At 39.9% G+C, this 121,896-nt stretch overlaps 10 protein-coding genes and 4 pseudogenes across 10 annotated transcripts; 3 read left to right on the plus strand and 11 right to left on the minus strand.

The window, feature by feature from the left end:
• Nucleotides 1–33,668: 33,668 nt before the first annotated feature.
• Nucleotides 33,669–40,183, minus strand: LOC147312400 (terminal nucleotidyltransferase 5A-like). Its single transcript, XM_086263729.1, has 2 exons — nucleotides 39,066–40,183; nucleotides 33,669–38,126 (listed from the first exon to the last, which is right to left on the minus strand). The coding sequence occupies exons 1-2, from the start codon at nucleotides 39,489–39,491 to the stop codon at nucleotides 37,311–37,313; spliced, it is 1,242 nt and encodes a 413-aa protein (XP_086119855.1). The 5' UTR covers nucleotides 39,492–40,183; the 3' UTR covers nucleotides 33,669–37,310.
• Nucleotides 40,184–64,280: 24,097 nt separating this feature from the next.
• Nucleotides 64,281–64,912, minus strand: LOC147312401 (leukotriene B4 receptor 1-like; annotated as a pseudogene).
• A 755-nt stretch (nucleotides 64,913–65,667) lies between these two features.
• LOC147312402 (inactive serine protease 35-like) lies at nucleotides 65,668–68,760 on the plus strand. The gene is made up of 2 exons (XM_086264150.1): nucleotides 65,668–65,893; nucleotides 66,363–68,760. Exons 1-2 carry the CDS (start codon nucleotides 65,865–65,867, stop codon nucleotides 67,804–67,806), a joined length of 1,473 nt encoding a protein of 490 aa, XP_086120276.1. The 5' UTR covers nucleotides 65,668–65,864; the 3' UTR covers nucleotides 67,807–68,760.
• A 2,131-nt stretch (nucleotides 68,761–70,891) lies between these two features.
• LOC147312403 (leukotriene B4 receptor 1-like) lies at nucleotides 70,892–71,874 on the minus strand (annotated as a pseudogene).
• A 1,304-nt stretch (nucleotides 71,875–73,178) lies between these two features.
• On the plus strand, nucleotides 73,179–77,682 carry LOC147312404 (inactive serine protease 35-like; annotated as a pseudogene).
• A 1,668-nt stretch (nucleotides 77,683–79,350) lies between these two features.
• LOC147312405 (leukotriene B4 receptor 1-like) lies at nucleotides 79,351–80,370 on the minus strand (annotated as a pseudogene).
• Nucleotides 80,371–84,026: 3,656 nt separating this feature from the next.
• On the minus strand, nucleotides 84,027–85,131 carry LOC147312406 (leukotriene B4 receptor 1-like). The gene has a single exon (XM_086263967.1). It carries the CDS (start codon nucleotides 85,129–85,131, stop codon nucleotides 84,142–84,144), a length of 990 nt encoding a protein of 329 aa, XP_086120093.1. The 3' UTR covers nucleotides 84,027–84,141.
• Nucleotides 85,132–88,747: 3,616 nt separating this feature from the next.
• Nucleotides 88,748–89,680, minus strand: LOC147312407 (leukotriene B4 receptor 1-like). Its single transcript, XM_086264055.1, has one exon. The coding sequence runs from the start codon at nucleotides 89,678–89,680 to the stop codon at nucleotides 88,748–88,750; it is 933 nt and encodes a 310-aa protein (XP_086120181.1).
• A 4,338-nt stretch (nucleotides 89,681–94,018) lies between these two features.
• On the plus strand, nucleotides 94,019–96,369 carry LOC147312408 (uncharacterized). Its single transcript, XM_086264410.1, has one exon. The coding sequence runs from the start codon at nucleotides 94,927–94,929 to the stop codon at nucleotides 96,367–96,369; it is 1,443 nt and encodes a 480-aa protein (XP_086120536.1). The 5' UTR covers nucleotides 94,019–94,926.
• Nucleotides 96,370–98,238: 1,869 nt separating this feature from the next.
• Nucleotides 98,239–99,242, minus strand: LOC147312409 (leukotriene B4 receptor 1-like). The gene has a single exon (XM_086264017.1). It carries the CDS (start codon nucleotides 99,225–99,227, stop codon nucleotides 98,250–98,252), a length of 978 nt encoding a protein of 325 aa, XP_086120143.1. The 5' UTR covers nucleotides 99,228–99,242; the 3' UTR covers nucleotides 98,239–98,249.
• A 4,898-nt stretch (nucleotides 99,243–104,140) lies between these two features.
• On the minus strand, nucleotides 104,141–105,146 carry LOC147312410 (C-C chemokine receptor type 8-like). Its single transcript, XM_086264054.1, has one exon. The coding sequence runs from the start codon at nucleotides 105,122–105,124 to the stop codon at nucleotides 104,141–104,143; it is 984 nt and encodes a 327-aa protein (XP_086120180.1). The 5' UTR covers nucleotides 105,125–105,146.
• Nucleotides 105,147–109,125: 3,979 nt separating this feature from the next.
• LOC147312411 (leukotriene B4 receptor 1-like) lies at nucleotides 109,126–110,115 on the minus strand. The gene has a single exon (XM_086264061.1). The coding sequence runs from the start codon at nucleotides 110,098–110,100 to the stop codon at nucleotides 109,126–109,128; it is 975 nt and encodes a 324-aa protein (XP_086120187.1). The 5' UTR covers nucleotides 110,101–110,115.
• Nucleotides 110,116–116,239: 6,124 nt separating this feature from the next.
• On the minus strand, nucleotides 116,240–117,610 carry LOC147312412 (leukotriene B4 receptor 1-like). The gene has a single exon (XM_086263931.1). It carries the CDS (start codon nucleotides 117,593–117,595, stop codon nucleotides 116,621–116,623), a length of 975 nt encoding a protein of 324 aa, XP_086120057.1. The 5' UTR covers nucleotides 117,596–117,610; the 3' UTR covers nucleotides 116,240–116,620.
• A 2,910-nt stretch (nucleotides 117,611–120,520) lies between these two features.
• On the minus strand, nucleotides 120,521–121,404 carry LOC147312413 (leukotriene B4 receptor 1-like). The gene is made up of 2 exons (XM_086264037.1): nucleotides 120,605–121,404; nucleotides 120,521–120,554 (listed from the first exon to the last, which is right to left on the minus strand). The coding sequence occupies exons 1-2, from the start codon at nucleotides 121,402–121,404 to the stop codon at nucleotides 120,521–120,523; spliced, it is 834 nt and encodes a 277-aa protein (XP_086120163.1).
• Between the last annotated feature and the right edge of the window lie 492 nt (nucleotides 121,405–121,896).

The raw sequence follows: 121,896 nt of genomic DNA on the forward strand, positions 1-121,896 counted from the left end.
TCCTTGGCATGTGTATCGCGGTTAGCTGACTGCCTTAGCTGCCCAAATGATGTCAGCCCTTTTTTAGCCATAGCCAGTGACTGGTCCTCTCAGCAGTGTTAGCCAGTTCTCTTATAGCCTGCCGTTGTGCCTGTCCTCTGATCCCAATCTCTCTAAGCAGTTTGGCTGTTGTCTTGGCAACAAAGCCCCTGCACCCCACTTCCACCGGGCGCACCTTGATCTTTCAGCCTCTGTCCTCTGCCTCAGCTGCCAAGGCTCAAATGCCTCTTCAATTGCTTCCTCCCATGGTACCGCCAGCTCAATGACATACGCAAGTTTTTGGGAGTTAGACCAAAGGACAAGGTCTGGTCGCAGAGTAGCTGTTACGATCTCTGTGGGAAAAATTATCCTCTGGTCCAAGTCCACTTGCATCTGCCAATCCCTGGCAACCTTCAGCGGGCCCAGGTCCAGGGTTGAGGATCTCATCCTCGGCTTGTCTCCCTCCTGGACAAATACTAATGAAAACTGACGCTCCTCTTGGTTCGTGGAAAGTTGAGCGTTGATGGATTTTCTTTTGCGCTCAACTTTCTCGGCTAGACACCTGAGAACCTAGTTGTGTCTCCATGTGTATCTGCCCTGAGTAAGGCTAGTCCTACAACCAACCAAGACGTGCTTGAGTGTGGCTGGGTCCTTTACGAACCACATCTGCAGATTTATTGTTATACTGTTCTCTGTGGTAGGTGTTCTCATGTTTTAGTTCATTCCAGTTTTACTTTGGCAGTCTTTGTCGCTTGTGCCTTATTTTCAGTTTTATTTCCTTTTTTTGTTTAATTAGTTCAGCTTTGTTTCGTCACGCTCTGGTATCCACTTCCTTTGTTTACATCATGTGTTTATTTAAGGCCCCAGTTTGTCTCAGTTCCTTGTTGCGTCATACTGGTTGCCTGAGTGGTTTCCCTGGCAGGATTTTTGGATCCATTTTTTGTTTACCCTTTGGATTTTCAGCTTCATCTAAATAAAGATTTGTCTTTTGTTTAGTCACTCAGTCTTTAAGTCTGCATTTTTGCATCCACATTATCCACTCATATGACACCTCTAGCTCTATAAACTACAAAACCAGCCTACACTACAGTGAGACTGATGTGAGAGTCTAATAAAAAAACAAAAATGAGTCGACTGAAGAAAAAATACAAAGGAGCAATGGAGTCAATAAAGAGTTGTCATATACAATTTTGATATAATGGTGTCTGCACAGTCATTAAGTGTATTAGTATATTTCACTATTAAGTCTGACTCAGAAACTATGTTTTAACAGACATTTAAAAAGAAGTGGGCTTTTATACAAAAATGCATCTCCCTTTTAGATCAGCATAAGCTGGCTTCTTTTGTGAGTCACTCTAAAGAAAGTCTTTGTTGTCTGTGGTCGTGATGTAATTTAAAAGTTTGAGCAGACATCATTAGAGTTTTTGTCTTTGTCTTTAAAAAAGTGACTTTAATTTGTTTATCCACCAACCACGCTTTGTAGTTTTTGTTTGTCTAGTTATTTTCCAGTTGTCCTAAAGACTATTTAGATGTCCCACAAGCACATTTACATTGTAAATCTGATGACTGCCATTATGTTGTTCTTGCAGTTACAGTTTAAGAAGAAAGGAATAAAGTGCAAACACACACAAGGAATGTTTGCATGCTTATTTGTGCATGCCTTTTATTTGTGCGTGCTCATATTTTCAAGCTCATTGCCAGCTGCTTGACTAACCATACACTTTACCTACATACAGTAAATCTGTCTCATAATATTTAATGAGAGACTATGTACTACTAATAGCTCATTTTAATTACACTAGATATGTTGATCCTTTCCTGACCAGCAACCAAAACTTCTGTTATGGTTGAGTGATTGTGGCTGGGAAAGATATGATTAGCATCCTTTTGAATCCCATGTGTTTTATTCAGCAAAAAATTTGTATCTACATGAGAGAGTTGGCCCTAAAAAGCAACATAAAAGGGCTAGTCACTTAGTGAAAAGCACTTATTGGGTTTATTGTCGTAATTAAAAGAGAAGACATTATTACTGTCTCTGTGTCTTTATTTTAGCCAGTTACAACTAGCACTATAGCTTGGCATAGCACAATAGTTAACAAATAACACTCACTGGTCACTTTGTACAACTGTTCAGCTGCTTTTTAAAGGAAAACATCAACAATCTTTTTAAATTTACCAAGACTAATAAGAGTCCAGGGACTGATGACATATGTGGCCAGGTGCTAAATACATGTGCTGAGCAATTATGCAGCATCTTTTCTTACACCTTTCTCTAATCACTTCAGCAACAGAAGGTTCCAGAGGTGTGGAAAAAGTCAATTTTTGCTCCAGTTGCAAAGACCACAAAACCTACATCACTAAATGATTTAAGGCCTGTTTCTTTAATGTCTCTAGCGATGAAAGATATATATACCTCTCTACATTTAATAATTATTTACTATTAATCTCTGGGTCTCTTCCACAGCGTGTCTTTATTCTCTCTTCCTCCCCTCACCACCCAAACAGTCATGGCTGTGCTGGAGGATCCTTCTTGTTATAAGGGAGTTTTTCCTTCCCACTGTCGCCCAAGCGCTTGCACAAACTCAGATAATCTCAAACTGTTTTCTTAAACATTACAGTGAGTTCACCGTCCTCAAATTGCCTTCACAGTCATCAGCTCTCAGTCCAGTGGAGCACCTTTGGGATGTGGTGGAACAGGAAATTCATATCATGGATGTGCGGCTGACAAATCTCATGCCAATGTGGATGAGAATCTCTGAGATATATTTTAAGCCTCTTAAAGCTTCCCTTTTCCACATTTCTTGTTTTCTTTTTGTTGTTCTTTAGCTTTTGTATATTCTCTTAAAATGAGTTTTTCCAGTTGAGTAAAGTACTGAGTTGCTTTGCTGTTGAATAATGCTAAAAAAATAAACTTTACTTTTCTTGGAGACTCCAGGAAGTTAATACACACAACCAAGAAATAGTGCCATACATAACCCACGGTCATATACTGTATAGTTTGACATTTTAAAACATTTATCATTGAGGAATTTAGCACATTGAATTAGTCTTTAAAGTAATTAGTGAGCTTCAGAGGTGCTGAAAGTCAAATGTATTATGGTCAGAGTAAGGCTGGTCCCCAGTGTTTAGTGCTGCTCATGCTCAGTGTGCTGATGTGAGAATGATGAAACATGTTTTAAAAAACCACATGAATGCAGCAGTGTCACTGTGAGTGTACTACAGGAAAACACAAAGTACTTGCTAGGCTCTCACTGAGAAGAAAGTAATGCTTCCTTGGGAAAAGGGCTGACTTCAATTTGCCTGCTAAGATCTTTTTTCCCCCCCAGAATGACACACAATAGTTTATGTATAAACATCCCAGATTTTCACAGCAGAAACGGTCCTTTCATTCAAAAGTGTTTCATTTTCTTCACGAGTTTTACAAAACCGCACTAAATGATATATATATAATACTAAAAGAGATGATATCATTAGTAGCATTTTTAGCATAATAAACATGTAAATAAACTGCTGTCAGTCTGAATTGGAAACATGTGCATGCTGATATTCAAGCATTCTTTGTTAAAAACACTCAGTCAGGTCATTACAACATCAGCCAGAACAGTTCCTCAAGAATTATTGGATAATTACGAGACCTCTGGCAGAAACAGCAGGCAGAACGGTTCATTAGAGAGGTCGGTGTTGCTGAGAAACAAACAGGGTTGCTTGCACAGATACGCCAGTGGCTCAAAGACCTGGCTGCTTTTTTGAATTAATTTTCTCACCTTAGCCCCCTAAAGCATTCTCTCTTAAAAAGTTTTAAAGGTGAGAAATACTGAGTTTCTTTGTTTTCTAATTGGATGTATAAAAGGTCAGAACAACCTTTACAAAAACATAGCCAGACACACAAAATGCTAATCAATTCTTCAGTCAAAATGACAAGAACACAGAGCTTTCCATTGCAAATGTGGTTACAGAAACCACATCCCCACATGCCTACACACACGCAGACGCACATGCAACCCATCCAGACACCCCTTTGAGCTTCTTCACAGATGATTCATCTGCGGTCTGATGTGGTTAACAATGACCAGTGTTTCTGTGTTTGTTCAGATTCCGCCCTCACAGCCACATGGGACGATCAGCAAGTTTTCTTCATTCCCACGATTTTTCCTGATGTTGCTGACTAAATGAATGAAGCAATGTTTCTCTGCGGGAACAATAGTTACAATTCTTCGTATCACATGTAAATTTAGAATAGATTTCCGGTTACAGCCATTTACTAGGTAAATATCATATGGAAGTACTCCACTGATTCAGAATTGTATTCTAGTAGCTCTCATTGTAATGCCAAACTGCTAGGCTAAAAAGTGAAGCTAACGCACCTTGATAGTGGATTCGATCTATTGTCCAGCAGGGGGAGACTCCAAAGGAAGTCTGGGTAACACTTTCTAATATGTGACTAAGGGCATAGTCCCATGTCATGAAATGGATGGCTTTTATTTGACATTGTACATGTAGACATGTGAAAATATTTTTGTTACAGAAAACAAAGAAGTCATTATGATGAGAGTAAATTTAAGTAGTAATTTTAAATGATATGCAAATAATTTATGCAATGCATGAGTAATTTTAAGTACAATGGTCCCTCGTTTATCGCGGGAGTTACGTTGTAAAAATAACCCGCAATAGGTGAAATCCGCGAAGTACCCAACTTTATTTTTTACAATTATTATAGATGTTTTAAGGCTGTAAAATCCCTCACTACACATTTTATACATTTTTCTCAGACAGGCACGAACATTTTCATACTTTTCTCTCTTGTTTAAACGCAAAGTTCAAACCTTCGTAGAAAAATAAGTCCAGTATTAGAGAATGAAAAAACCTGCAGTTGCCTTTGATGGTGCAAAAAGTTTTACCGACATTGTTGTGTTTGTTGGGGAGAAAACACTTCAGAGTCACACTGCTAGTGATTTTGATTTATGTAAATTTGACAAGCTGAATGCATTCTGTACTGTACAGGAGACACGGCACAAGATTGATTGACAATGGTCTACAGCCAATCAGGACACAGAACACAATGCATTGTAAAAAAATAAAAGCATGCAAAATTGTACAAAAAAAAAATAGAAAAATCGCAAAATTGGCCGTGAAAGGTGAACCGTGATAAAGCGAGAGACCACTGTATTGCATAACTTCAGGTATTTTACCACCTTATTTTAGTGTGCCTACCTTTAAATATTTGTAGGTAAATATAACTACGTTGTAATTTCAAATATAATATACTGAAATTCCTTTTAATTACAGAGGAATTGCAGCTTTAGCTGTATTAAAAAATGTTATCCAAGTCTGATTGCATTAAAGCTGATAATTAGACGACCTTGACGTTTTTTGCCTTGGATCACAGTTTAAAGCACAACATGATAGTAATTTTGTAAATTATGGTCCTATTTAGAGTTAAATGGAAAATAAAAGAGGCTAAGCTCCTCACCCCCACTCCCCTTTGCTCTTCTCTAGCTCTACCCTCTCATCTAAACATAGTCACATTTTGGCAACAGTCAAATTACCAAACTTGAGGTTACAAAATAATCTGCTTCTTTGAGAAGGTCTGTGTGAAGCAGGATCATTGTTTTCAACAATGGAAAATAGCTAAACGCCTGATCAAAATCATAGAGTATAAAAGATGGCGCTAGCTACTGTGACGTAAGTCGCTGGTTTCTGAAGTTCCATTTTGATGTCTCAAGATGAGCAAAAAGCCTGTGAAATCAGAGGGTGGGCCTGACTGTGAAACTGCACATTCATTGGCAAAAGACTTACCAGTTAGACGTTTTTTGAAACATAGCATGACCAAGATTTATAAAACTTCTTAATTTTTTTCTTCAGTATGACCCAAATTGAGTGACCAAACCCATAAATGGCATTCAGATAGAATGCAGGTTGATGCATTTTTACGACCCAGAAGCTATGTCCACATTTTACACTGTCTACACTCACAAATGTTGCAAATGTCTCCAAATATTGCAATATGCTATTGTATGTTCATCGCGTAATTCAGACACATTTACATGCAGTCAGTTTGCCATGCTCTTTGTTTCTGTCATGGTGGCCGGGGTCTTGGACCCAGGGGTTTTGAGTTTATGTCTTTTGGTATGATTCATGTTTGCATTTTGTTCCCTATGGAATATTTTCTAGTGTTCTTATTTGAAAACTCTGTTAAGTTACTGATGACTTTAGGTTTATATTTTTGCCCTGTCCTCTCGTGTTCCCTCCATCAGTCTCATTTCCTTGTCTTTCAGCTTTACCTTGTGTCAGGTTAGTCTTTAGTATCTTGCTTCCTGTTTTAATTTAGTGACTGTTCCCTGTGTCTTTTGTTCAGTTTCACTTTCCCCAACTCATCATTTCGTTTGTCCTCCTCTGTGTCACTACCATACTATTCTCACTACCCCATAACCCTAACCCCCAGTTCATATATTGTCTCATTCTTCCTTTGCCTTTTTGTTAGGTTGCTTTATATTTCCTACCTCTAGTTTCCCTGCCACTCCTAGTGTCTTCGGTACTTTTACATTGATTGGTTTTACGTTCCATGTCAGAAACAATGTCCAAAAGTACATTGTTTCTGACATCTCTGGACTATTTGGCTTGACTTTGACTTGCTCATCTTATGGTTACTTCTGTTTCTTGTGTTTGCGTCTTGATTAAGGCAGTCCACACTCCAGACAGCAGATCTTGACAGTTTCAGCATCAGATGTAACTTTTATGAAATAAAAAAAATTCAAATATGTGTTGTTTGCAGTGAAAATCCATGCCAATTTAAGTGAAAAGAGAAAATCTGGAAACTCTGGAAATATATATATATATATATATATATATATATATATATATATATATACACAGGGTGGGCCATTTATATGGATACACCGTAATAACATGGGAATGGTTGGTGATATTAAAGTCCTGCTTGTGGCACATTAGTATATGTGAGGGGGCAAACTCCTCAACATGGGTGGTGACCATGGTGGCCATTTAGAAGTCGGCCATCTTGGATACAACTTTTGTTTTTTCAATAGGAAGAGGGCCATGTGACACATCAAACTTATTGGTAATGTCACAAGAAAAACAATGGTGTGCTTGGTTTCAACATAACTTTATTCTTTCACGAGTTATTTACAAGCTTCTCTTTGTTCACAGCCATTGACATGTCAAAGAAGTTAACACGTGAGGAGTGGATCGAAATTGTGTTGATATCTGGTGAACGCAGTAACCGGGTCATTGCAGCAGATTTCAATGCAAGACACCCTACGAGACCACCCATCTCCCATGCTACAGTTAGCAAACTGCTTGCTAAGTTTCGTGAAACTGGTTCAGTGTTGGATTTGCCAAAATGTGGATGCAAGAAAACTGTCACTAATGAAGAAACATCAGCTTCATTCAGCAAGAGCCCACAGCGTAGTGCTTGCCGCATGTCACTGGAGAGTGGCATTAGTCGAACATCCCTTCGGCGGATATTAGCTACTCACAAATGAACCCTTACAAACTCCAGCTACTGCAGCATCTCAATGAGGATGACCCAGATTGGTGCACAGAATTTGCAGAATGGGCAAAACAAAAATTGGAACAGGACCCTCAGTTCAAGCAGAAGATTTTGTTCAGTGATGAGGCAAACTTTTATGTGAATGGTGAAGTTAACAAACAAAACCACCGCTATTGGTCTGACACTAACCCACATTGGATGGATCCCTCCAAGACTGTTGGAACAACAAAAGTGAGGGTTTGGTGTGGTACATGGGGTACAACAATAGTGGCTCCATTCTTCATCAATGGAAACCTCAAGGCCACTGGATATTTGAAATTGCTACATGGTGATGTGTTTCCCTCTGTATGCACTGAAGCTGGCATGGTCCCTGAGTTTTTCCAGCAAGATGGTGCACCACCACATTATGGGTGCCAGGTCTGAGCATTCCTAGATGAACAGTTTCCTGGAAAGTGGATTGGTCGTCATGGGCCAGTTGAATGGCCCCCAAGGTCTCCCGATCTGACCCCCTTTGACTTTTATCTTTGGGGTCATCTGAAGGCAATTGTCTATGGTGTGAAGATACGAGATGTGCAGCACCTGAAACTACGGGTACTGGATGCATGTGCTGGCATTTCTCCGGCGGTGTTGTGAAGTGTGTGAGGGTTGCATTGACAATCCAACACAATGGGCAGCACATTGAACACATTTTATAAGTGGTCAGAAACTTATAAATAACTCATGAAAGAATAAAGTTACGTTGAAACCAAGCACACCATTGTTTTTCTTTTGACATTACCAATAAGTTTGATGTGTCACATGGTCCTCTTCCTATTGAAAAAACAAAAGTTGTATCCAAGATGGCCGACTTCTAAATGGCCACCATAGAAAAAGAGAAAAGTTGTGTTACGGTCAAATGTCCATTTTCAAAACCCAGTAATGATCGTAACCAGAGATAGGCCTTTCTATCTGATCAATCAGCGGAGCATGTGGCCACAGGGTAATTTAGTATCTTTTGCAAAACAGATCAGTCACAAACAGAAAGGAAGTTTTGCAGTCATCTTCAATGAGCATAACATGAAAATAAATTACAATAATTATAATATGTTTGAAGATTAAGCTCTTCTACATCAAATAGAAATTCCTTTTGACCTCATATCCTCTGCCCCTCACGGGACTGTGGAGTTTTTCAGGTTTCTGCATTTTGCTTTCTGCAGTGATTGCTGGTTACAGTTAATCATTCGATTAAAGCTACTAATGACAATGCTTATCTTTACTTAACAATTACATCCAAACATAATCCCCTCTGCTACAGAGGTTATGTTTTGGGTATCATTCGTATGCATGTCATTCTGTGTTAAAACACAATACCACGATAAAGTTTTGAATGAATTCTGATAAAATGTTATAGAGGTGCAGACTGGGGTCATGCTTACAATGCATTACAATTTGGCTTAGATCCACCAAGGTTTTCAAGGTTAACCATTTATTGGTCGAAAATCGACCAAAAGCCTTATAATTTAGAAACTATAATTTTTATAAGTGTGGCGTGTATTGTCAACATGTAGAAAGCACTATATAGAGATGTAAAATATCATGTCACATTTGACCTCTGACCTCTCCTTCAAGGACAATACATTGTTCTGAAGATCAGAGTTCTATATAATGCTCTATAGAGCTATTTAAAACTAGGTTTCTTACAGCTATTGTTTGCATTGACAACGTATAGGTATATCAACAATGATATATGGATATTCTAAATATCACGTCACCTTGGGCCTCTGGCCTCACTTTTATATTTCACATCTGCCATTTGTTCAAGTTGTTCCCAAAATATGTTTAAGTCTTTAAAGAAAGTACTGTCAAGCGAAACAAAATGCTCCCTAGTTAGTTATAAATATATAGTGTAGTATAATATTATATAATAAGATCAAGTTAATTGTGTCCAGTTATTAAAAGGTCAGTACCTGTTTTCCATTACCTACTACTACATGTTTGTGTAATCAAAGTAAACAAAGTCTCTATGCTACCTTTATCTGATTTTTACTGAACTACAAACTTTGCAAATTATTATTAAAAAGGAGAAAGATAACAAAAATGGACATATAAAAAAACTGTTTAAACTACATGTTAAATACTGGTCTCGGAGTGCTTCTTTCCTTCTTTATAAAGGTTTTTATAAAGTTGTAACATTTAATCAGTTGCTTTGTGTCTTTCTGCCATTCAGGCTTACCTTCTTTTTGCATATTTCCAACAACATCATCAACGACTGGACAACTTACAAAGAGCCCCATGTCCATTCCTATATACAACCTGAGCTGCCGTGCCTATGACCTGCCTGCCACTCCAGACATGTGGCCATGATGTCAGTCTAGAAAACCTTTCAGTGCTATAATTCATTCATTCCCTAACTTCCAAAATCTGAACGGGCTCTAACATTACAGTTAAAGTGTAAACCTTGTTTCGCATCCGTAAAAAATATATTAAGATGAAAGTGCTGAGTGCCAGAACTGAGGAAGCATCTGCAGCCCATTCGGGACCTTTCTTCTTTATTGCCCTATTTAAAACATTCTTTGGCAAAATAATCAAAATTCAAGCATTTTAAGTTATTTTGGATCATTTAAAATAGCAACATTGCTCAACAAGTTGACAGGACAACTTGCGATCTCTAACCATAATCAAAATTCAAACGTTTCAATTTACTTTGGGTCATTTAAAATAGCAACATTGTTCATCATGTTAACAGGATAACTCGTGATCTGCAACCTATTCAAAGTAATATTCTAACACTGGTCAGACTATGCCATAGTACCTCTGTCAGAAGCTCTGTGAAGCTTACTAAATGATCAAACGTCACAAAGTGGCACAACATCGGAACTCACGTTGAGCCACATCAATCATTTAATGGGATCCAGATGAGGCGCTGAATGAGTAAAACATTCTGTAACATCAGATATGTCTTTGTGTTTTTGCACAATGGCTTGCCAAAATAGCCCAAAGTTTTAGAATTGAGGTGGTCCTTTGTGTTTGGTCTACTCATTTTAGGTTCAGTTTACTCAACTGGCAGAATATAGGACTAGAAAAATGTAGCTCCTGAGCTTCAAAAGTGTAAAACCAGTGGTTAAAGTGTGTTTCCCCCCTCTTTTGCCCTCAGTCTTCTAGTTCACAGATACCTGTCTTGTTTGCCATCATAGCAAGGAATAAAGGAAGAGACTTCTCCGGAGCAATAAATGATGTGTGTTATACTGACAGATGACAGCACAAATTGTGACCATGTGCTGAAAGAAGGTAGAAGGCTGTAATTTTGGGAGAAGAGGGGAATTACTCTTGTCGTTTTATGACTTTTCACATCAGCTATTATAGTGTAATTTATTATTCTGTCAGTAAGTGGCACATAGGAGAAATTCTTTGGTAAATGATGTATATTTTAACTTTGGAAGCAGAAACGGAATGACCTGTAGTAAATTAAAATGTGGAAATTGCTCAGAGGATGTGAACAGGTTTTCATGTAAAGAAAATATCTGCAACCATATTTACTGCAGATGTTGAGCTTTGCTGTCAAGAATACTGCAGTAAATATTAAGGTTAGTTTTATTACTTTTATTCTTATTCTTCGTCTTACTTTTCTTTTGAGAATAATTTTGCTTAATGACTTGAAACAAAAGAAGAGAAATGGGGGATTTAAACAGAAAGCAAGGCTATGCATTCAAAATGTTAGTTGCATCTTTTTGTCCTTTACCTAGCAGTTGGAAGAGGAGGGCATTCTCAGAGTTGTTTATGATTTCCTTCTGTTTCCTGTGATCAGTGGTTACGGTATCACCTCAATGGTCATTCGTTGATGTTTTATATTATCCTCGATGCGGTTTCTCCATTTTTTCTTTTGCGCCATAGGATCTTGAACGGTCATCGATTTGCATTCATTCAGCACAAGTTACCCAACAATCAAAGTCATTGTATTTGATCTTCAGCAGGTGACTGCTTGTCACATTGCAAGTATACCACCTTATTTCATAGGTGGTTTAGAAAGGACACCCCGAAATTTTTTCCAAGGCAACTTTTTGGATTACCTGCAGTTTGCACATGTCAGTTTTGAGTAAGGTCCATGTCTTGGATCCATAATGCATAAGTGCACAGCCCTAACAGGCTATCTAATAGGCTCTGTATCTGAGACCAGTCTTAGAAGCCATCTGCTAATCTGACTTACTATCTAGGGGGAAAAAGTTAAACGGATATGGGAAACTATGTAACCGATACCTGGTTCAAGACTTCCTTTTAAAATCTGTTCAGCAATTCAGTGTTTTTTATTTTAGCCCAAACTATGATCTTGATCTGTTCGTATGCTTCAAATAATTGTTTTGGTGGCTACCACTGGAAACTCTAAATAATTTAAAGAAAAGGGAAGTTTTGTGCAAGAAAGCCAAACTCTTTTTAAGATGTTCTGAGCTTTGTAACATGGTGCATTATCCTGCAGTTCATGGTCACCAACAACACTCAGGTAGGCTGTAGCAATACTCAAGGGGTCCAAAGTGTGATAAGAAAATATCCTCCACATCATTACAACACCACCACCAGCCTGAACTGTTGATACAAGGCAGGATGGATTCATGCTTTGAATTTTTTTATACCAAGTTTTGACCCTGTCGATCAAATGCTGCAGCAGAAAATGAGACTCATCAGACCAGGCAACGATTTTCCAATTCTCTACTGTCCAATTTGTGTGAGCCTGGTTGAAAGGTAGCCATAGTTTCCTGTTCTTAGCTGACAGGAGTGTCACTAGATGTGGTCTTCTCTCGCTGTAGCCTATCAAGGTTTGACGTGTTATACATTCAGAGATGCTCTTCTACATAACTTAGTTGTAATTAGTGGTTAGTTAGTGGATAGGCTCCTTAAACCCTAAAATTGGGAAGAAAATGGATGGATGCTGTTTTCTATTTGAAGCACTCTTTGGCAACTGGCATCAACTATAGGATTTTCTCCCACAGAACTGCCGTTCACCGGATGTTTTCTCTTTTTTGACCGTTCTCTGTGAACCATCGATATGATTATTTTAGAAAATCCCAGCAGATCAGCATTTTTTGAAATACCAGCCAGTCTTGCACCAACAACCGCGCCATGTTCAGAGTGACTTAAATCACCTTTCTTCCCCGTTCTGATGCTTGGTTTAAACTTAGTTAGTTGGTGGTCTTGGCCATGTCTAAACATCTAAATAAATTGAGTTGCTGACATGTGATTGTATGTTAATGAGCATTTGAACACATAAGGCCATGTGTGTTTAAATCTTCAAAAATGACATAAATGCTTTTTATATTAGAAAACTTTCACTATGTTCTTGTCAGGCAAGACAATACATACTGTATGAAAACTGAGAGCCAGGATGTGCGTTTTTATGTACGGCTATTTTCCATATTTCAGTTGGAAAATGCTTGTTTTTAAAGCACAGGCTTTTATTTTAATAGCTCTAAATCCTGCCAGTGAAACATTAAACCTGCTAAACATGTTAAACATGTAAAAGAGTTTAATGACCATTCAGGGAAAACTAAAGCAACAAAACGTGAAAAATTACTTTCCAGAAAAGCTGCACTAAAATAAAAATGTCTTCAAGGATTTATATATTTATCTGAATTTTTGCGGCCGAAGCTGTATGTTTAAGAACCACTTTGGTAGGTTTAAAACTCTCACCAGATAACAGTAAATCACTTTACACAAGATGTACAAAACCCCTCCCCAAAAACAAAAAACCAGCAAACATATTGTAGTACTGTAAATTCTAATAACACCATAAATGTCTGCTTTTTTCTGAGGTGGTGTGATGTTTTTCTGTCTTTGTAAGAGAAAAGTGGTTTAGCAACGATTTCAGCACCAGTTTTTTTAATTGATGAATCATCCCCGAAATTATCTCATTTCTCTGATAAATGCCGCCCTCATCTCTCCCTCCTTCACCCCTCTCCGGTGATCTCATTCATTTAGCTTAAGAGGCAGGAACTCATAATCTCTTTCAAACTTTTTTTTGGTAAATTTTCAACAGCAGTGCCCCCCCCCCCCCCCCCCCCCACACACACACAAAACAGCTGGTTACAGCTGGCAGCACCTCACTTGCTCACTTTTATTTATGTGTGTTTTGTGATGTCATTATGAAATTAATTCCTTGTTGGGTTTTTGTTGGACCTTAAAGGAAATGCTTGCTGTTGGTCAAATCTCTTGCTCTGCAGTATCTTTGAGAACTGTTGTTGAGGGATTAGGCCACAGTCATGTCAGTTACACTCTCTCTCCTCCAAATAAAATGACATGTGCATAAACAGAGCGAGGGATGGAAAAATACATTATATAAAAAAGCATTATAGTTTTCATGTTGTGTATTAATAGACAACTCTCCAACATCTACTCCCCCCTGAGGATGAGAAGAACATGTTTTTCTTTAAGCGATAAGGCTAAATGATATGCACAATGCTAATACAGCTTTCATAAACACTAGACAGGAAGCCGAAGTCTCAAACGCAGCTGTATCCATTTCCAGATGTCACTTGAACCCTGCCTCACGTCTCCTTTTTGTTTCTCTATATAAATTCAGTCTGTATCACCCTGAATTACCTTTATCCCTGCTGTCAACCCCTCTCTCTCTCCTCTCTGTCCCCACATATCTGCTCACCAGCTGCGTTCAGATGGCCGAGAGGAGCAGGCTGAATGGGGTTTTATAGAGTGCACGCTCTGACGCACATGCATTCACAGGGTGTTGTGAGCGACCTGCTAAAGCAGGGATCCAGGTCTTTTGTCCCATGAGCCTGGAAACTCTTTCTTCCTTTTCCCACTTCCCATATCAATACTTGCAAGTGGCTGCTGACAAACTTAGGTTTTGGTCAGAGAAGGTCAGGAATTTGGCTGTTTCTCTGCTGCTAATCGGATTAGTGTTTCTTTTCTTTTCTTTCTCGTTTTGCATGGCTAATATGAAAGTGATTAGACTGTCTATTCGCAGTACAAATCCTTTAAAGTTTAACATCGACTTCATTCAGAACTCTCATGACAAAAAGGCCATGTTTCCTTTTTCTATGTCATGTTCACTGCAGTTTTGGAAGGCCTTTTCTCTAGCAGAGGAAGAGGCCAGCTTTTAGGATAAAAAAAACTGTCAGCAGTGTCAGCTAATCCTGGCTCAACCACAGCAAGTATTTATGATCTAATATTTAAAAAGAGGTCTTTTAACCGAGCAACAATAATCACTTTAACAAAGAAGAAATAAATGAGGTCATGGGTGCTTACTGCACAAAAATTGCTGCGTGCTGACACAAACCCATACTGTTTGAATTTCTTCAGTCTTAACTAGCCAAGTGTAATAGATTTTCTTTTTATCTGCTGAAATGACAGCAAAATATTTGATCAGCACGGATGGAAAAAGTACAGAACAGAAATACAGATACTTGTGTTAAAAAACAACGATGGTTTCAAATTCTTTACTCAAGTAAAAGTGAATAAGCACAGGCTCTGACATGCATTCATAGAAGCAAAAAAGCAGAGGACAGTTCTACCCGCTAACTGCAGCTCATGCCATATTCATATCCTAATGAAATAATATTTATATATGCGAAAAAAAAACTTCACTGGACTTACAATTTTAACCTAAATTGTAAGTCCAGTGAAGGTGTCAACTTTGAACATCTTTTGTGTAGAACATAAACAGCTCTATTTGCAGTTGCCTAAGTCTTAGATAGGTGATTTTGCGGAGTCAGGGCGGTCTGCTTCTCCCCACCGCAGGGAAAAAGGGTAACACCACCTGGGTCTGGGTGCAGTTCCCCCCTCCAGGGGCAAGGGTACCTAGACCCGGTTCATAGAGTACGCTTGGGGAGTGTGATCGTGTGTACAGCATCTCTTTATGTCTGTCTCCACGTTGGTTGAGTGTGGAGTAAGTGCATATGAGAGCACGAGGGTGGGAATGGATGTTTGTGTCTGTGTGTGCCTGTATGTCTGTGTCTATATGTCAGGTTGGGTATCAGACGCCACCTCTCTGGGGACATCTCAGGCCCTCCAAGGTTTGGAGGCCTATCTCCCCCTACCACCACTTCCTCTGCCGGTGGCGGACTCCCTCAGACATCGGTGCGTTGGTGGTTCTTTGAGTCTGGGGATGGGCGTCCAGGTACACACCGGCTCACTCCTTGGCGGCTGCTTATCGGGGCCTGGAGCCTGGGGCTCGCTCGGGCCACTTCGGAGGTGGGGTGCCCCCGGCCTCTCAGCCTGGGGCTCGGTCACTCAGGCACAGCTGGCTGCCGGCGGAGCTCACGGGCGCGTCACTGCAACCCCCCCTGGCTTCTGCTCCGCGGCTGCTGAGTGACCCCTCATCTGGGACTCTCCTCAGCTCTTTCTGGGACAGTGGCGCGGCTGCCCCTCTGTTGGTCTTCCTTGGTCTCTTGTGTTCTGGGGGCCTCTGGATGTCTGGAGTTTTGATCTCCTCCATACCTGCTTCATGCCCTGGAGGACAGGGCTGTGGCCCCCCCACACCCTCTAGCAGATCATTACATGAAGGAACCTTTTAAAAAAACAAGCGCGTCCATGCTCACAGGTGTACACACGGGAGCTCACACACACAAACTACACCCTTTTTGGCTCCTACCTCAAAGCACACTGTGTTCTGTCGATCTTACGTGCTGCACAATAATGTTTAATATTTAGTATTTACTGTCATATTCCCATATATCATTGTGATGTTGTTTATTCTATTACTCTTGTTCTCTTCTGCTTGTTTTCTTTTTTCTTTCTCAACAGGTGATCCAGGTGATCGATATATGCATTTTTTTTCTCTGCTTATTCTGTTGGTTTTGTTTTTTGCCCTTCTCCCCCGTCCCTCTTCTCAGCTGTTTTTCTTTCCCTCTTTCTTTCTCCCCTTCTTTCCCCCAGTCAAGTCTGTCCCATATTCAGCAAGTGAAAATAAAATAAACAATAAAAGGGGAATCAAATGGACCATTACGGCAAGGCTGGGATGGTCAATTTGGTAAAGAAAATCCGTTGGGCATCTTTCTTTGCCTTTAGACAATAATTCTGATGGCAAAAGAGCCAAACGGGACAGGCAAAAAAAAAAAATAAAAAAAAAAGATAGGTGATTTTGCCTCCGTAACAGAAAAAGTGTAAGCAAGAATTAAAGTGGGATTTGGCAGATGTGGGAACCCTAAGATTGGCTGTAGCAGTGCAGCACGAGTAAAGAAGTCTGAACTCCAATAGATTCCTGGTGTGGATGCTGTGATAAGCTGAGCTGTGTTGCTGCAAATTGCAAAGGAAATCCCATCCCAGTGTTAAATTTAGTGCTTATATTTAAAATGATGTTAGTTTCTTTAAGGCAGTGCTGTGGCGCAGTGGTTAGCACTTGCAACCTCACTGGAAGAGCTTCCCAAGTTTGATCTTTGTGTGGAGTCTACATGGGTTCTCTTCGGGTGCTCCAGCTTCCTCTCACTGTTCACACACATGCAGTTAGAGGTTTTGGGTTAAATGGTCTGTAGATGTAAATTTGAATGCAAATAATTGTCTGTCTCTCTGTGTTAGTGACCTGTCAAGGGTTTACCCCGCCTCTCAATTTATGGCAGCTGGGATAGGCTCCAGCCCTCCTGTGACCCTAATAAGGACGAGTGGAATAGAATGAATGGATGGAAGGATAGTTTGTCCAAATGGCTTTAAATTCCTTCACAATCACTGCAAAACTTTTTGTAAACCGTCCCAAATTAAAGCTGAAAATGTGAACTTCAATTGCATATTGACAATTTGATTCAAACTCCACTGTGGCAGAGGCAAAGCTTTAAAAAAACTTGTCATTTCCTAAAAACATATGGACAAAATTCTTCGACAAGTTTGCCTGCACAATCAGGACCTCGAGTACTTTCCTAACTGTCTGTGACTGGACAAAAAATCTTATTTGAGGCAGGGGTGTCAACAAATGTTGACTGGTTTCATTTTTCACATGTAAACACAAAAACTACAGTCTGAGTCGCCAAACTGTGATGTTGCCATTATGATAAGCGAGTAAAACCATGAGCTGCCCTGCTGCAGAGTTCTGTCGCTGTCTTTTAACATAACAGGATGGGTCATGTGAAAACCACACAGCTGACAGGTGGGTGTCTCTATGCGTGAAAATGCCAGTCAGTCAGGAAGGGGTACATTAAGTGATGAAATGAGGGGAAGGAAGGTGAAAGAGAGGTCACGGGGTCATATGGAGGTCAAGCAGCTTTAAAAACTCAACTTGCCTGTATGATTTATGGATTGGAACGTAGCAGCCGACTCACACATTTTGTTTGCACTGCAAACATGATCGAGGACGTGCACTTGCAGTAGCAGCAACATGTGCACACAGGACTCACTGTTACACAGACACGGTCATGCACTGCACGACTTACATGTATGCAAGCGCTTGCCAAAGACCAGGAAATGGGAGGTACATTTATCTCTTTTTGACAAATAAGCCCTTCTCTTCTCTTCTCTTCTCTTCTCTTCTCTTCTCTTCTCTTCTCTTCTCTTCTCTTCTCTTCTCTTCTCTTCTCTTCTCTTCTCTTCTCTTCTCTTCTCTTCATTAAGTGATGAAATGAGGGGAAGGAAGGTGAAAGAGAGGTCACGGGGTGGAAAGACTGAGCAGGTTGGAGGATGTTAAGATTATGGGCCTCGTGTGTAAACATAGCTCTAGTGTGACATGCGAGAATACGCCTGCATGTATGCACACGAGGATAGCTCTTCCACAACCAGCCCCTCTTGAATCAACCTGAATTTCACAACTTTATGATGATGAATAATCGGCTCAACCAGTCAGTCAAGACATGAGAAAGCTGACACACTTTTCTCTCAGCAGTATGTCCCCTTTTGTTGTACCCTCACCTTTAACCTTAGACCTTAAAGCCTTTGCCGGGGTCAGTTAAGAACCGACAGTCAAAGGGCATAAATCTGGTATTAGAAAGACAAGCAGCTCAGTGAGCTAAAATGCCGGACTTCCCCTTCACTAGCATAGGACTTTTAAAAGATCACATCCATCAGCTGGTGGGAACCAGCTTATCTAACAAAAAAGAATAAACAAATAAAAAAGATCATATTATGAATGAGGTAATTGTATCCGAGCGTGGCCTATGTAAAGTTTACATAGAGTTTACTTTTCCTCTCATTCTGTATTCAGAGAAATAAATTCCGTCGTTTTCTTTTTACTTTTGATTTACTTATAAAAAAAACCTCATCTGTTATTCAGGCAGGGATGAGGTGTTTGAGAGCATTATTTTGCCAATTATTGCATAAACGGTCTCAGATCAGACCCGGTCAGACAGAAGCAGCAGGCTCAAAAAGCAAAAATAAATAAATAAATAAATAAAAAGTCAGGATCAGTGGGAGATCTTAAACACAATCCAGATGCACCCTGGTAGAATCATGGTTTGACTGAAATCATTATTAAAGATGTTTATCTACAATAAAACTCAAGAGGTCCTCCATCCAAAAAGTCACAGTGGTCAATTGACCCTCCCATTGGAAATGACATGTGCCTGGCAAGAACCTCTCCTGATCCTAAGCATGCCATAGCATCTGGCAAATATGGTGGAGGAAATGTTACAGCACAGACCAGTGGAACCAGTTTACTCATATTTATTGATCATGTACCTCAGTCACATCTTCATAATTTGATGTAAAATCGTCTGTGATGGTGTACAGAGACTAAACTACAGAAACTGTACCTTTGCCCAAAAGCTTTTGAACTTATTGAACTGATTTTCATAGCCTTTCTCTTTGTAGAAAAACTCTCAGTCTTTTTAAAATACGGGCAGCAAAGGTCAACAACTCTTCAAACTTCACCTTTGAACAGGAACGAACCACAAAAGATCCTCTCCGAGCATTAGGCACTTCTTCATAGGAGAACACTGGATCAGCACAAAACAAGCACAGTTCTTTCCTCAGATTCATGCCATATGTCTGTAAAAAAAAAGAAAAAAAGATCCAAAACAAAATAAAGAAGAAACAGCTTCTCCGTAGATCACTAAACCAGCCTTGATTAACCAAAACCACCTATTATATGATGCAGGAACACCAAGGATTCAAAATTTAAAATGCCAAAAACAGTCAAAAATACAAGAGAAGGGGAAAAAAGGCAAAATGAGGGGGGAAAAGAAGAAGAAACAAGGCAGTAGTGTGTGTGTTTATGTGTGTGTGTGTGTGTGTGTGTGTGTGGGGGGGGGGGTCAGGGGGTAATTTAAATTTTTCCCTTCATAGAAATGTAAACATGTTGGTGTGTATGGTTGACTGGATATTGTCTGACCATTGTGGTTACAGCGTGGCTAAAGTTTAGTTGACTCCAATTGAATTACACATCATTATGCAGTTAGTTGTTCTGTTTTGAAGATTTGTCTTCTGTAAGTGCTCTAAAAAAACAAAAAATAAAACAAAAAACAAAAGAAAACCCAACCAGATACATCTGGTTTGCAACTGGCCAACACTGAACACTAGCAAATATATTACAGGAACCATCAGGAAGATTGGTGATGGCTGAAATGGAACCACTGGTTTGTCTGACAGGCCAGAAAGAGAATACTGACATTGGCACTGTAAGCTTCTGTGACAAATTAACGGTCTGAGAAACTTAATAAATCCAGGCTTAATATTTGTTTTGCAGACATAGCAACAAACGAATGAAGACATTTTTGTTCTGTTTTCTAGTGTGAAACTCACCCTCAAAGTGTCCATGTGAGTAAAAAATATAAGTGTCATGTAGAAATGTCATATTCCTCCCTTATGTCTTCTCGGTATGTTTATCTTTCTCCACGTTGAATATCTGAGCTTCATATGGAGGTAAAGCAGCTTTAAAAACTCAACTTGCCTGTATGATTTATGGATTGGAACGTAGCAGCCGACTCACACATTTTGTTTGCACTGCAAACATGATCGAGGACGTGCACTTGCAGTAGCAGCAACATGTGCACACAGGACTCACTGTTACACAGACACGGTCATGCACTGCACGACTTACATGTATGCAAGCGCTTGCCAAAGACCAGGAAATGGGAGGTACATTTATCTCTTTTTGACAAATAAGCCCTTCTCTTCTCTTCTCTTCTCTTCTCTTCTCTTCTCTTCTCTTCTCTTCTCTTCTCTTCTCTCAACCAGTGCTAATTCAGCATATTATCTTGTAATCTAACTCTATTGATGGTGACAAGATTAGCCTGCTACAGTGACAAGTGACATTCTAGCTAGACTTTGATTAATATATGATCCTTTTAGCTGATTCTGAAATGACTAACGCTGTCTGCTGAGTAATTCATCTCCCAGTATTGGGATATACATGCATATACTGATTCAAATTACAAATTTAGTAATTACATCTTTAACTGTAATTCTGCAGCCTAATCATTATGAACAGATCTCTGAACATGCTAATTTAATCCTGTCTCCTCCCTTAGTCACGTTCCTGCAGCCTACCTCTACTCTACCTCTTCATCTATGAGCCTTACTTATAAGTTATCTTGCTCACTAAAAGGAGACACAGTGCCAAAGATGAGCTTTGTTAGGTTTAAATCAAACACACATCCGGAGGCTAGTTGGGAAAAATGTGTGTTCCCTGACCAGTTGGTAATTATTTGCTTGAGGTTGCTGGCTATTGCTTTAGTCTCTAGTAAAGTGTAGTTGTCTGTGGTTGGCTGCCTACAGTTTGCATGGAACAAGCCAGCTCATCTGTAAACACTTGCTAACTATTAGCTGTGCCGCAGGGAAACTTGAAAAAGTTGAACGCAAGCTCAAAATGATGAATGTTTGCCTGCGAATTAAAAGTTGTGCCTCACAACTGCAGCTAACGTTTTAGCAGGCACATTTCTGCATTATCTGATATCCCCATGTTGGTGTTGTTCCTGCATCATCACAACAGTGTTGGTCCAGGATGTCACGTTCAGCTGTGTAGAAAATAGAGACAGGGGACCAAAATGCAGGACTCGCAGGCTGGTTTGGAATATACTATGTTTTACTGGAGCTGAGAGAAATAAACACAAATGACTGCGTTAAACAGGGCACACACGAGCAGTTGACGACGACTTGACAAGGAACAGAGATAAACTTAGGGCTTAAATAGGCAAGGTAATGAGAGGATTGGAAACAGGTGAAAAAACAGCTGAAACAAATCTGACTAATAAAAGAGAGGAAGTAACACTAAACATAACGCCCATGGGAGAAAAGACTGTCACAATAAAACAGGAAACAGACACAGGAAAACTAAACAATGACAACAAGACCAAAACTCAAAACACTGTCTAAGCACTCAATTAGCATTAGCCAAGATGTTAGGTAATGCTATTAAAAACAGTAACTAGCAAACAAACACATGAAACCTAAATATGGCTAACAGCAAATCTAACCTGATAATATTTATTATACTGTATAAATTAATGAAGAAAACACTTGGAATGCTTACAATTGGTTCCAGAAAAGAGTTTTATATAAGCAAAGGTATTTTTTCTTCCACACATTATTTTTCAGTTGCAATGTTTATCCAGGCCAAACATTATTATGATGATGCAGGAACAACACCAACACAGGATATCAGATAGACTATCCATTTCAGGTCACTGTCTGTTTTCAGTTCAGCACTGTATGCTTCTTTGGGACCAATTTTGCGTTGTGACTGCCAGGAACCTCCAGCACCCATTTGCTAACCGGTTAGGGAATTTACATTTTTCCTTAACGACCTATGGTTACCATGGGCTCATTGACTAGTCCCTAGGCCTAGGTTACTGGGACTTTATCAATCTATTTCACCTACTTTCACAGCACGATGATAAATAGTGCTTCTTTTGCATTAATGCTGTCTAGCATTATTGCTAAAGTTGACATTCAGAGTCAAACCCAATACACCAATACATAATGTCAGCTTTCTTTGTTCTCAGTCTTTATTTGAAGCAAAACATTTCAACTCACTTCCATTTCTGGAAATGAGAATTCTTTGGTAATATCTAATCACTTAAAAAAGCTGTATTCCTATGAAAATGCAGAAGCAGTAGGTAAGGACAAGAATTTTTGGGACCTGAAAGTTTTTAGTTTCCCAGTAGTACTGATCAGTGGCTTTTGAGGCTGTGTTGGCTGCACGCATGTAAAAAAGAGCAAAAGTGACATGCACTGGCTGAAGCTGGAATAGGAAAGAAAAATTATGTCCCCAGTGTACGTTTTATCTTAATCGGATCTTCATTGAAAGCTCCACAGGTGTACCCGCGTCAAGGTCATCAAATGGCAGCTGAGACTGAGCATCATCAGACACCGATACATAAATAATTTCACAAGTTTTGCAATGGCTGATATACAGTTTTCACAAAAAGTCTATTTGCACAAAAATTTATTTTTTGTGTGTGTGTTTGGAGTCCAAGAGAAGCAGGCCATGTTGTGAAAGGAGAAACTCGGGTTTATTGAGGCTGGTGGGACTTATCTGACAAGGGTCTAACAACGTGAGTCAAACAGCACAAATACCTTTTACATTACCTAAACGCATGTCACGGTGCTTAGCATCACCCCTAAAGATTTATTTGTCACATAAAAAATCTTAAGCTTTCATGTTTCAGATGTTAGATGCATTCAAGTCATTTGCAAATGTGTTGCTGCAGCAGCTGAATTTAAATAGCGACTTATCCAAGCTGTAGAGCTTTGGATGAGTTTGTTTTGGATTACTGTGGACAGGAACAATGCTATGTAGCTAGAAACAATAAACCCCAAGTCTGCAGACTTGGACAGTCTGCTTGTGACTTTTCTGAACAGTGGCGCTCATCAAAACACTTGCTGTGTGGAGACAATCTGTTGTGACTAAGACTGTTTCTGTGATTAATTAGAATCCTGCTTCACATGGTTGCTATAACACTGTATCCTCTGTCACGTTTTTATTTCTACAAGGAAGAGAAGAAGAAATAATTAGTGATTTTAGTGAATGTTCAGGAAACACATACATTACCAGTGTCACACACAGCCAGAGCTGATGATATATGATGCTGTAAACCGGAAAATTAAACATGCCACACATACCTTACACATTCTTGAGGCCAGTTTTAACTTTCCATTTCCCTATATAGTGACAGTGCTATACTTAACCACATACAGGTGTGTTTTTGGCACCAGCAGCGAGCTGGCAGGTGTGTTTGCTGTTACAATGTGATAATGACTATCATTACACCCCAGGTAAGCGCAGGCTTGTTAGCAGCAGGCCAAGATGGAGACAAGAGGAAAGCAATAATGCCTTTATCAGGATGTGAGTGCACAACTGGCATTTCAGCACCTTAATCACACACAGAGTCATAATACATACTTATGCAGAGGTACAGACACAGCAAAGCAGTAAGGAAGAGATACACAAACAGAAACACACATAAATTAGGACCTTGCTGATTTAAATTTAGCTCCAAATGAACCCTTCAGAAGTATCACTGCTGAAAATAAAATGATACCTGTTATTTTCCTGCAGGAGGAGAGCGCAAACTAGTGTTTTATAATATAACATAATGATGAAATGCAGACCTTATGCTTCTTAATCACGTAGACTTTTAGAAAACTCTTTTACAAAAAGTAACATTTTTAATGAATGCTGCAAAAGTCATGTTTTTACATTAAACTTTGACGCGTAGTAATATTTCATATGTTTATATGGGCTCACCTCAGAGTTATCTGAGCTCCTTTTCCCCCACACATCACTGCAGAAAGTCACACTCATGCTGATCCAGGTAACTGTGTTTAGAAAGCAAATGGGTAATCTCTCAGGCCTGCTCTCTGTTTCTGCACTTCACCATATGGGGTATATCCATCACAGCTTTTCACTGCCTCCTTGGGTGCCGTAAACAGAAAGAAGCAGATGTGTGCAAATGTGCACATACATTGGCAAAACACACATTTTGAATGATGGTACTTGTGAAGGCTTAACTGGCTATCTTAACGTCCTAAATTGAGTAAATGCTCACTTTGACCCTGAATTCTAAGTCTGCATGTAGGCTTTATTATAAGTCTAAAACGTTTCCTTGGTTTTCTATGGTTAAAGAAAACTTTAATTACTTCAGAAACACTACTGCACACATACATGTGTTTGAGACCTGTTGTTCTGGAGTCAGTCTGGGGAAAGCTCCAAAGAAAGCATTATTCTCTAAGTGATTTTTCAAAATGCCATGGATCTAGGTCCAAAACAAAGCATATTTCAGCACCAACTGCACCAGTGATAAGAGCTTGAATGTTTTTCTAATCACCCACAGCATGTAGTAATGTTGATTATAATTATACTGATTTCATCAGGACGGGCTTGAACGTTTGAAGCGGGCGACTTTTTAGACTCTTAGCAGCTTGTTTTGTAGCTGTAGTGCTTTCAGAGTTGGCATGTGGTGAAATGGTAATGCATCTGTAATACTTTATGTGACAAGTTAATGGTTTTTTCATCTATGTACTTTCATTGTACTCTGTCTTTTCTTCACTTCTCATTCCGACTGCTTGCAAGTTAATTGGTATTGTAGTGCATTGTGCAGGTTAGTGTGGGTGTGTGTCTTAGACAGCAATGCACCAGATGTTATTTTATAGGACAGAGGAGGCGGCTCTCTCATGACTAGTTGTTGCAGCCTTGGTGATTACAATGTAACTGTGTCTGTGGCCACACCAGCCAAACACAGTCTCTTGTACAGACTGGGGGAAACCATTTCAAGTACAACAGCCTTAATGTGTTTTGATTAATGGCTTTATTAATCTCTAACAAATATGTTGCTGTGGTTTAGTGGTTAATTCATTAAATGCAGAACATCATCGGTTTGATTCCAGGAGTAATCGCAAACTCAACCTGAGGGAATAATAAGGTAGAGTGTACTCTTAGTGCCGGTCCCAACCCTGAATAAATGGGAGGGTTTCATCCGGTGTAAAATATGTGCCGAATCCTTTGCAATTCGTTTTTAACTCTCACAGATTCCAATAAGGCACTCAATGGATTCCTCTGTGGCAAATAAATGAATTATTCATGCATAATTTAGTTTATAACAAAAACAGAAACCCATGGGTAGTTATAAATGAACTACTAATTTTGGTTCAGTATAATTATACCGAACATTTAGCCACACTCGTTTTTTTCAAGGACTCTGGTATCTGATAGATATGCAGAGGTGTCAATGCCGGACATCACTTTAGTCAACACATACATATACCTGTGAAATACCTGTTCCATTTAAACACATATGTGTCCTTTTCCAATCTTCAAGTGTGGAGGTGTGTGTCAGTACAAAATATAACATTCTACTATCTAAACACTAATCTAACAAGTAGATTTTATTTGTTGGCCTTTAAAACTGAACGGCTATAATTCTGAATCCCATAGACCCATGGCTGACCCACCAAGGAACTGCCACTGAAGCACACCTTGTACTTATCACTTACAGAATGTCAGTATTTGACACCGTGGGATGTGAATATGTTATAATTAACTGTATAATTGAGAATATTACAGTACTATGCAAAAGTCTAGAGTGTCTAGAGACACTCCTTTTTTCTTAAAGTTTTGCCTCCAGTAAACCATACTTACTCTTGAGCAATAGTTCTCCAAACTTTCTGAAAACCTTTCAAAGATTTTCCAGTCCTTGAACCTGACATTTTCATTTTTTATTTTTTTTGTTCTTAAGCCACTAAACACTCACCTATGACCCATCCCAGCATAAAAAAAGAGATGCATGCAGCCGTCTAGTGTTCACCAAAGCTTCATCATAATTGGTGTCAGTGGAAGGGTGGCTGTCAAAAAGACATTCTTAAAAAAGGAAAACAACAGGCTTTATAACAGCGAGTGTCACCAGTCATCTGTAAAACACAGTGGAGGCTCTGTCATGGTTTGGAGTTACATTTCAGCCAGTGGTGTTGGGAATCTTATGCAATTATGAAGAGAGAAAAGTATCAGGAGATTTTGGTCCTGTCTTGATTGTGGACAGACAGAAACACTCAAAGGTGGACCAAACTGTCGTGGAACAGTTCGTAGATTTTATTTGCAACCTGTGGGTTGAACAACAAAGTTGATTTAGCTGCAAATCTGGATTCAGAGCACATCCCAAGTGAGGCTTCCCAAGACATAGTACTGGGAAATGATGATTTCTTTGGAGTCTGAGACATATCCCTTGAAGAAAACTAAACTGACCAAAAAACAAAACCAACCTAGCCAGACGATAGGTTCATTTACGCCAAGTTCTAATGGTCGGTCCAAACATCCAAAGGTTGCTTGGCCTCCTTCAGTCAGTGCCCCCATTCTTCCGCAGGTCTGTTACCTACATCATAGTTAAGCTTGGAATAAGGAAAGAAAGAAAAGAGCACTGATACAGCATTGCCCTACAATGACATCAGAATCATCAATTTCACAATAAACTGAAGGCTTGGATCAGGCTGAACAAGTACAGGAGCAGAGGTGAATTTCTCCTTGAGACACTTAAAAGCTGCTTCTGAAGACCAAGTGACAATTTAGGCGAGTTTAAATAGAATTTTACTTCAATGAACCTCTTGGAGAAATGTGCAACCGCTGAGAACCTTTGTTTTTTTTTTGCACACGTCAGGACTGGGCTTAGATTTTCTCTGGATCGGTCTTCAGCTGCCCACCTTTCAGACCATAAGCAAATGACATATGTAATTCTTATTTTACAGCCGTTACACAACTTGTTTTCAACCAGACTCTGAAGTGCTCTTCTGATGTGCTCTTCTGATGTGCTGCCCGTGTCCCTCCGGGTACATGGAAAAAATCGAAATGTCATCCAAATATACAAATACAAAAAATGTAAATAATCCCTGACAGCATTATTTACTGGGCCTAAATAACTGCTGCAGCATTTGTTGGAGCAAAAGAGATCAGCAGATAATCATAGTGCCCAAGATCAGTTTTACATTCATCCACTTCTTAAATGTGCATCAGGTGATTTCCACTCCTAAGATCAAGTTAAGGAAAAATCTTAGCACTCCCCCACAGGTTGAAAAGCTGAACTGATTAGTTGTTAAAGGTATTTGTTTTATAGGGTTATGCTGTTTAGTCTCCAGTAGTCCGTGCATCAATGGAAAGTTTTATAATTTTTCTCTAAAAAAAAGCATGTCTGGCCTCTATTGGGAAAACTAGCCAATTATTTTCACTGATGCAGCAAAATCACCAATTTGTCTCACTCTCTCTGTCTCTTTAGTATCTCTGCGTTGCAAGGAATCAGTTTGTGTTTCACTGGAGTCCAAGTTATTTACACAACCAGGCATAAACACTTAAGATCAGGGATGAATCTGATTTAGTGCTTGAGCCAGCCAGCTGTTTGGCATCTGATGTCACGGGAAATTCTCTCAGTGGTTCGTTTGTTCGACAAATCTAAATTATTATTATTGTGTTGCCTAATAATCAAGGGGATCAAGTTTTGCTTATGGCTGGTATTCATAATCTCTAAAGGCAACATCGTCCCCAGATGTCTGACACTGAACGCTAGACATTCGTTCATGTTTTCGTGTAACACAAATACACAGACAGACAGGGCGAATGCACGAACACAGACACGTGTGCCCATACACACTCTTCTCGTCTTCATCCTGCTTTATCTCTCTTGTTCTCTTTCACACGCGCACGGACTCAAAAATCGTTGTTTCTCACAGTCTAGTCTGGCTGTTGTTTGATTTACTGGGTGACCTCTGACCCCAGCTGGGCTGAGCTGGATGGACTCTCGGCCCTGCTGCAGCTCCAACTGGTTCGTCTCCAACATGACCCTGCCAGACCTGCGTGCATGTGTGCGCCTGTGTTTGAATGCCTACACACACATCTTCATTTGTTTTCACGTCACTCCGTGGTCCCAAAACCTGCAACAGTTACACGCAGTTCCTTTCTTGAGTTCTGTATATTTTTAAAAAGTTGATGTACTACATATTTGTTTAAATTACTGCTTGTTTATATGTCTCAAATCTGCACCTGTGCTGCCTCCACATAACAGCTAAACTAAATAAAGTCGTCTTCATGTGTGACTTCTCATTCAATGAAAACCTCCTGTCAGCAGCGCAGCCACAATACCAGTGTTTTAGAAACTGCTAAGAGACCTTTTGGTCCTATTCATTTCCTGTTTTTGTGAAACCTAAATTAATTAAAGATGGCAACAGTAATTCGACTCAGTCTGACCTTTTCCTGTGAAAATACTCACACAAGAGGCTGAGAGCATAACAATGGGGAGAGACCGGTTCATTAAACCACTCCAGGGCCAAATAAAAGTCTTCTAAACCAATTAATTCAGTTAAACAACAGATAATTCATTTTAAAACCAGAAAACTAAAGAAAAAGACTTTGTTTCGGCTTTCATCCATGTTCGCACTTTAGCCCGATTCCTTTTCATACTGTTTTGAAACATTTAACGTGTCCGTTAAAAAAAGATCGTATTCATTTAGAAACATATGTCTTGAAGAGGCTCACTGTTTACTTGCCCTCAACATGACCTTCACTATAATGTGGCTAGCGCTAAGCTATACGCACTATATGAATTAGAGCCTGGAGAGCCTGAAAAGAAGAGTGTGGTGAGACATTTTATATCTACCTAGACTCTGAGTAATATCTAACTCTGTAGTAAACAAATCTGTCAGCGCTTGTCTGAACACATAAATCCACATGTATTTTTTTCTTTATGCTTCTTTGATGGCGCTTCTTTAACTCATAGATGTGGTATTTTTTGAACATAAGTCTAATCTTTGAAGGCAGCTCATAGCTTGGCGTTTTTGAACAGATGTGGGATTCCCGCTGCTCTCTCCTACTCATGCATCTTGAACTAATAAGGTCACCTTGGATTACAGCTTCTTAAAGGAACAGTTTGACATTGTGAAAATACATTTATTCACTTTCTTGCTTGATGTTAGAGGTGGAAAATATCTCCATTTTAATATCTGTATGTGAACTCTCATATAATAGCTCAACGCAGGACCAAGAGTGGAAGTTGAGAAACAGCTAGGCTCTGTTCAAGAAAAAAAAAAAAAAAAAAAAAACAGGAAAAAAAACCAAAAACTCTGAATTTTGTTGTTTAGAGACAAAGTCCATCCAGGCAGGAAATGATTCTGACTGCTAGTGAGAAAATTCAAAATGACTTTTTACTTAAGTAAGCATTATAATCCTACTCAAATAGGTTAATAGTGAGCTAGTTGCATCATAAAAATACACCAATTAGCCATAATATTATAACTACCTGTTTAATATTGTGTTGGTCCCTCTATTGCTGTTGCTGATCCATCGAGGCATGGACTCCACCATACCCCTGAAGGTGTGCTGTGGTATCTGGCACCAAGGTGTTAGCAACAGCTCCTTGAAGTCCTAAAAGCTGAGAGGTGAGGCCTTTCAGCCTTTTTGTGGGTTGGTCTTGTTTGTCCAGCACATCTCACAGATGCTTGATCAAATTTAGATCTGAGGAATTTGGAGGCCAAGTCAACACCTCAAATCTGAAATATCTTTGCTTTGTGGCAGGGTGCATTATCCCAGTGAACACAGTTTCCTTCTTCCCATGGTGGATACTGGTGCCAGGTGTTACCCAGCTAAGCGAACCACACGCACAAGGACATTCATGTAATCTAAAAGAAAACATGATTAATCAGACCAGGCCACCTTCTTCCATTGCTCTGTGGTCCAGTTGTGATCCTCACGTGCTCATTGTTTTCACTTTTGGCAGTGCAGAAGGGTAGGCACGCACTTCCTGACTGGAACAAACTGTGATGCATTGTGCATTCTTACACCTTTCTATCAGAACCAGCATCACCTCTTTAAGCAATTTGAGCTACAGTAGCTTGTCTATTGAATCAAACCACACAGACCAGCCTTTGCTCTCCACATGCACCAGTGAGCTCTGGGCACCCATGTCACTGATTCACCACTGTTCCTTCCTTGCACCACTTTTAATAGATACTGACCACTGCAGACCAGGAACAACCCAAAGCTGCTGCAGTTTTGGAGATGCTCTGATCCAGTCGTCTAGCCATCACAATTTGCCCCTTGTCAAACTCACCCAAAACCTTATGCTTGCAAATTTTTCCTGCTGATGTGTTAGTTGATGTGTTAAACACATCAACTTTGAGGACAAAACTTCATTTGCTCCTTAATAAATCTCACCCACTAACAGTTGCAATGATGAATATAATCAGTGCTATTTATTTCAACTGTCACTGCTCATATTGTTATACTTGATGCATATTTAGAGTGCCTGCAATAAACATACTCATTATGTCAAATGGTAATTTCTCAATTGTTGATTCATTGATGTGTATGCATGTCTTTATACTGCTTTTTATATTGCTAAGTAGCTTGATGTATAACAATGCAACCTATCTCCAAAATAATAAGCAACTAAATATTTCAAATAACTGGTACAGAGTACAAACTGAGGTATTTGCATCCAAAACATAGCTGTATAGAATCATAAGCTCATATAAAGTCGTAACATCATATAACCATTTAAATCAAATCAAATCAAATCAAATCAAAATTTATTTATATAGCACATATTAAAACAACAGTGTTGACCATAGTGCTTCACAGTCACTAAAAACATGAGACATTTAAAACAAACAATAAAAGAGGACAACAAACAATAGGTAACAACGCAACAAGCTAAAACAGCCAACTAGACAGAATCAAAAGCCAAAGTAAAAAAATAAGTTTTAAGACGTAATTTAAAAGACTGGATAGACTCGGCAGTGCGAATATGAACGGGGAGGTTATTCCAGAGTCTGGGTGCCATGGATGCAAAGGCCCGGTCGCCTCTCGACTTCATTCGAGTCCTAGGTTGTCCTAGGAGCCTGTGGTTGGACGATCTAAGTGCTCTGTTGGGATTGTATGAATGGAGTAAATCAGAAAGATAACTGGGCGCTAAATTATTCAAAATATTAAAAGTGAACAAAAGAATTTTAAAATCTATACGATATTTAACAGGGAGCCAATGTAATTTGGCTAAAATTGGAGTTATGTGTTCATGAATTCTCGTACCTGTTAAAAGACGCGCAGCTGCATTTTGAATTACCAAGTTACATTCTCCTATCCATTCAGTGGTGGTGGTGAGGGGGGTTTAAAAGTATTAGTAGTCATGTTCTGTGGCACCCCATGGCCCCCATCTAGACATGCCCCTGTTGTCACAAGCAAGTCAAATATGCCATATGCCAGTTTTTAAGGCTATTTTATTTAAGAGTGAGCCAGCTGTCAGAGTTTTTTTCTTTTCTTCTTATTTTAGTGTACAAACTCTTTTGTACACTGAAGAAACACATGGTACAGAAGGGTTGCTAACATAGTCATTTGACACAGCAAAATTGTAATTTTTAGTCAGCTAAAGGCATTGCTATTGTTTCAGTCCTTGCTTCCATAATGTATGACAGCTTCTGCTTTGTCTCTGTGAGGGCTGTAAAGTGGCTTCTAATATGTTCAGAGACAGCCAGGTCGGTGCTTTTAATGGTTTCTAGCCTTTATTAGAAGCTGTAGGAGGGACTTGCTTTCTGTTAGGAAATAACACAAGGGCAAGTATTCTCCAAACAGAGTCTAACAGCAATTTATGAACTAGTTATGACATTTTATCCCACCGGGTTGTTCAATAGTCACTAAATGCAATTCACTGATTTGTTTTCATGGGCACCGTTTGTAGTGCTTTTGAAGGGACCTGAGTTGAACTGTTTTTGCTTTCATTTTTAATTAACATTTCATGCATTCACAAAAAATGCTTTCAACTGGAATACAAGAAATGCTGCTATTAAAAAAGGGAAATTAATATCCATGCATAGAAACAAAGAGGTGGCATTTGGTTCCTATTTCATGCTCTGCAGTGAGACCGGCAGCTGTCACTTCATTTAAAATATCGTTGTAGAAGAAAAGACTATAAAGATCTGAATGACTCAATGTTTGATAGTTTCAAAAATAGTTCGTTTTTAGAGCATTTGTTTTCCTTACTGCAGTCTAACAGTGACTCCCTTCAAAAGAATTGCATGGCATACTTCCTATGCTCAGCCCACCTGTCAAGCTGCTCTGTTATAGCACGCTAGTAACACCCTTCCTAAGCTTACGGTGTTATTGGGTTCGCTATTTTCCTTGTTGTGCAACACAGTAAAGGCCTCAATCTGTTGTTTTCTTTAAGCCCGTTGATAAGGAAGTGGACTCCTTCTCTTTTCCTCTTTCAAGCGAGAGTGACCTAAAAGACGGGATGAGGCAGGTACGTGTTGCAGCACAATAGCCAGTAAATCTCTCCACAGCAGCCACACTAGAGCCCTGAGTGCATGGTTATGGAGGGAGGCTAATCAGCTTTTGGCAGATGGGCTAATGTCCTTACAGTGGCTGAGAGGGGGGCCTATATTTAGTGTCCACTCTCTCCCGCTTAACAGGGGATAACAGTGGCCCTGTTCTTCTTTCCATAGCTCATCCATTGCTGCTTAAATTCACCAAGAGACCAACTGAGGCAGAGATGAAGGGAAATGAGTGAACACAGAATTATCATAATAATAATAAACACCTAGAGTGAGAGCTGTAATCTCAAGTGACTCAAAATAGAAGAGTCAGTAGTTATGCACATCGAAATCTTTTCAAAAGCAGGCATGAAAGCAAAAGGAAAAGATAAAGAGGAGAAAACATAAGCAGAGTGCCAAGTAGAGAGACAGAAGAAAGGAAAAAGATGAAAGACAGAGTTGAGTAACGTTTTTTCCCCACTGTCAGCAGGGAAAGTGACATCTGGAGGCTGAAGCTTGCGGGCATTAGAGTGATGCAGACCTGGAGCCAATCCACTCAGCAAGTTACCATGTGTCCCTGGAGACCTGGGCTCTGCTGGTAGTAAGGTTTGTAAATTCGTGATACCTGCTTGCCGTTTCAGATTCACTTAAAGCTAATTAGCTTGGCAAACAGTGTGATGACGTTCATTGACGCTCATCTGTGACGTCTCACTGAGGGGAAATCCTTCACGTTCAGCTGTTACTTGCTGGCAACAAGAGTCATGCACTTGTGTGGATGTGCGGGCACTTCAGAGCATTGACCTAATGAGGACTTTTCTCTTAATGTCAAAACCTGGACACCAAATCCAAATGCCAGAGCCGTTTACCTCGGCTAAACTAAAGTTCAAGGTGGTGAAACGTCTAATAATCATCATGCAAAGTGCTACTGCGGCTGGTAGTGTTTGTGATAAGAAAGAAAAATCTTAAAACATCTTATGTCCAGTGGGCTCCTTTTGCTTTTAATTAAGAAATTGCTGCACTTGAACACAATCATCAGATGTTTATTTTCAGGTTCAAGCAGGATTGCTGTTGAAAACACTGAAAAACAATGAAACAATCTCTTTACAGCAACAGAAATCCACATGGAACAGCTCAGAGCAGAACGTACAATGAACATGTGTAAATGTAAATCTCAACCACTGTATTCACCAAAGCAGGTCTCCATCAGCCAAAACTAATACACAGAAAAGCACCTTTAAATTCAGTGACACAGCCTTGTCTGCTAATTCGTCTGAACACAAAGTGTACAAAAATAGAGATCGATAGAAAAATAGAAGATCTGACTTGTTTGAGAGGGAACATTCTGAGTGAAGTGCAGAATGCAGTTAAAAACTGGAAATGTACTCTGTCACTCCACAATTGTTATGAAAACTCTACTTTAAATCTCAGACGAAACGCTTTAATGCCTTTCAAATATCCGTGCATTTTCAGTTCTACTTATCTCATTATTTCCTCACTGAGACAAATTTCAGCAGCTGTTAACTGTGTTCTCCTCTGCTGGGCCCGAGCTCTGTTACGACACCCTTGCACACACAAACCAACTTCCACTCCTTTGACAAATTTAGAGCTTGTAGCTTGTAACACAATTGTTCCCTTTTTCTGTTACATGTTGTTTTATTTTAAAGCAGATACATTATGGCAAAATGCATTCGAACTGCATACAAAATTTCTTAATGCATTTGATAAAAAAAAAAATAAATTAAAAGTGTTTTAAATCTTTTACAATTTTCCAGTGTAATTTTTTGAAAACTGATCGCCCATGTTTCAAAACTTTCTGTTAAACATGTGTTTGTTACTCAAAGGTACCTTGTAGAGTTTGTTTGATTTTAGGAGCTCTAATAGAGCAAAATCTTTGGTTGTATCGTGCATGTGTATGAGAACATGCATACATGTGATGTCATGCATGAGGTCCAGGGCTGGCCATCTGGCAGAATGGGCACTTTTCCTGTAAGCCAATATAAGCATTTGCATTTGGGTGGACGCACCGGTTTTTCAACAACACGTCAGGAAAAATAGTCAGCTGGCCAAAATGGGTAGGAGTAAAAGGGAAGGCACTTGTGGAGAAAGCTGAAAGCCAAAACACAGATGCTAAGTTTGTCAAATTAAGGACCTGTGGGCCATAGTAGATGATTGTGGTGGCAGGTGCTGTGAGAAGAGGCCCAACAGCCGGACAGTAAACGAAATAAAAACTTGCAATAAGGAGAAGCTAATTTAATTCAGCGTTTTATATAGCACTAGTTGACTTGGCTTTACTTCAAGGCATTTTCATATTGCAAGAATGCACAAGAATCCCGCCGATCAGACAATCCTCTGCGAGCAATCACTTGGTGACAGTGGAAAAGAAGAACTCCCTTTTAACAGGAAGAGAACTCCAGATTTAATTTTCTCCCTGTTGAGCTAAAACCATCTTTAAATGTTGATAAGTTGTCTCAGTGGAAAGTTTTGGTTATTTTTTGTTAGCCAGCGTTTATCATTAACAGCGTTTTTAGGCAGTGAGCTTGCTGTTGCTCTTCTTGGAGCTGACTTTTCCTTGGCTTTACAGTTTATTGTCTACTTTCTCCCTCTCTCCCTCCCACACACAGGATGTCATTTGGGATTTTTTTAGGATTCACTGCAGAAAGTCGTGCATTTTTGCAGAGCCCCCTTTATGAAGTGTGCAGTTCCTCTCGCTTGTTCTTCATTCCCTTTTCCTCACTACAAACTTTTAGTGTTTTACGGGAGCATCACAGTTGATATACAGATTCAGAGGAACGCAAAGATGGGTAGAGAGTGACATGATTGTGGTGGGCCAGTTTAAGTGAAAGTGCTGGACCTGACCTATTTCTCACAGTTACGCCCTGATGAGATTGCTGCATCTGATTTCATGCCATGAACTCACTTCAGCTTTTTAGACCTTAGGGAAATAGTGTAAACAAAGAAAGAAACTCCACAGGGTGCCTTTAAGTAAGCTTGAGTGGTACATCTGAAAAATCTGTTCTTTTAATTTGCATTTCAGTTTGCATCTGGCAAAGTGTACAAAAACACATGAAAATGTGTTTTAATAAGACTGTATTTTGAAATGCACAATGGGCATACATTTCTTTCTGTCACATTTGACCCTGCACATGAAATAGGTTGCTATACACTCCTTCACCTTAATTTGCAACCCATCCATCCATCCGTCCGCTACCGCTTATCCTTTTCAGGGTCGCGGGGGGTGCTGGTGCCAATCCCAGCTGTCATAGGGCGAGAGGCGGACAGGTCAACAGTCTGTCGCAGGGCTAACACACAGGGACAGACAACCATTCGCGCTCACATTCACTCGCACATTCACACCTAATGGCAATTTGGATTTTCCAATTAACCTATCCCCTCAAGCTGCATGTCTTTGGACGGTGGGAGGAAGCCGGAGTACCCGGAGGGAACCCACGCAGACACGGGGAGAACATGCAAACTCCCCACAGAAAGACCCCGGCCTGATGTTGGAATTGAACTCAGGACCTTCTTGCTGTGCGGCAACAGTGCTAACCACCGTGCCACCGTGCTGCCCCCCTAATTTGCAACCCATCTCTCATTTTAAAATAACCATGCATTATATTTTTATAAGTATTTTTTAGACACTCTCGCCACCCACCTCCTACAGATGATGAGATTATGTTGGTACTTCCTCTTTGGTAATCAGGATGTGTACTTATCCAGCAGCACTGCTGATAAGAGCATAATCTTGAACCAAACACTGTTAAAAACATCAGGTGGTCCGATACCTCCCTCAGTGTTAGAGACCTTAGTCAGCATTGGTAAATTTTCTGACCATCAGTACATTCATAATCATTTTGAAAATGTCATGAGACAATTCAATACTACTCTAAGATAAAGAATGACAAAAAACAACTCTTCCCTTTAGGCTTTATCTAGGCACTTAAAAATGTATTCCTGTACAGAAATAAAGCATGCATTGTTTTGTTGTTGGGTTTTTTTTGTTGTTTGTTTTTTTGTTGTTTTTTTTTGTTGTTGTCAGAGTTCAGAAAGAAAAACTTGAGTAACAAAGCAGATCTTTGGGTTGTAAACAGTACTCACTTCCTTTTTTTGCAATTTTCTTTGAAAACAAAGTTCCAGTCTCCCACAAACTCAGTGCAGACGGTAAATATGTGAATGAAAACATCTTCTGCGTCCTTTGCTGCTCTTTGCTCTTTGTGGCCATTTGTGATCTCATGTTTTGGTTTGCAATGTGAAGAAGATGTGCTTATTACACATGTCAAAACCCACAACACACCAGAACACTATCCTATCCAGGCTATTTATGACTCAGAGCCTCAGCGACGGTTTGATCTAGCAAACCCTCGAACTGGCAGGCCAGCCCCACTCACTGGCATCTCTCCCTGTGTGCTCACCTCCTGCTGTGGCATCCTAACCCGGGGGGAAAAACATTTCTTTCTCTTGCTGCTTTGGTCCTGATTCCTTGTCTTCATTTTCTTGCCTTTCCTTGATTCTCTTCTTCCTTGCCCAATCTTATCTCTTGCTTTCCTTTTGTCCTTTCCACAAACTTCCGTTCTCAAGGAGGAGATTTAAAAAAAATCATCACTCCTCCCTTTTATGAGTGGGTGGGAGTCCCAGCACTTACACAGTGGTGCATGGACATAAAAAAGGTTTAGTTACAGGGCAACCAAGTGGCGTACATGGGGTGCTGCAAAGAAGCAAGGTACTGCTGAGGAGGAGAGGGTGGGCATGAGTAGACAGGCTGAACCTGTGCTACGTAATAGTTGCTGAAGTTGCCATCAGAGACATATGGAGCCGGCTGGTAGAAGCAGGTGACATTGGCAGCATTGGGTATGGCATTCTGCTGGACCAGAACCCGAAGGGCCAGCGACGAGATGAGGCTGAGTGTCTGACGCCTCTCGTGGCCCATCAGGCACACAGTGCTCTCTTGCACCACATTGTACAGCGTGGCAAGGTAGTCATACTTCCTGTCCTCCAGGTCTACAAAGTGGTTCTGCAGATAGGACTCCAGCTTTCTCCTCTGCTCACTCACATCAGGAAAGTCTATGAAGAATCGCGAGCACATGTAGCGCTGCAGCAGTTTCATCTCGGTGTCAGAAGCTGCACGGAAACCCCGAACCAGCAGGTGGCAGTACTTCAGCAAGCCCCCGCCGCGTATCTCCTCGGGGCTCCTCGTGCAGATGAGGCGCTTGCGCAGGTGATCGAGGGCGGTGGGGAAGTCACCATAGACACTTTCCCCAAGGATGGTGGGGTGGAAAGTTGCAGCCATTGGGTGCTCCGAGCACTCGTAAAAGAGGAGGAGCGAGTCCAGGCGGATCTGGAAAGAGTCCACGCTGAACTCAAACTGCCGGCGAAGAGAGTCCACAAACTTGAGCTCCACGTTCTTGCCACGGTTGTTGGACAGTGAGATGAGACTCCAGCGATCTGAGTCGTTACACACCTTCACCATCTTCTGCACATAAGCCTCCTACAAACAGACACAAAGTAAAACATGAAAAGTTTCTACACAATAGGAATCATGATCTTCAAGTAAATGTCATATTTTGCAGGCTTTAACCAGCACACTGAAATCATCAGTGAAAACTTAAAGACACTGTTGGAACAAAGAGAGTGGACAACAAGGGTTTTATACCCACTTTATATCCACACTAGAATTCTATATGCCCTCTACCTTTTTTATTTGTGTGTCATTAAGGGCTTACAAAAAGCACTGCATTATAAGATGAGTAACTAATTGTATATATCAGCTCAAATCATTCAAAAACTCGAGGACCTCCTTCAAACCCTCTCTCACAATCTCTCAACTCCTCCTCCTCCCCCATGTCCTTTTCACAGCTGTGGTAAAGTAAAGTTCTTGCAAAAAGTTTACCAAAAACTTCTTTTTCTGACCGTGACCTGCTCACCAGATGAACGACTGCATTCTGGGTCAGCAATGGAGATATAATGTGTTTTGACCATAGTTTGAGCAACAACTCCACATTAATGTGCACCTGATAAAAATCTCTGTCTGGCCTTTTACTCATCATGTTTTGCTGATCACATCTGTTGGTGGGCCATTAGTAGCCTGGGTAGTCCTTGGTATCCAGGTAACTGAGGGCCGACTGATTAATGTGGATCTGACTCCAATTGGATTAGACAGAATCCTCTTTGAACTGGAAACCAACCTTTTTACTATTTGTAGGCTTATATCTCTATGCTGCACTGACATATTCAGACTTATTAGAATTGGGTGCATTATTAAATCTAAAATGTATGCAATGACTGAGAAATTTTAACTAATTCTTCTTCATGTATAATTCAGGAATTGAGTAATTTTGAAGCTCTGCATTATATGCGCCAGTGCTTCACAGTTCTCATAAGAATCATAATTTGCTCCGTTTGTGAGTCACATTTCTTCATACACTACCTTTAAGGTCACTGGTGTGATCTTTTCTTTATTCACCCCCTCGGGCAAGAAGTCTAGAAGTGAGTCCAGCACTATATCTTTCACTATCTGAAACTCCATCTCCCCTTTCAGCTCGGCGCAAAATATTAAGTCCAGATCTTTCCATCCCAGACCGCTGTCCTCATGCAGGACGTAGCTGGCTGCCGATCCGTTTAACCGCACCTCCCGAACATGTATCCGCTTCTCCTCCATGCGGCTTCGGACCACCTTGACGATATCTCGTGGCTTCACCTCCAGGGTCGGGAAGCTCCATCGCCCGTGAATTGGGATGGAGCCCGTGAGGATGGTGTCCAGCCGATGCACTTGCTCCCAGTTGAGCACGCTGAGGTTGATGCTCTCTCCGTGCGAGTAGCTGTCAGCTGCAGCGCACTCAGCGCTCTCGATCATGTTGACAGGAGGTAGAGGAGGATGTAAACGGCAAAACTTTCTACTAACTCCGTCCGGAGCTGCGGCATTAGCCGGAGGCAGCGTTCTGTGGAAATGACCCTTAGGAGCGGAACTCTGTCACACCAACAAGACCGTGAACGACAAAACGTCTTTACGCATGACGAAGAGAACAGGTCGGGCGGCGTTGCCCCACTTCTTACATAAAGTCTGCTTCTCCAGACAAATTCAGTTCATGATCTTGTCAAGCTTTCGCTGGCAGACTGCGCGCTCCGATCCGTCTCCGTGTCTAACCTCTGGACAGCGGGTGTCAGCTGTGTCGGTTCTTTCTTTCCGTTTCAGCTTTTCGCGACGTCCCAGTAGTGCTCTGACGCAGCTATCTCAACCGAAAAATCCACTGGAGAAGTTTTACTTCTGTCTTCTTTGACTCGCTTTTTGTCTTTTTGATACGCACAGCTTATTGCGTATCAATGCTGAGCAACTTTACGCTCCGTTTTTTTTTTTTTTTTTTGTGTTTTGTTTTTACAATGCGCGTTTCCGATCCCCACCTACTTTTCAAAAGCGGTGAGCGACTGCTGTTTGTCTTTTACATTTTGGCCGTTTTGGAGCTCGCTGATACTGCGCGATGCACGGAGGTCCCACTCCACGGCTGCTGGAGAGGTTGTGAACAGATCATTTCCAGTCCGAGAAGCGATGGGGCGGCTCGGTTTGATTGACAGCCCACACCAACTAACACCACCCCCTCCACCCCCTCCGCTTCCCATGGTTAATTTCAGTGGCTTCAAGCTCGAATGCTGAGGCGTGTCTAAAGAAGAATAAAAACTTTTAAATTAAAGTTCTAGCCTTCAAAATCGGGGATTCGTATCCACAAACAGTCACTTTTACTCAAAATCCCATCATTCCGGAGATGCAGCCAGCCTACACTTGTCTTCCTGCAGAGGGGAACCCTGGTCTCACTGGTCCAGTATCAGCTCCCCCTGTTCAGTTTGACATAAATCTATGCACGTTATCAAAATCGGGTACTTAGAATTCTTTCCAACCTTCCAAACAGATAAATTTGTGTAAATTACACAAATATAAAACACTACAATTTTACTACTACGCGAGGTTTCACATGCACCCTCTCTAGAGATGTTTGTTTTTTCTTCACTAGTTATCATCTTATCTCCAAAGTCACACATCGTGAAACCACATTTAATGCGCAAATTTAACAACAGTTTCTGTTTTATTTGTCCTCTTAACCCCAACATGAATGTTTAATTTAAGCATATATGTGCGATGAAAGTTGTCGGTCATGTTCTTGACTGCGGTCCAGCTTGGGTATGGGCCACAGTCTCTCGGGTTAGTTGTCATAAAGAATCTGTCAGTGCGGAGCTGGGCGCGCATATCTGCGTCATTGCAGACGAGCCCATAAACCAGCTTATCGCAGATTACCCTCTATGTGCAGTGTCACACACGTTAACACCGACACACAGGAAGATGCGCTGTTAGCAAGTGCACTTTCACACATGAGGGTGAACGTATTGTTATCCAAGAATTGTTTTTGTGCATGCGCAAAAAGCTAAAACACCGAAAAGAAGGAGAAACGTGATGATAACCGTGAGCCAAGTTTTGAGTAAGACTGAAGCAAAGATCCAATACCATCTGTCAGAAAAAGGGAGGGATGTAAATATGAAAACGCTACATTTTACAGAAAAAAATAAGATATTTGTATCTGTTTAATATCTATTTGTTATTTTAAAGTCCGACATATGACTCGAGTGAATAATCCATGTCAGTTTACAATCTGATAGGCAGCATTGAGATCAAGTTTACTTTAACTATTTGCCTCAGTATCATTGTCAGTCGTTGATGCAGTGAAGCATATGGCAGCTGCTTTCACTTCTTTGTATTGTTGATGCATTAACAGCAGCTACTTAACATTTAAATAATACGGGAAGAATCACATTTATGTGCAAATGCAAAACTTTCAGCATTAGTGCTGCTGCTGCATTACAGGAAATACTGTGCCATTATTTCCACACTGCAAATACAGTACGTAGCTCTGTAGGTTAAGACATAACAACAGCAGGTCAGTCACACTCTTCACTTCCCCATTCACCATTTAGCTCAGTTTAAGCCTTACTGCTTACTGTGAAGCAACTACTTACCTGACCTTTGACCTGCCAAGTGGATGACACCGGATTGGTTTCCGATGTCTAACGACTATCCAGGATTTCAGACAGACCGCATGCCTGGCTGCTAAACTTATCTCCATATATGGAAACAAATTTATGCACACAAGAGTATCTTGAGGTGTGCACTAAATTGTAACCTATCTGTTTATGTGTGAATTATTATTGCACAGTGCCCTCTTTCTATTCAGGAACATGACAGTAAATGAATCAGAGAGTTTTTTTTATTAAAAAATTCAGATGCAGACACATGAAGAAATCTCGGCACCCAGGATTCTGATCACACTTAAAATATCTTTCCATATCTTCTGCATATTCTTTTGAAATGTTTCCATGTTTTCCTATTAACCCACTATGTCTTCAGTCCCTCTATCCTTTCCTGCTCTTTGCTCATCCTCTTCCCCTTTCCTGTTTTTACCATTACTACACGTGGAAGTTCATTAAGAGATTACAGTGAAGTAGTTAGGTGAATGTCCATCCGCTCGCTTCCTCCCACTCTTAACACCTTCTATTATTTTCATATATAGCATGCTGGATCATTTTAGTATCTCAAAGATTTTCCATTAAAAAAAGAACGAAAAAAATTTCCACATTTAACCCACATGTATTAGCAGCGTGCAGGCCTGCTGACCACCTCCAGATGTAAGACATTGAGACATTGTCCTGTGCTGAAGGTCACATTGACAGGAAAATTAGCCTGGCACAATTATGATGGCAGTTCTGTGAGTAGCTGCAGACATAGCAGCAGGGTGTAGAAAAATAAGTAAAATAAGCGTATTAATGTTGATGAAAGACCTCCAACCATCTGGGATATTTGCTGTTTTGGTTTTCTGGGTGTTGGAGAATCTCCTAAAATACCACAGGCTGCATGAAACTGCTAGGCTGAATGAAAGTATTCAAACCTATATGCATTTATAGTGCACCGTGTGAAAATGGCAAAAGTAACCAAAATACATTTGCAAGATTCAACACCTTCCCCAGGCAGCCAGGCATAAAAACTTTAGGCTAACAAGATAATAAGGTAACAGGATAACAGGCATAAAGTCTACTGTCTACACGGGCAGCTAAGTCAAGTGTAGGGATATGTACGGCTATCTAAATGGTCTCTGTGGTGAGCAAATGGAGCTACGGGAAGCCTGCAGGGCAACAGTATTTATCAAATAAACTAATTACGCAATTACAAGCTAAACTTTGTCACACAGTACTTAACTGACCGTTTAACACTACTGAACATTGTTTATGCTTCATTGAATGGGAGTTAGGGGGAAGAGTTTGTGATGTGCGACAAGAGTGTTTGCATTTGTTCTTGAATTGTTATTTGTGTCACCATCAGTTCTGGTGACTTCAGTGTGTTTTTTCTTTCTTTTTTTTCTGGTACATTTGCACAAAGAACTAAATAGTTCCCCAAAGAGATTAAATAATACAAGTTTTTATGATGAGGATTATTTCCTGGAGTATTTATTTATTCTTTTGCCAGGATCAACACTACATTAAAACCTCAGTGTTGGCGCTGCTTATTGGGAGGTGCTTTAGGGTCATTTGTAATTACATCAAACTCATTTTAGCTCATGGGCCATATGCAGCCCAGTTGGATCCCAAATGTTTCAGACCAGTAAAACAATTGCATAATATATGTGTTAAGCAGTAGAATCTAAAATTATTTACTAGAGCTGAGGCTTCTTTAAAAAGCTGAAGTCAAAAGTAAGACACCTGTATCCCACACTTTAAACAATTTACCAGATATCAAAGGCATGAAACCTCACAGAAAAGTCATATTTGTTGTCTTTATAATTCAAACGACCTGTCAAGAGATAGAAATACATTTAAATTGCCAGGCACGTTAACAGTAGAAAAGCATTTTATTTAAAAACCAAAGTATTTAATAACAGCAATTTAATTTAAGTGCTTCATCCGAAAAGAACCACTTAAATTAAATCTGTCACTGAAAAGTAAAATATATAAAAAAGCTTCCTTTGCCTTCCTAAACCAAAAAAGAATCTTGTATCTCAGTGTTTTATTCAATTTTCTATGACATTTTTTGTCTGTTATGTCACATCAGGGCCTACTGAAATATTTTGCATGAGTTCCTGTTGTTTTGCCCACAATAACTGTTACAACTTTTAACAAACACTTCACTTTAGCACTGGCGGTGATGCAATCATGCAATTGCAGGCCACCCTGTTTCTGCTACTTGGCATGCAACGCTCAGTCTTTAGCCCGTTGCCCGATCACATACATATAGCACTGTAGATGTATAGTGGGTATCTGCTAATGTCGACAAAGACAAAACTCAGCAGTATTTCCAATCAGTTTTAACCTTGACCTTCTGAAGTGACCTCTGTTGGCCTCAATCAACCCTAAAAGAATATGCTCAGTAGCGTAAGCCCCCTGCTAAACTCTTCCACAGCCACTAATGAGATTCATTGCACTGCTGGAGTGTAAGTCATGCAGCGCAGCACTCGGAGAAGGTCCTCCACATGGTACTGTGCTAACAACAAGTTTAAGAATTTGTTGAAAAGAAGCCCTACCAGTAAAACCACAATGAACCTTTTCCCTCCTTTTATGCATTTCATACGATTATAGATTAAGAGATTTCATGATTAAAAGTTTCCATTTTTGAATTTAACTTATAGACGATGTGTTCTCTTATCAGTAAAAAACGACACACACTAAAAAGCCGACCACAATCGACTGTGTCACAGTGTCACAGACGTGCATTGCTCAAGAAAGAAAAAGATGTAAAATGGTGTTTAAAATAGTTCAAAGTTGTTCAGTAACCATAAATATATTTTTACATATATGATTAATTGACCACATTAGACTTTTTTTGTACAAGGCTCCTGCTTTGCTTTTGGAAAAATGAAATGAATAATGTCTGTGAGCTGAACTCAGGTGAATGTTTTAGTGCAGCCCCCCAAAAATCACAGAATAGCCCACCACCCCGCAGTTTTTCAGACTGCTTTCTTGACTTGTCATAACAAGGGCCAAAAGACTGCTCTGATAAAATAAACAGGAAGTGAGTCGCCCAATCTGTGACTCAGCTTCCTGTATGATACCGTCGTTGGAGATGTTAATACCACAGCAAATTTCTCTGATGGTTTCTGTGTAAACAGTTGTACCGCTTGCACACACATTCATAAACATAAAATTGTGTGCATTAGAAGCCAAAGACTAAAATTAATTGGAAGTAGTGACAACATGCAAACATGTTGCAGTTTACACCTCATGAGGCCAGCCTTCCTAAAACAACTTTCACGGGTAGTCTAAAAACACAAAACAAAACTTGGTTTATTAGTTCCAGTTAATGATCATCAGTTCAACTTTAGTTAGAAACCACCCTAAACCGGTGGTTTCCACAGTGCACAGTGCAGTAGTACACTAAAGTGAACTAATGATTTTTATAGTATACACTTTATTCAGCCTCTGAATGTGTTGAATATACCCAGGTTAACGTGTTTAATCATAGGGCCACAGAGTAAATTCTACTGTCAGGAATTATAGAAGCTATATAGAAAGAAATGTGAGACATAAAGGTTTTTAAACTCCTCTGTAGATTGATTACATGGCCTCACATGCAAACGGAAAATTATAAGAGAACATTACGTTGTATTAAAATGCCACAAGCCAAAAAGTTTGGAAACAGAAAAGTACCTGATGTTTTTTTCTTTAAATCTACTTTTTTTGTGACTGATCATTCTCACGCTGAAGTGTCAGCAGCAACCAAACTGGACATAAAGTGGACTAATCAGAAGCAGTACACATATAGGAAACTCACTCTTTGTCTGATAAATTTGCTTTGATCTCCTTCTCACATTGTTCTTCTACTTTCATGAGGAAACTGGAAAACCCCTGACAAATCCCAGCAAAGGTCATGCTTACGCAGCATCAAGGTACCACAGCGCCATCTGCTGGACCACCACAAACAGCCCGGGCTGAGCTGATCTGAGACTCAATCAGCAATTCTATTCACCCCCCCGTAGGTGGCGCTCTTTTCTACAAGTTAAAGTTAAGCGTATCTGTGTCAGTTTCTCAGTTTCCCACATAGCCGCACGCACAGAGACACATTGCACAGCTGTGCTCGGTAAACAGTGTCATTCAAGAGTCAAGTTAGGTCATTTGATCCCTTCATGCGGTGTATGATGATTCCGTTATTAAAAGCTGATTGAGTGAAATGCACTAATTAAATGCACGCAGCTATGACACAATCAAGCGCATTAGTCATCCATCTTTTGAAGCACGTCTCTTCTTCTCTCTGTTCATCATTTGCATCATATGTGCAGAGTGACTTGTTCTGTTTAAGATAGTGCTGATGCTCTAGATACTGTGGGTATCTGCTGTGGGAAATCTGCGTGAGCACTGCTGGTGTTGCATTTGATTCTAATATTGTTCCTAACCAATTAAACTTTGATACACGAGACCTGTGTCAGCGTTATTTGGTAGCTTTGTCTGCTGCTTTTCTGTGGGTCGGATGACTCAGACGACTAGTTGCACGTGCAGCAGAGGCGAATGCTTGGGATCAACCCCGTTTTGGCTCCGCAGCGTGATTCACGGGGACAAACTGTGCAAAAGTGGGAGGAAAGAAATTCCCTTGAGATATCTGTGAGGGCATATTTCCCAGATGATAATTAAGGCTTTTGATCAGCAGCATCTTTAAGTCAGGATTTCTTGCGTGTGCATGTGAAAATTGAGTGAAAAATGATATTTCCATTGAGCTTCACTTTGAAGCATCTGTAACCGGTTAGCTGCCACTACGCGTGAAAACCCCTTTTTCTCCAGTATCAGTGACAGGGAATGTTGAAATCTCATACAGAGGGGAAATCGAAAAAAAAGAAGAGGACAACAAACGCACATGTGCAGTCACACCCTGCTGCTGATAGCAGTCAGTCTGCTTTATAGGCTCAACATTGACGATGTAAAGTCAAAGTTAGGTTGAGGCTTATTGGTTGGGGGCTCCGGAGGAACAAAGAGGTTCTTAGTGGGAAGATCTCAGTGCAGCTGCAGGTGATGTGGCAGTAATTTTGTGTCTCGGTCAGTCATTTGGCACTTTGCTCTGTCATGAAAGGTTTAGGGTGGAGATCCACTCCTCTGCTCTTCTGAGTACGTCTTGACTGAGCAGTGATTTATTCAGGGTGAGGTGTACTTTTCTCACACCCACGGAGCAGAGCAGTGGTGGGAGATGTGAGGTAGCAGGTCAGTAAATGGAAGATAAAAAGAGAAAAATGCATTCTGGTGTGTAATTGAGGTCTTGGATGAAGACATACATGAGTGAAATACAGAGCAGGAGATGGGAAGAAAGCGTGCAGTTGGATGTCTTAGAAGGGTGGGGAAGAGGAGGTTGGAAAGCATAAACAAAACATTATGAGCAGAGGTGGATAAATGATAAAGAGAACCAAAGCCCCTGCAGACCACATGAATGCCTCACATTCAGCATCCAGCCTGATGTCACACAACACAGCTCTTTTCATTTACCTTACATGGGAGTGCTTTCCATTCTTACTAATACTGGGCGGTTTCTCATGTCTCTGCTTTGAGCTTTTCTCTACCTTTTCCTCTTCCTTGTGAGCCAACTTTTATCTTCTGCCTACTCTCCCTTCCTTTCTTTGTGTCCTTCAGAGAGGTATTTATTGTATCAGAAAAATTCTGATTAAAAGAACATCCAAAACACCCGAGGGACCTCATCCAGGTTTAACAAGCCACATAACACACATGTGGCATGATGCCTCAGTTTGTTCCTCACAGGTGTTAGCACAAGATTTTATTAAGAAACTAAGTGTTTTTCACAGCAAGTAAAACTGATACATATGCTTCAGAATCCTTTAATGCCCTCTTTTATTCATTTGAAACTGTAAATAACTCCATCTTTTTAATGTAAATATCTTATAAGCAAATAACATGGCAGCAACCCAGTGCATTTAGATGTGTACGCATTGTGGCTGAAGTCCAAATCGAGTATTAGAAAAAGAGAGAAAATATCCAGTGACATTTAAAAACAGACAGAGAAGAGGCCTGTCTAATGTGCAGAGGTGAATTGTTCCACACTTTAGAAACTTCAACACACAGGCGGTCCCCTCTGAGGTTATGCTTAGTTTTAGGTATGTGCAGGAGTAGCTGATCAGATGACCTGAGAGAAGAGGAGGGTGCATAAGGCTGACCATGGCTTTATGACTACAGGGCACCCAGCGTCTGATGGCTGCTTCCAGCAGGGTATCACTCCATGTCACAAGTTCACATCATGCCAAACTGGTTTCTTGAACACAACAGTGAGTTAACTCTACCCAAATGGCCTCCCCAATCACAAGATCTCAGCTAAATTAACTGCCTTTGAGAACAGGAGATTCATATCGTGGATGTGCAGCTGACAAATCTGCATCAGCTGTGTGCTATCATGCCAATATGGATAAAAATATCTGAGAAATGTCTCCTTGTTGAATCTATGACATTAAGAATTAAGGCAATAATAATAGTAATAATAAGCGACTGGTGAGTGGAGGTGTATAAGTTCTTTTAAGGAAAACAATATCTTGATGGTAATGAGGTCAAAAGTGATTACCAAAGTATTGATCACAGGGCCAGATGGAGGTTTTTGCAGTTTCTCTTAATCAGTCTATTTGATAAAGTGAGCAACAACTCTTTGGCTCTTGTCTTTGGATTCAGAAACATTGCTGAAAACCTTCCCACCACCATCCAGTGTTGTTTTCAGAAAATCTGACACTAAATGTAACAGTGATAAAGGATGTCTGTGGTTCATGTCCCAATTTCAAAGCAGCTGTGTGTTTATGTGACAGCATGTTTGTAATCTTTAATACACTGAAAAAATGGCCAGAATTCAACATTTCAGTGATCAATCACATTTCACAATCAACTCTTTCAACTATTTCTTTCTTTGCTCTTGAAAAATGTGCATTCCTGGACTCAGATAACAAAAAGTATTCTTTGCTTTTGCCTCAATAATTGTTACAGTCTATTTGTAATCAGAGCCTTTCCTGTTTAGGGCAGAGAGGAATAATTCAGGAAGCCATCTTGGAGATGGAAGAGAGCAGGTGGAACTCTCTGGATATCAGACAAGAGACTGGGAGTGAAAATGTTGCACTGGAGACTGGCTGAGAAGGCTGAGATTGTTTGGGGGCTGGACTGGTGGTCAGCAACAGAAACAACCATCTTCTGAGAGCTTGATGTCTGGCCATCGACGAACTTATCAGGAGGCTGAAGGGGCAAACAGTGACAAAGTAGGAGACGGGATCCATGTGGAGGCTTGGTAAAAGTTGGCCAACCTGAAAGGCAAGAAGATAGCCAGAAGCAGCCTACTTTGGATGCAGGTACTGAGTACTGATGCAGGACTGAGTGGTGTTCAGTTAACAACCTCCAACTGAACACCACGAAAACTAAAGAACTTATCTTGGACTTCAGGAAGGGCAGAGCAGACCCGGCCCCACTTTACATTCACGGGAGCTGTGTGGAGAGGGTACACTCCATGAGGTTTCTGGGCGTGCAGATATCTGATGACCTCTCCTGGACTGCAAATACTACAGCGGTGGTTAAAAAGGCCCAGCAGCGTCTCCACTTTCTGAGAGTGCTCAGGAGGAACAACCTGGAGGAGAGGCTGCTGGTGACATTTTACAGAGCCACCATAGAGAGCATCCTAACGTACGGCATAACAACATGGTATGCAGGGTGCTCAGCTGCAGACAGGAAAGTACTGCAGAGGGTCATCAACACAGCCCAGAAGATCACTGGCTGCTCTCTGCCCAGCCTGGAGGTCACTGCAAACTCTCGGTACCTCAGCAGAGCTGGCAATATCATCAAGGACCACTCTCACCCCAGCAACCAACTGTTTGAACTATTACCGTCAGGCCGACGGTACAGGTCACATAAAACCAGGACAAACAGATTCAGGGATAGCTTCTTTCCCAGAGCTATCACCGTAGTAAATAAGCACAAAAACAATTGAACCTATTCCATACCGTCACTGTCATTATATTATGCTGCTATTCATACTGTCATTATATTAATGCTGCTATCCTGTATATATTGTACATACTATTGTTTGAGTACTTACGATTGTTTTTTTTGTACTTTTTATATTTTACATTTATATTTATTATTGAAACTTGCACCAAGGGAGTGGCACTCCAATTTCGTTGTACTCTGTACAATGACAATAAAGGCTATTCTATTCTATTCTATTCTATTCTACTTGGGGAACAGGTTCAAGCAACACGGGACCCCCTGATCAAGGCAACATGTGACTTTCTGTCTTATATTATGGCTGCTAGGGACAGACCTTGACTGACTCTGGCTGCTTTGGACTGCTTGAAACCTTCCAAATCAGTGTCAGGCTGCAGCAGCAGGGAAGTCACTGAAGGCTCTAGACACCCAGGCAGGGACTGTGGAGAACCCACTCCCCTTTTAGGGTCCATACACTTGGAATTCTTGGGCTGGGACTGTGCAGAGCGCACTGAAGGCTTTGGACATTCAAGGTAGGACTGTGCAGGAGCCACTCCCACTGAAGGGTTTAGGTACTTGGACTCTTGAGCCTCGGATATTGCAAGGTACACGCAGGACCCTCTGACACAGGAAATATGGGACCTTCTGGCTCAGGTTCCATCTGAGTTTGCACAGAACTCACCAAAGGCTCTGGACACTCACATTGTTGCTGTACAGGACCCACTCTCATTGGAGGGTCTTTACACTTGGAATCCTCGGGGTGTGGCTTACTGAAGGCTCTGAATACTCAGACTCATTGGGCTGGGGCTGCACATGGCACACAGGCTCAGCTGGCTGAGGCCACACGGATCCATGTGCATTTTTGGACAGCAATCTAAGAATTTGCAGCCATGCTAGAAGTAAAACAAGGATATTCTTTTACCAACAGGATAGCCTAAAGAGAACGGAGGTCAAAAAGAAAACCAGTGTTGATCACAAATAGAAGTTTTGTGCAATTTGTCTTAATCTATCAATTAATAAATTCAGCAACAACCTTCACACTACTATCCAGTATTGACAAACCGCCAGTGCCATTAATAAAGTTGTTGTTTTCTGAAAATCAGACACTAAATAGTGATAAAAGATGTCAGTGGTTCATGTCTTAATCTTAAAGCAGCTGCATGTTCATCTGATAGTATCATTGTTATTTCTAACGCAGTCAAAACATTTCCAAACTTTAACATTTCACCAATCATTTGCACTTCATAATCAAGTCTTTCAGCTATTTCTTTCTTTGCTGTTGAGAACGTGCATTCCTGCACTCAGATAACAAGTACTCTTTGCTGTTCCGTCAATACAGGGAGTGCAGAATTATTAGGCAAGTTGTATTTTTGAGGAATAATTTTATTATTGAACAACAACCATGTTCTCAATGAACCCAAAAAACTCATTAATATCAAAGCTGAATGTTTTTGGAAGTAGTTTTTAGTTTTAGCTATTTTAGGGGGATATCTGTGTGTGCAGGTGACTATTACTGTGCATAATTATTAGGCAACTTAACAAAAAACAAATATATACCCATTTCAATTATTTATTTTTACCAGTGAAACCAATATAACATCTCCACATTCACAAATATACATTTCTGACATTCAAAAACAAAACAAAAACAAATCAGCGACCAATATAGCCACCTTTCTTTGCAAGGACACTCAAAAGCCTGCCATCCATGGATTCTGTCAGTGTTTTGATCTGTTCACCATCAACATTGCGTGCAGCAGCAACCACAGCCTCCCAGACACTGTTCAGAGAGGTGTACTGTTTTCCCTCCTTGTAAATCTCACATTTGATGATGGACCACAGGTTCTCAATGGGGTTCAGATCAGGTGAACAAGGAGGCCATGTCATTAGTTTTTCTTCTTTTATACCCTTTCTTGCCAGCCACGCTGTGGAGTACTTGGACGTGTGTGATGGAGCATTGTCCTGCATGAAAATCATGTTTTTCTTGAAGGATGCAGACTTCTTCCTGTACCACTGCTTGAAGAAGGTGTCTTCCAGAAACTGGCAGTAGGACTGGGAGTTGAGCTTGACTCCATCCTCAACCCGAAAAGGCCCCACAAGCTCATCTTTATGATACCAGCCCAAACCAGTACTCCACCTCCACCTTGCTGGCGTCTGAGTCGGACTGGAGCTCTCTGCCCTTTACCAATCCAGCCACGGGCCCATCCATCTGGCCCATCAAGACTCACTCTCATTTCATCAGTCCATAAAACCTTAGAAAAACCAGTCTTGAGATATTTCTTGGCCCAGTCTTGACGTTTCAGCTTGTGTGTCTTGTTCAGTGGTGGTCGTCTTTCAGCCTTTCTTACCTTGGCCATGTCTCTGAGTATTGCACACCTTGTGCTTTTGGGCACTCCAGTGATGTTGCAGCTCTGAAATATGGCCAAACTGGTGGCAAGTGGCATCTTGGCAGCTGCACGCTTGACTTTTCTCAGTTCATGGGCAGTTATTTTGCGCCTTGGTTTTTCCACACGCTTCTTGCGACCCTGTTGACTATTTTGAATGAAACGCTTGATTGTTCGATGATCACGCTCAGAAGCTTTGCAATTTTGAGACTGCTGCATCCCTCTGCAAGATATCTCACTATTTTTGACTTTTCTGAGCCTGTCAAGTCCTTCTTTTGTCCCATTTTGCCAAAGGAAAGGACGTTGCCTAATAATTATGCACACCTGATATAGGGTGTTGATGTCATTAGACCACACCCCTTCTCATTACAGAGATGCACATCACCTAATATGCTTAATTGGTAGTAGGCTTTCGAGCCTATACAGCTTGGAGTAAGACAACATGCATGAAGAGGATGATGTGGACAAAATACTCATTTGCCTAATAATTCTGCACTCCCTGTAATTGTTGCAGTGTGTTTATAATCAGAACCTTCCCTGTTTAGAGCAGAGTGATAAGAAATGTGTCTTTAATCAAAAGTAATCAGCTAATGATGCTGGCGTGTGCACACTGAGCCGAGTTGGACCCATACCTTCACCAGCAGCTGATATAACACCAATCCACTTCTATTTTAAGGATCCTGTGCTGAGAATTAGATAATTAGCTCATCCCAGCTTTGTACAGATACAAAATTATTAAAGTGACATAAAGTGCATTCACTTAAGGAAAGACAGGTCACTCTGAAATACACCAGCATTGCACAATTAAATCACTCAAACTTTCCTGCCAGCTGGCTGCTGCTGTTTTTGTGAAACTCAATCATGGGAATGTGTCAAAGGCTAGTAGATAAAAAGTTAGATTAGAATCAGCAGCTGCACATTATTTCACTTTAATATTGTTCTTACTAAAAAGCTTGCGATATCTACAGTTTAAGTATGGATGTCAATGAATGCAGAAATACGCATTATTATTCATTGGCTTGATTTTTTCCCACCTACAGCAATGAATTCACTCTCGTTTCTCTGTCCAGTTTATTAAAAATAATACAGTTTTCAGTCCACACGAAAGAAAGCAGTTAAACTCTACATTTTAAAAGCAGGAATTATTATTATTATGTTTTGTGTGTGTGTGTGTTTTGGCTGTTGAAAGTTTAGGATTGGAACCAGAAGACATAATATGAAATATAAAACGTGTGATGTTTTGCTTCCAAAAAGCAAAAAAACCAACAACCAACCCCCCCAAACAAAACAAAAAAGCACAAAAATGCAAATTCAATTAAAATCTAAAAGGTAAGAACACACACAAAGGTTACATATTACTTATATATAGTTACACAAGTACGATATCATCCTCCTCGAGCTGCAGGGGTTTGTAGGTGAGAGTATTACTGAGAGAATCATACACTGAAGCAACTGAGCACAGGACATACAGAGGTCGTGTAAGGACAGAGAAATTGCGAATAAAAATCAAGTGATGAGTGAAAATCTCTGGGTTTAGAGCCAGTTGTTTGTGTGTTGGCTACTTGGATACAATAACTATATTTTCCATACAGATGGATCCAGACAGACACAAAAATGATAAAGACCGAAGAGATAAACATACAGCTGGGAGGTGGATGATTTAACTGTGTGTCATTATCTATTTGGTGTGAAGTCTCGGCTTCGCCAAGCCGCCTCCCACTGTCTCACATGGCTGAGTGAAGTTTTCTGCCTCAACCCGAAACAGTGAATCTGGCTTTTTTTTTTTTTTTTTTTTTTTTTTTTTTTAAGAAGTGGAAAGATCTGAAAGCTTATAGCATTGTCTGACAGCAATGCTAAGCCCCAGGACTGGGGGAAATGCCAGACACACTGAGTTAGAGTCAGATTGATAGAATCTAGCCCCATTAAAAGCAAACCTACCAGCAGTCAACCTCCTGTCTCAGTTCAATCACCACCATGGATTCCACACGCACTGGCTGCATGCTGGTAAACACAACTCATAGTCACCAATAGGTTTGCCAATTCCTCCCCGAGTGGAGTGCCTTGTTAATAAAGTTATAAAAGAGACATGTGGCATGGTTTAAACCTTTAAATGAACTGCACTGTTTCCACAGACGTTCAGATTAGTTAGTCTCTCTTTTTTGTTGCAGCTGAAACAGAAGCAAGATGGAAAGGTCATTCGCTCCACTTCCTGGTCCTAAAGCTCCATCAGTCAGAGGGTGTTGTCTGCAGTGAGATTACAGTGGAGAATAATTGTCCTCACTTTACACTGATAGCATAAATGATATGAGGTAGCATTACTTTTCAAGGTGCTAAATCTTCATTATCTTACTTACAACCTGTTATTTAGCACCACGCCCTGAAGGCAAATGCAGTTTAACAAAGCGTGCCTTCTGCACAGTAAAAATCAAAGAGCAATACCTATAGAACTAAGTAAACTTTAACCACCATTTTTCCAAATCAACATTTTGTTTCTTATGGAATACAATTATTGCATCTGCTATCAATATAATACACTGATTCTTTTTTCCAAGATGTCAGGAGTTGCAATTAGTGACAAAGGCTTAATTAATCAGCTTTTTCAGCTGTTAGGAAACACTTGCAGAGTCATTATTTCCACAGAATAGAGAGAGAGATATGTGTCCAAAAGCATGCAAACACTGAATATTACACCCACATGTGAGTTTTAAAGTAGTCGTTTGATCAAAAATGAGCAAGAAAATCAGTGAGGTTGCCTGCTGAATTTAGGTGAGAGGGCCTGGCTCAAACAGAGCGTTCCAATCTATCCCAGTGGTGCTCTGCAGGACCGAAGGTCAGTCTGCACACCAGGCTCAGAAACTAACTTCTTCATGGGCATCGGTTTGTGTAGATTGGCCTTTAGCAAGTGCGCATTAAGATTAACAAATTACAAAGTTACAAAGTACAAACCATAAGGAAGTGCCTCCAGGAAAAAGAAAATCCATAAATACATCTGGACAGGTGTTTCTGTTTGGCTGTATTGTGTCCATGTAAATGGCTCAATGTGTTGGCACTGGAGGTTTTCTGCTACGTAAACAGCGTTTTTGGGAAAGTGATCTTATGATTAAATGATTTTCACCAATTTTTCTTTTGTGAGTTTTTGAGACTTCAATTTCAATTTCATCAGCAGCAGAAATAAATTGCAAAATGTATTTTAAGCGATTAAAAAAATGCCCGATGTAGCAAATTAACTGAAATAAAAGTCATATATGGGAACAAATTTGTCAATATGGTGATGTTTATTGGTGGTTTAATAAACTCTCCATTTTCAAAGATTCTTATTTTTCAAAAGCTTTCTAGCAATTATTTCAGGCTTTAAGGGGTTAAATTTGTAAGGCATTTTGTTTTTTTTAATCAAACTTTCACTAGCAATGCTATGGATACAGGTTTTATGTCTTGGTGACCATCCATCCAGCCATTTTTTCCCCATGTGTCTAATTCAGGATCTAAGTGGATTCTATCCCAGCATTCAGAGGGAGCGAGGTGGGGTCTGTCGCAGGACTAACACCAAGGGACAGACAATCATTCACACCTTTGCATTTATACATGCAGTCATTTTAGAAATGCATGTCTTTGGACTGTGGGAAGAAGGCTGAGTACTCAAAGAGAACCCACAGAGGCCTAAGGAGCGCATGAAGATTTTTTAGTGAAACATGAGCAATTTGAAACTCTGAGACAAAGGGGAGTACATGGGTACTGTTTAGCTTAACAGAGCAAGAGGCCAAAAAGCCTAAGAGAGCATTTCATGCAAGCATAAAGAAGTCATCCTCAAACCTGGTTTGCAGCAAGTACTCACTATCTTGCCATGCATCACTTCGCAGCTTTTTAGTTTTAATTTCTTTTGTGTCCCATTGGTAAACACATGGTGCTCAGATTTCTAATGCACATTGCTGAGTGACAGAATAAAGAAAAAGAGCAAAGAAAAAAACAAGTGACCCTTACTGTGGAAGACAGAATAAATGCTAAGTATGCACCACACATTTGTGCTGGAATGGAGAAAACATGTAAAGCATGTACAAAACAAACAACCAGTTCAAGGCCCACAACACATGGTTGCTTACACACACACACACACACACACACACACACACACACACACACACACACACACACACACACTTAGAATAACAGAACAACAAAATCCTCCTCCTCCTGTTGGAGCGCTAACACGATGACAGAAACTGCACATGTCAGCCTGTTTATGAGATCTTTGCTTATTATAGCAGTGAGACATGACATAAAGGCTTCGCAGATGTTTCCTGATTCAAACATCACCACATGTTGTCACAATTATTTGGATTTCAGGTCGCTTTCAATTCAAATAACGATAAAGGAGAGGCAGAGTTTGTGCAATAAAGACAATTCAACCTTTGTAAATTTTTGACATTTTTGTACACGGACAAAACAAAGTAACTGATCTTAACATTTCTGCAGGTGATTATGTCGGTTAAGTTCCTTACGTTAATTCAGAGAGACAATTCTTGCATGTTTACTTAGAATGAACTGTGATGTAGAATTAAAAACAAACTAAACTGAAAAATATCCCATTGACAAAAGTAAATTATAATGTCTCTCTTGCCATTCAACCACAGTGTAGTTTTGAGTATGTGAAAATGTATATGAAGTTATGAAGTGGTCTTGTAACAGCAGTAGATTGTATTTTTTTTCCCTTTTTAATTAAAAAAAAACTTTTTTGAAGGATAGTTATAACAAACTGAAGTTGTAGTAATGCATTGCAGAAGTGCTGATATTATTAAATAAATAAAGATAATATTTTTAGTGTTACTTTTCTTTATGCCAGAATATCTTTTTAACAGTAAATAAGTAAGTAAATATCGATTAAAATACAAGATTTCTATATAAAATTACATCTAAAGACTCTGTGTATACTGACGTAATCATAATTTAACAATAGTTTGTTGTAATTATCAACCAAGTTATTGATTTTACAAAAGTATTCTGCCTGTTTTTTGTGTGTGATATATTATTTTATTATAGTAAATGTGGATTAAAGATAAAGGATTTTTAACATAAAATCCCCAAATAAAATCCAAATAATAACAGTACTTTTCTGTCATTTTAAACTTGATAAATTGCATTAATTTATACATTAACCGTAGAACGCTAACTGAAAGAAATCTCCGTCCCGGGTCATCCGTGGATCGGGTTTTCCTCCGAGGCGTGGGCACCTATAAGCAGAGTTCTGTCTTTACCCTATAAGATTCAAAATTATTCAAAGTAACACTCAGGTATGCCGTTCAGCAGGTTAGTTACAGCGCCAGGAGTAGCTTGGGAGAACAAGGAAACACAGACTGCTTCAGGTTGCTTTCCCAAAATCAACTCAAAGGTTTATTCATCAGACAACAGTTTATATAGAGGAAAAAGGTTCGTGTGTCAGCAGATTCTCAGTTCAAACCGGTACAGATCAAATAAGGAAGTGTCTTCCTGCCCTCTGAGCAAAGAAGTATCCTTTGTATAGTTTATCAGTTCAGCTACAATTTATGATTATCCCAGCGAAATACACTCCTAGACATAGAATACAGAGTTCTTTCATTAGTGAATTCTGAAACAAACCACCTGGCCTTTAACAAACCCTTTTCTAAGAGATAAAGAAGGGAGGATGGGAGTAAGGAAGTAATCTCTGTGGTGTTTTCAACCTTGAGGTACCAGCCTGTGAATATCACTATAAAACAATATCCTGTAAATGCTACCATGGTATCAAAATATCACAACACTAACACTGGGTGATTTTCAACCGAGCAAATTTATTTACATGATTTTCAGTATGTTGCGTTTGGCTAAGTGTCATTGGTCCCTGGATAGCTTCAGCATTGTCTTTGAAGTCTTTGAAGGCATGGGTGTTTCCCGACCCCAACGCCTGGTGTTTTGTGTTCGAGTGATTTTCACAGTCTACAATGATCTCTTTATTCGGCTCCACGTTCAGGGAAAGGTTGCTGTCTCTGCACGGCTTGGCCAGATGGCTCACTTCACTCCTGTAGTAGGTCTCGTCATTGTTGCTGATGTGACCTACTACAGTTGTGTCATCTGCAAATTTGATGAAGAGGTTGTAGCTGTGTAATGGGGTGCAGTTGTTGCAGGAGGGCATGCAATGAGTTGGTGTGACAAAGGAGGATGGTGGGGATAAGGTGAGATGGATAGAGTCAGATAGGATCAAATAAAAATGAACATTATTAATTTAGATGCAGATCCTTTTCTTAATACATAACATGACACGTAACAGTTAACTTCCATAACCTTTTGTTAAAAAAGGATTTAGTGTCTGCTTGAAAAGACTGTCCCTCCTCCCTTTAAGCCCTCATTAAACTTTGTGGAGCCAAGAAAATATACACCTATTTGTCCAGAACAGCCCTTCCCTCGGCACGTTCTCCTCTGAGACTGCAGATTGCAGACAAAAACATGTGAGCTAAGCTGTCCATTGCACCAACGTTCTGAGTTACAGGAGGTTTGTTTACTTCTGTGAAATAAGCGTGATTCAAACAGTCACACTGAAGATTGGGAATTGATTTTTAAAGTATGCCAGGCCTAATTTTAATGAAAACAAAACATTTCTGGAAAGAATTGTTACAGTGCTCTGCTCTGTTATTTCCATGCGGTGCATACTTGATGAAGGGGAAAAATATAGTTAATCATGTAGTTTTTTCTTACGTGCTAAACTTGCACTTCTCAGTATCAGGTTTGTCTGCAAAGACTTGGAGCTGTGAAGGGTGACTTCCAGCTTAGCCTCTTTGGCAAGTATTTATCATACTTGATCTTTGCAGTTTAAAGACATCAAGAAAGCCTGGAGAACTATTGCTCAAGAGCACTTTCAAGATTACAAGAAAGTCATGAAGAAATGAGGGCAGGCGCAAGACTTTCACACAGTACAGTATGAGCTGATACTATCAGTAAGTGAACGAAGTAATGGTGATAGGAGATGATGCAACAACAACAGCTTTGGTTGGCTTAAATAATACATTTAATATACAGAATACGCAAATGCATGCATCTGTATATCTGCATGGAGATTCTTCTTCACCAGCAGTGACATGTGCTGATATTTACAGACAGAATACAGTGTGAAACACAAGGCCATTAAACTGCCAACTCCTGCTTTTAAAAGTTAAAAGCAGGAGTTGGACATTGGCTGCTGTTTTAATCATTTTAAGTCCAGTTCTTGAACCTTAACATTTGCAGAGGAATGATATTTTTTTTCATGGGCTTTTTTTGAGCCTTTTAACACTGAGCTATGAATTATTCACTATTAAAAAGCGCCTAAATAATGTATACATTATTAATCTTTTAAAGCACTTTTAATTCTTACTCTTATTTTTATTTTCATGTCTATTTAAGCGTTATATGACAGTATGTTTGCACTAAGCACCGCAGCAATTTCCTAATGTAAACCTGCTCAACATTTGGCAATAAAACCCTTTCTGATTCTGATTCTGAATCCTGTAGGAAATTAGTCTTCTGCATTTAACCCATTCACTCAGTGAAGCAGTGGGCAGCCACCAATCCAGCACCGGGGAGCAGTGTGTAGAGACGGTACCTTGCTTAGGGGTACCTCAGGGTAGCCGTTCTGTGGATTTGAACCCCCAACTTAGTAGGTAGTTCATGGGGTGAACACCCTACTTACTGAGCTATCCCTGCCCCTAACGCAAAGGATGAACCAGTTTTGTGCCTACGCATAACAGACAACTCTAAAGATTTGAAATGATACCCTTCTGTACTTTTTGCTAACAGCAACAACAAATAATTTGTTCTGACTTATTTATTTGAACTGACAAAAAATGCCAAACATAACACATTTTTACAGGCATAAAATTTTATTTTTTTCTTCACCAAAAATGTGATTCTCACAGAGCTATTAGGAAAACACTTGGTATATCTCTGGTGTGTAGTGCATCCTTAAAATGTTTGAGGAAACTGAACAAGTGGAGGACTGAAGAAAAGTGGCAGGCCTAAAAACTAGATACAGTCGATGAACTCGGTCTGAAAGTCATGACCTTTGACCACATGGCCACAGGTCTCATCGACTAATAAATTAAATCTGACATTTTTATTTCAAATTGTCATCAGAATATAAGGCAGTGGTCAACAGACTGGAACAACAGTGAATGTCTGCAGCCATCTGTAAAAGATGGCTGCAGACAGTGGAGGCTCTTTCATGGTTTGGGGCTTCATTTGAGTCGGTGGTGTTGGGGATCTTGTCAAAGGTGATGGAATTATGAGTGCACAAAAGCACCATTAGAATTTGCCAGAGTTCAGACTGTGTTGAAGGCTAAAGGTGGTCATACAAAATATTGAAGTTCAAGCTCTGCACTGCTGAGAAAAAGCTAAGACGCCGTCAGATTGTTTGAGCCACAATAAAAAAGGTAAATATGAAAACATGATATGAATTTATCTCAAAGAATTTTAAGGTCATATTTGGTAGGCATGTTATGGCATAATTATAGCTGTCAGTGCAAGCAGTTTCATACCTATTAAACAAACCAATTGGAATGTCTGTCTAACTCACCCGGTGACATGTATGCACATGAAGGATTAACCAAACAGACAAACACACCCTGACACTCATTGCAAGACATTTCTTCTGTCTGCTTCATCCCACGAACCTATTCTCCTAACCAAACCCTTTTTGTCAAGATCCAAACAGTTTACTGCCGCTCTATTTACCTTACTTTGTTGATTTGTGCTTACAGCTGGAGATCTCAGACAAACTTTATCAGATTCATGTTTCTCAAGAGGTCACACTGAACCTGAAATCTCTTAGATTGGTGCTGTGTGTGTGGGGGGGGATTTCCATTTAACTGCAGTCTCCCACTAAAACTAAGAATTACAGCTGGACAGAAAACAAAAAAGCTCTATTATGAGACACAGAGTGAGCCAAGGTAAACCATCTCCTCTTCTCTTCTTTGCTTTTTCCTCAGTCATGTTTCTATCCTCACCTCTTCTCCTGGCAGCTGTAGCAAGTTTCTTATTGGGAGAGGGGGCTGCTGTTTTTGTTTTGTTGACTCTAGAGACGGTGTTCAGGGACGGAGGAATTGAAGACAAAAAGAAAGAAGAGTTAAATAAAGGGCTGGACAGCAGAGGAGAGATTAGTAATTGAGGGATGTGGGGGAAAGAAAAGCAAATCTGAGATGCGTGAGAAGATAGCACTGAGCAGGCAACAGTGAGTCATCAATTGTCCCAGGGCAATAAAATGCTGTTATCTCTAGCTCCCCATAGACTGGACTCCACTTACTGAATACATTTTGATAATTTCATATGGAGAACTGTGACCTTGTGTCAATGGCTTGTTTCCTTATTTCTACTAATTTAATCATCCGGTTTAAAAATAGAAATATTATTTTAGAAAGATCTTGCTACAGTCAGGAGCTAGCTGGCTTAGTTTTGCACTTAAGGGTTAAATGGTAGCATGGAGAGATCTAAGAAGGAACCAGTCTTCACACTTTATAGTCCTTTATGATTCTCTTTAAGTCGAGGATCACTTTAGCCCCATTTGAATCATTGTAATGTCCCCTTCAAAGCTTTGTCCATATATGAAGTGAGTCGCTCTCATCGCTTTGTAGTTAAAGGTTAAATTGCTATTGGATGTTCAAGCTCTGATCATGAAGGTAAACCTGTGATGTGTTAAACAACTTGTCAATCAGTGGTATCATTCACTCCTATGGGCAGTCACTTCAGCAATCAAAGCTGATCCCACTTTGCATCGCTGACAATTGTTCTGCCTCTCGTTGTTACAAATCACTGAGTTTCATTGATATTGTGCAGTCTGTAGTCACTACATCACTTTAAGCCTTTTTCTGCGACTCTTTAGATGTGTCAAGGGCGAGAATTAAATTTTCCCAATGAGAAAATTGACTCACATAAGAAACTGGGACTGCTGTGGATGCCCACACCAATAAGCTGAACCTGGCCCCCGGCAACTGTCCCAGTTAGATGAAATAAAATAGCAAACATGTAATAACATTTAAATTTGATGTTTTCTTTATTTTTTTTAATAGCTTGTAATGGTTTTTAATAGTAAGTTTGTTTGGTCCTCCCTAATTTTTTTTCAGTATTTTCTTTAGGAGAGCTGACGGATGATGCTGACTTTTTATAACTTTGCATTATTGATCAGTGAGGAGTTAAAGGACTTGAAACATTTATTTTGACTAAAATAAATGTTATATTATTATTTTTTATACATCGTTTGGTTTTTTCTGTTCTCAGACTTCTTGCCAAGATATGTTTAGTTATCAACTTTTGTCATTTTGTTTTGTATTCAAGACTTTGCATCCAAGTTTAAAAATGATTCAGCTTTGTATGTTTTCCTGCTTTGCCAGTCCAGAAAACCCCCTTTTGATTACCAAAAGTGTGTGTTACACATTGTGAAAATCTTTAATGAGCATCTTGGCAGGGGTGCACAGAGACCAGACAAGTCAAACTTGGATGGGAAAGAGTTTCTTCTGTTCCTTACAAGAGGCAGGAGAAAACCTCGCCTGGGCCCAAAGGAACAGCTGGGGGAAATACTGAATCACCAACCACATTCTCTCCTGCAGTAGTCCTGACTCTTTGGGTGGGATGGATTTACCAGTAGTGTCTAGACAGAGTTTTGTACTGAGGTTACAGGTTGAACAAGACAGCTGTCCATAAAGCCTGAGAGCATAAAAAGGGTGACTTGGCTAATCAAACATATCAGTGCAAATATCCTGAAACATTTCAGTGGAAGAACAATGCAGAGTTTTATTGAGAATTTCCACAAATATAATCACAGATGCTGTGGAAGTAACAAAGTGAACCCTTTAAAAATACAAATCAATTTCTCTGGAAGTCATCTTTGCTGAACTGTGGGTTATATATACTACTATGAAGCGGACACACACACACACACACACACACACACAGTTACCTTGTAACAGTATATGTGTGCGTAACACTCTTGTATAATATGATAAACTGTGGAACTAAAACTATGCAATGGTTTTGGAACAAACTAGAGCTAATTTATAAATATATCACATCAGTATTAAATACAATTGAGAATTATAGGAGATCATTTAAGTACTTTTCTGTACCCATAATGATACTATATAGTATTTGAGAAATATGTTACCTTATTGTTGAGTTAGGTAACCTGAACCTGGGTTGGTCTCTAGCTAGCCAGCTGCTAGCTTTGCATTTACAGTACAGAAATGAAGGTGCTTTCAGTGTTCTCATCAAATCCTCATGAACTTAGATAAATATAAACATTCAGAATTCACAAAACTTTCTCTAATAAACATTTAAACTATTACAGAACATTTAAAGCTATGGAGAAATCATTTTTCATTGTGTTCCCACTCTTAATAGGAAGAACATACAGGTACTTCCTCTTCCTGTGATAACTACACTTTTGGTAAAACCATTCACCATTTTGAATTTTAAAATTCCCTTTATATGCTTTTAATGGCATGGTACAATGTGCCTATTTTTATACTATTTTAAAATGCCGATGAATAAAAACAAATGTATTAACAAAATAAAAGTGAAATGATGAGTTAATGGAAGGATAATTGAGTTTACACACATCTGCTTGCTGTATTAGAGCAGCACTCTCTCTGTCCTTTCTGTTGGTAACATCACAGACAGAAGGCTGTTCCTGTTGATGAAGGAGCTCCAGTGAAAACATTTATTCAATCTTTTCATTAATTGTTGTTTCTTCTGACTGGCTGATGGATATAAAGTCCACAAAAACACCCAAACTCAACATGAGAAAATTAAAAACATGTAGAAACTGCTTTGATTGTCATCAAGCCAGTGAATGGTTGATATCAGCTGGTGTCACTGTCATTGATATGATTACTTCAATTTCCCAGCTGTTTCAGATTAATGGAGATTACATTATAATTTCAGATGAAATTCTTTGTAATTATATGTAATTTGATAGGTACTTTGATTCTATTGAATGTTTGCCTCATTCCTTTTCAACAATCATGTGTTTTTAAGCTCTGGCTGAGGACCAGATGTAATCAGCGCACGATTGATTTGAGGGGAGATGTTGCTTAACCTTGAAATTCATCATTAAACCACCAATCACCAACAGTTGCCTGTGACAAATAAAGAGGACCCTGTGCGTATCAGAAGGAGAGAGGAGATATTTTGACTCAAAATATAATTTCCAGTATCAGCAGGGCAAAAATTATTCTCCAAAGATGTTCAACATTGAGGTGCTGCTTCTTCAGTGACATCTGTTGACTTAGACAGATTTTGGGGAAATCTGAACTTCTCCACTAAATGTTCAGCATTTTTTGGCAAAGACTGAACAAACGATTAGAAGTAAAGGCATAAAGGAGTGGATTTACGGCACTGTTTACAAATGTTACAGAGGCAAAAGCGTTCCAGGTGTCCTCGCTAAACTTTAACAAGGATTTGTTATCGAGGGAAACAGCTGCAATCTCCACCACATTCATGGCACGATATGGCACCCACAGGACAAATACAGTCACTATGATGCTGGTAATCAGTCTGGTGGTCTGTGGATTGTTGAAAAAGGCTGCTCGATTCAGCTTTCTGTAGAGACTGATGTATGAAAAAGCCATGACAGAAAATGACACAACTCCTACCACGAGTCCTGCCAACACCACAGCTACCCTCTGACCCTTGGAGGAGTAGTGAGGTTTGCAACGTGTCCAGTGCTGATCTTTGTCCAGCCATCGAACCACTAAAGCAGGGATGGACAGGGTCATCGAAGCCAGCCAGAGAGGAGCCAGCAGCAACCTTGCTTTCACTAGATTTAAACTCCTCTGTAGGTGAACCACCTGAAGGTAAGAACAAGACTCCTGGAGTCCAAAGAAGGATGAGGTGAATCTCCAGGAGAGGAAGAGATGTTAGAAGTAACCGTGGTGGAGTTGACTTGTGCCATGCTGGAAACTTGGTGTGAGTGGCACGCACTAATAATGATAAATGTTGAAGGTGTTCACCTTTTGAGGAATCAAAGGGGAACTAATAACAAGGAAACTGTGATGCTAATGCAAATGAGGATTAATCCCTTAGTATCACATTGTCACAACAGATGGAACAACACCAAGGAAGTATAGATTTCACATGTATAAAGACTGAGAACTAATTTTCAGCGTTTACGTCATAGAACTGGATGTTTTCCACTTTCCTCGGAACTGGTCAGGCTATTTTGACTTCATAGAGGTCAACAAAGGTTGACAAAACATGAGAATAACACAATAACACAAGAATAAAATCTCTGCAGCAGCAACTAATAGGATAGGAATAACGAGTAATTGCCTGTAGCAGAGTCTTTGTTGACATAAACAGCAGGGGTTAAACTACAGGTAAGAGCTGCACTGGACTCATGTCTAGAAACACTTTGATAGGTCGTTTGAAATACATTTAATACACACACACACACACACACACACACACACACACACACACACACACACACACACACACACACACACACATAAACCTACACTCAAAGTTTCTCGAGGCTGATTTATATGTAAGAGCAATAAATGTTTATGTTTAAATACAGTTCTAAAAGAACGAAATAGCAACATAAACCGGAATCTGTGTCCACACGACTGCAACTTTGACCTCAAACATGATGTCATCACTTGCTAAAAACACAAAAGCCTTCGTGCTGCTGGGCTGGTTCATCCCTCTGCATGCCTGGTGCGGACTTTTTTTTTTTTATACTTCGGAGTGGGATGTGGATGCCTATGAGGACCCTGCACGCTGCCTCTCATTGCGATCCCCCTCTTTTTTTTCCTTTGAGCTCAGCAAATGATGGAAGCAGTCTGCGGGAAGTATTTCGGATAGAGAGAGTTTTTTTAAATCCACAGTAAGGACAACGCTAAATGGGAGTGCTTATTTATTTTATCTGCAGGTAGGAATGTTTTATATTTTTCATGCCGCTAACAACGAAAAGGTCACATTAGCTTATTTACATTAATATGTCCTTCCTAAGAATATCTGTAAAATGTATATATTTTTAAATTTACGGGTTATGCCGATTTATTTTCATAGCTTTCACGTTGTTTGTTATTGACCTGCTTAACTTTGCAATAAATACATTAGTTTGGATCCAGAAAATATGTTTTCGGTTTTATAGGAAAGGTAATGATTATATTTCGTGATTAGATTAGAAATATTTTTCAAAGTTAACGGAAATAACTAACTAAAATGTCATTTTAATTTAAAGTGAAATCTTAAACATTTAGCTGCCGAGCTATTTTCAATTCATACGTAAAGCTTGTGCGCCATCTGCTGGTCGTTTAACTCCTAGCCTCAGTGTAAAAATCTTTTGGTATTTCTCTCCAACTCTCAAATATTTTTTTTTTTTACTGTATTTTCAGCGGGATGGCCCTGACTCATTTGAAGTGTGTGCTGCTCTGTGTAGCTGCACTTTCAGCTTCTGGTGTTTTTGGCAACAGTGAGAGCAACGAGGTGCACAGGTGGACCAGACAGAGCCTTCCTGAGCTGGTGGCCACACGCACAGCACTTTTAAGAACACCTTTGTTCACAGGGCAGGAAGAGGAAAAAGAAGAATTAGAAAGGAGAGCGGCAAAGATGCTCTGTGGAATAGAATGTCAAAGCACCCTACCACCTGTAGACCAAACTGAGCAAGAGAGAAATCTGGGATATGAGACGCTGTATGAAAATGGCACTCGCACACATACAGACATGAGTTTGCAGGGAATCAACAAGATGTCTACAAGACCACCGGCACATTCAACAGGTCTTCCCCGCAGGAAACGGCAGGTTTATGGAGCAGATGGTCGTTTTGTGATCTCAGACTCCCATTTCATCACCAACTACCCGTTCTCTGCTGCAGTCCGCATCTCTACGGGCTGTTCTGGAGTCCTGATATCTTCAAAACATGTGCTAACAGCAGCACACTGCATCCATGATGGCAGGGACTACCTGGAGGGTGCCAGGAAGGTTAGAGTAGGTTTGTTACAGCTGAAAACTACAAGAGGAAGTGGGGGGAGGAGAAGAGGAGGGAGGAGAAGACAAGGAAGGAAAGGAGGGGCTGAGAAAGGTGAGAAGGAAGGAGAGGAGAAGCTAATGGATGGAGGTGGGGAGATGAATAGTTTAGTTGGGGAGAGAGGGAGAAAGGGAGTTGAAGGTAGAAGACGTAGAGGGAGAAAAAGGGCTGAGGAGGGAACAGCTGATGGTGGAGACAAAAAGTCTGAGAGAAGAGGGAGACGAAAAGGCCTCAATCGTGTCCGCCGCAGTACTGGGGCCACACAGGAACCAGTGTTTCGCTGGACTCGAGTTAAGCAAACAAAAATCCCTAAAGGATGGATCCACACCCAGAACTCTACTAATTCTCTTTCCCCCGACTATGACTACGCCCTTCTGGAGCTGAAACGACCAGTAAAGCAAAAGCACATGGAGCTCGGAGTAGCACCCTCGACTGCACCCCTCACAAGGATCCACTTCTCAGGCTATGATGCTGACAAAAACCTGCCTGACGGTATCGGAGATGAGAGGGTGGTTTATCGCTTCTGCTCAGTGGCAAAGGAGTCTGATGATCTGATGTATCAGCACTGCGACGCGCAGACCGGTGCTACAGGGGCGGGTGTTTACATCCGACTCAGGCAGGAAGCGGGACACACAGGCAGCAAGGGGAAGTGGAAGAGGAGGGTGATTGGAGTGTTTTCAGGCCATCATTGGGTGAAGGTGGAGGGGGGTGAGCAGAGGGACTTTAATGTTGCAGTGAGGATCACACCTCCTAAATACGCCCAGATCTGCCACTGGATCCATGGAGATCCAAGTCTTTGTAAAGAGGTCTGAAGATACAGAGAGACAGAGCAGAGGGTATGTGAGAGGCAAAGAGCTGAAGACACCTTTAAAGGGACTCAAAGATCAGGGACACTGTGTATAAAACCTGTAGAAAACTGTCTCATCTCATCAAAAAAGAAGTATTTTTAAAAGTAATCGCATCTTCAAAGTGCAATATGTCAGAATGGAGCTGAATATTTCTCAGTGTATCCAATTTTAGATGTTCTTAAGATCATTCTAGGAAGAAAGAAGAAAACTTGAGGATGTTTTCTTTACAGATACATTCACAATACTGATTTACATATAAAAGAAGCAGAGTTTCCAGTAAAACATTTCCATAAAAGAATTCTTCATCAAATAATGTGAAAACATAATACCTACATGATCCATAATGCAATCCCACTGCCACAGTCTGGTTGGAGGTTAGAATAATAGTGATGTCTTTAAACTTAACTGCAACTTTTAACTGCAAAGGCTGAAGTCATGAACCTTAAGCACAGACAAGGAGCGGATGAGTTTTCTTTTCTTTTTATTATTTAAGTCACTTTAATTTCAATTTTAGCAACAGTTGTTGTTTTTTCTATTTCTAAATTGTATATAATAGGATTGTGGGTTTAAAAGAGCTGCAGCTTTTAATAAATTGTAAAAATGTGAAAAAAATATGATCTGAAATCAGCTTCTCTCTTCAATGAGAGTTTGACAGACCAACCTTGAGTTGAAGACTGCTGCATTTGTCTCTGATTCTGGATCTGTATCCTGTTCAGCCATTTATTGGGTTATTTAGAGAAGTTGGTTTTAGTTGTACTTGTTAAGGAAATACTGGTCTACATAACATATGTATGGATTTTTTATTACTGTACTTTTGATGATTTTTGACAGTGTTGATGCAACAAACACGTTTTCTTGTGTAATTCTTTCTGTAAAGAAATGAAATAAAATTTCTGATACAAACCAAAGCAGACAAGTCTGAGCCACGAGGGTCACTGAGATCAATATATTGATGTATCCTTCATATTTCATATTCATCCACATTTTATACTTCTTTTATTTTTCTTTCAAAATTTTGTTATGCTACACTGGATAAAGATACAGTGACTTTTTGGAAATAATATGCAGGACATCCAGCATATACTCGAGCTCTTTAGACTTCAGCAGCAGCATGAACCAGTGTACTGATTTCTGCTTCACCACAAATCACCCAAAATAAACTGAGGCCCCTTTCTAATTACAGACACAACAAAAAAACTTCCTTGTTTCTTTGATTTCCAGCTTAACTTGAACTCACTGTACATGCAAACAGAAACAAGGAAAGGAGCTCTTCAGAGTACCAGATTCACCGGTTGCACTGTATGATGCAGTACCACTCAACACCAGCAAAGGGCGACACAGTACACACTCTATTAATCAATGCCTTTGTTACATCTTAGATTAGATTAGATTAGATTAGATGAAACTTTATTAATCCCTCGGGTGGGTGCCTTCGGGAAATTCAGTTTCCAGTAGCAAAGCACCGAAAGAAGTTGCATGTTACAGATACATTAAGGGGAATGAGAGTAAGGATATAAGCATAAATACACCATATATACACATATACACATATATAGGAGAATATGCAATATGGATAAATAGGATTGCTCATTTGAGTGAGTATATTGCACAGTGATTATTGCACAGTCAAATATAAGAAAGAGACAAAAAAATAAAATAAAATAATAATAATATTGCAAAAATTGCACCGTGTAGAAAAGTCCTACAACTCAGTTTTTCCCGCCCTCCCTTGTCCCCCTGTTTCTCCTTCCTCTCCCCTCCAGTGAGGAGTTAAACAGTCTGATGGCGTGTGGGACAAAGGAGTTTTTAAGCCTGTTGGTTTTTGACTTTGGGAGTATATCTTAGAGGTAGAAAGTAAAGTGACTAAAGAGGATAGGTACTAACAGTGCGAAACTTTATAGTCTACTTGCCTATTTTTCAAACATATGATTTGATATAACAAAAAGTACTTTTTACAGTTTTCACTCAAAATAAAAAACATGTTTGATCTGTCTTTTAAAATAACGGATTAGGGCAAGAGGCAGGGTACAGACAGGTTTGTCGCAGGGTTAACACATAGACACAGGCAACCATTTGCACTCACATTCACACCTATAGGCAATTTAGAGTTTCCAATTAACCTATCCCCACTAACTGCATGTCTTTGGACTGGGGAAGGAAACCGGAGTCCCCGGAGAGAACCCATCCAAACACAGGGAAAACATGTTAGAATTGAACTCAGGACTTTCTTGCTGTGAGGCAACAGTGCTAACCACTGTAACAGTATATAAGCCAATGAAGCCAATGAAAAAATTTAAATGACTTGCAACATGGAAATTACTTCATTTACTTTATTCATACATCACCTAAAATTATCTAAAGGTATAGTTAACAGGATTGTCATTAAAATGGCTGTAAAGAACGGTTTGATTGTGCACTCGTGTCTTCAACCAACCGCAGCGCATTGTGCCAAGGTGCAAAGATCCAGACCACAGCAAGGATTGTGTCTCATGACACAGGATGTGATGTGAAAATTGTCCTGCAACACAAGGGAGTTTGCAGCAGTGGGGAAAGCGACCATTGTGGTGGGTATACTGGGGCTTTTTGGCTGCTTTCAGCATTGGTAGACTGTGGTTGGTTAGGTTAGGCAGCAAAACTCATTGATTTGGTTTTGGAAAAATCAGGTTTAAATGGTAAATGGCCTGTATTTGTATAGCGCTTTTCTAGTCCCTAAGGACCCCAAAGCGCTTTACACAACCTGTCATCCACCCATTCACACACACATTCACACACTGTTTAGCAGGTTTAGCACACAGTCGATTTGACAGGAGATGTTGCTTAACCTCATAGTTTATTATTAAACCACCAATCATCAACAGCTTTCTGTGATAGAGTGGACTGCACCCTGTGTGCATCAGCAGGAGAGAGGAGATCTCTTCACTTAAGATACAATATTCATTATACATAATCTTATTATGTTATCTTATTATTATCTTATTATTATTAATAATAATAATAATAATATTAGTAATATAACAGTGTGGTTGAACTCTGCCATGCAGGGAAATCTCTAAGATGCTGGTTCTGTAGTGATATCTCTTGACTCAGGCAGGGTTTGAGCTATTCTGAACTTCTGTATTAAATTTTCAGCAATTTTTGCCACATTGTGGACAAACGATCAGAAGCAAAGGCATACAGGAGTGGATTGACTGCACCATTTACAAATGTTAGTGCTCCAACAGTATTCCAGCTGTCTTCACAAAATGTTAGCAGGGCCTCATTTTTTAGGAAAATGGCTGCCACACCCAGCACATCGATAACAAAATATGGGACCCACAGGACAACAAAGGTCACAATGATGCTGGTAATCAGTTTTGTGGTCTGTGGATTGTTGAAAAAGGCTGCCCGATTCACCTTTCTGTAGAGACTGATGTATGAAAAAACAATGACAGAAAGGGACACAAATCCTACAAGGGCCTCTGTCAACAGTACAGCCGTCCTCTGTCCCTCAGATGAGTACTGAGGTCTGCAATATATCCTTTGCTGATATACTTCAACTAGCTGTTGAGCTAGTAAAGCAGGAGTGGACAGGGTCATTGCAGACAGCCAGAGTGGAAGCAGCAGCTTCCTTGCTCTTACCTGATTTAAACTCCTCTGCAGGTGAATAACCTGAAGATATCGCTGGACACTGAGCACCGTCACAGTCAGCAGACTGGCATAAACACTGCCATACACAAAATATGTTATGAGTTTGCAGGGCACCAAGCTGAAGGTCCAGCTATAGAGGAAAGAGTAAATCCACAATGGAAGGGTACCCAGGCAGAGCAGGTCTGACACAGCCAGACTCAGCATCAAACTCTGGCTCAGACTGGACATGTTCTCCCAGTTTGGCTTGAGAATGATGACAGCGATGTTTCCAGGGAATCCCAGCAGGAAGCAGATGGACAGCACCACTGCAGGAACCAGATTGGTGGAGTACCAGACAGTCCCAGTTGAATATCCAGGAGAGGAAGAGATGTTAGAAGTAACCGTGGTGGAGTTGACTTGTGCCATGCTGGAAACTTGGTGTGAGTGGCACGCACTAATAATGATAAATGTTGAAGGTGTTCACCTTTTGATGAATCAAAGGGGAACTAATAACAAAGAAACTGTGATGCTAATGCAAATGAGGATTAATCCCTTAGTATCAAATTGTCACAACAGATGGAACAACACCAAGGAAGTATAGATTTCACATGTATAAAGACTGAGAACTGATTTTCAGCGTTTACGTCATAGAACTGGATGTTTTCCACTTTCATTGGAACTGGTCAGGCTATTTTGACTTCTGTAGCCCTGGCTATATAAGTAGCTCATTATTTAAATTTGTTCATTAATATTGATAGTTAATTGCAAATGTTTAATGTGTTCAAGAATGTATACAAATGCCTGCAAAGTATGTGATGTGTGTCAGTTAAATGCACAACCTTTTTATTTGTGTTTTGAGGTTTATGTCATTATTTTTGGTATGGTATTGATATGTACTACAGCTCCAGTGAACCCTGAAGTAGTCTCAGGTAGAGGGGTGGGAGTAAGTGGGGAGCCGTGTGCACTCTGCAGGAAGCGAGAGAGACGAGAGCTGAACAGTGTCGAGTGAACGCAGAGTTCATAGAAGGGCGACAGACGCATTTTCGGGTTGACGGATAGTTAACTGGAGTCGAGAACTGTTGTACCCTACTGTGAGGTAAGTGTGAATTTTGTCTGACACTTGTACCCAATGTTATTGTGTAAAACGGGCTAACTGCTAACCGCGATTAGCCGCTAGCACAACTGCTAACATAGCCGCTAGCGTAGCCTAGCATATTCGCTAAGCTCTTGTTCTGCTCTGTTTTTATTTAATAAGCTAATGCTAAGATTGAATGTTATCGCATGTGAACTGGCATTTATCGGGGTTGTGTGATTCAGTAGGAGGAGACGGACGTCTTGCTGGCGTGTCAGAGAGGTCCCTTCTGCTGGTGTGCTGAAGTTATGTGTTCACGTGGGAGCACGTGGAAAGGACGACTGTGAGTGCTGCTGCCGCGGCCTGCTGGTAGCCGTGACCCAGTTTCCCCGCTATCCCCTTGAACTGCCTGGTGGTGTGAGTACTGTTGTTTGCACGTGCTTTTTATTTTTACTGCTTGGCAACAAGTGAAGCGACCATATTGTTTTAGGTCCCAACGCACCCGAGCCACGACTCAGGCCTGCAACGAGGGGTTCGCTAGCAGAAAGACTGTAGCACTTGAGGTGTGTGTGTGTTTGGTGAGAGTGCGTGTGGGCCCACAATATTATTTGATTATTTTGTTTCTGTTGAGGTAGATACCTTACCATTGTTTAACAAACTTTATTGATTTTACTTATTTTCTTTTGTGTTGTTAATTAAGCATTCACTAAAGTGGAGTTAACTTTATAATTGACCTGCTTGTGTGTGATTTATTTCTATATAGTGTAGTTTTATTGCATATTTAATACCATAAGCATTAAAAAGGGAGTATCGATAGGAAAGTAACAACAGGAACCCAGGGCCCCTGTCAATAGAACGTGGGATGGGTGTTACACTTCATAGAAACAAAGGTTGACAAAACATGAGAATAACACAAGAATAAAATCTCTGTAGCAGCAACTAATAGGATAGGAATAACTTGTAATTGCCTGTAGCAGAGTCTTTGTTGACATAAACAGCAGGGGTTAAACTACAGGTAAGAGCTGCACTGGACTCATGTCTAGAAACACTTTGATAGGTCGTTTGAAATACATTTAATACACACACACACATAAACCTACACTCAAAGTTTCTCGAGGCTGATTTATATGTAAGAGCAATAAATGTTTATGTTTAAATACAGTTCTAAAAGAACGAAATAGCAACATAAACCGGAATCTGTGTCCACACGACTGCAACTTTGACCTCAAACGTGATGTCATCACTTGCTAAAAATACAAAAGCCTTCGTGCTGCTGGGCTGGTTCATCCCTCTGCATGCCTGGTGCGGACTTTTTTTTTTTTTTTATACTTCGGAGTGGGATGTGGATGCCTATGAGGACCCTGCACGCTGCCTCTCATTGCGATCCCCCTCTTTTTTTCCTTTGAGCTCAGCAAATGATGGAAGCAGTCTGCGGGAAGTATTTCGGATAGAGAGAGTTTTTTTTTAATCCACAGTAAGGACAATATATTTATTTTATCTGCAGGTAGGAATGTTTTATATTTTTCATTTTTTACATGCCGCTAACAACGAAAAGGTCACATTAGCTTATTTACATTAATATGTCCTTCCTAAGAATATCTGTAAAATGTATATATTTTTAAATTTACGGGTTATGCCGATTTATTTTCATAGCTTTCACGTTGTTTGTTATTGACCTGCTTAACTTTGCAATAAATACATTAGTTTGGATCCAGAAAATATGTTTTCGGTTTTATAGGAAAGGTAATGATTATATTTCGTGATTAGATTAGAAATATTTTTCAAAGTTAACGGAAATAACTAACTAAAATGTCATTTTAATTTAAAGTGAAATCTTAAACATTTAGCTGCCGAGCTATTTTCAATTCATACGTAAAGCTTGTGCGCCATCTGCTGGTCATTTAACTCCTAGCCTCAGTGTAAAAATCTTTTGGTATTTCTCTCCAACTCTCAAATATATATATATATTTTTTTACTGTATTTTCAGCGGGATGGCCCTGACTCATTTGAAGTGTGTGCTGCTCTGTGTAGCTGCACTTTCAGCTTCTGGTATTTTTGGCAACAGTGAGAGCAACGAGGTGCACAGGTGGACCAGACAGAGCCTTCCTGAGCTGGTGGCCACACGCACAGCACTTTTAAGAACACCTTTGTTCACAGGGCAGGAAGAGGAAAAAGAAGAATTAGAAAGAAGAGCGGCAAAGATCAGAATCAGAATCAGAATACTTTATTGATCCCTGGGGGAAATTATTTTTTGTTACAGTGCTCCATTTTAAACCAACATTAAGACAAGACAGACAATACGCTAACTAAGAATAGTACAATATATACATACATACATACATAAGTCACTTATAAATAAATAGTTGGAAAAGAAACATGTGTAGCTGTAGCAGCAAACGGTGTGTTAAGTGGATGCGTTGTACAGGGAGATGGCCACAGGCAGGAATGATTTCCTGTGTCGTTCAGTGGTGCTTTTCGGTAATCTCAGTCTCTCACTGAACGAGCTCCTGTGACTGACCAACATGTCATGGAGTGGGTGGGAGGTGTTATCCAACATTGTCTTTATCTTGGACAGCATCCACCTATGCTCTGTGGAATAGAATGTCAAAGCACCCTACCACCTGTAGACCAAACTGAGCAAGAGAGAAATCTGGGATATGAGACGCTGTATGAAAATGGCACTCGCACACATACAGACATGAGTTTGCAGGGAATCAACAAGATGTCTACAAGACCACCGGCACATTCAACAGGTCTTCCCCGCAGGAAACGGCAGGTTTATGGAGCAGATGGTCGTTTTGTGATCTCAGACTCCCATTTCATCACCAACTACCCGTTCTCTGCTGCAGTCCGCATCTCTACGGGCTGTTCTGGAGTCCTGATATCTTCAAAACATGTGCTAACAGCAGCACACTGCATCCATGATGGCAGGGACTACCTGGAGGGTGCCAGGAAGGTTAGAGTAGGTTTGTTACAGCTGAAAACTACAAGAGGAAGTGGGGGGAGGAGAAGAGGAGGGAGGAGAAGACAAGGAAGGAAAGGAGGGGCTGAGAAAGGTGAGAAGGAAGGAGAGGAGAAGCTAATGGATGGAGGTGGGGAGATGAATAGTTTAGTTGGGGAGAGAGGGAGAAAGGGAGTTGAAGGTAGAAGACGTAGAGGGAGAAAAAGGGCTGAGGAGGGAACAGCTGATGGTGGAGACAAAAAGTCTGAGAGAAGAGGGAGACGAAAAGGCCTCATTCGTGTCCGCCGCAGTACTGGGGCCACACAGGAACCAGTGTTTCGCTGGACTCGAGTTAAGCAAACAAAAATCCCTAAAGGATGGATCCACACCCAGAACTCTACTAATTCTCTTTCCCCCGACTATGACTACGCCCTTCTGGAGCTGAAACGACCAGTAAAGCAAAAGCACATGGAGCTCGGAGTAGCACCCTCGACTGCACCCCTCACAAGGATCCACTTCTCAGGCTATGATGCTGACAAAAACCTGCCTGACGGTATCGGAGATGAGGGTGGTTTATCGCTTCTGCTCAGTGGCAAAGGAGTCTGATGATCTGATGTATCAGCACTGCGACGCGCAGACCGGTGCTATAGGGGCGGGTGTTTACATCCGACTCAGGCAGGAAGCGGGACACACAGGCAGCAAGGGGAAGTGGAAGAGGAGGGTGATTGGAGTGTTTTCAGGCCATCATTGGGTGAAGGTGGAGGGGGGTGAGCAGAGGGACTTTAATGTTGCAGTGAGGATCACACCTCCTAAATACGCCCAGATCTGCCACTGGATCCATGGAGATCCAAGTCTTTGTAAAGAGGTCTGAAGATACAGAGAGACAGAGCAGAGGGTATGTGAGAGGCAAAGAGCTGAAGACACCTTTAAAGGGACTCAAAGATCAGGGACACTGTGTATAAAACCTGTAGAAAACTGTCTCATCATTGGTGCTAAACAATTAATCCTTGATTAAAAAAAATATATATATAAAATAGAGCTTTAGAAGCTTTGTATAGACAAGCCCCACAACCCACCCCCCCAAAAGTCATTTTAGTAGAAGTATTTTTAAAAGTAATCACATCTTCAAAGTGCAATATGTCAGAATGGAGCTGAATATTTCTCAGTGTATCCAATTTTAGATGTTCTTAAGATCATTCTAGGAAGAAAGAAGAAAACTTGAGGATGTTTTCTTTACAGATACATTCACAATACTGATTTACATATAAAAGAAGCAGAGTTTCCAGTAAAACATTTCCATAAAAGAATTCTTCATCAAATAATGTGAAAACATAATACCTACATGATCCATAATGCAATCCCACTGCCACAGTCTGGTTGGAGGTTAGAATAATAGTGATGTCTTTAAACTTAACTGCAACTTTTAACTGCAAAGGCTGAAGTCATGAACCTTAAGCACAGACAAGGAGCAGATGAGTTTTCTTTTCTTTTTATTATTTAAGTCACTTTAATTTCAATTTTAGCAGCAGTTGTTGTTTTTTCTATTTCTAAATTGTATATAATAGGATTGTGGGTTTAAAAGAGCTGCAGCTTTTAATAAATTGTAAAAATGTGAAAAAAATATGATCTGAAATCAGCTTCTCTCTTCAATGAGAGTTTGACAGACCAACCTTGAGTTGAAGACTGCTGCATTTGTCTCTGATTCTGGATCTGTATCCTGTTCAGCCATTTATTGGGTTATTTAGAGAAGTTGGTTTTAGTTGTACTTGTTAAGGAAATACTGGTCTACATAACATATGTATGGATTTTTTATTACTGTACTTTTGATGATTTTTGACAGTGTTGATGCAACAAACACGTTTTCTTGTGTAATTCTTTCTGTAAAGAAATGAAATAAAATTTCTGATACAAACCAAAGCAGACAAGTCTGAGCCACGAGGGTCACTGAGATCAATATATTGATGTATCCTTCATATTTCATATTCATCCACATTTTATACTTCTTTTATTTTTCTTTCAAAATTTTGTTATGCTACACTGGATAAAGATACAGTGACTTTTTGGAAATAATATACAGGACATCCAGCATATACTCGAGCTCTTTAGACTTCAGCAGCAGCATGAACCAGTGTACTGATTTCTGCTTCACCACAAATCACCCAAAATAAACTGAGGCCCCTTTCTAATTACAGACACAACAAAAAAACTTCCTTGTTTCTTTGATTTCCAGCTTAACTTGAACTCACTGTACATGCAAACAGAAACAAGGAAAGGAGCTCTTCAGAGTACCAGATTCACCGGTTGCACTGTATGATGCAGTACCACTCAACACCAGCAAAGGGCGACACAGTACACACTCTATTAATCACTGCTTTTGTTACATCTTAGATTAGATTAGATTAGATGAAACTTTATTAATCCCTCGGGTGGGTGCCTTCGGGAAATTCAGTTTCCAGTAGCAAAGCACCGAAAGAAGTTGCATGTTACAGATACATTAAGGGGAATGAGAGTAAGGATATAAGCATAAATACACCATATATACACATATACACATATATAGGAGAATATGCAATATGGATAAATAGGATTGCTCATTTGAGTGAGTATATTGCACAGTGATTATTGCACAGTCAAATATAAGAAAGAGACAAAAAAATAAAATAATAATAATATTGCAAAAATTGCACCGTGTAGAAAAGTCCTACAACTCAGTTTTTCCCGCCCTCCCTTGTCCCCCTGTTTCTCCTTCCTCTCCCCTCCAGTGAGGAGTTAAACAGTCTGATGGCGTGTGGGACAAAGGAGTTTTTAAGCCTGTTGGTTTTTGACTTTGGGAGTATATCTTAGAGGTAGAAAGTAAAGTGACTAAAGAGGATAGGTACTAACAGTGCGAAACTTTATAGTCTACTTGCCTATTTTTCAAACATATGATTTGATATAACAAAAAGTACTTTTTACAGTTTTCACTCAAAATAAAAAACATGTTTGATCTGTCTTTTAAAATAACGGATTAGGGCAAGAGGCAGGGTACAGACAGGTTTGTCGCAGGGTTAACACATAGACACAGGCAACCATTTGCACTCACATTCACACCTATAGGCAATTTAGAGTTTCCAATTAACCTATCCCCACTAACTGCATGTCTTTGGACTGGGGAAGGAAACCGGAGTCCCCGGAGAGAACCCATCCAAACACAGGGAAAACATGTTAGAATTGAACTCAGGACTTTCTTGCTGTGAGGCAACAGTGCTAACCACTGTAACAGTATATAAGCCAATGAAGCCAATGAAAAAATTTAAATGACTTGCAACATGGAAATTACTTCATTTACTTTATTCATACATCACCTAAAATTATCTAAAGGTATAGTTAACAGGATTGTCATTAAAATGGCTGTAAAGAACGGTACGATTGTGCACTCGTGTCTTCAACCAACCGCAGCGCATTGTGCCAAGGTGCAAAGATCCAGACCACAGCAAGGATTGTCTCATGACACAGGATGTGATGTGAAAATTGTCCTGGTAACACAAGGGAGTTTGCAGCAGTGGGGAAAGCGACCATTGTGGTGGGTATACTGGGGCTTTTTGGCTGCTTTCAGCATTGGTAGTGTGGTTGGTTAGGTTAGGCAGCAAAACTCATTGATTTGGTTTTGGAAAAATCAGGTTTAGCACACAGTCGATTTGACAGGAGATGTTGCTTAACCTCATAGTTTATTATTAAACCACCAATCATCAACAGCTTTCTGTGATAGATAGAGTGGACTGCACCCTGTGTGCATCAGCAGGAGAGAGGAGATCTCTTCACTTAAGATACAATATTCATTATACATAATCTTATGTTATCTTATTATTAATTATAATAATAATATTAGTAATATAACAGTGTGGTTGAACTCTGCCATGCAGGGAAATCACTAAGATGCTGGTTCTGTAGTGATATCTCTTGACTCAGGCAGGGTTTGAGCTATTCTGAACTTCTGTATTAAATTTTCAGCAATTTTTTGCCACATTGTGGACAAACGATCAGAAGTAAAGGCATACAGGAGTGGATTGACTGCACCATTTACAAATGTTAGTGCTCCAACAGTATTCCAGCTGTCTTCACAAAATGTTAGCAGGGCCTCATGTTTTAGGGAAATGGCTGCCACACCCAGCACATCGATAACAAAATATGGGACCCACAGGATGACAAAGGTCACAATGATGCTGGTAATCAGTTTTGTGGTCTGTGGATTGTTGAAAAAGGCTGCCCGATTCACCTTTCTGTAGAGACTGATGTATGAAAAAACAATGACCGAAAGGGACACAAATCCTACAAGGGCCTCTGTCAACAGTATAGCCATCCTCTGTCCCTCAGATGAGTACTGAGGTCTTCAATATATCCTTTGCTGATATACTTCAACTAGCTGTTGAGCTAGTAAAGCAGGAGTGGACAGGGTCATTGCAGACAGCCAGAGTGGAAGCAGCAGCTTCCTTGCTCTTACCTGATTTAAACTCCTCTGCAGGTGAATAACCTGAAGGTATCGCTGGACACTGAGCACCGTCACAGTCAGCAGACTGGCATAAACACTGCCATACACAAAATATGTTATGAGTTTGCAGGGCACCAGGCTGAAGGTCCAGCTATAGAGGAAAGAGTAAATCCACAATGGAAGGGTACCCAGGCAGAGCAGGTCTGACACAGCCAGACTCAGCATCAAACTCTGGCTCAGACTGGACATGTTCTCCCAGTTTGGCTTGAGAATGATGACAGCGATGTTTCCAGGGAATCCCAGCAGGAAGCAGATGGATAGCACCACTGCAGGAACCAGATTGGTGGAGTACCAGACAGTCCCAGTTGAATATCCAGGAGAGGAGGAGATGTTATAGGTAGCCACGGTGGAGTTGACTTGTGCCATGCTGCAAACTTGCTGATTGTTGTGCACTGAACAAGTGATGATGATGATAAATGTGCAGCCACATGAACAAGTCGTTACTTTTGGTGAAGGCAAAGAGGAACTAATAACAAGGATACTGTGATGCTGATTCAAACATTTGCATTCATGGTTTCGGGATTTTTGCATGACTCTTTTTAAAAATCTTTGCATTTATTTCCATTTATTCAGAGAGCACCAGTATAAGAACATCTAGAAACATAAGTCAAACTTTCACACTTTGATGTCATCGAATTGTAGATTTTCTACTTTTTAAGGATTTTGAGCCATTTAACATCATAGAAGCTTAGAAATGTGGTTGGACAGCTATGTTTTTTTGTTTTGTTTTTACAACAAGGAGAGCATTTATTGGGAGCTGTGGATGTGTTTATTTTATTTGCAGTTTTTGCATTTTTGTATGTAAGCATATTTGCATGTCTTTCACTAACTTTCACTTTAGCTTTTTGTAGAAATAGAGTTGAACATGAAACTGCATTAAAAATTTTTCCACCCGCAAATCAGTGTAGGGGTTTTTTTTGTTTCTTTTTTTAAAACTGGTAATACAAATTTACTTCTCATGGATTTCACACTAATTCACAATTCAGCTCATAACTCTGGAGACATAAGTTTTATAATTTATAATACAGTCTGGCTATATTAACCTACAACCAGAAATGAATGACAATTCAATATCTTGATGAAGATATCTCTTAATAAACCAGATTAGGAAATACCTGAAAGTTGATTCCTTTCATTTCAATGCCATATTTTCAGTGGGAGAAATGTTTGACTCCTCATCCAAGTGACTTCTTCTTCTGCGTTTCATGGCTTCAGGTTTGTTTTGTTCGTTCTTCCCAGTTTAGGTTTTTCTTAGTTTTTGTCCCTTCCCATCTCTGCCTCTGTTTGTATTCTCACGAATTGTAAATAAAGCTCACCCGCAGTAAAGTCAGTGCCTGAAATTGGGTTCTTCTCTTACCACTCCACATGTCTGTTGTTGCAACAGTGACAGTGCTATTAACAGCGAGTTTGGGGTAAGGCTGCAGTCACCGCACTGTAAGGTGTTGACGGATGTGCTCTTAGGACCTTCCTCAGTTCAGAAGTAACTGTTCTCTTTTCACATAAATGGCCTCCATGATTCCTTGGTCAAACCAGCATTCATCTCTGTCCAGGATGTCTGCATCTCATCACTAAAGCTGACCAGTAGTCTCTAGATGCACATATGTACACATGTGTTGCAGCATCGACTTAGCTCACAGCTGTTTGGTTTCTACAGTGTATACTTCATAACAAACGGTGTCTGTATCTGACACTCCTTCACTCCTGACATACAGCCTGATGTCATCATTGTGGCTAACGGTTTGCTCCAATCTATAGTCATGAGTCATAGACTTTCTTGTGGTTCAATTCATGTTGTGCAACTCAGAGTTACAGGAGACAAATGTTTTATACATTTAGATATATCATTACTTTGGGAAATATGCAACTTTATTTTTGACTTATAATGACGGTAATGAATCCGGGTAGGTGTCTTGTTAGCCAGGTGCTACCTGCCAGCTTAACATGGATGGATATATATCTTTACATAGAAATGAAAGCTGACAACATAGACAATGCAGTAGATCAGCACAATGACGTCTTCAGAAATGAATGTAAAAGACTCTTGTCGCATGCTGAGTTCTCTAGCAACCATTGTTTAAACTCATTAACCTAATCCCATCCCTTATTATTTTTGCGATGAAGGCTCCTATAACATAAGCCAAAAAATGCAAAATATGCCAGAGCTGCTTTGATAAAAGCGTTTTGAACCAGTGTTTTGAACCAGTGTGCTTCAGTAGAGTGAAACAGTCTTCAGAGTCTCAGCGTCTCGTTTTTATTGTTGAGAATTATTTCTGAGTAGAGTTCACTTTAGTTCATGTCTTTTATGAGCTCATATTTCTTAAAATAGGGTATTTTTTTTTATCACTGTGTATTTAGATATCTTCTTTTGCTTTTTTTTTTTTTTAGTGTGGTATATAAAACCCTTATTTTGGAAATTATACATATATGGTACTCTATGCCTGTAAGTCATTGGCTGTTTGGGGCCTGATAGACAGAAACAAGAAATGTAGCTTAGTCAAAGTACCTCTCATATTTGCCTGTTGCATGCTATGATACAGTACCACTCCACACCAGCAAAGGGCGCTGCAGCTCACACTCTGATCAAAATTTCCATTCATATCCAAATTGTGCTTTAAGTAAAGTAAAGTGTTTTCCAGCCTTTGTGGTTTACTGCTGTTTTCCTAAAACATTTTTAGAATGTGTGCTTACCACATCGCTGCGTGACCCTGCACGCTTTAGTCAGAGATATAGCCAGGTGTACAGATACAGAGCACAATGTGTCTGAGAAGTACCCATCTCTGTCAGAGAACAGGATACATATAATAGTTTCAAACATCAATTAAAAAGATAGTTGATTGATAATCAGTTTTGTCAGCATTGAGGTGGTTTTATTCTCCCAGTGGCATGTTGTGTTATTGTTTTTAGTATAGGTTTTCTGTTATGTATTTTTTTTTCTCATTTCTCCTTCTTCCTACCTTTTATTTAATTTATTTTGTTTTTATGTTGCTTTTAAGATCTAATATGAATATGAATGAAAATTTGCAAATTTATTAATTTACATTGTCCCTGTTAAAAAACAAAACAAAGCTAATGACAACGACATTTCGACTTTTTATGGGTAGTATATCCTTTTAATACATTGAATATATCTAGAAGAGAAGTACAAATGACAAATCACACTATTCTGAAATTTAAACCTGATTAATTGTGTTACAACTGACCGATGTCAAAGTAAAATGTGTAATAGACGTGCCGGTCCACTGTGTCCATTTCATGCTTTGCATCTCCAAAACGTAAAATGAAACATGCATGCAGAAGTTCATTACCAGCAGGGGGAGATAACACACAGACTCGGGACTTCCACGTTAAACTCGGCACAGATGTTCCCTTACACTATGCCGGCCGCTTGGTTATGGTGTTCCATGTATGCCTTGTCTGCTAGCATATTGCACCATGCTGTTATGTGCTGGATTCTCTCAGGGGCATACACAGCATGCACCTGGGGTCTTGCCTCTATGGCCTCTACCCCAGCCTCTATGGATCTTGTGCTCAGAGCTTGTTCCTGTGCTGCCATGATTAGTGCCTCCGTGCTGTCTTTCAGTCCAGCCTTATATATATATATATATATATATATATATATATATATATATATATATATATATAACACACACACACACACACACACACACACACACACATGCATGTATGTATACGAGCGCCCCCACAACCATCTAAACAAAAAATGTATGGTGGTATCAGCTGTCGCTCTCATAGGTATAAATATTTGAGGGAAGAAGTCAGTTACCTAGTTGCCTCAGAGGGCTGCGTTTCACCATTGGTTGGTAAGATCAGGCAAAGCTAACCTATTTGGTTATGGAAGGATTTTATTTGGGTTACATTTACCTACTGTATTTACTCTCAGTTGCTTTCTGTTTGTTAAAACTGATGAAACATGATCTCTGGCTTACAGTTAATGTGAAAGTTGCCCAATAAAGTATGATCATGAAAGTGATCACAACTGATGAGACCCAATTAATGTGCTTAAAAAAACAGTTTAATGTACCTTTTTTAGATTAACCTCAGAATTAATCATTAAATCACAACCAGCCAGCTGTAAGGAAATCTTTGGACTTAAAATACTATTTTCTGTGTCAGCAGAAAAACAATAAGTTCTCAAAGCTCACATTGAGATGTTGCTCCCACAGTTATATCTGTTGTCATTGACAGAGTTTGACGAGCTCTGATTTTCTGTTGGAAATATTCAGCAATTTCCTGGCACAAAGTGGACAAACGAATTGAAGTAAAGGCATACAGGAGTGGATTCATGGTACTGTTTAGAAATGTTAGTGCTGCAACAGTGTTCCAGCTGTCTTCACAAAACTTCAGCAGGCCCTCAATTTTTAGGGAAATAGCTACCAAACTAAGCACATTAATGACAAGATATGGCATCCACAGGGCAACAAAGGTCACAATGATGCTGGTAATCAGTCTGGTGGTCTGTGGATTGTTGAAAAAGGCTGCCCGATTCACCTTTCTGTAGAGACTAATGTATGAAAAAACAATGACAGAAAGGGACACAGATCCTACAAGAGTCTCTGTCAACACACTAGCCATCCTCTGACCATCAGAAGAGTGTTTATTTTTGCATTTTGTCCAGTGTTGCTGTTCTACCAGCTGTCGAAATACTAACTCAGGAGTGGACAGGATCATCGCAGCCAGCCAGAGCAGAACCAGCAGCTTATTTGCTCCTACCTGAGGTAAACTCCTCTCAAGGTTCACCACCTGAAGGTAACGCTGGATGCTCAGCACAGTTAAAGTCAGCAGACTGGCATAAAGACTGCAATACACAAAATATGTTATGATTTTGCAGCCCACCAGCCTAAAGGTCCACCCATAGAGGAATGAGTAAATCCACAGTGGAAGGGTAACCAAGCAGAGCAGGTCTGACACAGCCAGACTCAGCATCAAACTTTGACTCAAACTGGACATGTTCTCCCAGTTTGGCTTGAGAATGATGACAGTGATGTTTCCAGGAAATCCCATCAGGAAGCAGATGGACATCATTACTGCAGGAACCACACCCCTGGAGTCCAAGGAAGGATGAGATGAATCCCCAGAAGAGGAGATGTTAGAAGTAACCGTGGTGGAGCTGAATTGTGCCATGCTGCAAACTTGCTGACTGTTGTGCACTGAACAGGTGATGATGATAATAAATGTGCACCCACACGAACAAGATGTTATTTTTGATGAAGTGAAAGAGGAACTAATAATAAAGATATTGTCAGAGAATTGTGTCCTAATATGGTGTCATTGTGCAGAAGGAGCTAGACGATTAGAAGATTTATTTTCAGCTTTCTTAATTTTACACTGCAAACATAGCCAGCTGCAACTTCCTGTTTTAATAAGTTTAGCAACACTGCTCACTTCTGCTTTTTACATGCTTTGTACAACTTGGTATGTTAAAGGGTCACGCCATAAATGTAGCGACTGAAAGACTGAAAGAGGTTGTGCCATAGCGACCAGAAGTGTCACACACACATACAGTCCCTTAGAGCTTCTGAATAACTTTGAAAGGAACATTAATACCGATAATATGCCATTTTCAAGCTGCCAAAAAGTGATTACCGCCTACAATTTGTCACTGAAATACTGTTACTACTTCAAAGTTGTTGGAAATCAGTTGTTGGTGCTTTATATCTACATCATCATCATCAAGTTTGCTGATGGCACCGTGGTAGTAGGACTCATCTCAGAGTAGGCAAAAGGAAGTTCAGCATGTTACTAGGAAGAGATACCTCTTAAAGTGGCCATGAGCATAGCTTATGTAAGAACAAAACAAAACACAGTTGCTTTGAGTATCCTTGTATCCCAAATTATTCATTTATTCGTTTATTTTTTAACCTCCTAGGACCTGGCGTCCACATATGTGGACATCACATTTTGGGTTATTTAGACCAAAATACTCAATTTTGCTCTACAAGGGCCTGCTATCCACTTACGAGGACATTATACTGCTACTGTTCTATCAAAATTTTAAACGAATATCCTCATATGTGGCTCTGATTTTTCATAAAAACAAAAATAAGGTAAAAAAAAAATCTGGTAATTCTTTGTTTTTACATTCATTGGGCCCCAATATGCCCAAATATCAAAGAGAAATTAAAAATGCATGCTGTGGAAGAGTTCAGGTCTTAGGAGGTTAATTCATTCATTTATGTGTTTGATTCTTAATGAATTTCATTATTGTTCCCAACTTTTGAGTTCAGCTTTGCTTTCGATTGGTTTAATTATTCCAGTATTTTGTGTTTTTTTACATGTTAGAGTTGTAGTTACTGGTGGCAAGGAATTTATATATATATACACGTAGTTCCTTGGTTTCCTTGTATTTTGCCTCCACTATACCCCCTGTTTCTGCTATGTTAGTATAGTTCCATTGCTGTTCTCTTATTTACTTTGATGTAATTGTTGGGGTTTATTTGTTTTTTTAATTCAAAGGTGCTTTATTGGCATGACATTTGGTTTTCCCTTGTGTTTTGTCTTTACTATTACTTACTGTCCCTGATTTGTTTAAGAGGATCTCCTCCCACCTGTTTACATTAGGCCATTACTCCATTTTTTGTGTTATTTTGTGAATTACAAGGTTTTGGACATTTGAGTGTCTTTGTTCTGTCCAATAAAGGCTAGCTTTAAGTTAGCAGTATAATGTGTCACATATGACCCTTCCGAAAGATATCCAGCAAGTTTGAAGCAGAAATATTGTTTCAGTGACAAGTTATAGGCGGCAATCACTTTTTAGCAGCTGGAAAATGGCATATTAGCAGCTTTAATGTTCCCTTAAAGGGTATTCAAAGGTTCCAAGGGATTGGTTGGGGTATAGGGTGTCATATATAACTCTTCTGAATGATTTCCAGTAAGTTTGGAGGGAAAAAAAGTATTTTAGTCACAAGTTATAGGCGGCAATCAGTTTTTGGCAGCTGGAAAATGGCATATTATCAGTGTTAATGTTCCTTTAAAAGGTATTCAATGCTTCAAAGGGACACTTTGGGGTATAATGTGTCACATATAACCCTTCTGAATGACATCCAGCAAGTTTGAAGCAAAAATATTGTTTCAGTGACAAGTTATAGGCGGCAATCAGTTTTTGGCAGCTGGAAAATGGCATATTATCAGTGTTAATGTTCCTTTAAAAGGTATTCAATGCTTCAAAGGGACACTTTGGGGTATAATGTGTCACATATAACCCTTCTGAATGACATCCAGCAAGTTTGAAGCAAAAATATTGTTTCAGTGACAAGTTATAGGTGGCAATCAGTTTTTGGCAGCTTGAAAATGACATATTATCAATATTAATATTCCTTTCAAAGTTATTCAGAACTTCTAAGAGACTGTTTGGGGTACTACTATGTGTCACATATCGTGAGTAGAATAAACCAAAGATTAGAATACAATGTGCTCAGGTTTCCTTAGATAATAGGGGCAGGTGCAGATCAGAAGAACAGGAAATGTTCCATAAGTTTGTTTTTTAAGGATGACTTGGTCAACCCTTGTTTAAAGGACAGTTGTGGACTTTTATTCTCAAAGCATTTAATGTGACCTTAAAGCTCTCAACCTCTGAATCCCAAATGAGTTGGATTAGCTATAATTCCTGGTGTGCAACTGTGTAAAGTAGGGACTTTATTGACAGTGGGGGTTTGCCTGTCATAAAATGAGGAATAAAAGTTGCCTCAGTAAGATAAACAGTAAGAGGCAGTTACAAGCCAGGTGAGGACAGTCCCCCTGTCCCCGGTTGAAAAGATGGTGTCTCAAACTGATGGTTCACAATCCTTTTATTAAACAGCCGTGTATGTGAACACACTGTAAGAGCTACAGCATACAGGACCATTTGTAAATCGAACCGTGTGTTACTTTTGCCCTTTTCCTTTTTCATTAATAACAATTAATTATCTTTACCTTACATAACATATAACAGTGAAACTTGTAAATCATTGCAATCATTAACAACCTTGTTCCCTCATCAACCAGGTGCTAAGGAACCACTTGCAACTCAGAATTGCACCTTAACAGCCGTTTTTTCTCGTTCCCGTTCCTTAACTGTCTCTCTGTGCATTAAAAATCTCACGCTTCTACTGTATAATTTACACCGCTTGATTTATCGCACCTTGTGGCTCTATAACTTTCAAAGTAAAAGCATCAGCTGGGTCCAAGCTGCAACAAAATAATAGCCAGTACAATACTTAGGTCGGCAGGGCATAATTGCAGATGCCGTGTAAGTGCATCCGCCTTCCCTGCATGTCACCGCAGACCACGCCCCACCACATACCTCCATAGGCCGACTGAGGTGGGGCAGCCATCCGGCCGAATCTACTCCCCTCCCCCCGCGAGCGGGAGAGGGAATCGGCTTTAATAATAAACAAGAATTCAGAAAGAAAAGAAAAACAAAACAAGAAATGACAAAAATGAAAAGAAAACTGAGATTATATATGAAGATTATATATGAAGATTATATATGAGGTAAATATATAAAGTTTGCATGCTGAATTCAATTTAATGTGTACATTGATTCTTTTTAATGCTTTTCCTTATTTCTTTTCCACAAACATGTAATTCCACAGCTGAGATGTTGCTTAACCTTAAAAATTTTATATTTACACCAATCACCAACAGCTTTAAAATGGAGAGCACCACACTCTGTGTGTAACAGTAGGAAAAACACGTCACCAAAGAGCTTTCACCTTCGAAATATTACTTCTGCACTGACATCACTTGACAAATATAGATTTTAAGGAATTCTGAACTTCTGTATTAACTGTTGAGTAATTTTTTCGCAGCAGGTGGCCAAACGCTTAGAAGTAAAGGCATACAGGAGTGGATTCACGGCACTATTTACAAATGTTACTGATCCAAGTATGCGCCAGCTGTCTTCAAAAATCTTCTGCAGGTTCTCATCATTTGAGTAAATAGCTGCCACACCCAGCACAGTTACGGTACGATATGGGATCCACAAGACAACAGAAGTCACAATAATGCTGGTAATCAGTCTGGTGGTCCGTGGATTGTTGAACAAGGGGGCCTGATTTACTTTTCTGTAGAGACTGATGTATGAAAAAACAATAGCAAACAGTGACACAGTTCCTACAAGAGTCTCTGTCAACACCACAGCCATCCTCTGCCCCTTGGAGGCGTACTGACTACTGCATGTTAAATGGTGCAGTTTTTCCACCGGCTGTTGAAAGACTAAAGCAGGAGTGGACAGGATGATCACAACCAGCCAGAGTGGAACCAGCAGCTTCCACGCTTTAACCTCATGTAAACTCCTCTCAAGGTACACTGCCTGAAGGTAACGCTGAACACTCAGCACAGTCACAGTCAGCAGGCTGCTAAAAATGCTGCAATAAATAAAGTACATTATGAGTTTGCAAGAAACCAGGCCTAAAGTCCAGCTTTTGAAGAAAGAGTAAATCAGTACTGGTGTGGTAAGCGTGCAGAGCAGGTCTGACACAGCCAGGTTCAGCATCAAACTTTGACTCAGACTGGACATGTTCTTCCAGTTTGGCTTGAGAATGATGACAGCGATGTTTCCAGGGAATCCCAGCAGGAAGCAGATGGACAGCACCACCGCACCAAGTGCACCACTGGACCAGAAAGAATGAGGTAAATATCCAGGAGTGGAGGAAATGTTCAAGGTAATCGCAGTAGAGTGGAGTTGTGCCATGCTGCAGGTTTGCTAACAATGTCACGCACCGAGAAAGAGATGATGATAAATGTGCAGTCAAATGAGTGAAACAGAAACTAATAACAAAGACACTGTGATGCCAATGCAAATGACAAAAAAACAAAAAGCCAAATTAAATATAACATTTGCATTTAGTGCAGGATTTTACATGTCATGCCGCTTTCTATTCTTATTCTTTGGAAACAACAATTTTGTTACGCTCTTTGCAATCAGTTTGACATGATTATACTCAAGAAACAGAAGTTGACAATATGAAACTAAGACAATGGCATCTCCATATGATGATAACATGAAATTAAAACCACTGGAGCAGATCATAAACAAACCTTGAGGCGAGATTATTTTGCAAACTGTTGTTCACACAAAAATGTGCTCAATAAAACTGCATCAAACCCTTCTTGCGAATTCTTTAGGTATTAATGCATGTAGTACACATCCTTTACTATTCAAATGGAGTTTATGCAAAAGTTCAATAAGGAAGACCTGTAATCACTCATCTTGCTGCTTTCCTGGATGTTCGGCTGCTTTTCTGTTCTTTTAATGACTACCACTTTTCCACACTCAATCTCAATACTGAAATCATTACTCTAGTCCGATCATCTGGTTTCAGTTGTTGCTGTCAGTCATTCTCCTTTTCAGAATCCCTTTCCATTTAACAACCTCCTTCCAATCTCCACCTTAGACACCTCAGCCAGAGCTCCATCCAGCCTCATTCATCTTCACCACCACCAGTGTCTGGAGGGTCCTGTCCTAAATCCTATTACTGCATGGATTCTGTTCTTCCATGGTGGGTCATCAATATAAAAATTGATTAAAGCCAGAAAAAAGGTTGTGTTGTTGGATAATTGAAACAATGAGATGTTAAAAGGAACACACATCATTTTAATTATAAAAAAATAGTGTGCCATCTGCTGGTCACTTAACTCTTGGCCTCACTGTAAAATGCAGACAGTGGTATTTCTCCCAATCACTTTGCTATGATAATATATACTCAGCACGTTTCTGTAGAGACTGATGTATGCAAAAACAATGACATAAAATGACCCAAATCCTATCAGGAACCCTGTCAACAGCGAAGCCACACTCCGGCCCTTTGAGCAATAGTGAGATTTGCAGCATGTTATTGCTCATCTTTTACCAGGAGAAACACTAAAACAGGAATAGACAGGATCATTGTGACCTGCCAGAGTGGAAGCAGCAGCCTGCTTGCTTCAACTTCATCTAACTTCATCCCAATGTAGACCATCTGAAGATAATGCTGGACACTCACAAATCACAGTCGGTATAAACATTGCAGTAGCCGAGCTACATTGCTCGGCTACTGCAATGTCCAGCTGTAAAGGAAAGAGTAAAACCACACTTGAATAGCAAGCAGCATGCATAGCAGGTCTGACACAGCCAGGAAGCAGGTAGACTTTACCGCTGTGGGAGATGTTGAGTTGTTCCTTGCTGCAAGCCAGATGGCAGTGTTGTACACGGAACGACTGATAGTGATACATGTGCACTCAGGTGAACAAGATGTAGTCGAATAGGAACAAATAAAAAGGAAACTTTAATGCTGAACATTTGCCTTCATGGTTTCAGGATTTTTGCATAGCTCTTTCCATGAATCTTTATTTTTAATCTATAGATTCCTACAGAACACCAGTGTAAGAACACCTGGAAGTAGAAATCAAACACTAATTTTTATACTCAAATATTTATGGCTATATTTATTGGATCTTTTCTACTTTTTAAGCACTTTGAGACACATGGAACTAACATGAGGACATCTCCATCTGATGATCATATAAAAAAAAACCCAGAACAGAAACTAAATGAGACTCAAGGTGTGTTTTGTGACCAAATTCTGTTTACACAGAATGTGCTTAATAAAACTGCATTAAATCCTGTTGTGTTTCCTGTAGTGTTAGAAACCAAACTGCACCACTGGTGTTGTTGTAAAAAGAGGAAGCAAAATGTTGTTGAGCGATATAGTTAAGATGGCGAACTGATGAACACACATGAAACGTCCTGCTGCATTATGTAAGTTTACGTGTTGTGTTCATTAAAAGGCACTTGTTCCTTGCTGAGGACTTGTGTCAGCTACCATCCTGCTATTCGTGCAAATTTTTTAAGCATTCATGTGTATAATACACATAATTTACCATTAAAACTATGTGGAATCATGTTCAAGGAGAGGAGAGGAGCTTGTGTAATAAATTGACTACAGCTGCATGTAGCAGCAAAACTGGCTGTTAAAATAAAACTGCAGGGGTTTCAAAAAAGGGTTACCCTTGGCTCATTTATGTGGCATTTGCATGCTCATTCAAACATAAATTTAAATTTAACATGGCTAACTGCAAAAATCTGCAGCAAATTTCCTTTAACAAAAGCATTGCTGTTCTATGCACATTTCTGTCACGGTTCTGGGTTGATTCGACCCAGTATTTTGAGTTCTGATGTTTTGGTTTATTTTTGAATGTTTGCTGTGTTTTTCGGGTGACAATTTCATGTGTATATATTTGTTGAACCCACCCAGATCGGTGTCCACATGGCTCAGACTTTGACCTCAAACATGATGCTGTCGTTAAATTCAAACCTACATTCATTCTGCTGGACTGGTTCATCCATCTGCATGTCTATAGATTTTTTGGTAACTTTTGCCAACCAGAAGTATACCTATACAAGGTTGCCTCAGGGATTCCAGAATAGCCCCACTCTTTATGCAGAAGCTCTAAGAAAACCCATGTCATTTTGCACGCTTCCTGCCCCAGGTAAATTCCTGCTATACGTTGATGATATTTTGATTACAGGCTACACACAGACTAATTGCGTAGCAAACACACTGACAGTTTTGCAACATCTAGCGGAGCAAGGCCATAAAGTCTCACAGCATAAATTGCACTTGTGGAGCCAAGAAGTAACGTACCTTGGCCACAGACTGACAGGACAAGGCAGACAGCTGTTAGACAGCAGAAAAGTAGCTGTACAATACGCTTCTAAGCCTGTCACCAAACAACAAATGATGAGTTATTTAGGTCTCTGCAACTTTTGCAGATGTTGGATACCTGAATATGCACTGCCCAACCTTTGCAAAACTTGATCTATGGCAAACACTTAGCTCTGAAAGATGAAATAGAATGGACACCAGAGGCAGACAAAGCATTTATTGACTTAAAACTTGCCCTGCAAACAAGCACAGCTTTAGCTTTGCCTGACTGTGACAAGCACTCTCCTTCCTGCGGTAGTAGATGGTGCCGAACACAGCTGTATGCAGAAGCGAACTGAAAAAATGAAACCCCGATCAGACATTTTTAGTACACTGCAGCCTACTGTTTTAGAAGCGAAAGCCCTTATTTCCTCTTTTTCAGCACAGAGTGCAGAACTAGCGGCTATCATACGTGCATGCTGCGCAAAGGTCGAGAAATAGAAATATATAAATATTCACACTGACAGTCAATATGCGTTGCACACCAAAAAAGATAATTCAGAAATTACTGAAGGCAATAACTTTGCAGACCGAGCAGCAAAGAAGGCAGCACAGCAACCTGTACAGACTTTGATGTCTGAAACCTCACATCTAATACCCCTTGGTAAGTCAAAAAAAGAGTACCCCTTATGAGGTCCTAGAGCCAAAAATCGACCACGCCATAAAAAGTGCTATAAAAAGATTATACATTAATATTTTTTCCACTTTAAATTAGCCAATCTTTTAGACCTACTTCTCCTTGAAATATTCATGTCAAGTTTTAATTACATTTCGCGGATTTTAACCCTCTATATCCCGGTTTTGTCACATGAGCGCACGGCCGTTTTTGGCGAAAAAAATTAAATATTTTCCATAAAATACATTTGAAAGTTATATTTTATTGTACTTTTAATTAGGGTTAACCCTAACAAAAAACTAACAAAAAACTTGAATATTTTCCAAAAAAAACATTTGAGGTAATATTCAATTGTTATTAAAATTAGGCCTTTAGATGGACTAAAGATTGGCACCAACAGTCATTTCGATCGCCTTTTTTTTTTTTTTTCAGGACCAGAAAATGGTCTCCAGGCGGCAAATGCTCCTCCTCTAGGCCGAAATAAGTGCATCTTGCCGGGGTAAGTCGCGACGATTACCGGGGCACGATCACCGGGGACCCCTTTTTCCAGCACACGCCCGATACCACGTGACAACAAATACGTCATTTCCTGTTGACTAAAAAAAAAAAAAAGCACCCTCTCACGGTCCTAGGGACCGAAAATGGTCCCACCCGATCAGCGGGCGAAGCCGCTGCTGCACGCCGGAAATGAGGCTTCATTTCCCGCAGGTCTCTCTAAGCAGCCCGCTGTTTTCCAGCCCGGGGTCAAATGTGGAGCAAGGGCACCACCCGGTGGACAAATAAAAAAATTACAATTCTAAGGCCTCTTCTCCAAAACAAAAACGAAACCTAAGCCATCACCCAGATGTTAACGGTATAAATCCTGCAGTGAAAAATAGCGTTTATAATGGGTTTCAATGGGGCGATTTATGGCTCTAGGACCTCATGTGGATGGCGGTTTGTAGCTTAGCCACTTTAAGCTAATCTAATAAACGGAGACGGCAATTCTAAAGAAAAAAGAAAAAAAAAAGGGTTGGAAGGTTTGGCTATATTCTATTCAACACAGTGAAAATGGCCTAATATTAAAAAACGCTGTGGATGAAAAATGGCTGTAGGTCCTACAGAGGGATACCACTTGATGTACTTAAAGACGAACAGAAAGCCGCACCTATTGCAGAGCGTAAGAAATGGCTAAAGTGTGGAGCAGAACTACACAATGACTTACTGACCTGTAATGGCAAACCAGTACTGCCAACATCCCTACACTAGACAGCAGCATTAGCGACACACGGAACAGCACGTGTGTCGAAAGGGGGGAATGTCAGATATCCTCCCTAAGCACTTCACGGGAGACCTTTTTTCCACTGCCTCTCACTAGTGAGCCTATTAATAAGTCTATAAGAGAAACCACCCTAGCAGAGTGGATGACTAAATTATTTGAGAATAAAGAGATTCTCTCCAGTGTTTTGCAGGTTGCAACCAGGTGATTGGATCCACCGAAGCCACTGCAAAAAAGTGAGTGACAACACAAGCATAGACGCCGGTTCCCCCGACTCCTAGGTGTTCCCTGGTGGAGGAAAGGGCTGTTTGGGTATATCCCGCCCTTTTGTCTTCTCGCCAGTGGTCTACTCACCTGGAGCCCGGGTGTGCCTGGTCATCATGAAGAACCTTGTCCTCATAATGACTGGCATTGCGCTCCTAGTGAGCCTACTGATACTCACCTGGAGAGACAAGGACCCACAGCACCACCTGCAGAAGAAATGGTCATATGACAACTTACACCTGAAGGATATGGATAAAGAGCATAACCACCCCTGGCTGAACAATGCCTGGTACCGGTACGTCTACAACCGAGTACATACAGAAGACAACCACACTGGCTGCTACGTCTGTTCACACCTCCCAACAACAGCAATGCAAGCCACCCTATATGGAAAATCACCCAGCCTTTCCGAAGCCCTATGTATATTCTACAAGGCCACCAGCGGAACATGTTCCCCCGAAGACATCTTCGCCTTCAAGTTGGAGTTAAAAAGACAAGTCACAAAAATCGACCTGCGACGGTGTAATGGAACACTGATCAACTATAAACCTAATGAGGTAGTGTTCTGTACACCAGAGATCTCAGACTGGAACTACAGCTGTGATGACCGATACTGGGTACACCTGAATGCGACCAATGACAAGGGAAAATCTTTCAACGTCAGGAGGGAACCAGGAATACAACATCCAATGTGTTTCACCTTCGCATACGGCAACAGAAAGCTGGGGATGCACCAAAACTGCTCCCAGACTTTCCGCATGCCGCAGGACAGAAAGGCACGGATAAGCTTCCTGAATGGCACATATTGGGTGCAGGGTACAGCTTGGGCATGTGGCTCAAAGACATACTTCACCATCCCACCCAACAGCACCGGACTCTGCGCCCCAATTTTAGTGTCAGACCGCACATTCAGAATATTCCATCAGGACCAACCAAGACGCAAGAGGAGCACTGATGACGTGCAACCTCATGATCCAATCTGGGGCAGTGATGTGCCAGCGGAGTTCAAGTTGTGGACCACCGGACAGAAAGTCCTGCACTCACTTTTCCCATGGATCGGGAATGGAAAAAACATGCTAAGAATCGAGACTCTTGACTACCGATTTGGACTTTTCCTGAACAGCTCAACATGGATAAACAAGGCTCAGAATGAGGAAATCGACGCGATCAGAATAGTGGTCATGCAACACAGAGTCGCCCTGGACATGATTCTCGCTGAGAGAGGGGGCCTCTGTGTCTTATTCAACACCACTTGCTGCACCTATATTCCAGATAACGTGCATTCTTTGACCATGACCACCGCCCTGGAGAAGTTACGACAACTGAGTAATGCACAGCAACAAGACTATGTCATGAACACAGAAGATTGGCTGACCTGGCTGCTGAGCGGCAGCTGGAGGACCCTCATGATCAAAGGACTTGTCTTGATAGGAGTTCTTCTTTTATTGCTTTGCATGTTCTCAACTTGCATTCTACCCTGTATCAGATCGATGATTGACAAAATGGTACAGGCCACAGTGATCACCTATGTTGGACTGCCACAAGAAGATTTAGTATAGGAACACACACTCTCACACATACTGAATGATGCTACAATTGAAAATGTTATAAGAAGCAAGTGATTGTTAGCTGATAATAAAGTATGATTGAAGTGGTGAAATACGGTAACAACAGGGAGGAATGTTAGGGAGTTTTTATTGTTTTATTTGCTTATGCTTCAAAAGTTATGTTATACATATTTCACCAGACAGTTTTCTGTAGAAACAGGAAGCTGACCCTGTGACACTGACAAGAGACCAGCACAGAAATACATATCCGCAGAAGTTGACTTGCATTATATTATTCTTAGAAATTGACCTGCAACACACATACTCTGTGACACACACACACACACACACAGCTTGCATGCAGACAGACATCAGGACCTGCGTAACAGGAAATGTGATTATATTTGCATATTGACGATGTAACCTATAAAAATAAACGAATACTTCAGTTCGGTGTGATTTGCTCTGAGCTTTTCACCCGTGCAGCACGTTAACCTACACAAGTGTCTCATTGTTGTTTATTCACCTGACTGTTTGTTAACTGTAAATCTCTGACAAGATCAGAACGGGTTGGGGTTGCAGATTCCTGAGGACCTGCATGAAGCCTGTTGTTGTGCTTCATCTTTTTGCTTTGAGCCCGTGATGGAATTAATCTAGTAGTTTTTTTTCTTCTAATTTTTATTTTATTGACAAGGCAGACAAAATTTTATGTGTTTTGAATATGTTTATTTTGTTTGCATGTGAGAACGTTTTGAATTTTGCATTTTTGTAACACAACATATTTGAATGTTTTTCAGTGCTAACATAAAAGAAAAGAACCAATATTATAATGTTAGTGGGTTTTTTTTATGAATTTAGATGTCTGCATCCATTTATACTGCACTCAATGATATTTAGATTAACATTTTACATTTTCCTACAGTTGAATTGTTTTAACCATCACACCATACAAGCTCATACAAAAAGTTTGCCTGTAACCAAAAATTAACCAAAACTGTAAAATATTATAACTTTGACAATAAAAGTTCTAACTTCTATGTACAGTTGCTTGCACAATGAAAAAGTCCAGTCTTTATTTTTGGGTAGTGTGGCGGAGGGCCTCGGGTTGTCCCTGTTGAGCATCTACATTAAGTGTCATATCTCAGATGTGTGACCTCTGTAATAAGGAAAAATCCATAAAACATTGGTTCTGGGAATCCTGACGCCTCTAGTACTGGTTTGTCTATAAGTGCTGTAGTCTCTTCTGTGGGAGTTTTCCATACATTCAATGTATTTCAATGGAAGGTAAACTGCCAGCTCTCTCTGGCTGTACGAGAGAGAGGTGGCACTTGCACCAAAACCACATTCAGTTCAGCACCCCAGTAAGTACAAAGCTACCCCCCCCCCCCCCCACCCCTTCCCTCTCCCTGCTAATAGCAGTGACAATGCTATAACTAAGAGAAAAAACAACAATCCTTGGATATAGAATGCTTTAAAAAGAAACAAGAATTGAGAAAAAAGAAAACCAAAACAAGAAAAGAAAAGAATCCGTCATTCCGTATTTCCATAAAAACTAATGTGCAAAAAAAGCAAAAAAAGAAAGAGAAAATGGAGATTATACCATAAATTAAGGTAATAATTGATTGCCTATAATGGTATTTCATTTAATATGTACATTGATTCTTTTTAGTGTTTAGTGTTTTCATAATTCTTTTCCACAAAGATGTATATCCTCTGTTTGAGGACCAGCTGTAATCAGCACACAGCTGGTTTGAGGGGAGATGTTGCTTAACCTCAAAGTTTATCATTACACGAGCAATCACCAACAGCTGTCTGTGATAGAGTGGATGGCACACTGTGTGTATCAATGGGATATAGGAGATTTTTTGACTTAATTTCCCAATCAGCTTTTGTCATTGAGTTGCTTCTCCAGCAGTGAGATCTGTGGACATAGTTTGGGAAAATCTGAACTTCTGTATGAAAAGTTGAGCAGATTTGTGGCACAGGCTGGACAAACGATTAGAAGTAAAGGCATACAGGAGTGGATTCAGGGCACTGTTTACAAATATTATTGCTGCAACAGTGCGCCTAATGTCATCACAAAATGTCAGCAGGCCCTCGTTCTTTAGGGAAATCGCTGCCATGCTAATTACATTACTGACAAGATATGGCGCCCACAGGACAACCAAGGTCACAGTGATGCTGGTAATCAGTCTGGTGGTCTGTGGATTGTTGAAAAGTACTGCCCGACTCACTTTTCTGTACAGATTGATGTATGAAAAAACAATGACAGAAAGCGACACAAATCCTACAAGAGTCTCTGACAACACCACAGCCATCCTCTGGCCCTCGAAGGAGTATTGATTACTGCATGTTGTCCATCGCTGATCTTCAGATAACTGTCGAAAAACTAAAGCAGGAGTGGACAGGATCATCGAAGCCAGCCAGAGCGGAAGCAGCAGCATCTTTGCTCTTACCCTATTTAAACTCCTCTGCAGGTGAACGACCTGAAGGTATCGCTGGACACTCAGCACAGTCACAGTCAGCAGGCTGGTATAAAGACTGCAATACACAAAGTATGTTATGATTTTGCAGCCCACCAGCCTAAAGGTCCACCCATAGAGGAATGAGTAAATCCACAGTGGAAGGGTAACCAAGCACAGCAGGTCTGACACAGCCAGACTCAGCATCAAACTTTGACTCAAACTGGACATGTTCTCCCAGTTTGGCTTGAGAATGATCACAGCAATGTTTCCAGGGAATCCCATCAGGAAGCAGACGGACATCACTACTGCAGGAACCAGACCCCTGGAGTCCAAGGAAGGATGAGGTGAATCTCCAGGAGAGGAAGAGATGTTAGAAGTAACCATGGTGGAGTTGAATTGTGCCATGCTGCAAACTTGCTGACTGTTGTGCACTGAACAAGTGATGATGATGATAAATGTGCAACCACATGAACAAGTCGTTACTTTTGATGAAGTCAAAGAGGAACTAATAATAAAGATACTGTGATGCTGATCCAAACATTTGCATTGATGGTTTCAGGATTTTTGCATGACTTTTTCTATAAATCTTTGCATTTATTTCCATTTATTCAGAGAGCACCAGTGTAAGAACATCTAGAAACAAAAATTAAACTTTATCACTTTGATGTCATCAAATTGTAGATTTTCTACAATTTGAGCCATTAAACATCATAGAAGCCTAGAAATGTGGGTGGACAGCTATGTTTTTTTTTTTTTTGTTGTTGTTGTTTTTTTACAATGAGGACAGCATTTATTGGGAGCTGTGGATGTGTTTATTTCCAGCTGGGCATTTCTGGATTTTTGCATTTTTGTATCCAAGCATATTTGCATGTCTTTCGCTAACTTTCACATGAGCTTTTTTTAGACATAGAGTGGAAAATGAAACCACATCAAATGTTTTTTCCACCTGCAAATCATCATAAGATTTTTTTTTTGTTGTTGTTTTTTTAACCGTCATGGTCCTGAGTCTGACGACTCAGTGTTTTGTGTTTCCATCTGGCCGGGCAATAACATGAGTGAGGCACAAGCTCATTATTAGCTCATTCCCTCTCTTATCCTGTTCATCTTAGTCTTGTCTCTGTCTGTTCTTCCTACCATCCCCTATATGTAGTCTGTCATGTCCCCATGCTTGTTTATCTTTTGTCTATGCCAAGTTTGTGTGTCTTAGCATAAACACTCACTGTTTACTAGAGACAAAGACCATATCTATAATCACCCTCTTGGTTATCTGAATCTCCAAAGACTGTTATTTCTCCTGAGCTAATCCCTCCACTAATCTTAACCCCAGGGTGAGAGCAGCCAGGGCCAGGTTCCAGCCAGTCCCTGAACCTTTCCTTGTTCCTAGGGTGAGGCTGTCCCATACCCAACTTGTCCCTCCAACTCTCAAGGTGAGATCAATTGGGGTCTATTCTGTCCATACACTCGTCCCTCTTCCTCGGGTGAAGGTAACAAAGACCCAGGAGGTGAGATGGTGGTGCTCAGTGGCAAAGACATCTGATGATTTGATGTATCAGAACTGTTATGTGCAGGCCGGTGTACCAGGTGTTTACATCTGAGTCAGACAGGAAGCAGGACATGCATGCAGTAAAGGGAAGTTGCAGAGGAGGGTGGCTGGGGTGTTTTCAAGCCATAGGTGGAAATTGAGGAGCATGAGCATAGGGACTTAAATGATGCAGTGAGATTCACACCTATTAAATATCCCAAGATCTGCCACTGGATCCTTGAAGTCTTTGTAAATACGTCTGAACATTGTGAGATTATTATATTATCTTATGCCACGTTAGACCCCTAATTAAAGATTGTGAAATCATTATGTAGTTTTAGTTTGCATTATTCTCCTGACTTAGAAGAAGGTGATAACTAGTACAGTTAACTGATTTGTATTACATTAGATTGCCGATTTATGGTGAATGAATGATATTGTTTTATGATGCATGCTACTGCTGCGTTATAAGAAATATCGTTTTCAGAGAATCATGGCCTTATTTGTCTGATTAGAAAAGAACAGAACATACTGCACAGGAAGCCAAGGTCATAACTTAGGCTCACTGAGAGAGAGAAAGAATGTGGATGTTTAGGTTTTATGACTGTGGAGGGGGGCTGAAGGTATAAGAATGTGAGAAACGCTCAGACACGACGAGATCAGGCGGACACCCTCCCGCGCTCATCTCCCCTCCGGATGGTTTATCCTCAAAAGTGTTGTATGGAATAATGAGAATTGTATGGAATAAAATGATTGTTGATTGAGCATTTATACACCGAGTGTTGTCCTTCCTTCAGCCCAAAGATCAAAGAACTGAGAATTTAACAACATACAAAGCAGTGGGTTTATGGGAGGCAAAGACCTGGTGTGACTTTGCAAGAAAGATTTTTGAAGCAGGACAGTGGTCACGGTCCTGGGTCTGTGACCCAGTGTTTTGTGTTGTTTATTATTAGTCTTTGCTTTTGTGTTATTTAGAGTTCTTAGTCTTTTGGTTTCTGTCTTTGTCTCCCCTGGCAGGCATATCCCCTTGTCAAGCCCGCGTCTCTGTGTTATGTTTCCTGTTTTACTTTGACAGTCTGCATCCTATGTTAATGTTTTCAGTTTTGCTTCCCCTTGTTCGTGTCATGTTTGATTACTCCCAGCTGTGCTCTACTCCTTTATCTCGTTCCCTCGTTATCCCACTGCGTATTTAAGCCCTGTGTTTTCCGATCTCCTTATTCCATGGTGTGTGTTCTGCCTGTTTAAGTTAGGCTACATTCACACTGCAGACGAAAGCGCATCAAATCTGACTTTTTTGACCATATGCGACCCATATCGGCTCATAGGATGACAGTTCTAACAGCACAAATCCGATATTTACAAATCCGACTTTGGCCACTTTCATATGTGGTACTGAATCCGATACATATCTGATGTTTTAGAAAGCGACTGCTGTTTGAATGGTCATGTCACATTAAATCCATCTTTTATGTCACTGGCACAAGACAGACACCAATTATCAGTGCCGGAGAAGACAAACGAGAAAGTATGGCAGTGGAAACTGGAGATGGAGCGAGTCAATAGACAGAAAGTGAGGTTTTGGACTAGTTTAGTATATGGGGAGACAATTCTATTCAAGCTAAACTTGAATAACTAGCACTGTGGCCGCCATTTTTACTTCCGTAAACAGAGCGCGTTGTGTGTGACGTCTTCTTTTGCGCATGCCGGCCACTTTGAGGGCCGTGAACCGTTCACACTAGAGCGTGTTTGCTGTCATATTTTATTTGTGGTGTGAACAACCAGACAAAAAAAATCGGATTTGATCAAAAAATCGGAATTGAGCATTAAGACCTGCAGTGTGAACATAGCTTTAGTTTCTGTTTTTTGCCCTCCTGCAATAAAAGCTGAGTTTTGCGTTCACGTTTGCCTCCTGGAGTCTGCATTTTGGGTCCTCCATTCCTGTCTGCTGCACACAGTCCATGACAACAGCAGAATCTATTTACAGATTTACTGTAAATAAGAAGACTGAGGTAAGGTAATTATTTTGTAGATTTATACATATAATACAACGGAGAAAAAAAAGAAAATCAAGTTGTTTTAAAATGTGAACATGATTGAATGTAATGTTTTTTGATACAAGAATGTGTGGAAGAAAAATGAACATGGCTAAAAGAAATAAAAAATGGTGTAAAATTCTTTTTAATAACAAGATGAGGAAGACCCTGCAGAAAATGACTTTTGAGAAAGTCATTAATGGACACAGAAGTAGCTTTTCAAGAAAATAAGGGGAATTCATTTCTGCTGCAATATTGTTTTCTTAGGTAAGACATAATCAGTCAGTTGCTTTGTTTTTTGTTTTGGCTCATATTACCATGAAGTATCAAAGCCTCTACTGCGATCTAGTGGTAAAGCATAATATTGCTATACAAGAGGCCAAAAGCAGCGAAAGCAGATGATATTTTAAGCTGAAGAGTAAATACGCTAATAGAATAACAATTCTTTAACACGTCATGGGGCATTTCAGTGAAAGAACAATGCAAAGCTTCGTTGAGATTTTCCAGTGAATACAATCACAGAGGCAAGTGAAGCTGACAGTGAGTGAAGCTTTCAAAAATAAAAATACATTTCTCTAAAACCTTTTCTGAAGGACGAAGAGAACACACACATGGTGCCAGATATAGTTGTACCTTTACAGGTTTTAGTTAAACAGTTGAAAATGTGCATAATATGATGCACTGTAAAAAAACAAAAAAACAAAACAAAACTGTGCAACAGTACATAAAACAATGCAAAATTAGTTCCACTGTAACCAATTACAACAGGGAAGTGATGTTAATCTTATTTACTGCATCAGTATTAATAATCTCATGCTATACAGAGTTGCAGGAGACGATTTAACTACTTTTTGTGTTGTTTCTACATTTAATGCATTTGTACATATTATATTACTTACATATGGTATTTGGGAAATTTACTTTATTATTGAGTGTTGTGGATGTTTTCCATTTAAATAAAGCCTGCAGACAAGCGGTGAGCGGTAGCTAACATTCTTTAATCACAAACAAAGAACAGAAAAACCAAGCTTGGTGGAGAGCCTGCATGACCGCGGGGCAGACAGTCAGCAGTCTATTCCTGAGCCTAGCATGGCTCCCAGTTAAATACCTACTCCAGGAACAAAAGGCAGTACACAGTTGTTTCACACCTTAAGGTTCACACTCCCTTGCTACCTCCCAGAGTCATCGAAGAGACAAAAGATTCTTCCTGTGGAGTTGTCTGCTTCCCCCCAACTTCCTTACCAGACCCCCACCATCTGTCTAACTGCATGAGTGTGAGACATGCTAAAATCCAGTGGCACCAAGGCATTATACAATAAAATAATGTGATTAATACATAAATAAAAGAAATTCCTATACACTGAGTAAGGTCAATCTCTAGTTAGCCAGCTGCTCTCATCAAATCCTCGGGAACATAGATAAGCACAAACACATCATCAGAACTGGCAAACATTTCTCTAAGAAATATTAAAACTATTACAAAACATTTTCAGCTATAGTGAAGTCATTTTTCATTGTGTTCCCACTCTTACCAGGAAGAACACACAGCTGCTTCCTCTAATGTAATTGGTCTTTTAATTCTTTCAACATTTGTCTGCTTCCCTGTCAACAAACATGTATTTTCACATTTAGAGCTTAAACCAAAAACTCATTGTGACAAATAGAGAGCACCACAACCTACATGTAACAGCAGGAGAGAAATCACTTGACCAAAAGATGCCTTTTCCAATGTCACAAGGGAAAATTAATTCCCCTGAGAGCTTTTAACATTGAGATATTGCTTCTGCACTGATATCTCTTGACAAAGTCAGATTTGGGGAATTTCTGAACTTCTGTATTAAGTGTTCAGCAAATTTTTGGTGCAGAGTTGTCAAACGGATTGAAGTGAAGGCGTACAGGAGTGGATTCACTGCACTATTTATAAATGTTAGTGCTCCAACAATGCTCCAGCTGTCTTCACAAAACTTCAGCAGTCCCTCGTTTTTCAAGGAAATAGCTGCCACACCCAACACATTTATAGAAAGATATGGCATCCACAGGACAACAGAGGTAACAATGACCCTGGTAATTAGTCTGGTGGTCTGTGAATTGTTGAAAAACGCTGCCCGATTCACCTTTCTGTAGAGATGGATGTATGTAAACATTATGACAGAAAGTGAAAGAAATACTACAAGAGTCTCTGTCAACACCACAGCCAACCTCTGGCCATCAGAAGAGTGTTTATTTTTGCATTTTGTCCACTGTCGTTGTTCCACCAGCTTTCGAACTACCAACTCAGGAGTGGACAGGATCATTGCAGCCAGCCAGAGTGGAACCAGCAGCTTCCATGCTTCAACCTGATTTAAACTCCTTTGCAGGTGAACGACCTGAAGGTAACGCTGGACACTCAGCAGAGTCACAGTCAGCAGGCTGACATGAATGGTGCAATACACAAAGTATGTAATGAGTTTGCAAGATGTCTCACCTATCATCCAGCTATTGAGGAAAGAGTAAATCCACACTGGAATGGTAAGCATGCAGAGCAGGTCTGACACAGCCAGACTAAGCATCAAACTCTGGCTCAGACTGGACATGTTCTCCCAGTTTGGCCTGAGAATGATGACAGCGATGTTTCCAGGGAATCCCATCAGGAAGCAGATGGACAGCACCACTGTAGGAGCCATGCCTGTGGACCAGGAGGTGATGGGTGAATATCCAGGAGTGGAGGAAAAGTTAAGGGTATTCACTGTGGAGTTGACTTGTGCCATGCTTCAAGCTTGCTGACAATGTTGTGCACTAAGCAAGTTATTATAATAGATGTACCATCAGGTGAACAAGTTGTTCTCATTTGATGCTGTCAAAGGGGAACTAATAAGAAAGAAACTGTTGTGTTGACGTAAACACCTGCTGTCATTGTTTTCAGGATTTTACATGCCTTCTGTATGCATTCTGTCAACACCCAAACTTGATTCATAGTCCATATCTCTTAAGCTTGAGCATACGCTTTCATATTTAGGAGTTCATGCTATACAATTGGAGATTTTGCCATTTTTTTCCAACACTGACACATTTAAAAAAGGGAGAAATGATAATATCATATAATAAATCAAAATAAAGGCTGACAACACGAGACAAACAATAAAATCCCCGTGATGGGCCACAGTGTTTCGAGGCTTTGAAGTATGTGTCAAGAAATCCAGGAAGTCCCTTATCAAGCATGTATTGAGGCTCGCTTGCAAATGAGAAGTGTAGGGACTAACGCGTTATTAAGTAACGTGTTACAGTAACTACGTTATTATTGTGGTAACGAGCACGGTAACTAGTTATTATGCCAAAATGAGGAACGCGTTAATCGTTACTGGGATTTAGATAGGGTCGTTATTCGTTACTTCTTGTGGTGGCTATCGCGGAGCTTCCACAGATTCAGTAACATTAGCTAGTGATGGAGGCCAGCGGGTGGATGAGGGAAAGAGGAGGCAGGAGGAGGAGAGACCCAAGGCGGCCGCCGGTCCGAGTGTCAGGTGAACTGAACTTCAGGTAAGAAGTTATGACCTGATGTCTATCTGGGTCAGATATAAACCAAGTTTAGGTGGAGTTTATTTTCGTTATGCTGACTTTTTCGTGCAGGGTACTAGCTAGCATGACGGAGTTTCTATACAGCTGGGTGGGTGCCATGATGTTACTGATGTTGAACTTTATTATGTTCATAAGGTTAATTATTAGAGTTGCCGTAAAAAACGGAATCATCCCATATTCAGAGAAAATATTACGCGTTTCATATTGAGGTGAAAAGGAACGCAGTTTGTCCCGGACTTTAGCTAGAATGAAAAAGACACAAAGCTGGAGTTATTCTGTGTCTTTACGCTGTCAGCTGCCTGTTCTCCTCTAATTCTCTCCCCCTCCCTCTCCTGTTGCTACTTCAATCATGAAACTGATCAATGATCAGCTGATCGGATTTTCTCTCTTGTTTGTTTATCGCCCACTTTGCGCCAGAAAGAGGAAACCAGCAGATGTCGCGTTAAACAACAGCAGCATGTTTAAGCTTGATCAGCTGTTGTTAGAATTTATTTAATATTCATTTCTAGTATCAGCTGATGTTTGCTGGAGCCACAGCTGTAAAAGCTGCTGGTCATTATGTCGGTTTGGATATGTGGTGAGAGGGAAACATGAAGATGAAACCAGGAGATGTCTTTACTGAATCATCAGAGCTGAACAGGTGATGGAGAAACAGGTTTACCTTTTGGGTGACATGAATGAGTTAAAGGGAAGTTATGAACTGTTTCTGAGAGACAAATAACACCAGGATCCTTTTCTATGTAGCTGACAGCTGGTAACTGTGCAGGGGCGGGTCTAGCAATGTTTTGCCAGGGGCGCCAGGTAGGGCATTAACAGGGAAACGGGGGCACAAAGAAATACTTTTCTTTCTTATTCTCATTTAAAATATCTAGCTTTTAAAAAATAATTATCTGAATCTTACAACAAACGATTGATAGATTGATGCATATATACCATCAAAACAGTGTACACAAAGAGGTGAAGAGCTGCTCCACCCATGAGGTGATCTCTACCAATAAAGTATTACAAATAATATGCCTGTAAATAATGAAATGTGTTACTACTATAATATACACAAGTCTGTTTTCTTTTTTTCATTCCATTGGGAAGTGTTAATTGTGTGTCAATGGCAACAACACTGCATCTATGGGTATCATCTAGGCAAGATTACTGTGGGATAGTTTTGCACTCCTGCCTCTCAGCACAATGTGAAACGGTTTCTCCAAAGCCAGAGTGGTTATTAGCAAAAAGAGAAACTGAGTCTAATGGAAAAAATATAATATCTTGATAAAAATGATAAAAGTCAACATCCGCACAGTATTCATTAGCACAATCACTGTCTCATCATTTGAAAAGACTGTGATTTTAACATCAACATCTCATGTCATGGATTTGGATTGGATTTATTCAAAAATATACTGAAATCATACTGACAAGGTTTTTGACATTGATAGACTTCTACTACTGTCAACCGCACATCAATCAACATTTTTTTTGATAAATGAATGAGCCACATACAATCAAATTAGAGTTGTTGTTTTTTTTTGTTTTTTAATTCTAGGCAGTGATTACGTCTATGTTGACACTGTTGCATGACAGCCAAAACAACGTCACAAATAATTGAAATGACAATAATGGTTTTGACCAGCAGGGGGGTATGTTTACACATGAAGCCTTAAGAAACTAACCTTTTTTTAAAATCATTTAAATGGAAAGCTACAAGTCTCCATGAGGCTTCATCTGTCACTATCTGACAACATGTTTAAATATACATTTATTATAACCGTGCTATTTTACATGGAAGCGTTAGTATCAGCAAACAGGGGTGAGTCTAAAAGGGGGCATGGGGTGTACTAGACCTTTTTTTTTAATGGCTTTCGTAACCAAACAAAGCAATTATCTTTATTATCTCACATCAGTATAATTTTATATGAATTAAGCATATTTCACAAGATTTTCAGTAATTATTAAATTGTTGTGTGTGGACATCGGGAACATTCTAAAATTGTTGTAAAAACACCAATAACTAATTTTAGGGGAGGAAAAAGGATCACAATGTACACCAGGCACAACTGTACATGTTGCATCTGCAAGACAAATATAAGAAACTTAAGTTCAGTATCAGTAGCTTGCTAATATAACACACTACCTTTACTGTAGTTAACAGAGGTGTCAACTAACTATTTTTTAACTACTGAACCAACCCTTTGCTTTCATAATATTCAGAGGAGAGTGGGCTTGCTAGAAAAGTTAATGACTGAGGTAATGTTAGTGGTTTCAGTTTTTTAGCTGCTTGTACCCAACAGTTAGGATTCAGTACACATGCCTCTTTAAATTTAGACATATGTATCTATTTTAATGTGTCCTTCCCTCATACAGACTTGTTATTGTTTCTTTCAGTAGATTCATTATGACTTGTTGGTGTCAAGTCAAACCTGCCTTACTTACCAAAAAGGTAAATTTTCAACCATAAGCATTTTAAGGATGTTCAGAAATTACACATCTCAGTGCTGTGGTGTTTTAGTGAAAACCCTAAAACTGCTCCTAGGTATCCTACTTATAGATAACCATATTTTATTATGACTATTATAACGACTATGGTTTTTACTAGCAGTAACTGTACATAGTTAAACAACGTACAGCAGTGGTGGTGTACATGGTTTTTGGTATTAGTAACAGATGGATAAACATATCTGTATTTATAAATGAAATACCAAGGAGGAGTAATGATATATAAATGATAAATTAAGCACTCACTACAACCATACTAATACTTACTAATGCTTAATAGTGTTACATTATTATAAAGTGTTTTATTAAAATACACACAAACCCCCATTAGACAGTTAGTATAATAAAAAAAAACATAGGATTGCTGTATTTTTAAACCCATTTACTAGTTTAATAAAAGTATTTTGATTTTTATTTAATGGGTGTTACATTATTATGACATTAATTATGGATTAAAAGTAAAAGTATAACATTGCATATAAGATACATAATAAAATCCAACAGCACTGTTATGTTAGGTCTGATTAATTGTATTAGAACAGTGATTGGCGATATTATAGGTAATTTTGTTGTTTACACACAATTATTTTACTGTATATTTCTGTTGTTGTTGTTTTACAGTGCAGGACAGAGAAGATCCAGCATCACAGGGGGAAAATCATTTGATAAAAAAATCTAAATAATTAAAGAGCTTTCAACGTTGTCATCTTACGTCTGAAACGGTATTTGCTGACTTAGATTGTGGGGTAATTCTGAGCTTCTGCATTAAATGTTCAGCATTTTTTTGGCACAGAGTGGACAAACCATTAGAAGTAAAGGCATACAGGAGTGGATTCACTGCACCGTTTGCAAACGTTAGTGCTGTAACGGTGCCCCATGCTGCTTCGCAAAACTTCAGCAAGTCCTTATTGTTTAGGGAAATAGCTGCCACACCCAGGACATTTATGGCAAGACATGGCACCCACACGACAAAAAAGGTTACAATGATACTGGTAATGAGTCTGGTGGTCTGTGGATTGTTGAAAAAGGCTGCCTGATTCACCTCTCTGTAGAGGCAGATGTATGAAAAAACATTGACAGAAACTGAAACAAAACCCACAAGTATCTCTGCCAACAACACGGCCATTGACTGGTTCACCGAATAGTATTGATGTTTGCAATATGTCCAATCTGACTGTTCTACCAGCTGTCGAACCACTAAAGCAGGAATGGACAGGATCATTGCAACCAGCCAGAGTGGAACCAGCAGCTTCCATGCTTGTATGTGGTTTAAATTCCTTTGCAGGTATACCACCTGAAAGTAACGCTGGACACTCATCACAGTCACAGTCAGCAGGCTGGCATATATGCTGCAGTACCCAAAATATGTTATGATCTTGCAGCCCACCAGGCCCAGGGTCCAGCTGTTGAGGAAAGAGTAAATCCAAAATGGAACGGTAAACATGCAAAGTAGGCCCGACACAGCCAGGTTCAGCATCAAACTCTGGGTCAGACTGGACATGTTCTCCCAGTTTGGCTTGAGAATGATGACAGCGATGTTTCCAGGGAATCCCAGCAGGAAGCAGATGGACAGCACCACTGCAGCAGCTATACCACTGTAGTCCCATGAAAAATGGGGTGAATATCCAGGAGAGGAGGAGATGTTAGAAGTAACCACAGCGTTGGTGAGCTGTGCCATGCTGCAAGCTTCCAGGTAATGATGTGCTCTGAGCAAGTGATGATAATAAATGTCCAGTCACATGAACTGTCAAAGAGGAACTAACAACAAGGAAACAGTCATGTCAATGTAAACATTTACACCCATGGTGTCAGGATTTTGCATGGCTCTTTTTATACATTTTTGAATTTATTACAGGTTATAACCATGTACCAAAGTTTGCTGTTGTTTCCACAAAAATGTGCTGAATAAAACTCAACCCAAATCCTGCAAATACTGTAAATGCTTTATGTCTGTAATACACATCATTTGTCAGTAAAACTTGAGAATTTTTATTTTTGCATTTATTTATTTTTGGATTTTGCATTTTTCTACCTATACACATTTGCATGTGTTTGTATAACTGGCATATTAGTTTTATTTACAAATTGAAAGGAAAAAAAGAACATAAATTTTTTCCAACCCATACATTATTGCTTTTTAGCCTATAACAACTATAATCAGGGTATATCAGCCTAAAGGAACAAGTGAAGTGATGAGGAATAATCTGTCTGAAATCCATATGTGGCTGTCATCAATGCATTACAGTAAATATCAGTCTCTCTAGTATTTCTATTCAACATGCACCAAAAAATGGGAGGATCATCTAAAGGAAAATGTTGTCTGTGAAGGTTCCCAGTCATCCAGGTCATCGTAGTCTAATGAGCTTAGAAAGAAAAGCATGTGGACTTCTTTAAGTTGCTTGAAGATGTTTCACCTCTCATCCGAGAAGTTTCTTCGGGGCTAGAGTCAAATGGTGGAGAGTCCCAGATTTAAGCTCTGAGTTAAATTGTATTGATATAGCACTGAAACACAACACCATTTTTTTTTTTTACCTTACAGCACATATACTGTAAGATAAAGACCCTACAGTAATACAGAAAAAAAACAACCCTACAATCAAATGATCCTATGAGCGATCATTAGGTGACAGTGAGAAACAAAAACGGCCTTTCAACAAGAAGAAGCCTCTGGCAGAACGAGGCCATGTACTGGATTGGTTGGGGTAAATGAAAAGAAATTAGACTTTCACTTAAAAAAATCTCTAGAATCTGTTATTACGGTCACTGATAGGGTAGGTGGTGGCAGGTGTTTGGTTATGGTTAGGCAGTAAAGTTAATTAATTTGGTTATGAAAACATTGTAGTTGGAGTTACATTTGCTTACTGTATGTACTCTCAGTTGTTTTCTGTTTGTTATTCACTAGACTTGACAAAACATGTCCTCAGGCTTAAAACTTGTATGAAATTTAGAAGAATAATAATAGAATAATCCTTTAATTGTCCCACAAGGGGAAATTTGGGTGTAACAGCAGCAAGAAAGACACATATACAAACAAACAGTACACAAGACACAAAACAGAAACATAAACAATTTTACATGTTTACATCAAGGACAATTGTTACCAAAAACAGAGTACTGTACCTTTATTAAATTAAATAAAATTAAATGAAGTTATGAGGCAAATCCTGGTTATAGTGTGAATTGGTTGATAAAATAGTGCAAGTTACAGCGCTGATACAAGCCTCTGTGTTTGTTCGGAGCAGTTTTGATTGTACAGTCTGACAGCTGTAGGAAGGAAGGACCTGCAGAAACGCTCCTTCATGCATCGAGGATGCAGCAGTCTGTCACTGAAGGAGCTCTGCAGTTCAGCAACATTTACATGCATGGGGGGGGGGGGGGGGGGACTCTGTCCATCAGAGATGTTATTTTGGCCAGAGTCCTTCTGTCTCCCACCACCTGCACTGGGTCCAGGGTGCATCCCAGAACAAAGCTGGCCTTCCTGATGAGTTTATCCAACCTCTTCCTCTCAGCTGCCGATAAACTACTGCTCCAACATACAACACTGTAAAAAATGACAGATGCCACCACAGAGTCATAGAAGGTCTTTAAAAGCACTCCCTGGACTCCAAATTACCTCAGCCGCCTCAGCAGGTAGAGTCTGCTCTGACCCTTCCTGTAAAGAGTATCAGTGTCGTGGCTCCAGTCTAGCTTATTATTCAGGTGAACACCCAGGTACCTATACGAGTCCACTATCTCAATGTCCACTCCCCGGATGTTCACCGGTGTCAGTGTGGTGGGTCTGCATCTCCGGAAATCCACCACCAACTCCTTGGTTTTCCTGGCATTGATCAGCAGGTGGTTCTGCTGGCACCAGTCCACAAAGTCCAGTCCACTGTCTGTACTCTGAGTCATCCTCACCTGTGATGAGGCCGACTATGGCAGAGTCGTCAGAGAACTTCTGTAGGTGGCAGCGTGGGGAGTTGATGGAGAAGTCTGCAGTGTAGAGGGTGAAGAGGAACGGTGCCAGCACAGTTCTCTGTGGGGCCCCCGTACTTCAGACCAGCGTATTAGAGACACAGCCCTGTGACCTCAATGCCCAATAAAGTATGATCATTAAAATCTAAGGAGCTTAGAACTGAAGCAGCTTCTCAGATGAGAGGTGAAACGTCTTCAAGCAACTTAAGAAGTCTAGACGCTTTTCTTTCCAAGCTCCTTAGATTATCATGACCTGGATGACTGACAACCTACATAGACATAGGATCAGGAAAGTGATTACAATCAATAATATTCTGTTTATCTGCTTAAAACTTTCACAGGTGAGGAAAAAAATCTAATTGATATTATACTCTAACTTAAGGTAAGATTGTATCCAATTCATTAGAAAGTTTGAGTCTTTTGAGATGTCTCCTTTTCAACAAACATCTACAGTATTTTCACAGTTGAGGACCAGTTGTCACAAAGCTGATTTGAAGGGAGATGCAACCCAGTATCACAGCAAACTAGAAATACTGGTCTACCCTGTTTATTTCATACTTTGCCTCTCCAAAGCATGAAACATAAATATATGTAGAAGTTTTGGTAATTTGCTGCAAGCTCCAGTAACAGCAGTGGGAGGTATTTTGCTTCAAGGCAACATGAAAATAATTTGAATAAAAATACTTTTGTGTTTTATTTATTGATTTATTTCTTTATTGATTTACTTTTTTTTATAGTTTTGTATTTCTTGCATTTCATTGCTAAAAAATGTCACACTAGTTTTATTTACATGAATACATCCTTAGAATATTTGCAAAGAATATTTTACATACAGATAATAAACATTTATTTTCATTTTTTTGGGCAGTCTGTGCCCAGACTTATGGGCCAGCTTTTGAGGACAGAGTAAATCAGCACTGGAATGATACCCAATTCCACGTGAACGACCAACACAAAGTGGTGTACGTCCTGGGCCATCTGACCTCAGGAAATCACATGATAAGGTGGGGCCAGGTTTCACAATGAGCTCACCCGAAACCCTGGCTGATTGGGACCCACACCCAGTTTCACACCTTGGCTCAGGCGATTAGAGGATCATCAGGGGGTCCTTTTGTCCCTCTGTGGGGGGTTACTCCCACTAGTTTTAAATCTGGGACTCCCCACCATTTGACCTTAGAACTGAAGAAGCTTCTCAGATGAGAGGTGAAACGTCTTCAAGCAAATTAAAGAAGTCCAGACGCTTTTCTTTGCAAGCTCCTTTGACCATAGAGGTAGGTGTTTCAATAATATAATATATATGATATGATGTTGTTAAATTTCTCCCTTTAAATAAATGCATGTTGTGCTAAACAACTGTTAAATTGTTTCTGACAAATGTGGCTGTTCAACTGACTAATCATTAAAATCAAAGCCTGTAACATACCTTTATTAATTTTTATATTATTTTGAATGTTTCAGTATTGTGTTTCAACATATTTAAAATTTAACTTCAGTACCTCATATTGTAATGAATATTGTAAAAACACCTCCTATATGTTTCAGCATCTTTGCAGAGGTTTCTTCCTGTTAAAAGGGAGTGTCACCAAGCACTTGCTAATACTTGTTGTCTGTTGATGTTTTCTCTGTATAATTGCAGGGTTTTACAATACAAAGCGCCTTGAGGTGAGTGTTATTGTGATTTAGCATTATGTAAATAAAACTGAACTGAACTGATGACATGATTTATAGACTTGTAGTGTCAGTGCAGCACCTTCTCTGCGCTTCTTCTTGTCTATTTCTAACTCTTTCTGTTGTTAAGAATGGAGAAAGATGGTCGATTCTGGTGAAGGAGGAGCTCCAAAGCAAACATTTATTCATTTTTTTTCATTAATTGTTGTTTCCACCTCTGTTTAGTTTCAATGCAGTTTTATTTATATGTCACCAAATCACAGGAGCAGTTTTCTCAAATCACTTTATACTGTAAAAAAAAAATTACATTAACTCAGAATCTACACAAGCCTCTAAAATCGAGAAAGAAGAAAATTAAAGATGTGGAGAAGCTGCTTTGGTTGTCATGAACTCACTGAATGGTAAGTTTGAGCTGTTGTCACTGTCATAGATATGTAGTAGTGATGTACGACGTGACTGATTTCCATTCCGATCTAATGGCAAGTCAAATTCAGGCTGTATCGATGGTACTGATCTGATGCCAGTACAACAACTTGTGTTTGGAAAATCAAAAGTAGCGTATTTCAAACTGTAACTTTTCTAATGAATACAAGACATGGGACTTCTTGTTCTTATTGTTTAATTATGAATAATTATCATAGAAGAAATTTAAAAAAAAAGATTTGAAAATATTCAATTACCAAAATGTGACTGAATGAAAATAATAATACAGCTGAGAAACATCTTTTTAGACTTTATAGATCCATATTATTTTAAAGCTATCTTATCTAGAAAATATTTTGCGTTGTATTTTGGGATTTTTCAAGCCTACAGCAGTTGTTTTACTGAGAGTGCCCTGTATATTTTAAAGATACCTAGTCTACATAATCCACTTTTAATGCTCTACGATTTAAAAAAAAAAAAAAAAAAAAAAGGAAATCTGTGGTTTTAAGGATGTGGGGAATTGTCAATGGAAAATTGTACTTAGTAGTCAGTATAATCTTTTAATGATATAAGTTTGCATATGGTAGAATACTGCATGTAATCATTTGTGTTTAGAAGTATATAGTTGGTGGCATATTGAAAGAATGTCTCATCCTAGGAGGTCTGTAACATTCCAGGGTGTTCTGGCGTTCACCCCCACATCCTAGGAGCATGGGAAAGGTTGTACCTTGTTTTATTGTTTTACAGTAGGATTAACGTAGCTATGTTAGTTTTAGTCTAAGTGCCTTTTTTACATATAGATGAACTGTTGGATTTTCCAGACCAGCAGGTTAAGGGAAGTCGTTTATGGGGTCACACTCTGACACACACACACACACACACACACACACACACACACACACACACACAGACACACACACGTACACCTCCACATTCCAATGCAAGGAACAAGCGCTCACTGAAGTATATAAATAAAGACCAGGGCAGTCCTCAGTGCGAGTCTCAGTTCTGGAGGCTGCCCTTGCTAGCAAGAAGTTCTGTGTTTCTCTTCTCTGATTCTCTACTGAAGAAGTGTTTTAGAGTATATCTCTTAACAGGAATTCACTCATTTAAACACAGATACAATAGAATAGAATAGAATTAAACTTTATTGTCATTGCACATGTCACAGGCACAAGGCAACGAAATGCAGTTTGCATCCATCCAGAAGTGCTTTAGCCATGATATAGATATATTACAAATATATATTAGCAATAATATAGATATGTGAGTATATTACAGAAATGGGTCTATTATGATATGTTATAATGTACACGGTATGAAGTATGTTATGAATATGCTATAACTATAAGTATGTACAGGCTGTAGTGAGGCAAAAACCTAAACCCAGATGCAAGTCACTTTCCAAAATTCAGCTACAGTGCTACATATTGCCAGCAGCTCCACATTTTGAGTGAGCACACATGAGCAGTGATGCATTTAGACAGTCGAAATTAGGATATCATTATGAGAGGCGGAAAAAGAAGTAGTTCCTACCAATCATTTAGACAATGCAGATAATATAGATGCTTTCCATTATGTTCCTGTTAATCATAAACTACAAATTTTCCCCAATTTACTATGGGAACTTCTAGATAAGAGCTAGATTATTTCTAGAACATAAATATCTGGTATTATAATTGATATTTCAGCATCAATTCACAAACCAATAGTAGTAGCAGCCCTGAGTGGCTTAGTTGTCTCAGCAGGCTTCTTTGGAGTAGCTGGATGTAGTTTGCTTAGTTAAGATTAAGGAATTCATGTAGCTGGAGACATGCTACACAGGTCCTCTGGCTAACAACTAATCTAAAGCCCAATCTGAAGTATGATCATAAGAGTGATGACAGTCGATAAGAGTCAGTTAATGGGCCTCATAGCCTTCATAGCAGGTGAAAAAATATTTTGGAGAGTATGATATAAGTTAAGGAAAAATTATATGTAATTAGAGGTCATTTAATAGGTACTTTGATTTTTTTGAATGCTGTTTGAATTCTCTGGTTGAGAACCAGCTCAACGAGTAAGTCCATTATCCGCAACAGCTTGCTGTGACAAATAGAGATGACCACACACTGTTTGTATCAGCAGAGTAAAAATCATTTCTCAGGGAGCTTATATCAATGAGGTGCTGCTCCTGCAGTGACATTTCTTGACCGAGAGCGATTTCTGAACGTCCTTCTTAACTGGTTACCAATTCTTTGGCCCAGAGTGGACAAATGAATAGAAGTAAATGTGTACAGGAGTGGATTCATGGTACTACTTAGAAATGTTAGTGTTCCAACAGCGTTCCAGGTGTCTTCACAAAACTTCAGCAGGCTCTCATTTTTTAGGGAAATAGCTGCCACTGCTAGCACATTTATGGCTAAATATGGCACCCATAGGCCAAAAAAGGTCACAATGATGCTGGTAATCAGTCTCGTGGTCTGTTGATTGTTGAAGAAAGCTGTCCGATTCACCTCTCTGTAGAGACTGATGTATGAAAAAACAATGATAGAAAATAAAACAAAACCAACCAGTATCTCTGTCAACAACACAGCTATTGACTGGCCCTCTGAGAAGTATTGATGTTTGCAATAAAACCAATGTGGTTGTTCTACCAGCTGTCGAACCACTAAAGCAGGAACGGACAGGATCATTGCAGACAGCCAGAGCGGAACCAGCAGCAAGCTTGCTCCTACCTGAGGTAAACTCCTCTGCAGGTGAACGACCTGAAGGTAACGCTGGATACTCATCACAGTCACAGTCAGCAGGCTGCCATAAACGCTGCAGTACATGAGGTATGACATGAGCTTGCAGCCCGCCAGGCCCAGGGTCCAGCTACAGACAAAGTAGTAAATCCATATTGGGAGGGTAGCCAAGCACAGCAGGTCTGACACAGCCAGGTTCAGCATCAAACTCTGGGTCAGATTGGACATGTTCTCCCAGTTTGGCTTGAGAATGATGACAGCAATGTTTCCAGGGAATCCCAGCAGAAAGCAGGTGGACAGCACCACCACAGGAAGTAGCCTCCTGGGTTCCAAGAAGAAACTAGGTGAATATCCAGGACAGGAGGAGATGTTATAGGTAATATTGGTGGAGTTGAGTTGTGCCATGCTGCAAGCTTGCTTGCTCGGGTGTGTACTGAGCAAGTGATGATGACGATAAATGTGCAGTCAGGTAAACAAGTTGCTGTTTTTTGATGTAGTCAAAGAGGAACTGATAACAAGGAAACTGTGAGCTATGCAAAATCCCAAAGACACCTGCCACCATGTTTTCAGAATTTTGCATAACTCTTTCCACAAAAGGAAATATGGACACGAATAACTGGGAGTTTTGAATCTTTTTATTCATTTATTTTGCTAGTAGGAATCTTTTGGATTTTCCTTTTTGATTTTTGCATTTAGTAGCACATTTGTATGTCTTTGGTGAAATGGAAAATTTCTTTTAGTTTGAGATGGAGTGGAAAATAAAAGCAAACATATCTTCTGTCTTGGACTATCTGAAAAGGATACAGTTTCTTGTCCTTTTTTTTAGCTTTGTAACTCTGGAATATCGTCAGATCTTTAGCCTTTTTTTCAATTCTGACATATTACCCTAAAGCCTAAAGTTTTTGTGCTGTTGAACTACATTTCAAGGTTGTTGCTTGGCTCTGCGGTCTCCACCAACAAGTCCTATCTGAACAGGATATAGTTCGTTGTTTGTGTTTGTTTGTGTAACTTGGACTTGAGTTAGAAAAAAACAAAATCCAAGGATTTACCCACATCCCCTTACTCACACAAAGAGCTCTACTAATAATGTGACCTGCAATGCAAACATACATGGAGCTCAGAGGTATCCCACATGAACCAAATCGTAGGTCTCCATGTTGAACTACTGAGAAAAAGAACACACTTTGATTACACCTAAAATGTTGAACACTATTTTTCACACATTGAAGTTTATGTCATATAATTGGATATTGACCTTTTTGTGTGGGGTCTGTTTTTTTTTACATTTGCTTTTAGTAATTTGATCAGTTTACCATCATGTTACCCTGTAATGAGAGAAAGGTTGACTCAGACTAACAAAACGATGGTCCGATCATCAAAAAAGATCAAAATCTCTGGAGCAGAAACTGCTGAAACTGCTGACTCTTGCCTGATATTTAACTGCAAAAGTGCAAGGTAAACCCATACCCATGTTCCTCTCTTTGAACTCTTATTTTAACAAAAGCTTTATTGTTTTGAATGTGTTGGTTTTCTTTGCACCCAAGAGCTCTTTGGTTTTTGCATTTTTCCTCAGCATGGGTATTTGCATGACCCTTTTTTGTATGTAACCTGTGTGAGCTGTTTATCATGGACCCGAATGCAAATAACTGTAGGGAGGAGTACACTCATTAAGTGAGTATTAGTTCAGAGCTCCACAAACACAGAGAATTCTGGAAGAGAATCCAAAAACCCCCCAGAAAAAAACAAGAAATCACCAGGAAATACACATAGTCAGGGTTATGTCACAAAGCTCCAAAGGACGACAAAACAAAAGAATAACTGGAGACTAAGACAACACACATCCATGCACCCTGTATGTGCCCGTAGGTCAAATTGGTTCAAAAGTTTGCTGGAACAGGGAAGGCAGTGACAGATTTCACAAGTGATGAGAGAAAAGATAAGTCGTACATGTTTTCATTTACAAAAAAAAATAACATACAAGAAAACATTTCATCTTTTGAGCAGCTTTACATATACTGATGTGAACCAACAGTAAAACAGATAAAATGGTCGTCTCCGATGTGGTTTTAGTATCAGAGTTACAATTAGGTTGTGGTTAGGTTGTGCCTAAGGGTTAGGGTTAGGCATTCATATTTGATTGTTAGATGTCCTCACTAAGATATAAAAAGAAGTGTGTGTGTGTGTGTATTATTTATTTACTTATATGAAGCAGCATTCAATTATAAATAACAAAAAATGAAAATATTCCTCTAAATATGTTCACAAATGATACATTTATATTCCTGTCAACTGACATTTTGAACTGCAAAAGCATGAGATAAACCCTTGTCAGATCTCTCTCTAAACAACACAATACATCTTTATTTAATAAAAGATTTTATTTTTTATACAGGAAGGAGAAAAATAAGTTGGAATGATTTTTTGTTATTATTGGTTTTGTTTTTGCTTGGAAGCTGCTTATTGTTGACCCAGATGAAAAAACACAGGAGGCTGGAGTAAACTCAAAGCAATCATTTATGCTGATTAGTAAAAAAAAATTCCAGAACACGGGGAAATCAGCAAGGACGCCCCCGTAAAAAAAAATTTATAATAATAAGAATTAAAAAATTACATAAATACATGAGAATGAGGGGATACGATAACAAGTGCACAGCTGGAGATAATAGACCTAATGAGATGGGAGAACTCAACAGAAGAGCACTGCGCCTTTTTAACTTACATTTTCTTTGTGAATTATAACTATAAACTATATTATCATCATTAGTATTAGGATTAGTATTATGAAATATACTACTTATTCCTTCTTTGTTAACTCGTGATTTTTGGACAGGCTGCTTTCAGCATTGGCAGGGTCGGTGGTTGGCTAGGTTTATTCTGCAAAGCTAATTGATTTGGTTTTGGAAATTTAAGATCTACTTGTATGCATCTGATGTCTGAAGTATGGCATGCAATAGGGGATGGTAACAGTTAAAGATGATTATAATGATGATTTAAACAAGATTAAAAACTATGGAGATTAGACTATAATTTATGGTAAAATATACGTATATCACTTAATACTGGGTACTTTGTTTTGAATGTTTACCTGATTCCATGTCAACAAACATTGCATTCTATACAAACATGTTGTTTTGCAGCTCTGGGTGAGGACCAGCTTTAATCAGTACACAGCTGATGTGAGAAAAGATGTCATCATTAAACCACCAAATACCTACAGCTTGCTGTGACAAACACAGAGTACCACAGCACCTTCATCACTGAGCAGTTTCTGCAGTGATATCTGATAACTCAGGCAGCTTTTGGAGAATTCTGAACTTCTCCATTAAATATTTAGCACTTTTTTGGCAAAGAGTGAACAAATGATTAGAAGTAAAGGCATACATGAGCGGATTTACGGCACTGTTTACAAATGTTACAGAGGCAAAAGCATTCCAGGTGTCCTCACAAAACTTCATCACGGGATTGTTATGTAGGGAAACAGCTGCTATCTCCACAATATTCATGACACGATATGGCACCCACAGGACAAAAACAGTCACAACGATGCTGGTAATCAGTCTGGTGGTCTGTGGATTGTTGAAAAAGGCTGCCTGATTCACCTTTCTGTAGAGACTGATGTATGAAAAAGCTATGACAAAAAATGCCACAAATCCTATCAGGAATCCTGTGAACACCACCGCAATCCTCTGGCCCTCAGAGGAGTAGTGAGCTTTGCAGCGTATCCAGTGCTGATCGTCGTCCAGGTTTCGAACCACTAAAACAGGGATGGACAGGATCGTTGAAACCAGCCACAGTGGAACCAGCAGCTGCCATGCTTCAATTTCATGTAGCCTCCTCTCAAAGTGCACCACCTGAAGGTAACGCTGGATGCTCATTGCAGTCACAGTCAGTAGGCTGCCATAAACACTGCAGTAGCCAAGGTATGTTACCAGCTTGCAGGCCTCAACCCCGAAGGTCCAACTATTGAGAAACGAGTATGTCCACAGTGGAATGGTAAGCATGCAGAGCAGGTCTGACACAGCCAGGTTCAGCATCAAACTCTGGCTCAGACTGGACATGTTCTCCCAGTTTGGCTTGAGAATTATCACAGCGATGTTTCCAAGGAATCCCAGCAGGAAGCAGATGGACAGCACTGTTGCAGGAATCAGACTTCTGGAGTCCAAAGAGGTTCCAGATGAATTTCCAGCAGAGGAGTCGTCGTTATAAGTAACCATGGTGGAGCCGAGTTGTGGTATGTTTCAAGCTTGCTGACTGTCATGCACTGAACAAGTCATGATGATATGGTGAGCAAGCTGTTCTCCTTTGATGAATCAAAGAGGAACTAATAACAGAGAAACAGTCATGCTAATGCGAACATTTTCCATTTAAATTAGGTGTGGATCATGACGAGCTTGTGGAATGAATTAACCATTGTTGCGTGTAGCAGTAAGGCTGGCTGTAAAATAAAGCAACAAGTGTTAAAAAACAAAACAGGTTAGATCTGCTCTGGCCTTGTGCGTGTGGTAATAACATGCTCATGACCAGTGTTGGTCAAGTTACTTGAAAAAAGTAATCAGTAACTAATTACTGATTACTTCCCCAAAAAAGTAATCCCATTACTTTACTGATTACTTATTTTCAAAAGTAATTAATTACTTAGTTACTTTGTTACTTTTTAAAAACACGATTTAAAACCTGAAGAGGTGATAAAGCGATAGATCTTTCAG

This window comes from Aulonocara sp. 'chitande type north' Nkhata Bay, linkage group LG15 (assembly GCF_057382095.1).
Source record: "Aulonocara sp. 'chitande type north' Nkhata Bay isolate Kocher_YH1m ecotype deep benthic linkage group LG15, A_spYH_male_GT1.1, whole genome shotgun sequence".
In the NCBI taxonomy this organism is placed as follows: domain Eukaryota; kingdom Metazoa; phylum Chordata; class Actinopteri; order Cichliformes; family Cichlidae; genus Aulonocara; species Aulonocara sp. 'chitande type north' Nkhata Bay.

What these genes read in the sequence shown, in the direction of transcription:
- LOC147312400 (XM_086263729.1), bottom strand. Translation starts at nt 39,491, where the DNA reads ATGATCGAGAGCGCTGAGTGCGCTGCAGCTGACAGCTACTCGCACGGA. An exon ending in TCACACCAGTGACCTTAAAG is followed by an intron (nt 38,127 to 39,065) that starts GTAGTGTATGAA and finishes GTCTGTTTGTAG; the next exon opens with GAGGCTTATGTGCAGAAGAT.
- LOC147312402 (XM_086264150.1), top strand. Translation starts at nt 65,865, where the DNA reads ATGGGAGTGCTTATTTATTTTATCTGCAG. An exon ending in CTTATTTATTTTATCTGCAG is followed by an intron (nt 65,894 to 66,362) that starts GTAGGAATGTTT and finishes CTGTATTTTCAG; the next exon opens with CGGGATGGCCCTGACTCATT.
- LOC147312406 (XM_086263967.1), bottom strand. Translation starts at nt 85,131, where the DNA reads ATGGCACAATTCAGCTCCACCACGGTTACTTCTAACATCTCCTCTTCT.
- LOC147312407 (XM_086264055.1), bottom strand. Translation starts at nt 89,680, where the DNA reads ATGGCACAACTCCACTCTACTGCGATTACCTTGAACATTTCCTCCACT.
- LOC147312408 (XM_086264410.1), top strand. Translation starts at nt 94,927, where the DNA reads ATGAAGAACCTTGTCCTCATAATGACTGGCATTGCGCTCCTAGTGAGC.
- LOC147312409 (XM_086264017.1), bottom strand. Translation starts at nt 99,227, where the DNA reads ATGGCACAATTCAACTCCACCATGGTTACTTCTAACATCTCTTCCTCT.
- LOC147312410 (XM_086264054.1), bottom strand. Translation starts at nt 105,124, where the DNA reads ATGGCACAAGTCAACTCCACAGTGAATACCCTTAACTTTTCCTCCACT.
- LOC147312411 (XM_086264061.1), bottom strand. Translation starts at nt 110,100, where the DNA reads ATGGCACAGCTCACCAACGCTGTGGTTACTTCTAACATCTCCTCCTCT.
- LOC147312412 (XM_086263931.1), bottom strand. Translation starts at nt 117,595, where the DNA reads ATGGCACAACTCAACTCCACCAATATTACCTATAACATCTCCTCCTGT.
- LOC147312413 (XM_086264037.1), bottom strand. Translation starts at nt 121,404, where the DNA reads ATGGTTACTTATAACGACGACTCCTCTGCTGGAAATTCATCTGGAACC. An exon ending in TGGAATGCTTTTGCCTCTGT is followed by an intron (nt 120,555 to 120,604) that starts AACATTTGTAAA and finishes CCTTTACTTCTA; the next exon opens with ATCATTTGTTCACTCTTTGC.